At 46.0% G+C, this 144179-nt stretch overlaps 4 protein-coding genes across 4 annotated transcripts in view; 1 reads left to right on the top strand and 3 right to left on the bottom strand.

The window, feature by feature from the left end:
• The window catches only part of PSD (pleckstrin and Sec7 domain containing), a 35622-nt gene extending 30424 nt beyond the window's left edge, over positions 1-5198 (top strand). Inside the window, exons 12-17 of the mRNA XM_082002076.1 lie at positions 1133-1311; positions 2158-2228; positions 2781-2938; positions 3282-3426; positions 4055-4198; positions 4407-5198. Of these exons, the coding sequence (XP_081858202.1) occupies positions 1133-1311; positions 2158-2228; positions 2781-2938; positions 3282-3426; positions 4055-4198; positions 4407-4646 (937 nt within the window). The 3' untranslated portion in view covers positions 4647-5198. The remainder of the gene's footprint in view (positions 1-1132; positions 1312-2157; positions 2229-2780; positions 2939-3281; positions 3427-4054; positions 4199-4406) is intronic.
• Positions 5199-5807: 609 nt separating this feature from the next.
• Positions 5808-13427, bottom strand: NFKB2 (nuclear factor kappa B subunit 2). The gene is made up of 22 exons (XM_082002056.1): positions 13392-13427; positions 12766-12844; positions 12251-12291; positions 12050-12148; positions 11650-11801; positions 10933-11039; positions 10607-10765; positions 10398-10502; positions 10168-10253; positions 9910-10048; positions 9711-9830; positions 9423-9605; positions 9113-9254; positions 8855-8969; positions 8455-8662; positions 8195-8364; positions 7932-8034; positions 7534-7778; positions 7293-7362; positions 7019-7191; positions 6831-6942; positions 5808-6753 (listed from the first exon to the last, which is right to left on the bottom strand). The coding sequence occupies exons 1-22, from the start codon at positions 13410-13412 to the stop codon at positions 6638-6640; spliced, it is 2745 nt and encodes a 914-aa protein (XP_081858182.1). The 5' UTR covers positions 13413-13427; the 3' UTR covers positions 5808-6637.
• Positions 13428-19514: 6087 nt separating this feature from the next.
• Positions 19515-27639, bottom strand: TMEM150A (transmembrane protein 150A; the record flags this gene model as incomplete). Its single annotated transcript, XM_082002057.1, has 7 exons — positions 19515-19759; positions 21472-21649; positions 22615-22742; positions 22864-22931; positions 23093-23164; positions 25272-25319; positions 27560-27639. 7 exons carry the CDS (start codon positions 27637-27639, stop codon positions 19515-19517), a joined length of 819 nt encoding a protein of 272 aa, XP_081858183.1.
• Positions 27640-32933: 5294 nt separating this feature from the next.
• GBF1 (golgi brefeldin A resistant guanine nucleotide exchange factor 1) lies at positions 32934-134805 on the bottom strand (the record flags this gene model as incomplete). Its single annotated transcript, XM_082002182.1, has 39 exons — positions 32934-33220; positions 33568-33705; positions 33914-34091; positions 34335-34448; positions 35036-35137; positions 35495-35625; positions 36008-36158; positions 37126-37325; positions 37717-37963; positions 38274-38437; positions 40052-40274; positions 40492-40645; positions 41097-41191; positions 42560-42631; positions 43223-43346; positions 43449-43513; positions 44001-44177; positions 47035-47128; positions 48059-48295; positions 50588-50670; positions 51257-51382; positions 51681-51804; positions 52886-53088; positions 56238-56326; positions 56883-57023; positions 57482-57668; positions 58050-58244; positions 58660-58758; positions 59440-59651; positions 59830-59998; positions 60925-61154; positions 63407-63542; positions 69694-69748; positions 71443-71503; positions 71854-71962; positions 72582-72700; positions 77788-77919; positions 133288-133354; positions 134710-134805. 39 exons carry the CDS (start codon positions 134803-134805, stop codon positions 32934-32936), a joined length of 5586 nt encoding a protein of 1861 aa, XP_081858308.1.
• Positions 134806-144179: the final 9374 nt, after the last annotated feature.

The following is a 144179-nucleotide window of genomic DNA, read 5'->3' as shown; positions in this document are numbered from 1 at the left end:
TAGAGGCCCCATCAGCTGTGACGCTGCAGGGCTGTGAGGGTGTGGGAGGGCATGGGGGTGCCTGGAGAGCTGCGGTGGCAGCGTGCCCCTGGCTGCCCTCAGCACCTCGATGGGGACTCCTTTTCCCCAGCATGCTGGCGGAAGGCTGCCTGAGGCCAGCTCCCCGCAGCTTTGGCCTCGCTTCGTGCCTTGGCGGCCATGCCCAGGGTGGGAGCGGGCAGGCTCTAGGGGGGCCATGGCTGTGCCGGGGCCCCGCAGGGTGCCCGCACCCTCGCCCACAGCTGCCATCTCCAGCAGCAGGAGTGGCAGCGCCCGCGCTGCGGGGATTAATCAGCCCGGCGGTACCGCCAGCGCCGAGCCAATGCGCTCGGGCTGCTGCCATGGAGACGCCGGCAGATGCTGAGGGGTTTAATTAGCAGCAAGCGGGTCTAAGGGAGGGGGAAGGCAGCAGCTCCGGGCTCCCACATCTTCCTGCCGGGCGGGGGGAGCGGCACCGATGCAGCCTGCCCACAGCACGAGGGGCTGTGACCCGCAGCCCCGGTGCTGCCCGGCGCCTCCCCACTGCAGGCTCCCCGCACCCCTTTGCTGGTGGCTCTGAGCCCCATAGCTCAGCTGCTGCCCTGAAGGAGTGGGAACCGCAGCCTGGGTCTCTCTTTGAGAGGGTTTCCCTCTAGACCCTGTCTCCTGCCAGCTCCTTGCCTGGTGAGCCTGTACACCATGGGCCAGGGGGCTGTGGTGGTGCCAAGCCGCAGGGCACTGCTCCTCCACGGCCCCTGGCTGGTTGGCTTGGCCAGCATCAGTCCCAGCCCTGCCTAAAAATGCTCCTTGCTCCCTGGGGCAGGCAGGGCCCCCACCCTGAGCCAGCTGAGCCAGCAGCAGACACCCACATGCCTTGTCTTTCAAGGGCCAGGCAGCACCTCAGCTGCTAGCCTAGAGGGGCAGGGGCATAGAGGCATGACTGGGTTTGGGATGGTCTCCAGTGGTGTTCGGAGACTGCTCAGCCTGGTCTGCCTCTCCTGGCCTTCCTTTCAGAAGACAGGCCTAAAAGTGGCACTGGCAAGTGGGAGGCTTGGTATTTGCTTTTCCCAACAAGGTAACAAACCCTTTCCCCACCCAAATCTGTGCCTGGCAGAGATGAGGAGGAGCTGAGAAAGTCCCTCTCGGAGCTGGCAGACCCCAACCCCAAGTCCATCAAGCGCATCAGCAGCTGCAGTAACCCTTTTCTGGACTTCTCCCAAGACTCCAGCATTGCCACCTACAAGCACGGACTGTTAGTGCGCAAGATCCACGCTGATCCCGACTGCAAGAAAAGTAGGTACCTTGGGAGCCCACGGGAGGGACTCGGGGCGAGGGGGCACTGGCAAGCTCCAGAAACCCTAACGGAGAGCGGGGCAGGAGGTGCTACGCCATGTCTGACTGTAGCATCAAGCCAGCCTCCAACATCAGCCCCCTGCACCCTCTCTGTCCCATTGTGCTGGGCATAATTCAGCCCTCAGGCTCGGAGTCTGAAAGCCCCTCCCTGCCTGTCCGCTCCCCCCATCAGGACTGGGCAGAGGCTGAGACGGCAGCAGGCAGCGCAGGCAGCGCAGCCCTTACCTGTGGTGTAAGGGGGCAGGCGGGGCGGTGGCGTGGGCTCCTCGGGGCATGCACCGTTGCCACAGGATGGCAGGACGAAGGAAGGTGTCCTGTGGTGTGGCAAACAAGCTGAACAGCGGGCTGCTGCTGGTTGGGTGCTGCCAGGCACGTTCACCATTTCCACCGCAAAATCCCCTCTAAGCCCTGGCCATCTAATGCTGCCTTGATCTGATTAGATGCAGCTGCCCTCCAAAGCCAGCATTACCTGGCGGGCAGCACCGCCTCATCGCCGTCCCTGTGAGCGGGGAGGCAGCGGTGAAGCCCAGTGGGAGCAGAGAGGCGGGGAGCGCAGCGGTGCTGGCCCCGGGAGGCGGCAGGCAGCCCCCCTGCCAGCGGCACCATCTGCCAGCCACGCGGCCGGCACGGGCTCAGGTGCACGAGGACAGTCCTGGCGTGCCGCCCGTCCCCGGGGTGGGGTGACGTGCGCCGTGGCAGGGCTGGCTGGAGGAGGATGGAGGGGGGATGCCTTTCCCCAGCTCGGTGCTGGGGCTGATGTCTGGGCTGCTCTCTCCTTCCCCGCAGCGCCCCGAGGGAAGCGCGGCTGGAAGCCCTTCCATGCCATCCTGAAGGGGATGATTCTCTACCTGCAGAAGGTAGGCAGCAGCAGGGCTGCCCGCATCTGTGCCAGAGGGTGGTCATGGCAGTCCCCACTGCAGCGAGAGAGGGGCTCCGGCGCACGGCATTGCAAAGCCTGTCCTAAGCAGACTTGGCACCACGCCTGCTTGAGCTGTTGCTTGGGGACCTGCTGGCATCCCTGTTCCCGGGGTGCTTGGGCTCAGCCTGAGCAGTGAAAGCGGCTGCCAACCGAGGGCCCCGCATGCCAGGGCTTGGCTGAGCGGAGCGGAGGCACCAGGGCCTTTGCCCTGAGGGGCGTTGGGCTGCAAATCCAGTCTCCCGCGGGCACACACACTGCCCAGCCGCGGGGCAGTGGGGAACAGCTACTGTGCTGTTGCCAAGCCCGGGTTGTGCAGCATCTCCCCATGGCTATAGCAGGAGCTGGACGTAGAGCCTGCCATAGCCTGGTGGAAGGTGATGTCCAAGCCCCACCGCTGCAAGTACTTGCCTGGAGTCCCCACGGCCTCGTAGAGCTGCCGCGTGGTGGGGTGCAACCCCAAGTTGGCTCTGAAACACCCCATGATTCGCAGGAGGAGTATAAGCCAGGGAAGGCACTGGCAGAAGAAGAGCTGAAGAATGCTATTAGCATCCACCATTCGCTTGCCACACAGGCGTCTGACTACAGCAAGCGACCCAACGTCTTCTACCTCAGGACAGCTGACTGGAGGGTCTTCCTCTTCCAAGCACAGTGAGTCCCCCAGGATCACCAGCTGGGCCCCACGGTGGGGCGCAGGGGCTTCTCTGCCCAGGGTGGAGGGTGGGATGGGGCTTAGGGACACATTGCGCTCTCCTGTCCTGGCCCTTTCTGGAAGGAAGGGGACCCGGTGTTGGCACTGTGCTTTGCCCAGCTCCTCTTCTTCCCACTCCGATGGTCTCGCGATGGCCCGAGTCGCTGGGGGCAGAGCCCCAAGTGCCGTGGCTGGCCAGGGCCAGGCCTGGGGACCCGGATCTCGTCTGCAGGGCAGGTCCCTCTGCCTGTGACACAGATAGTGCCACGTAGAGCCCCTCTGTGGTTTGGCCTTTCTCCCCAGGAACCCCGAACAGATGCACTCGTGGATCACGCGCATCAATGTGGTGGCAGCCATGTTCTCCGCTCCCCCCTTCCCTGCAGCCATCGGCTCCCAGAAGAAGTTCAGCCGCCCACTGCTGCCCAGCTCCTGCACCAGGCTGTCCCAGGTGGGCCATGGCGTGGGGGCAGCCGGGTCTGCTGGTGGCACTGTACCCTGTGGAGGGACCTATGTGGTGCCACGTGCCCGGCTGCCTCCCCGTGGGGTACAGGGCTGAGGGACCATGTCCAGGCAGACGCAGAGCAAGGGGGTGCTGAGGCTGGGAGCGGGCAGCGAGGTCTTGTTCCTGGCAGTGGGGACCGGAGACGGGCGATGGAGTCAGACCGTGGAGGAGATCGTGGTCCCACACCACGGCTTGTGGGATCCTGCCAGGGCCAGGGCCTTGAAAGGCGACCGGCCGGGGGGATTAGCTGGCGCTCGCGCATGCCAGGGTAGTTATTCATAGAGCAGAAAGGATTAAAAAAACCCACCAGCCTGGTTTTAGAGGGTATTAAATTCTTCTGCTTTAAGACTGCAGGCAGCCCTCCGCGAGGCAGGAGCAGATTGCCCCCAAGGGCCTGTGCTTTTTGCCTGCCATTTAAAAAACCAAACCAACCAACTAACCCAGGAGCAGAAGCTGGTCTGATCCTGGCTGGTCCTAGGAGGGGAAAAACCTGTTCTGGCCCTGGCTGGCTCACACTGCTGGGGGCAGAGCAGAGGGCAGAGCCGGGCACTGACACGGTGCCACCCTTCCCCAGGAGGAGCAGGTGAAAAGCCACGAAACCAAGTTCAAGACGATGTCAGCGGAGCTGCTGGAGCATCGCTCCTCACTGCCCGAGAAGAAGGTGAAGGGCAAGGAGTACGAGGAGCTGAAGCAGAAGGAAGAGTACCTGGAGTTTGAGGTGAGCTGGGACACACACCCCTCTGCCCCCAGCCCTTCTGCCCCTGCCTTGGCCATCCAGAGTGATGGGACAGCCCCATCCCCACCAGCTGAATTGCGCTGTGCCACGGCCGTGCTCTGGGAACTACAAGCATCCCCCACCCCGGGATGCTGGCTGAGGGGCAGTGCCCCGCTTGCCAACCCCTCTCTCTGCTGCACTGTGCCCTCAGAAATCCCGCTACGGCACCTATGCCATGCTGCTGCGGGCCAAGCTGAAGGCCGGCTCCGAGGACCTGGCAGCGTTCGAGTCCACCCTCTTTGATGCAGCGGGCGGGGAGGACGATGGCCTGAAAAAATCCCGCTCCAGCCCCTCGCTTAACGCGGAGCCCTCCAGCACGGCCACCAAGGTGAAGCGCAACGTCTCGGAGCGTGCCGGCCGCCAGCCCCCTGGCCCCCCCCAGAAGTCGTAAGTGAGGGGCATCAGCCGCCCGCGCTGCAGCTCCGTTCCTGCCCTGCCCCCGGCGTCAGGGTGGAGGCCACATGCCCACCCAGACCCTGCATGAGTCCGTCCATCTGCGGCATGAGCTGGGGGGACACAGCCCTTCCCCAGCTGCCAACACCAGCCATGCAGGGCCACGGTCCCTCCGCCGGAGACGGTGGCAGAGCAGGACGGTCCCCCATTCTTGCCCGTGGGAGCTGCCAACACCTTTGGCCCCATCAGACTTGTTCCTGCCCCTCCTTGTCCTGCGCTTGGCTGCAGGACCCAGTACCCCCACCCCAGGGAGGGGGAACAACTGAAACCCACCCACTGGGCTCAATTCTTCCGTGGTTACAAAAAAAAAAGAAAAAAAAAAAAAAGACAAAACCACAGCAAAACAAAGCCAGTGGCCACTTCTCCAGCTCCGCTGTGCCATGGGGGCAGACAGGAGGGGACCAGCCCCGACCTGTCCCCTCTCCTGGGGCTGGGAACAAGGGCCCTGGCACCTGGGCCTTCCCTGCCACCCCAGCCACCTCTGCACCCTCCCCGCTTTCTTACAACTTTTGAACCATTTTTGTGATACAGTTTTGCACTTTTTAGTACCAGATTGAGCTGACCACCAGGGAAGGTTTTTTGGGGCTACTTTTGATGCTTTTTGGGAACTGTTTAAAAAAAACAAACAAAACCACAAACCCAGCCAAGTCCTGTAGGCACTGCACTCTGGGAGGAGGAGGTTTTTACATGGACTCAGAGGGAGATCGAGCTCCCCCCCTGCAGCAAGCTGAGCCTGGGCTCATGTGTGCACTGCTGGCTGCTCCCCAGCCCTGCTCCGGCACCAGCAACCCTTCGGAGACCGACAGCCCTGCGGCCGCTGGTACCAAGGAAGGAGCCTTGGGATGGCAGCACCCATTGCTGTGCTTGTGGCTGCACGGGGGGCTGATGCGACGGTGCTTCATCACCCTCCCTGACAGCCTGGAGCGGCCTGGTTTGCACCGCCTGGGTGGGAGCATCGTACCCGGGGCAGGTTGGGCAGCAGCGTCTAAGTACTCCTGGGGGGAGGTGACCCCTGAAACCAGGGTTGACTTGGGCTCCCCGCTGCCCTGTGGGGCAGGCACTGGCTGGAGCCAGCTTTCCTTCCTGTGCTGCTTCTCCACCACATGGCCGGGGCCTCAGAGGCTGCCAGCAAAGCCCAGTTCACAGTGCTGCGACGGCCGCATACTGCAGCAGCGTCGTGTAGCCCCTTCCTCGGCCATGGGCTCCATCCTTGCCAAGGCAAGGGGCAGGCTGGGGCAGCCCCCACCACCCCAGGGGCTGCTCATCCGGAGCAAGGGGCCAGTGGCAAAGGGTGGTCGCAGGCGTGCCCAGGGTGCGCACAGAGGGTCCAGGGGCAGTGCAAGGGCTGTAGGTGGGTGGCTGGGGCTGGCACACGCGCTGTTCTCGGCCACCCAGGGCCTGGCTGGTTTCAGCACTGACTTCGCGAATGTGTCAAACTTTTTATTCTGCTCTTTTGAGTCTATTGCAAAAAAAAAAAAAAAAAAGAAAAAAAAAAAAAAGAAACAAGATCCACCCTTGCCCCAGGTGGCTCAGGGGGAGAAAAACCTTTGTACAGCTTCTCTCGGTTACTGAAGTAAAACTCGCTCTTCACTTCTTGTGTGCGCTGTGGTTTCTCCCCCATGGCTGGGGCAGCCCTGGCACGGAGGGATGCTGAGGAGGGGCCGGCGGCTGCCTCCTTGCTGCCAGACTCCCAGCCCCGAGCAGGGCTCAGGGGGGTTAGTGCCTGCTGGCTCAGGGGCTGGGGCTGGAGCGAGGGAGGGCAAAGGCCAATGGAAACTGTCCCTTTATTTGGAAGAGGGACCATTAAATAAGAGCAGAGAGGGGCAGGAGCCAGCTGCATCCCATCCCCCTGAGTCCAGGCAGCTGGACTCCAAGTCCAGAAGGCACTTGTGTGGGCAGGGCAGGGTGGGTGCAGGGGCTGTCGGCCCCTCAGTGCACCTGTGGCTGCTGGCTGTGGGGCAGCTCGCCCCCCGGCTTCAGGGCCAGCGTGGGTGCCTGCTCCTCCTCCACCGACTCGCTGCCGTAGGCGCTGTCTTCCTTCAGCTCTGCAAAACAAGCGCCGGGTGCTGTCAGCGATGGGGGGTCACAGCAGGGACACCCCCCACGCCCTTGCTCCCCGTACCTGTGCTTTGCAGCTTCTCCAGCGCCTCGGTTTTGTGGAGCATCCTCACGGCCTTGCGGAGCCCCATGGAGTCCAGCGCCTCCAGCAGCCCCCCCAGGCTGCCCCCCGCCAGCTGTGGAGAGAGGGCACTGAGCGGGGCCGGCGGCCAGATGGGCAGGGGGGCGGGAGCACCCCAGCCAGGCACTGACCTCGTAACTGCGCAGGAGGCTGATGCTGGGTGAGGGGGTGTCCTTGTAGGTCTCCACAAGGCTGCAGAGCCCCAGGCGCTTGGCCAGCTCCATCCAGTCCGACCCGCTGCAGTCCTGGTTCAGCAGCTGCTCCAGCCCCTGCAGCACCTCACTGTCCAGCGACAGGACCTTCCCTGCGCAGCAGAGGTGCCTCCATCACACCTGCCCGTCCTCGCTGCCGGGAGGGTGCTGCCCTGCCTGGGGTGGTGCTTTTGGGGAGAGAGGGGCTGCTCACCTGGCCGGGGGGCAGAGGGCAGCTCCGCCGCGGGGCTGTGCTGGGAGGCCTGCAGCAGGATCTCCCGCACCTGCAGACAGATGCACGGATGTCAGGATCCCCCAAACCACTGGCCAAGCCCCCCCCTTCCCCCTGCATGCCCCATGCTCTCCCCGGGACACAGAGCGGCACAGGCATCCTTGCAGGAGCATCTCTGTGCTGTGGAAATGCTCCCGGGGGCTTGTCCCGCCGCACCACGCACCTTCTGGCTCCGAGTCAGGTCCAGGGGCGTGTGGCAGTGGCGCTGCCTGTGCCCTGCCTGCCCATGCCCTGCCTGCCTGTGCCCCTGCCCCGGGGACTCAGGTTTGGTGCCATGCTCCATGGCTGGGGCCAGCTCCCCCAGCTCCATGGCCAGCTCTGGCTCCTCAGGGTCGGCGTCCGTGTCGCTGCTGGCTTCTGATGAGGATGGGCTTATGGGCTCGTCGTTCTCGCACAGCACGTCTGCCCCTGTCAGGGAAGCGTGGACTGAGCCCCCAAAGGGAAGAACGGCCCAGGGGTCTGCCCTGTGCCCGGGCACCTGCCAGCACGGGTGGCCGGGGCTGTGGGGAGGAGAAGGGAGAGGAGGGAGGAGAAGGGAGAGGAGGGAGGGCACTGCCTTACCGGCTTTGAGGAGCAGTTTGGTGAGGGTGGGGGAGCCCAGGCCAGCAGCCAGGTGCAGGGGAGTGTTCCTGGCAAAAGTCCGGCTGTTGACATCTGCTCCCAGCTAGGAGAAAGGTGCAAAGCTGTGAGCATGGGCTGCCTGGGTGCTGCCCCCCTGCCCCCTGTCACCCCAAGACCACAGGGGACCCCCCACTTCTGCCAGCGCCCTGTGGGAGGCTGCATCCCATCTCCATCCCACAGCCACCAATCTGCCCCCCCCGTACCTTCTTCACCAGGTGGGTGGCCATGTTCAGGTTCTCCATCTCCACGGCCAGGTGCAGTGGGGTCCTCCCGCCCTGCCTCTCCACTGCATTCACGTCCGCTCCCTTCCTGACCAGCAGGTCCAGGCAGCCCAAACTCTTTGCCTTCACAGCCAAGTGTACAGGCAGAAGGCCTGCAACAGGGGAAGAGGCGCAGCAGCCCTCTGGCTGAGCCCACAACGGCACTGCCAGGTTCCTGCCCCTCATCTCGCAGCCCCACTCACCATGGAAATTGGGCAGGCGGAGCAGGTAAGGGGCAGCTGAGCCTAGGTGGGCCAGCAGCGTCCTCAGCATCTCTTCATCACCAGCCTGGAGCGCCAGATGCAGCAGGGAATTGCCGTAGCGGTCCAGCAAGGTGGGGTCGGCGCAGGCTTGCAGCAGGAGCTGGACCACTTGGGGCTGCTTGGTGATGACTGCCAGATGCAGCGGCGTCTGTGGGACAGCAGCACCCCTTCAGCAGCGCTCGCAAGAGGAGCAGACTCCTGCACCACCATCCTTGCCAGCGTGGCTGCACCATGCTCAGCCCTGCAGCCTCCCCTCAGCAGCAGCAGCAATGGAAGCCCCCGGGGTCAGGAAATGGGAGCCCCAGGTAGAGGAGCACCAGCTGCTCTGGGAAACATGTACCTGCTGGAGGTTGTTGGAGATGTTGATGATCTGCTGGCTGGGGATGCTAACAATGACCTCGATCAGCTGCTTGATCACGGCCGTCTGCTCATGGATAATAGCGAGGTGCAAAGGCCTGCAGAGAGAGCAGGATGGCCCCTGGCTCAGCTCCACTTCTCCAAGTCCTCCCTGCCACCTCCCACCCCCTAGATCCCCCATCACAGCTCTGTCGGCCAACAAAGCTCCCATACTCTCCCCCCAGACCCCTCATGCGCTCACGTGTCCCCATTCTCGTCCTGCGATGCGGCCAGGTGCCTCTGGACCGCCAGCAGCATGCGGGGGTCGGCAGTTACCGAGTAGTCGAGCAGGGCATGGGCATTGCGACGGGCCAGCGCCAGCATCCGCAGCTGGCAAAGCTGGGCTGGGGGGAGAAGCAGGACGTCACCTCCAGGAGCAGCAGCCCCACCCACCCTCCTGCATTGCCCCCAGGCACAGAGGATAGAGGCACCCAGCCCCAAAAGGTCCCCGACCCGTGCCACCTCTCCCAGCAATGTCCCCCAGCCCTTGCTCCAGCCCAGGTCCCTCCTACCCTGCTTCTGCAGCTCCTTGCAGTACACGCTCTCCGCAGGCACCTGCCTGTCGCTTCCAGGCCCCTCTGCCTCAGGGCCCTTCATCTGCACACCCCCCTGGTAGCCCCCCACGGGGTGGGGGCCAGTCGAGTAGATGCTGTTGTAGGTCAGCCCGGGGGAGTAGGGGAAGCTGAGGTTCCCGCCTGCGGAGCAAGGGGGAGGACGGGTAAGGCTGGAGGGGAGCGGGGAGCCCCCAGGGTCGGGCCGCAGCTGCCCAAGCGGGAGAGTTAAGAGGCATCCCCACTCACCTCCTCCAGAGCCGAAGCCCCCGGCCCCCCCGCCGGCACCCCCCATGTGCGAGCCCCCGCCAAAGTGCTGGGGAAACTGAGGCAGGACTTTCTTGCGCTTCCTCTCCACTTCTTCCTTATCTGCGGGGAGAGAGGGGCAGCGGGGTGAGGGACAGCCCGGGTGGCGGGGGGCATGCCGGCCCGCCCGGGGGGTGCTCACCTTCCACCACGGGGTAGTACGTGAACTGCTTGGAGTCGCTCACGTCACCCCCCCGCTTCCGCTTCAGCTGCAGGAAGACGGTGACGGGACGGTCGATCTTGGGCTTGTGGTAGGGGGGCGTGCGGAAGACGATGGCGTACTGTGGGCAGGACAGACGGACATGGGGTCCTACTCCTCCCTGGGGCCGGGGCTCCCCCACCCTGCAGGGCACCTGCCTGCCTCGGGACACGGCAGGACACCCCTCTGCCTCCCCTGTACCTGCTTGTGCACGTCAGTGGGGGAGAAGTCCCCGAAGGCCTGCCAGCCATTCTCGTCATCCTCGTAGAAACGCACCTCGATGTCATCTGGGGAGAGAAGGAGCGCTGGCACTGCCTGTCTCCCTGCCCGGGCCAGGCTCCAGGGACACGGATCCCCAGCCGCCCACAAGCCCCAGATCTCTCCTGCCACAGACCCCTCAGAAGGTTTTGGCTAGAGGGAATGGCTTTTACCTTTCTGAACTTTATCACATAGCAAGTAGACCTCGTCCCCTCCCCGCACGGAGCCTGCTGTCTTATCCATCCGCGAGATCTTCAGGTTGGAAGCTCCTGGGGACTCTGCAGAGCGAGAGAAAGTGTTGGGAGCCGCTGTGGCGGATAGCATCCCTCACCTCCTTACCCCGTCCTGCCCTATCCCCTCCCCATCCCAGCCCTACACTCACTGCTGTCATGGATGGGGTCTGAGATGACGGGCTGGAGGGCCAGCGTGAAGTTCCCGCTGCTGTCACGGAGGTAGGCAGTGAAGCGCAACCGCACGATGCTCAGGTCCATCACCTTCTTCAGCTCCTTCGCCTCCAGCTCGATCTCACGCAGCTCCGCTTCTGCCAGGGCAGGGGGAGATACCCTCAGACTAGGCGAGGGGATGGGGCTCCAGGTTCCCCCGCCTGCCCCCCCAGCCCCATGCTAAGCCCAACCCCCCAGCTGTCACCCCGGGGTACCCACTAAGTGTCACCCCCAGAGCCCCACTGAGCCCCCAGGCTGCCCTCACCTGTCAGCGGATGGCTCCTGTTGCGTATCTTCTGCTGCTTCAGCTTTCCCTTCATGATCTCCATCATATTCTTCTTGGTGACATGGAGCACGCCCAGGTTGCTGAACCTACAGGAGAAGAGGGATCCCGCTGGGATGTGGGAGGGCCAGGGCTGGCAGCAGCTGGCCCGGGGGGCACACGGGCTCCGGCGGCCCGCAAGGAGCTGAGCAAAGCACAGACTGGTGCCGCCTGGGCAGCGGGGATCAACATGTGCAGGGCGTAAGAGGAGGAACCACAGAGGAGAGGAAAGAAGCCCAGAAAAGAGGTGGCTGGGGAACTCTGGGTTCCCGCAGGTGACAAGTCCAAAGGGCTGAAGGCCAGAGGATTGGAAACAGGACCTGAGCCAGCAGCCAGGGCTGGATTTAAAAGCAACTGCAGCAGTTGCCGAATAACCCCACAACTCACACTGGCTACAGAAGTCATCTGCAAAGCTGGGGAGCTGCTACCCTAAGGACAGAAGCCCAAAACAAGCTGCACATGCTGGACCCGGAGCTGGGCAAAATGCTTAGGGGACAGAGCTGTACCAATGACCTTGTCTACACCTACTCCTGGCCCCATCCAGCAAAGTCAGCTCCTGGACTCACTACCCCACCTCTTCTCCCCAGTCTGTAAGCTGCAGCCAGCACCCCAGCCACCCCACACAGGGAAAAGGCCATCCCAGCTCTCCCTTGCACATACTGAGCCGTCATGTCCTTGGGTCCCACGATCGCGATGCAGTTGCCGGCCTCGTTGCACTGCTTGCCCACCAGGCTGTGGGCGTGCACGCGGGGAGGGTCGCTGTGCGTCACTAGGTCCACCTCGATGCGGGCCATCCCCGTGTAGTTGCAGATCTGCGGGGAGAAAGGAGATGGGAGTCAGGTACAATACCCCGGGAGCCTGCAGGACTCTCTGCAAACCCCTGATACCCCCCCCCGCGGCCATCACCCCTCCTGCCGCAGCCCTCCCATCCCTCCAGTGCCACAAGACACACAGAGCTTAATATGTATTTCCCGTCCTTCCTTCCTTCAAAGCACTGTCCTGGTGCCCGTGCACACCAGCTGAAGATACTGCCCCATCCCCTCCCCAGGGCAGCGCTCACCTTCACGGTGGGATAGGTCTTACGCCCTTTCTCGCTGGATGCTCCCGGCAGCCCCCCGTGCGAAGGGCCCTCGCAGCCATACCGAAACCGGAACCCCCGCTGCAGAGGCAAAGAGAGGGTCAGACAAGGGTGGCCCAAACCTGACACCATGAGAGCAGGGGGTGGCAGTTACACCTGCCCTTACCTGGGTGACATCCTTACCTGCTTTGGCTGCTCGATGATGACAAGGTAGGGACCTTCCACTGGAGGACAGAGAGGAGAGGCACTGGTGAGAAACACAGGATAACCAAAGTGCGTGCTCCCAGTAAGGATGCTGGAGGTACTGGGACGGTGCTGAAGGTGAGGTGACCCCTGTTTGTCCCACGGGGGTACTCAAGGCCACTGGCCCCTGTGCTGTCAGAGCCCAGCTGGAAGCAGTGGTCAGAGCAGCAGGGAGAGGAGAGAAGGGCCAGAGGATGCTCTGGCGCTCGGAGAGCGGGGAGCTCCTGGGGACCATCACAGCCCAACCTCAGGACCCCGGCAGACTGAGCAGCAGGGCCAGACCAAACAGTCCCTGTCCTGGTGGCATGGGGCAGGGATTCCCAGTCAGCCCACAGTGGGGCCAGCGCGGACACAGCCCATGGTGCTGCTGGGAACTACGAGGTGTGAGTCAGCCTGCTGGGAAACCCCGCTGCAGCTGGGGACCCCCAGGAGGGCACAGCCAGAGGGGCCCTTACCTGTCTCCATCAGGGGCTCCTTCTGCTCCATCATGTGGGAGCCGAAATTGAAGTCGTCGTAGTCAATCCCATCCAAGCACTAGGTAATGGGAGGGGAGATGAGTGTGATGAGTGTGTTGGGGCTGGAGTCCCCAACTGCCCTGGGGGGTGGGCACAGACCCCCAACTCCCACCCTGGGCAGGAGCTAGTCTGGCACAGACCCCCATTGCCCACCTTGGGTGGGGCAGGCACAGATCCCCCGTCCCTCCCGGGGAAGAGGGGCGGGCAGGTGCGCACCCCTCATTGCCCACCCCTGGGGGCACCAGCAGACCCCCTTTACCCACCCTGGGAGCATACACAGATACACAGACCCCCCACCTCCCACCCCGGGGGCAGGCACAGACCCCCCCCACCTCCCACCCCAGTGGCACCTGCAAACCCCCCATCGCCCAGCCTGGGGGTGGACACAGACCCCCATCTCCCACCCCGGGGGCACCCGCAGAACCCCAGCTCCCACCCCGGAGGCAGGCACAGACTCCCAGCTCCCACCCCACCCGGGGGGTACGGCACTGCTCCCAGCCCAGCCCCGGGGCCGGGGTCGGGGCCAGGCAGAGACTCCCCGAAACGCCGCGCCGCGCCGTACTCACGGGCTGGAACTGCTCGTCCATGTCCGCGCGGGGCCGGCCGCCGGCCTGCGGGGAGAGCTCGGGGGTGAGCGGGGACCGGCGGCGGCAGGAAGGCACCGCCGCTCCGGAAAGTCCCTAGAAACCCCGCCGAGCCGGGAAATGACGGGACCGCGCGTCACCGCCCCGCCCCGCCGCGGCCCGGGGCTCGGCCCGGCTCGGTACGGGGCTCCGCCGGGCACGGCCCCGGGCACGGCCGCTCCTGCGCCCGCCGGCGGCTCCCCCGGCGCGGCCCGGGGGCGGTGGGACGGGCCGCCTCCTCGCCGCCCGGGAGTTTTGGGCTTCGGGCTCCGAGCGGGCTGGAAATCCCGGCGGCCGCCCGCCCGCCTCCCCGGCCGCTCTCGCTTGGGCGCTGCTGCCTGGCAGCCCAGGTCCCGAGCTTCCCCCGGGAGCGCGGCGGCGTTTGCCCCACGCCGTCCCCGGCCGCCTGCCCCATTTTGGGCACCTGTCCCCGTTGACCAGCCATCGCGCCCTTTCCCAACAAGACCTGCAGCGCAGCACGGCTGAAACCGCCCCGACCGTGCCATAGAAGCCGGCAGCAGCCCCTGGGGCCTCCCCTGCCCCGCATCATCTCGCCTTAATGATGCGCGTCCCACACCGGGATGTCTCCTCCAAGCCCCCCTGGACCCAAACAGGAGCAGCTGCCCCAAAGCGCTGCCCCGAAGCCTGCTCTTTCACCCCTGGCCAGGGGAAGCTCTCCCAGACTCTGCAGACCGAAGCCAGCGCGTGGCAGCCCCTTGCCAGGCACCCAAAGGTGTGCTTTCCTGTTCCCCCAACTTCCACTTACATGGCAGCCCCTGCATCCTTCCCGTGGGGGTGGCCTCAGAGAGGCATTTGCCATCCGTGTTCCCATTCCCTCTTTCCCGCTAGGAAGCCATCTGGTTTCAAAGCAGGAGTGGCAGCCCCAGAGCCCCCAGTGGGAGCACCTCCTGCCGCGCCAGCACCCGGTGCTGCATGCTCCCAGTCCACCCCAGCAAGGCTCCACCAGTAGCAGGGCCCCTTCCCGGCCGCCCACAGCACTCGCACCCTCCTACTCACCGGGGAGGAAGAGGCTGGTCTCAGCAACCCATCCAGCCCCAGCATCGCTGCGGGGACTGCCACCTACTGCAGATGAGGGTCCTGCTGAGGTCAAGGTCTGCCTGACTGTGGGAAACCACCGGAGACTTCTAGCAAAGGGGCAGGATCAGAGCAGGGCCTCCGGGCACATTCTCTTGCTCCACATTTCTTCTCCTCGCTAAGCAATGGAAAGAAAGAGAAGAAAAAAAAACCCATATCTGACTCTGCAGTACCCTCATACCATGAATTTCTGAATCAGTGGTTGCTGCAGGTCCCGCTCAGGGGATTTTGGGTGTGTGGGAGAAGAGGGGAAGGAAGGGGATTGTTCAACCCGTACGTGACTCATATTCTTCAGAAGCTGAAAAGAGCCTTTTCAAGGAGATTTTCCAGCCACTTAAGTCCTGCAAAGGGGCTGCCCTGTGGCCCCAGGCCTGAGGTTTTCCCTGGCTGGTTTGCTCCCTGCGGCCAGCCCAGCTCGGCAGCCCCTGCCCAGCCTGCCTGCGGGATGCAGCCCAGACAGCGGCGCAGCCGGGGACGTGGGGTCCGAGTGACCTGCAGGTACTGCAGGGGATGCAAGGAAGCTGAAGGTGGAGATCCAGCACTGTGAAATGAGGCGGGACCTTCCTCCTGCTGTTCTGCAGGGGCTTCCGAAAGCCTGGGAGTACGGACACAACCCCTGGCTGGCCTGTGGGAAGCAGCACGCACTGCCTGCTGTCGGGATCCCACCAGGCATCCCACCTGGGCAGCCTCAGCCTGCCATCACCAGCCAGCCACCTCATCTGCTGGCACAGATTTCCCCAAGAGGTGTAGGAGGGGACAAGCATCCTTCCATTGTGCTTCCATTCCCCTTGTGCTGGGAACAGCCACCTCGAACTCTACCCACCGAGCCTGGCTGGGGGAGCCCAGGCCCCAGGATGCTGGAGAACAGACTACAGACTGTGCCCCTTGAACAAAACAGCTCCCCTTCTCCAGTGCTATCAGCCCCATCACCTCTAGAGGGGTTTTCACAGCTCACTCATCGCCACCTCGGACACTTCCACTTGTTGCAGCAAACAGCATGACTAAGGAACGTCATGGGGTCGTGCCTGCGTCTCCCCAGCCCGCGCAGCTCTGGCTCACTCGGGAGGTTGCTGGCCGTATGCCTGCACACTTGCGCAGTGGGTATTAGAGGAAGCCCACCTTATTCATCGAGCAGAGCTGGAGCGTCATCGCTTGCTCCCTTGTTCCTGGAAGCGCAACCTCAGACCTGCTCTCGAGGTAAGTCCTGCCTCCTGTGCCAAGCAGCCATGCCCTCCAGGCCCCCAGGCCCCTGGGTTTCTCCTACGAGTGTAGCATGCTCGGCTTTTATCTGCCACACATCCCAGAAGGGGACCCATCTCCCCCTCCTGCCATTAATAGCATCCTGCTCCGTGGTACCCAGCACGTCTGGCCTGGATCCTGGGCTGGCACGCACACTGCAGCCTGCCTTTGCTGGGCTAATTCCCCCCTATCTTCAGGCCTTCCTAAGGCTGAGGAAGGATTCTCTGGGCGTTGCTGGTAAGGGAGGGAAAGAGCAGCAACCCCACTGCGGTGCACTGCCCAGAGCAGCACCAGCTCCCTGCCCCGGCGCACAGCACTGCCACGGCACCCTTGCCGGATGCCGCAGCCTCTCCGTGCCAGCCAGACTGCTTCAATTAAGGACCAGCTGCTGGCAAGCGGCACGAGTTAAAGCCATTCTTCCATGCCTGCAGCTCCTTGAACATGACCTAGTAATGCAGGTGCTATTTTCTTTCCTCCCGTGACAGCCGGCTGACTTGCAGAGCCAATGCCCTGCGGGCGGGAGGGAAATGTACGTCTGTCTGCAGCGGGAGTGTTTAGCAGCCATGGGAAAGGGCGCTCCAGAAACGCAGGAGGTGGCACGAGTGCAGCTCTGCTCCGAACTGCCCTGGTGTACAGCTGACATGTTCGAGCCACCCAGCTGGCTGCTACTCTTAACACACTGTTTTCTGCATGTTTTGTTTCCCCTGAGGCCTGCTAACACCTGCAAATGATGGCCCTAAATACCAGCCCTTGCTTTCTGCACAAATCCGGTGCTCTGCTCCATCCCAGGAGTCCCAACAGCTAGTGGCAAGGGTCTGGCAAGAGGCTGCTGAGTCCCTCTTGCACAGCGTTCACAGGGACTTTGTTCTGAGACCTTTCCTGGAAACCGAGTCCTTGACTTGCAAGTGTGGCAGAGAGAAATCCCCTCTCCCTGAAAGCTGTCCAAGCCTTCCCCTCCCCGACAGCCCGCCCTCAAGCACCGAAGCCATTCGTATCTCTCTGCAAAAAAACCATTGGCTCTTGTTGTTGTATACCTGTGCACCCTCAGAAACACCCTGTCAGCCCCAACCGGGAATTTGTCATCTCTCCCTCCCCCTCGTTGCCACTTGTGGTGTCACTACTGCATTGGTGTTCATGGCTCCTTTTGGGGTAGAGCTGGCTGAGCCTGCGGGTGCGGATCTCTTCCCCTCGGGGCCCATAGCAAGGCAGCCCTGCTCACCACGCGGGCAGGGGTCAGCGTGCGGAGGGAGAGCCACAGGCCGTGCAGAATTCACCAGCAACGCGGAAACAGGAAAATAAGCAACTTCCCCACTGGCAGGGAAATGGGTGTCAGCACCGGCGCTGGGACTTGCCTTCTCCTCCCCATGCCAAGACAGCAGATCTCTCTCCAGCTTGTATCTCCCCAACATCTCCTCTCCCAGCTAGCTACAGAGCTGGCCGAGAGGCAGCCCGGCACCGGCGTGGCTGCCATGGCGGGTGGGAGGCCGGGAGCTGCGGGGGGCTGGCCGCTGCAGACCCCTCAGCAGGGACGGGCAGCCCTGACACTGAAACTTTAAACCTCTCGACCACTTCGGCTCCCTTTCCGCTGGGAATCTGGATCCATCTGCGTCCGCCACGCCAGCGCGTGCATGGCGGGACCTGGCAGAGCGCGGGTGGCTGCTGTGCACGACGGACGGCCTGGCTCGGCAGCGAGGCTCAGCATCCCCCCGGGCCCGTCCCCACGGCCCGGGGCCGGGCACACGGGTGCTTTCGGCTGAGATGCTCTCCCCACTCCCGCAAGCAGCCCCGGCTCCGCCGCCCTCACCCCGGCCCCGGGGAACCGGCACCCCTGGGCAGCGCCCACCCCCCTCCCGCCTGCCCCGGGGGGTCCCGGCCCCGCGGAGCTCGCGCCCGGCCCGCCCCGGCCGCTTACCTCCAGCCCCAGCCCCAGCGCGGCCGCCTCGCCCCGGCCGCGGCCTCGGGAAAGTCCCGGCCCGGCTCCGCCTCCCGGGGCTTCCCGGGCCCGGCTCCGCCCCGGCGGGGACAAGGGCGGGGGGGCCCGGGGGACCCCCGACGGGACGGGAGGTGCAGCTCCGGGCTGCTGCATCCCGCGTGAAACCGCCCATATTCCGCCTGCCCGACGCTCGGGACACGGAACTCACGGGTGTCCCCTGGGACCCGCAGGACCCTTCGTCCCCATCCCTTCGGTCCCTGGCCCCAAAGCTGGCCGCTACCCCAGCCGGCCGCTACCCCAGTCCTGCGCAGTGGGGAGGGACGGTCTGCCTCGCCCTTGGCCGATTTTCACTTTTATTATTGTAAATTCACTGTTCGCTCTTTATATTTTTAAAAAACATATATTAGATATAAAAGTCAGCAATAACTCCTCTTCGAACTACATATACTGGTGGATTTATAGGCCGATTTTGAAAAGGTGGGCAAATCAGGAGCCCAACCTGATCAATGAGCACAGCAGCAGCAAATGCCCCTCTCCAGGGACAAGGGAAATTTTTTTTATACATATATATATATATGTATGTATATATATATCTATCTATATACACACACATGCACGCACATTCATCCCCCTCTACACCCCACCCCAGCCTTCTGCCCAGGACACCCCAGGCTGGGGCTCAGCCGGAGCGGGACGGGCTCTCACCGCTGCAGAAGGCACCGGAAGACGTATTGGGGTGTCCCGGCAGAACGGGGCACAGGCTTCCTCTGTTCCTACAGAAGTGCCTCCCCTTTCTGTGCCCGCGCTCCCTGGGTGGCGGGGCTGGCAGCAGCCCACTCCCAGGCTGGGAGACCAGGGCTGGGGTGTGCAGGCTCGCCGGTGGGACAGCTGAGGTTGGCCGCGCTACGGCGGGGAAGTCCGTCACTCTGCAGGTACCGCACTTGCAGGACATCCCAGCGTGACAGTAAATGCAAAGACCCATTTCCTAACCTTGCTGACCGCCAAGGACCACAGGAATGCTGTGGCCCAGGAGGTGAAACCTGCCTCAGCAATTCTCCTCCAAGCTGAAAAAATGTGGGAAAGTCATCGGCTGGAGGCATAGAAGGCCCTGAGCAGCAAGAGCCCTGGCTGGGAGGGCCAGCACGGTCCCACCCGGGCTACTGGCATCATCCTGCAGCAGCGAAAGGCACTACCCCCACGTAGGCAGGGAGGGAGAGCCCCCCCGCTGCCATCCTCACTGGGGGCGCAGACAGATTGGCACTGCCATCACCTCCCGCGGAAGGGAAAAGGCACTCTGGGTTTTTGGTTCTTCTGACAGTCACAGAGGCCGGCTGGAAGGCTTGCTCTGCTGAAGCCTCCCCCCGTGGCTGTGGAGAAGGGAGGAATGGTGATCCCCCCTCCCCAGCACACCAGGCTTGCATGGTGAGGGGTGAGGCCCCTGTTCCCCCACGCCCTTACAGAAGGGGGGCCCTGTACGATCGCCTCCGACAGCCCCCAACTCAGACCCCGGAGGCTCAGGGGCAGATCCCGGCTCTGCCGACCATAGCACTGGGCTGGCATCCCTGCACCCCAGCAGTGACCCCAAACCCTGCGGGCAGGGAGGGGGCAGCTCCTGCAGGGGACACTGGCTGCCGGGAGCCCCGGCTGCAGCTCCCACCAAAAGGGGAGGGCACCGCACGGCCATGCGTGCACGCACACGCACCCCGAGGCAGCCAAGGTCTCAGGCACATTCAGGGTGGGGGAGTCACTGGCAGAGCCCAATTTGGGGGTCTGCACCATGAGCCTGCCTCCTGTGGGGGTCAGGCCATAGCCAGGCCCTCCGCATGGCTGTGGATGTGTGCTGTGCTGGACATGCCGCTCTCGCCTTTGTAACTCTTGGGGGCTCGGCTAGCTTTCAGCAGGACCAGGAAGGTGTCTGTGGAGATGGCCCCAAACTCAAAGGTGAAGGTGCCGTAGAAGACCAGAACATCGATGATGAACATCCACTCACACAGGGCGGCCACGTGCTGCAGTACGAAGCTCTCCTGAATGAAGAACACACCGCCTGAGGGCATCCCCGTCAAGGAAAGCACCGCTGGGCCCCAACCACCCCATGGAGGGCCACGTCCCACTGCACGCTGGGGTGGCCATGAGCAGCCCCCCTCCACAGGAAACATACCACTGCCCCTAAAACCAAGAAACCCCACATGCTTCCCCCAGCACCGGGAGGGCCCCGGCAGGGGTGAGGTGGCGGCACACGTGCCCAAACCAGCCTCGGTAAATCACGGGATGGATGCCAGGCGGGGATTTTCTGAAGAGGCCGGGGCAGGGGGAACTCAGGCTGCAGCCCTCAGGGCAAGGCGGGTGTGCAAAGGCATCACCCTTCCCACACCCCTCACCTCTTCCTCAAACCAGGCTGACGCTCCCCATCCTCCCGCAGGATGCAAAGTCGATAAACTTTTCGTCCCTCCATCCCCTCGCTAAGGGGATTTGGGCTGCTGCATCCCAGCCCCGCAGCATGCCCTGTCCCGCTGCGCTGCCGGCTGGCTCACCCCAGAGAGGGGGCCTGCTCCCTCTCCTCCAGGTCCTGCCGCTGCCAGAGCTTCTTTATGCTTCTCTCGTCCCCACTGGGGATCTCTAGGGAAACTACTGCCAGAGCCACCGCGGCGAGGGGAGAAGGCAGGTACGCCCTCCCGGTGAAGCCTCCAGCAGTACCCTGCCTTCTGCCAGCGAGACCAAGATCTGGGAGAGCCAGAGAGGCAGGGACCCGACCCGCGCAGGGCAGAGCCCTCTGCTCGCTCCCCCCATCCCACCAGGAGGGGTCCCAGCCCTTTCCCCACACCGTCCCCACCACAGCTTCACTGCTTTCCCGCTTCCAGTCCCCAGTGCTTACAGAGCAGCATGGCCACGGCAGACAGGCACCAGCCCTGTCTCCCTTGTCCTTACATGTCCTGCCTGTCCCTCCCAGCTGACACAGCCCCGCGGCACTCCTGCCCTTCCCAGCTCCCTGCCTGCCTCCCGGCCTGCCTGCCTGCTGTGGTGACAGAGCGGGACCCTCTGGCATGTCCCAGCCCTGCCCCCAGGCTCCTCCTGCGGTGCTCACTCCGGCCAGATCCCAACCAGCCTCTCTGGGACCCATGGACACCGCATGCTTTTTCCCCTTCCGGCCCAATAACCACCACCTTGTTTCCCAATTTATCCCTAACCTCAGTCCCGAACAGTCCCTGGCTCCCTGGCCACACACTCGGGACCATTCTTCCAGCCTCGCCCCGCCTGCCGCAGTGACCTCCCTCCCCGGCGCGGTGCTTGCAGACCCCAGCGCCTCCTCACCGAGCCCTCCCTCGTCCCACAGGCAGGTTGGGCGGTGGGTGCCGGTGAGCCCCGGCCGGCAGAGGTGCTGCCACACACCTGCCTGGCACCCACACAGAGCGCTTTGGTACTCGGCTTCGGCCATACAGGTCACTCAGATGGGCTTGGCATTGCAGAGGGCTCGACATACCTTTGCCTCATGAAAAAAAAACAATTAACTGGCCCTTCCACTCCACAAGGTGTGGGGCTGGAGCCCCGATAAATGCCCACCAGCATCCCTTCCCCTCCTCGACCCCTGCATGGCCCCGACACTGCTGCTCCTCCAGCCTACACCTGCAGTGAGCAGCCCACCCTCACCCCCTGCCCAGCCCCTCTCCTGGCACCACGCTGCACTGCCAGACCAAAGGATAGAGGACGTGGGGTGCGTGCCCATCATGGATCTCCTCCCCACACCCTTCAGAAGGATACTGAAGATGAGGGTGAGGAAGGCCGCAGCAGTGAGTATGCTACGTAAGTGGCCGGTCCAGTACTGCCCGCGGGTTTTAGCCATGCGGTAGGTGAGGATGGACTGCAGGAGCAGGAACAGCATGCTGGTGGGAAAGGCCACCCCCGCCCCGATGTAGTGCAGCACCTTGGCATGATCCACCTGCGGGGGAGAGACCGTCAGTGCCGGCACGGCGGGATGCTCCTCCGGCACGGCTCTGCTCCGGGGGGTGGGCTCGTGCCCAGGCAGGGGTGCAGGCAGTGCCAGGGTGGGTCCAGGCTGCTCGCCCTGTGCCCGACTCCTGGCTGAAGAGCAGATTTGGACCCACCGCCTGCTGCTGCGCTCTCAAAGCACTTCTGTGTCTTTCATCCGTGGGGTGACAGCTCTCGAGCCGCTTGGGCCAACAGCCCTGCCATGCCTGGGGGCATGGGGCAGGGGCTGCCCTCTGCCCCGAGCAGCATCTGGGGCTGCCCGCACCCCCTCCTGGGTGTCACAGCCCCGCCTTCAGCAGAGCCACGTCTAGGGCACAAAGGGGGACTGAGGCCAGCGAAGCTTCTCCCGGGGGTTGGCGCAGGCAGCAGCCTCCTGCCAGGCGGCAGGGACCGGCCGCCGCAGGCAGAGGGCAGGCAGCTGCCGGGAGGCCGGTGCCTGGCGGCGCAGGCGTGGGGTGAGCGCTGCAATCTGCCGCCAAGCCCTGGACTGCTCCGGACCCTGCCAGCGCAGGCTCTGCCCGGACGGCTTCCTGGCATCGCCCCCCCAGCCCACAGCGGGATGGCTGGGCAGCGGGAGCATCGGCAGCTTGGCCAGGTCTCCCGTGCCTGGATGAGACGTCCCTGCCCACGCGGGGCCACGCATCCATGGCGGGGACAGACCGTGCAGAGGGTCTCAGATAAGGGTTAAACCAAACCTGGCAGCTTAATCTGGACCTGAAACCATGAGTGCACAAGCAAAGAGGATTCCCAGCGCCTGGGGAAGCACCATGCCCGGCAGAGGTGAAGGAGTGCACAGATGGGGGGGCTGGACCAAAACAACCACCCCAAATCTTACCGCGCTGCCACTGCCCCACTCCAGCCGAGGCCCCCTCCCAGCCCCCCTGCCCCCGGGGACCCCCCAAGGAGGTGCCCTACCTGGAAGTTGCCGACCATGGTGAGGCCGGCGGCGCAGACCCAGCCGGTGGCCAGCCCCAGGGTGTTGAGGAGGGATGGCCCGAGGCGCTCCAGGAGGTGGGCATAGCGCAGCAGCCCCACCAGGATGACTGCGGGAGGGAGACACAGCCCCATCACACGCCTGCGGCCCCCCCCGCCCCTGCCCCCCCAGGGGTGAGCACCGCAGGGCTCCCCGCTCCCAGCCCCGCTCCCCCAGCAGCGGGCACTTACCCATGAAGGAGCCCAGGCTGCAGATGAGGCTGAAGAAGCAGCTCTCGGGAGGCAGGGTGCCACACTTGCTGCAGGGACAAGGCAAAGCCCAGGGAGCCCTCAGCTGGGGGGCACTGGGGTGCAGGGCTTGCCCCCTCCCCAGGACACGCTCCTGGGTTGTCCCAGGGGAGCTCTTGGAACGTCTCCGACGCCCAGCCGATCCCCACACTCCCACCCCACGGCTGCTCACCTGACAAGGGGGATGTGGTCCAGCGTGCAGCAGGAGCCAGGGCCATCCACGCCGCACGACTGGTTGTAATTCCTGCCGGGAGCAAAGGGACAGGCTAGGAGAGCCGAGCTGCTGCCCGGGACCCTCCTGCCCTGCAAGGGCAGCAGAGCTGCTCCCCAGCGAGCGCAGCCCGACCCCAGGGATGTGCCCGCACCCTGAGGACAAGCCCCTCCAGAGAGTGACCCACCGCCCAACAGGGTCCCCCGGGAGCATCACATCAGGTTTCCACAGCCTGTCCCCTGCCTGCTGGCTCTGCTGCCCACCCGGAGTCCCTCCCTGCAAGGGAGAGGCCATGGTGGGGCGGGGGGCTGCACGCGCATGGGCTGAGGTGCTGGGCTTGGGGGGTTCTTGCAGCCCCACGCCCCAGGCTGGCACCCACGTGCCAGCCCCGTCACACACATCCCCGGGATGGGAGCACAGGTAGAGCCGGGCATGCAGCCACGGACGGCTCTGGGCTTGCACGGGACGGGCGGGAACACGGAGCTGAGCGGGAAACGGCCTCTGTGGCCACAAGCACCCCGGGGCAGTGCCACCCTGCCCGGGACGGAGGGAGCTGCCTGGGGGGGGGCACGACAGGAGCAAGCCCCCAGCGCTGCCCAGGTACCTTCTTGTACCACTGCTGCTGCCTGCAGCCGTAACCAAATTTCCCCCCGCAGAGGGGTACGTGTCCCCTCACCCTCCCGGCTCTCTGGGCAGCTGGCACACACTCGCAGCAGGTTTTTGGGTGCCCCTGTGCTGCAGCATCACCCAGGCACCCGGCACCTCTGCCTGGCACAGCTGAGCGGGGCCCCCTCCCCGCCCTGCAGGAAGGAAGCCCAAAGCCCCATGCCCCAAAGGGCCCTCCCAGACACCCCCAGCCCCACGGTCGGGATGGGAGCCGTGGGGGGGCCAGCATCACCCTGCCCCTGCCCCAGGCTGACCGTCAGCCACCTCCAGCCGCCCAGCGAGCGCGCGGTTAAAAAGGCCTTTGTGGAAAGGGCCGGCTGGGCTCGAGTGTTTTTTCAGTCTCCTCGTTTACTGGTGGCTTTGTTTTCCGACTGCTAAACCCGGCAAGGCGTGGAGCCCCACGGCCTCCTCAAGGGCTGCTCTTGGGGCCATGTTTGGTTTGGGAGCGGTTTTTTTTATTATTTTGTTTAAAGCAAGCAGCCCGAGGCCGGGAAGCATTATTCATCATTAAGGGCTGGCTGTGTGGCAGAGACAACAGACACACACATTCTTCCCAGGGCAGAATCAGCCATCAGGCAGGAAATGGCAGCGGGTTTGTTTTTTTTCTCCCTTTCTTCAAACACTCCAGCAAGAATTAAACTAACAAGGATTTTTCTAGGCAGATTTTTAAGGAGACACAACAAGCCAAAATCCCTGCAGAAGAAGTTGCAAAGAGAGCAAACAGGGTTTTTTTCCCAGCCCTCACCTCTCCTGCACCTTGTCCCCAATCCCGGGGTGCTCCTGGCAGCTCTGCCTGTGGGGTGGCCGAGCGCCATGGGGCCGTCCTGTCCCCCCCGGCACTGCCAGATTTAGCCTCAAGCAAGCAAGCCTCAACCTTTTCCATGGAGACACACAGCCCTCTGTAATTCCCTGACCACTTATTTTCATACTTTCTCCATGCTGTGCTTTTTCAATGGCCGCCTTCTCCCCGCCCGGTTTGCAGCAGGGCTGGACCGATCACCGGAGCAGCGGTAACCGCAGGCAAGCCTGGGCAGGGGAGGGAGCGCAGCTTTCGATAGCCCTGCTCGGCCCTGGCACCCTCACCGCTTGCAGACGCGGGGTCCAACCCTGCCAGCAGCTACTCTGCTGCTTTTTAGAGTACCAAAAGCCACTCACGGGCCAGACAGGAGACACGTGCCCTGGGGCGACTGCGCCCCATCACTGTCACCATGTCTGCTGGGGCGGAAGGGGGCACAGAGCCACCTTTAGTGCTCCCACCCCTCCCACCATCCCCAGCCCCCTCCCAGGGCCAGCCTTGGCCCCCGACCCCCCTTTCAGCACAGTGATGATGCAGTTGGGCCTCGGTTACACCCAGTGGTCTGGCACAGCATGGCAGGGTTCAAGCAGGACAGGTCTGGAGGGGCACCCGGCATTACGGGGTCTTTAACCGAGCTGGTCCATGATGAAGGGCCCCTGCCGCCCCCCCAGGCCTTACCAGTTGTGGACGGGGCAGATGTGGTTGTTGGAAAGCGCCATGGCGTATCTGGGGAGAGACAGCAACAGGGGTTACCGCAGCCACCCGCCTCCCTGCATCCGCGCTCCCGGCCAGCGCCCGGGGCCAGCCCCAGGGACCAGCAGCGGGAGTGGGGGGTACAAGCCCTCGCTGCCTGCCGGGGTCAGCACTCACCCTGGGGCACCTCCTGGTTTTACAGAGCAGGAAAAAGAAAAATGCGTGAGCCCAGCCCACGCTCCAGGGAGCTCCTGCTGCTGGGACCAGGCACCCCTGCCCAGGATGCCCATCCCTGCCGAGAGCCGCCTCCTGCTCCAGTTCAGTTGCGGCTGCGGCTGCTCCTGCGAGGTTTCTTGCTCATCGTGCTGCCGTGCTCCCCGGTCTCTGGGGAGCTGCTCTGCCACAGAGCCCCCCACCCCAGCGTTGGGGCTCTCCACCAGCTTACAGCTGTGTGGGGTGTCACCTGGTGGGCTCTGCCGTGCTTCCCCCAGCCCCTGGCTGGCCAGCGCCCGGAGCTAAAAGAAGTCTGGAAAAGCAGCCGGTCCGTTGGCAGGGCATTTTGGGCAGATCAGCTCCATCAAGCATTTCACCGTGGAGTGACCCCTGCACCTTGGTCAGCATAACAAGGGGTTCATGACATACATCCCACTCAGCTCCAGGGGGTCTTGGCCCCGTGGCCCCCGCAGCCGGCGAGGAGCCCTCCCGCCTGGCAGCCATAGCAGCAGGCGGCCCCGCGCTGTTCAAGTTGTAGCTGCCGCCAGCAGCTGTAAACAGCTCAGGTTAAAAATAGGTCCCAACACCAGTAAGAAAACCCCTCTCCTGCTCGAGCTGGCCACGTAACAGCCGGGCTGCAAAAAGGATGATCCCAGCAGAGGGGCCGGGGCAGAGAGCGGGACAGCTGGGGGAACCAAGGGGCAGCGCTGCCCACCCCAAGGGCCACCCACTAAGAGCATCGCCCCCCTGCAGACCCCTCACCCAACCACTTCCCAGCACAGGTCTCCCCCAAGCACCCAGTCCCTGTCGCGGCCCTCCGTGCCCTCCTGGGAGAGGGCAATAAGCCAAGAGAGGCACAAACGGCACTGCCCTCCCCCAGTGGGATGTGCCCCCACCCACCTGGTTCCCCTCAGGGCTCTGCATCCCAGGCATGGCTGACGGGGCCCTGCATAGGCCGTGTGCTCCCACATGCGACTGCCTGGCCTCACCCCACCACTGCAGTGACGAGGGACACGGCATCCCCTGGGCTGCTGCAGGACATATTTGGGGCCACAAAAAAGGGCTGGAGACCCCCCCCCCCCCCCAGGGCAGCTCTGTCTGTGAGGGCCACAAGCAGCACTTCCCACCTGTGCTGCTCCAGGCTGGAGGGGCATGAGCCCTGCAGGGTCACCCACGGGAGACGGCCAGGGCTTCCTGGGGCCTCCAGGGGAAAAACCTTGGAGCATGAGTTCCCTGCACCAGGGCCAGCATTCAGCTTTGTCGTGAAGAGGACAAGGGCATACTGCAGGGGGGAAGCTCTCGGAGGGACCCGTGTGGTATGGGGTGCATTTGCTCCATCCCACACCCCAGAAAGTCCCATTGCCTATGCTGGGGATCCCAGTGCCTTTGGGAAAAGTCCCTTGTCTGGTGCCCACCACCCCCGCGGTAGTGGCACAGCGGGGCTGATGGACTGGGGCAGGATGGCCCTATGTGACCAGCTGAGATCCCAGGGCCAAGGCGAGGGACTGGCAGGGTGGGCTCGTGCTGCTCAGCCAGGTGACACAGCCTCTGCCCCCAGCACAAGGGACAAACATTCCTTGGCCCTCCCACCCATCCCATCTGGGGCTGGAACGGGATGGGTGCTCACGTGCTGGTTACGGCCCTGGCGCTGCAGCACCCGGGCTGGTGGCATCGCTCCCAAGGCCATTCCCGCGCTGCCTGGCGCCGGCTGCCCTCACGCCTGGACAGGGGCACGCGATCCCAGAGGGTGTCAGGGGCGTGAGGCCAGGGACGCGCACGCCCGTGCCGCGTTAGGGGACGCAGTGACCATGCAGGGTGGCTGTGGGGGGACAGGGAGGTGTGGGAGCAACTGAGTGTGCAGAAGTGCCCCGACGTGATGCGGGCCCAGCGGTGCCCCTCATACCCCGCCCCCCAGCATCCCGCAGCGTCCTCCAGCCTCCCGGCCCTCCTCATCACCCGGCATCCCGCAGCTCCCCTGCCCCGCAGCCCGGGCGACCCCGACCCCGTTGCCGGGGCTGCGGGAGCCTGGCGGCGGCCCCGGGCCGTCCCGCGGCACTCACACGATCCACATGCCGGTGATGGTGAAGGCAGGCAGCGTGACGGGCAGGATCCCCCAGGCCGGCATCCTGGCGCCGGGCATGCCCCGCCGGGCTACGGGCGAACGGGGCCGCGGGGGGGGCCTCCCCGCCGCCGGCTGCTGCTGCCGGGCCGCCGCCGGGCCGCGCTCCCCATGGGCGGCCAGCCCGGGGCCGGCCGTGCGGAGCCGCGCCGGGACAGCCCGCCCCGCCCCGCCCCGCCCCGCGGGCAGGGCGGGTGCCGCCCGGCGGGGAGCGCGAGCGGGGGGGCCCAGCGCGGCCCCGGGCGCCACGTGGCGGCCGCGCTGCTGCCCCGGGGCGGGCACCGGCACCCGGGCGCGCAGCCCCGGGGCTGCCGCGCTCGCCCCCTGCGGCGGGCAGCCGGGGCGGGGGCACAGGCTCCCGCTCGCAAAAACAGCGCGGAGGGGACGGCGGGCACCGCGCAGCGGCGACTACCCCCGCCCGGAGCGGCCGCGTGGGGCAGCCTTTGCCAAGGCTGAGCCGGGTAGCAGCAGCTCGCCCCCCACAGCCCCCGGTGATGCGGTCTCTGCCCCAAACACCCTCCCTGTGCCCACGTCCCCGAGGCCGGGGGCTCCTCCAGCAAGCGTGGCCCAAAGGGCACTCTCTCAGGGCAGAGGGGCAGGAGGTACAGCGCTAGGTAATGGCCTAGCGCACACGACCTTGCTCAGTCTCCTCTTCTTCCTCATGGGAAGAGGGTTAACATGGGCCCAGCCTTCTCTCCTGAAGACAAGGCTCAGCTTGCGCTTCTGTGTTGCCTGATGTTGCGTTCTCACCGCATGGCTGGTGACACCGCGGCTGCCTCACACGGACTGCAAGCCACCATCCGCACACACTGTCCTCACCCAGTTAGCCTGACCTCTCCCTTCCCAGACACTTTCTACAAATGGCTCAGCTAGGGATTAAGTTTAGCAGCCACCCACCAACCCTGCCGGCCTGAGAAATCTCCATTTTTCTTACATGGAAAACTTGAAAAGAGAAGATGAACCACAACTTCCCCTGGCAGAGCAGCCAGGCTGCGGCAAGGCCATGGCAGCCCCATTTCCCTATCAGTAACCCAGCAATAAGCCACCCTCCCACTCGGTGGCTGCTTGCAGGCATGTGTTTGCAAGTCCCAAACCACCCGGCATAGCCAAAGGGTGCATGCAGCCCTTGGCTCCAGAGCAGCTTGCACTCCTGAAGCCTGCAGCTTTGCTGTGCCTTCTGCAGAGGAGGAGCTGCCCAGGAACAGCACCGGCCCTGGCCCACCTGGGAGAGGAGCTCCGGCTGCCCACCACCCTCGGACCAGGCTGCAGGTCATGCAACTGGAGGAGGAGTATTACATACTGGGACGTACAGCCTCGGGGCATCTCACCTGCCCCTGTGTGGAAGGGTGCTGCAGGCAGCCTGGGTGCTATTCAGCATGTCAGTTCCATCAGCTTTTGCTGCAGGAGTTGCACTCCAGAGCTTTGCTCCCGAGCCAGTCACGGTCCCAAAGCTGCCCCTGGCATTTCTGCCCACCGGCGGACAGCAGGCCCAGCCCTCCTGCTCCCGGCAGCCCTCATGGCCGTGTGGACAGGACACAGGGCGGTGGGAACAACGCCGGCCAGGGCGGTGGGCGCCGGGCCAGCGGCACAGCTGCTGCCGCCTCCAGCGGCCTTGGCAGCACTCGGAGTGCTCCCAGGCCACGGGCTGAGCAGTACAAACCCCACGCAGGTGAGGTGAAGGAGCAGGGCACAGGATGCTTTAGGCTCCGTAACAGGAACAGGTTTTTCCAGAGGAGTTCAACAGCTGGCATTTCTAGCAGCGAGGGAAACTTCTGAAAAAGCCAGCTAGCTCACTGTTAGAAGATAATTCATGGGAATCTTTCCTACAGACCAGGACTTCTGTATGTGCTCAGATTCCATTTAAGAAGTGAATCTAAAAACAGCATTGCTTCAGTTTCACAAGTTTCAGTACCAAATCTGTTTTGCAGCCAGGGCTTATCTTTCAACAGGCCTTTCTCCCACTAGGAAGCTTCACACCAATGAGGAAAACACCAACTCCACAGTAACCTGTCCTGCTAACACTCGCTAAATCTCAATATTTGTGTCTATTCACTCAGTTGCAGTGGTGGAAGTTCTTCATGTAAATGGGAACAGAAGAGGTACATAAATCCAAACTTGAGTGATATCTGTCCACCCCCCTCTGGAAAACAGTGAGTCAGACCCATAAAAATGAGAAGTCCAACACTAGAAAAAGTAGATACTGGGACAAACCTGAAGGCTAGTGTTGTGAACACCGCTCCTCACCAGCGGCCGCTGGTAGTATGACTGTCTTTTATATAATTTAAGTTACAAAACAGAGTTCAAGATACTTATTGATAAAAATATGTATCACAGCACATGCTACTAGTAAGTTGATTCAGATGTCTCTTCAGTTCAAACACTTTTCCTGTTATATTTTCTCTGTAACACATGAAACCTCATTACTGCAAAATCTAAACAACATTCAAAGATTTTTTTTCTGTTTTTCCAGTCCATTCCTATTTACAGTCTAAGTGAAAACTGTTTAAAGTGCAATTCTGTCTGTCTTTCCAGTCAACATTCTTTCCATTCCAGTCCCGCTCCCTGCTGTTTCCTCAGGTGGCTTTTGCTTTGCACCACAATTGTCTGAATTAAGTTGTAAATGCTCTCAGTAGAAACTGGGTTTGCAAACACAGTTTAAAACACAGCACCCCCCAAACAACTATCTGAAGGCAGCGGGGGGTGGGGGGGGTGTTGGGGGGGTGCAGGCGGTGGACGGGACACAACACAACACTGGGGACACTGGGCTTTGCCATTAGCTGACACCATGCCACATGGGGATCAGAGGGCAGTAGTGCTGACGTACTGAGGCACTTGACAATTGAGCGACGGTTTACAAAGAGTTAATCATCTAAAGGTTTCAGTGAGCATTCTGGGAGACACCTCAGAAAAACAGAGTGGTAAATAGAAGTGAAGGCTGGGAAATATAAGACAAGAGAGGCGGCCTGGATACAGAAGGGCAGTGTAAGGATTCAAATACATGGATGAAAACAGCTAAGGGCTGGAAGGATGCAATCTGGAAGCAGTGGAGGGTGAGGAAGAGAAGGCTGCTGCAGTGAAAATATTCCAGGAATGGTGGAAATGGGATAAGGGAACCAGGATGTATTAACAGGACTTTCCCAGTATATGCATTACTCTTCCATTATGCAGTATTTAGACCTTTGCTGGTGCAATTCAAATAAACTCCCAAGTTTTTAAAACCTTCATCAAGCCTGTAGGAGTCTCTTGGAATCTTTGTGATAGAGAAGGCATTGATGCCTCACACAGCTCTAAGGACACTGTGGCACTGTGTGGATCTTGCCACAAGACAAAGTAGAAAATATCAGGAGGGAAGTATATGTGGTTGTCCATACCCATGGCAAGCATTAGCCCTGGAAGAGCCCAGGATCTCTCACACCCTCTCCAAGTCTGGATCCTGACAGCAGAAACGAGGATTTCTTCCTCGTTAGACAGAAAATTCTCCTTTCTGCAAAGTCAACCAGGTTGTCTCTGAGGTCTGTGTTCTGGCTGCATGCCGAGATGCCGCAGGGCACCTGCTCCTCAGCCCTAGTCTCGGCTCTCAGTCCTGGCAGTGCATGAGCACACACCAGCAGAACTTCAGAAATTTTACAGCCGACACCAAAATGTTGCCAGAAGCAAGAGCAATCTATCTGTTACTGCTCTGCGATGCTCATGATGGGAACCATTTCTGCTTAGCCCCTTGCCAGCCAGCCTCCACTGCAGCACCCCCCACAAGCTGGCCATTTGTTAGGGCAAGTCCCTCCGTGCTCCCCGCAGACAGAGCACACTGTTGGAGGATGCTGGTATATGGACCCAGGGGGCTAGCAGCTGGGCACAGCACCTTGACAACTAAACTCCACTCTTCCCAAAGCTCTGAGCTGCAGAAAACGACGACAGAAAAGGAGTGTTAACACTGGAGCATTCATTTACAGGATGTATTTATTACACTGTAAAAAGTCCATTGGATTTGTAGCCATTCACTCTATATGTACACTGGTTGTACTCCCACCCCAAGCGCAGGTTCCTCTCAGTACAGTATACACTGGGTTGGAGTCCCACACATGTCCCTCTTGGTCACCAGTGGGATTTCTGAGATTGATATTGTTAAGAATTTAGCCAACTAATCAAGAGAGGAGGAAAAACAGAGATACAGCGCTTGCCAGGCAGCCAGCTCTGCTCTGGGCGTGAGGGGGTGGAAGAGCAGGACATCCTTGCTGCAAGGCAGAAGCACAAGAATGACTACCAGGGCCTCAGCTGCAGTTCTAGGTGGAGAAGGAGGTGGGCTCCCAACAACTCTAAGATGCAGAAGGGTGCAATCTCTGCAGAGCTTCCAAGAGAAAGCACAGCAGACTTGCTGGGTGTCTGTCAGCAGGTGCCACAGATCCCCACAGCTTCTCTAGCTGAAGAGGATATTCTCCTAAGAAATGGGGCTGGACACTAAGAGGCCAGTGTAGTGAGTGGTGGACAACACAGCACTGCTGTGCACTGCCGGGGAGTGGCTCCCCAAGCGCTGTTTGAGAGACAGCCATGGTGCTCTGCTCTCAGCTGACAGGACTCTGCATTTCCTTCTCATCTGCTCAACTAGGCAGAGCCTTCGGAATTTGCTCCCTCGAACCAGAAAGCCTCATTACATTTACAGGAGGAGGGAGGAAAGCAGTGCTGCCCCTGCCAGGCTCCCCTGCTCCCTGTTTGGCATGGGGATTGCTGTGATCCATGTTGCAAAGGGAAAGCATGTGGCTACAGCAGACAAGAAGCTCTACCTAGCACGCTGGGAGCTGCACTGTAAGCAATCCACATTTCTACACAAAATTCTCAACCTGCTGAACCCAGGCATGCCCAGAGCCCAAACAAAGCAGTGTGACCAGAAGCATGGGCAGGAAAGCTAGGGAATGGCTGAGGAATCGTCCAGGGACTGGACTTGAATAATCTGAGGGGCAGTCCTGTACTGCAGCCCCTTTCTGGTGTGACATCAGAGTTTTCCCTCTTCACCAGACTAACTGGTGGCCGCTTGGTCCCAGGCTGCTGGGTGCAGGCGTTGCCTGGCCCCTGAGATTGTGAAGGCAGGAAGGATACTGGTCCGTGGAACCAGGCATCCCTCCAAGAAGACAAGGGATTTCTAGGCGGTTGCCACAAGAAGGGTGCAGAACACGATGTGCTCCAGGGGGATTGTGGCAGCAGCCCTTCTGCTCAGGTTAGCATCACCTTCTAAAGCAAACATGCCTGTTACCAGAGAACATTTGGCCAGCATCCTCCACGCACACGGTTTCCTCAGCAGACAGTTCTTAGACACCCTCAAACTAATTGACTTCAGAGGTTGTCATGGGGTCAGTGGGCCGTGGAGTAGCTAAGAGGGGAACAGGAGAGGTGGCTTCAATTAGGGCTGGGTTGAGAATGATTGGCAGAGTCATAGGTGGCACCCCAACCTGCAGGGGAGAGGCAAGAGGCTGCAGGATGAGTGGTGGCTGTGCTGTTGCAGGAGGTATGTCTGTAACAGGGCTTGTCTTTGTTGGAGCTGATGCTGGGAAAGAAGGAGAGGCAGACGTGCTGATGGTGGGTGAGGCAGGTACAGTGGCTCTCTCAGACTCTGGAACAATGAAGAGACAAAACACAGCCTTACACAGGCCCTGACAAAGTCATCTTTCAGCTCAAAGCTAAGCAGGGCTGAAGATCAACTCAGGGCCCTTTTCAGACTTGCCCCTTCCACATACCTGCATACGCAGCCCTGAGGAGCAAGGGCTGATCATAGGCATCCTGCCCCAACCTCTGCCCACCCCAATAACCTCAGCAAGGCGGCCATAACCTATCCATTTGGAAGCACAACAGTTCCACAGCACCAGAGGCCTGATCACTGTAAATCACTAAATCAAGGAAAAATAGACCCACGCCACTGTGCTGGGAAGATGATTCTAGAAAGAAGAAAAAGGGACTCACCACTGGCACCCAGTTCACAGGGCTTCTCCAAAGGACCCAGTTGGGTGGCTGGTCTCACATCCCCCACAGGGGAAGGGGGCAGGGCAGACACTATTGATTTCTGATGCTGCTGCTCCATTGGTATGCTGGGGACAGGATCTAGGAAAACAAAACAAGCAGTGAGCCCACACACCAGTTTGCTCACTCCTTTTGCCCACCCTCCATCTGCCCTCCTTGTACCAAGCTCCCACAGCCTCCTGCACCTACCAGTTCATCAGCATCCAGGCACTATGGCAGCTGGGTACTGGACAAGGTGCAAACACTGAGTCCAAAACCTGTTTTCTTAAGGTGTCTCAGCCCCTCGTACCTTGGATGACTGTCTGTTTGAAGAGCTCATCCCGCAGCCTAGGTAAGAAACAGTCAATCCGCTCCCAGGTGATCTCCCAGAGATCCGAGTATCCCGTCCGTGAGTCAGCACTGTGGAATATCCCAGCTGTATCCATTACAAGCAGCATATTCTTCAGAGACTCTGGGATGGCCTCCAACTGTAATCAGAGACACTCCTCAGGACACAGAGAATGGACACATAGCAATGAACAAAAGCTCAAAACAGCTGATGGGCTGCCTTGCAAACAGAGGCCAAGGGGAGAGACCATGGAACAAAATGGTTTTGGAAGGATTAAAAGGTTAAAAAACAAAACCAAAAACCAAACCACCTTTCAGGTTTAGAAGGTTAAACCCAATGAATGGTTGTTCAAAGCACTGCAGCATCACTTTCAGCACCTTACCAGTAAGTCACTAGAGCCAGCATGCATGTATTTGTCCATAAAGTCCAGGATTGTCAGCCACAGGGCAGCGAAGGTAGTCAGCGAGAGCAGTGGTGAGAGATGCTGTAGGAACACCTAGGAAAAAAACACAACTCTTGTCAACAAGGAGTATCAGGGCTGCTGCTCATAGCTTGACAAGCCAGTCTTGCAAATTTGGAATTCCCCCTCCTTGTGGCAGGCTAGGAGCATGCACAGGCCCAGCCTGAGGACACCAGAGGCCTCCACTCTGAGCTGCATATGTAGAGGAGTGGATCTTCTCTCCTTTGCATGAGGCCACTGCCATCTGCATGACCACATCTTTCAGCCCTTCCAGACTCTCTGCGTTAGCTCAGTACTATCAGCTTATGACATGCACCATTTCACCACTAGAACAAGACTGTCTGCAACTAGTGTCAGGTGAAATACTTCTCTCTCCATCCTTCATAAAGTCATAAACTCCTTCCTGACAACTTTTCTAAAGGCCAGGATCATGGAGACAGTTCTGGAAAGACAGCATGTCCCAACAGCAGAAGGTGGTGGTGATGCCTAGCACTGAAAACAGTCAAACTACCAACACGACACCTATCCAGATCAGAGATGCTGAGAAACTAATACAGCAAACAGTCTGGTTTTCTGAGGCACGTGGTTTCCCCTGAGCTGTCAGGCAGCAGAAGCGTGCTCACCTTGGAGAGTAGTGTTGAGGCTCTCATCCTAGTTTCTTCCATCCCACCAACGTCAGCTGGGCTGATGTTCTCGAGTAGCTTCGTTAGCAGAGGGAACAGCACCTGTTGGACCAGACACATTGATATTTCAGAGATGAAAAATGACTAATGAGATTTGCGTAGACAACCCTACAGGAAGGAGCTGGCTTTTGGGACTGGTGGCTTCTAAGCAGAGAGCATGGGAAAAGCAATGGGAAGTAGAAATGAGAGGATTCATTTCAATACTCCAAGAGGCTCTGTCAGAAGCCTAAGCAGAGGGAAACTTTTCACAGGATCAGAGCAGGGCATGCCTTGTCTGTTGTGGTGAACAAGCTGCTCAAGAAGATGGTGCTGAAGTAGGACATCATTCTGCCACTCCTGCACACAGCTTTGCTCTTCATGACAATGCTGTCCTGTCTATATGCCCAGCCAGGAGGTTACCTTGTTGAAGCAAGACTCCCATTCCAAGGCATCCAAAGCCTGCAGGTCATGTACCAGGAGGGCCCGCTGCAAGTAAGTGAGTGCCTGCATCCGTACCTGGCGTCGGGCATCGCAGCACAGCCAGGCAATACCTGCAAGACAGTGATTCAGGGCAAAGCCCACAGGGAAAGTGTCACATCCCTACTTCCCCAGTCTAGGGTGAAAAGTCTAATGAAGATCAAACTCTCTCTGGGGGAGAGAAAAAGAAGGAAAAAAAAAAAAAAAAAAAAGGATTATACTTGTTCCAGGCCACAGACTGGGGATCTACTGTCAGGTCCAGAAACAAACTGGCAGCTAACTCATGCTAAAGATACCTTTCCGGATCCAATCCAAGTTCTTTTTCAATTACAGCAGACCCTAAAAACAACCTCTGCTTGCTTTCTGCAGTTCGTTCTTGGCTCCTCAACTTTCCTGAGTGCTGCCACTATTTTGGAAGTGTCTCTGCTCACTCTCATCACAAGGGGATGGCTTTACCCTGTAGCAAAGGACACCAGCAGTTGGACCACAGCGTTCGGGAATCTGCTTCGATTTTCCTTCCTGCTGTCTCTAGGTGGCGTTGCTCCTCTGCCCAGGAGCTGTAGATGGTGGCCGCTCGTGTATGCAAGGTGTGCATGAGGTCCAGGAGCTGCAAGTCAAGCATCACATTAAGCAACACATAGGACTTAAATTTTTGAAGCAGCCCTGGTCTCCGCTCTTCCCCACACCAATGCTAAAAGGCTCACATCTACTCAAGCCTGCTTTCTGTATGTACATGACCATGTATAGCTATGGAGATGGTGTCAGGCCCTGCTGTCTCTGCCCTCTCTAAGTGGTCAAGTGCCAGGCATCTTCAGCAAGATTTGTGTCAGTTCAGTAGTCATGTCAATCCCGTCTTTGAGAAACAGAATCCCAATCCTGCCAGGAAAAAGAATGGAGCCTTTCCTGGCATAGAGCATTGACTGCCGAGGCAGAGGGAGAAATCCAGTGATTCAGCTATACTGTCCAAGGAAAATGATCTGAAACTTTAAAAAAACCCAAACAAACCAAAACAAAAAACCACAAGCAAAGCTCCCTCAGAACAGCTCTGTATGGGCAAATAACAGTCACTTTAGTCACTTCACTACTGAACTGAGGCCCAACAGCCTGGCTGTCAGCAGGCCTGTGCCTTCACACCTTTAAGTACCAGCTGGAGAGAGAAATGACTCCCTCATCCCAGTCCTCTGTACTTTAAATCCCAGTGCCTCAGCCCACAGGGCTTTCCCCTCTCCACAAGCTCAGACGCCCTGTCAGGCTCCCCACTAACCCTGTATGAACCTCATGCCTCCAAATGCCCTTGGTCCACATCCATCTTACCTACTATAGTGACACTCAGCTCCAGACCCCACCCTCCTTCCTTTTCAGAGGACTTCTTTCTCCACTGCTATTTTGCTTTTGCCTGTCCAAATTGCAGTCTTCCACTGCAGAGCCACACACTGCTACCAGAGCCATCCTCTACCATCCAGTGCCCACTGACCCAGGATGCAGCCCCGCCTCACCCCATGAAGAATCCCAGTGACTCCCTAGCAAGGCCCTGAGTATGGGAAAGGAGAGGAGGAAATCCTTGCTATACTTACGTCCTGACTAACCTGTAAAGACACAGTGTGGTAGCTGGCAGGGATGCTCTCATCCTCGTCCTCATCACTGTGTGTGTGCGCCTGGTGCTGGCTCAAGACCCGTGATCGCCGTGTGGAGCTCTCCTTTGGCTTTTTTTTTAACCGACTGGATTTACTGTCATACCTGTGGCTCTTCCCTCTCTTTTCCTGGGACTTGTAGCCTAGAAAGTGAAAGGCAGCAACATAACATATACACATTCCATGACAAAATTTTCTGCCTTTCAACACACACAGCAGCCACCTTTTGATATCCCCAGTGGAGAGCCCTCTCCTGTAAAATGACAACTACCAGGTAGTAGGTACCCAGCACCCCCAGGAACAGCCTTCAGCAGCAGCTGATACTGCTATCTCCACATCAGCTCCAGACCTCTCCTCCATCCCAGAGAGGGGGATAAGAATAAGGTCCCTGCTGCCAGCAGGAGCCAGGACACTTTTCTCACAGCAGACCATTTTCGGGCGTTGGGGACTCGTTCCCTGACAGTATACTTCACACTTCTTGCTGACTGGACACCCCAAGCCCAATCTTGATTGTCAAACCAAGGGCCACCTTACCCCCATTCAAGCTCGCCTCCACAAAGATGCGGATGGTTTTGACACAGAGCTCAAAGTTCTCAGGTGTAACGTGGGCAGCATCTCGCACGATGAAGGACAGGGACTCTACGCACTTCATGAGAGACTTTGTGTCATGTGGGCCCAAATCCAGCCCCACAGTCAGGCTGTACTGGTTCACAAGAGGAGATGGCCCCAGCCTGCTGAGCCCAGCAGCAGATCTGGGGGTGTCGATGTCATCTTTCCCCACCTGCAGGGCACAGCAAGAGGGTAGCAGGAGAGGGCAGTATAACAAGCAGCACCCCATGCACATGCTGAAAGAGCCTTTCTTCTGAAGCCAACAGGTAACGTTTCTGTAGGATCCACTTCCCTTTCTTCCTCATTTGCCTCCAACCTTTCTTCTCTACATCTGCATCTCCTCCCCATCCTCCCTTTACATTGTCAGCTCATCTTACCTCTCTTCTCTACTGTCTTATTCTTTCTCTCCCTACCACACCCTCTGCCCACAGCCATGCTAGGAGCAGTCGTCTTCAGGCACCAGAAGTCCATTGGCTACTCACCACTAGCCAGCCACTGTTCATGACATCCACATCTGTCACCGAGCGATGCATCTTGCCTGGCTTCCCATGGTCTGTGTACACCTCTGAATCAGAGGTGTAGCCACGGTCCAGGCTCATGTCACTTGGATGATAGGAGGAGGAGACCTCGCTGTCTGACTGAGCACCTTCAAGACAAAAGGCATGAATTTTAGGTCAAAGCAAATCAAGAACTTGGAAGAGTAGCTGTGGATAAGGGATTAATAAGATCAGCATCTGCTAGGAACTACCATGGGACCTGGAAGAAACTGGGCCAGGCCTCTCCTCCTGTAAGAGGAAGAATGTGACAGGAGAATGCACAGGAGACAGCAGGAAACACAGGTCTTTGACTCTGTTTCTCCCCTGTAGGTATGTTATGGCTTTTCATCCTCTGCTATGTCACTTGTCAGCCTGACTGTGGATTTAAAAAGGGCAGGAAGTTCAAACCTTTGACCCTGGGGGAAGATCAGATGTACCACACACTTTAAGAACTACTGGAGGTGCTAGGTTCAGCCAAGACCACTCTAAAAGCACAACGCAGAATGACATGACTCACATAGGGCCTTTGGGGTCACTCAGCTCCACAGTAATACTGGTAAAGTCTTTCTCATGATCAAGAATCTGCATTAGCATGTTCCACACCTGTCAGATCTACCTCTCCTGATCTTTAGGGTAACTTTGAATTTAACGTGACCTAAGCACAGAAATCTTTGCAAGGGCCAAACTTAAGCTACTGATATAATGTTATTCAGAAGCAAAGATTCATTCTCTCCATCATTCAACATTATCTAGAAAGCAACCAGCAGACAGACTTGCTGTGAACACAGTGCACCAAACATTTGCAGAAGGACATAAAGAGAACTCATGTTCTGTTGTGCAAGGTGCCACAGTCAAGTAGTTTGCCCAAAGACAGAAGAAGTATTAAAAAAAAAAAAAAAAAGAGAAGATGGGAGAAGACAACCCAGCATTATCTCAGAAGGCAAAGGCCATAACGGTTTTGCAAAGTCAGGTTTCTCCCATCTGTCTAGCACAAAGCATCAGGACCTAGCAAGGAAGTTCTAGAAAAGCAAAGAGGAAAACAAAGGCTTCTGGAAAAGTCTTTTCCTGCTTGTTTGCTTTAAAAGTCTAAAGCTGTCAGCCTCAAATACATTGCCAGCTGGCTAAAGTGAAACAGGAACAGTTTGCTGAAAAGACCATCTTTCTAACACAGTTGAGAGAAGTGGGAAATTGTGGGTTGGTCTTGTGGGAATGGTTCAGGCACTCTGAACACAAATGGATTTGGAAATGGAATTTTAAAGAACAACTCCCTTTACAAGATCCTTAAAATGGGGACAGAAAGGAGTCAGTCCCACAAAAGAAGGAAGTATGACAGGAACAACAGCTGGGTTGACATTACACACCCAGATGAGAGATTAAGGCTATATTACCCAAGGCACCAGACTACAACCAGCAGAAAACACTCCTTGGGCAGAGCAAAGACCTCCTACAGCTGCTACAACTGATACCAGTTTTCCTCCCGCTGCTCCCCCAGGGACTAGCACCTGGACTGCTGCTCACTGAGTAGGAAGAGATGGCAGAGTAGAGACAGGGACAGACCATCGGGTAGAAGTGAACAGCAGGTGCTGGTCTTTAATCTTGCTAATGTAGTTTAATATCAGCTTTGTTTTCTTGCAGTCCCCTTTGCTAATTGAAAAGCTTGAGGAAGCAGCTGCTTATCTGGCAGGCAGGCATCAGATTTCCTAGCAAAAGCTGGCCTGTCTTACCTGTGTCATTATCTGCCCTTGCTGTAACCTGCAGGGCTGCTGGCGGCTTCACCCCAGACCCAATGCACTCCAGGAGGGTGAAGAGTGTGTACCAGTCATCCCCAGAGTGAATGTTGGCAGCATTGGTCTTCAGGAGCTCATGGAGGCCATAGGCAACCTCATGGCTAACTCTGGACAGCACATTTGGCTTCATCATGAGCAGGATACGTAATGAGAGGAGAACCTGGCCAGAGGAGGAGACAAGAGTAACAGACCCCATTATTTACACTCCATTCTCCATCAAAGTCCTCCGTCATTTATTTAGAGCTACTTATAACTGCTGTTTGTTGTTACCTGTAGCACAGACAGGTTAAATGTGGGTATATCCAACAGCAACTGGTTTCCTGTATTGCCAGGTGTAGCCACAAAACCCCAGTAACTGATTTTCAAAAATCCCTTACCTGCGCGCTGATTTCTTCCCGCCGAAGGAGCCGAATGGCCAGTCTCAGCAGCCCCACCACTGCCCTCTCCACCAAGAAGCAGAACTCCATCGCATGGACACAGAGATGATACAGATGGTCTCTGACAGTTTGCCAGACACAGGTCACACGGTCCCTAGCCACAATAAGGAGGAGGGAAAGGGTAGGATGAAAGGAGATGAGACAAGCAGGATCCAGCTACCTCTCCCAGAAGTCCAGACAACCTAGTATTTCTTCGTTTCAATGAAAAACTCCAGCCAGGAGATATAAGAACAGGCACATTAAAAAAAAAAAGCCATCAAATTTCTTATTTACTTCATTACTTGCAAAGCAATCAGGTGGGAGAATTCTCCATCCAGAGTTTAGTTTATGTTCTCCAAATCTCAGGATATCAAGCAATAATTCATGGGCGAATAGTCCCTCTGTTTGCACATGTTAGAGTGGAATTGCTAAGCCCTGAAATTACAGCCACATGCTGCTTCAGCTGGCAAATCAAGCACATAAGGAACTCATTCCCTGGACCCAGGCAGCAGCTGCTGTAAAGCAGGGACATTTACAGTGAATCTGCATGTATTTCAAGGTCATACCTATTCTCTAGCACAATGCGCAGAAGCATCTCCAAGCAGAAGGCAGCATCCTCTTCATCATACGTCTCCTCATCAGGAGTAACAGAAATTAGAGCCTAGAAAAGCCAGGAAATGTTTGTGAATCGTGAGCCTCCAAAACTGGGGTACAAAGAAGTGAGGACCAACAGGATGCTTTGAGTCTGTGCAAAACCGCCCTCCACTGTCTGGTGAGGTCATGCATAGTCTATCTAAAATGCATTGGATACAGGTCAAGCTAAATATATGGATTATTATTATTATTATTAAAGATGAACTTAAAAGATGTTAAATTCTGATGAAGTCTCTCAGATGGAGAGGAATTCTGAAAGCCAGCAGCTACTTGCTAAGAATATGTGAAGCACAGAAGAGGCAGACATACCTAGGAATGACTACAAATACTGGAACTATTCCTTTCAAGCCATCAGCTTGCATGTGAAGAGAGAATTCCTGACATAATAGGGGTAAGAGCAAATTCCCCCAGAACTGAGATGACACAGAAAAACTGAGTCCCCACTTCTCCACATGGGCCAGCAACATAGTGGTCTTTGTGTGTTCCAAACAGCAAGTTCTGCTTTACCTGTTTTAAGTGTTGTTCTTTGGGGTTTACTCACTTCTTGTCTTTATTTTGAAACTCAATACCTACTCTTCTGAACCTCTGCAGCAAGCCTTGATAAAGAAACCTTTCCTTTGTTCTAGCAAAAGTCTCAGTAGTGTCATGTGCCCTACTGATGAAGCCAGTGAATTGCAATTACAGCAACCTGAAGGGAAAGACACTTGCACTTTAAGGAGCCATGGAATTAGGCAACACACACTGCCAGCCCACACAGCATCCGTGCAAGGGTTGCACTGCACTATTTGCTTTTGGAAATGGTGAGCAGCAGCCAGATTTGTTCCACATCCTAGAGTGGTCTCAAACTCCATGCTAACCTGAGAAGCCGCTATCAGAATCAGGTAAGTAACTACCCTCCCCCAGGGAGATAAGCTTCTCCAGCCCAAAGGCTAGTGAATCCAGCCTTATTACCTCTCCCACAGCAGCCAGGTACCGTGCTACCTAGGGGCACATAGTCAAATATTTCTGTACAGCTCTTGCCTCTGAAGTGGCTTTTTAGAATCTTTTCATTAGGCACACCAGAAAAGATGAAAAAGCATAACCTTAAGCTCCTACACAGACCTACACATATTTTCAAACACTTACCATGACCTCCTCAAGGCTTTTAGAATGTATTCCACAATTTAACATCTTCCTCTACTACTCAAGTAATTGTGGCTGCCAGCACAGAAGTTATATGTAACAGCTGAGCTAATGACTGGTTTCAAATCCCAAACAGGTCCAAGAACTCCTTTGGGGATAGAGGAGCTAGGCAAGTACACAGTACATATCTATGATCATGCATAGCATACTTGTTCCATCACTAGTCCAACCCCTTACCCAGTATCTCTCTCACCTTCATGAGCTCCTGGAGGGATTCAAGTTGGAGGAATTTGCTTTCTGTGATCAACTTTTCAGGATCACAGTGCTGCAAAAGACAGAAAAGAGGACTGGGCATCTGGGGAATGGGAAAAGCACACAAACAGATCCTCCAGAAACACAGCTTGTTCCCAGGAAAGATATAGATAGTGGTTTTAACACAATTCCCTGGAGGAAAACTGCTGCCAGCTAGTTCAATCCTTTAACATCAGCTACCTTTAACAGACCTGATCTGTGCTAGACAGATTTTAACAGATAACTCCTTTGTCCACACACTGCTCAAACCCCAGGTTTAGATTTTGTTGGCCCCATATGCCTTAACACTGACTTGGAAAAGATTAGTCATTTGAGAATTTAGTAATTTCTCTTCAGTTATAGGACTGTGACACCAAGGGCAGATCCCAGCCTCTTGTGGTGAATCATTCCTGTTTTCATGTGTTACTACGTTTGTACGTAACAGCACATAAGACCCTTTAGCTGTCAATGCAGATATGCTACTCTGCAGTTTCTTAGAATTCACAAGTCCTCTGAAACCTGCAATACTGCCTAGAAGCATGCATATTTATGCTTCTGTTGCCTGTTATCCACACAGTACTGTCACCACAAACAAAAGCAGGTTCTTTTACAGTCTGTATGTTACCTTTATGCATTCCAGAGCTGATCGCTTTGCCTCCTGTGTCTCTGTAGATGGCCCTCTCATACCAGATTGCTCTGTCCCACTGAGAGTGAGCCAACTAACAAAACTCAGCACTGTAGATTCACCACTGCAAATCAGAAGACACTGGCATCAGTGAGAAAATAAGAAACCATACTACTCACCAGCTTTGGTACAACAAGGACTGCCTGGCGGCATCTACAACACTCACCGGTTAGATGGTGTCTCCTCACGTTGCAGATAGATTTTGCCATTAGGATCCACAAAGTCTTCAACCTGGAAGACAGACCAGAACATGTCCATGATCTATCGTCTACTTCTTTGTAGCCTTTCCCCTCAATGTTTCACTTAGTGATGAAACACTATACCCAACCCACCTTGTGTAGGCAGTCAACCCCAGCTCTTCACCCTCTCATCCTTTCAGTAAAGTGTCACCCCCATCTGGCAATACTAATGCCCTGCTCTAATACTTTGTGCCTATAAGCATATCCCTCTTCTGCACAATATTCAAAATCTGTTCAAGTAAAATGAATACTGAAATTTCTCAAATCCAGCAAAAAGTAAAATGAGAAAAAAATTAAATCTTGCAAAAGAAGCTGGAGCCTGCACATAACTTGAACACTAAACTCTTTGTACGCTTTCTAGCTCTGTATGCACTTTACTAAAGCCAGGCCTTTGCTGGAGAGCTCTCCTCCTCTTCGAGGACTCGTTCTATGAAAAGCCAGCTTCCCACTTCAATTACCCACCAGCCGCCTATTATTACCTCCACCATGGCCTTGGGCAGCAGCTCTGCTCGGAAAAGCTGTAGCATGGCCTCCATGATGTTTTTCCAGCCCTCCCGCAGAATGTCACCATGGCGATGGGCCAAGTGAAACACAGTCTTTGCTGCAATATGGGCCTTGGGATTACTTCCAAAAACAGTGGGCAGGTTCTCAATAGACTGCAGGGAAGAAGAGGAGGTGGCAATCAGTCAGCAAGAGATGTTTTCTTTTCAACACAAATTAGGGCAGACTGTTCAGAACTGGTTACAGGAAAGACAACAATTCTGTGTACGATGCCTGGATAACTCCGCAGCTCATATTCACTTTGCACAAAAACAAGGACAAGACAGCCTACCTGATGCAAGCTGAATCACTGAACCACCTAGACATAAGCTCTCCAAGAACAACAACAATACAGCACATTTTGAAAGTGCTTGCTGAAAACTTACTAACACTAATTTATTCTGCTATGGGAACTCATTCCAGGATCAAAGCCTTCTACAGGAAGTACCATGTCTCCTCTGGAAGCAGCAATTACTCCGCTCTACTGTTAGAGAGGGAAACTATAGCCAAAAGCATTACTGACTTGCTAACCTACTTCTACCACTACTTAACAGCAAGATTCAAAGTAAGAGTGATGAACCCTAACATACAGTCTCTGCCAATAATTGCTCGATCACAATTCCTCATAATCTGTTCAACGCACTCACAGCTTTTCAAAATACAAAAAGTGTGCTACGTCATTTAAACCAACCAAGTATATGCTGCCAAAAAAAAGAAAAAACAGCAACCATGTGAGCTAGTATCAGACACTGTAACATGTTCTATGTTTCTGCAGTTACTTAAGGTCATTGCAATGTCCCTTTTGACAAGAGATGGGCTTTGCCATTCTCTTGCTTACGTGGACAAAACCCATACTTACTCCTTCATCAAGAAAGGAGAGAGAAGACAGGAGATAGGATGGATTGAAAATGTGTCTCTTCCAATCTCAGACCTGAAGTTCAGAGAAACTAGCTCTTGCTTCAGCCAGACTGCTGGCAAAACTATTATCAAAATGGGTCTTTGATCTAGAGGTGAACTCCACGTGAAGCACCAATCTGGAATTCTGGCAGAAATGTGACAACTGATTTGTTTTTTCCATTGTTGCTATGGGGAAACCACAGGAATACATATACCACTGAAGTGTCAGAGTGCAAACAGCAATATGCCTGATTTTGCACTGGGGCAACAAGCCACAACCACTGAATTAACACACACAGAGGTTTTGCTGCTACTTATACACTGAGACAGTATGAGTCTTAACTCTGAATCAAGAAGTGGGGCACGGACTCTTCTTAAATCACTTAATCCCCCTCCATGTTCCTTTACATTCCTCTTCTTTCAACTAAAGTGGCCATGCATAGCAATTGCAGTGCTTTGAGAGGATGCCTGATCACCAGGACGATCTGACCTGGGAAGTGACTAGCAGCTAAGTGATACTTCCCTTGCTTTCTAACAGTTGTTCTTTGTTTTGCCTCCTCAGCCCCTGAAGAGAGCCCCTCCTTCTCCCCTTCCACCAGAATGTCTCTCAAATATTTGTTCAGTTGTCATATCCCACTACTGTCTCCAAGCCTTACAGGAATTTAGGACAGCAGAAAGTAATTGGTGTACTTGGAATCTGGCCAAAGATAAGAAATCACAGCCTTCTTCAAATCCAGAAGCCTCTGATTCTACGTCATCACCAAAAGACATACTTGCTTAATTTACACAGACCTCGGGCTGCTCCAGATTCCAGTCTCACAACTAGATGGGATGCAGCTGGCAATAGTTGATGCCTCTGAGGGCTTAGTCTAGTTGTTTCTACTGTGTAAATCTGTGTCAAACAGTTGTTTCATGGCAGACATTCCTCTGCTTGTGTTATCTATTGGTAGTCTTGAGGTCGGTATGCCTGGAGAGGATCAAGTATTTCATCTTTACAGTTGTGAGCTGTGGAGGAAGAGGGAATCTAAAGCAACCCCACCACTTGGGTTTTCTTTGTCTTTTATTAGTCAAGCTGGTACTTTTTCACTGCTACCAATGCCAGAATGCAAGTGATACAAAACACCCAGTCCAAACAATACTGTTTGCAGGACTGCTCCCTTTCTGCTATCTCTTCAAGGTATTTAAAAAAAGAATCACCTGTCTTGGTCTTTTTACTCGCATGCTTTCAGTCTTGAACGATTTTGTTTCCCTTTTTTGTATGTGCGGCAATTCTATTCGGCTCACTGTGGGTCTTGCACTGGTTCTCAGAGCAATACCCTGAGATTCTTTGCAAGTTCTGACCCTTTAAAGGAGTTGCTGTTGTCATCTTCTTAGCACAAAGCATGGTCTGCCACACACTGTCTATCAAACACCTTGGGGAAAAACAGGCTGATGCTGTAACACACAAACAGATTTGGGCAAAAAAAGCTTACACCAACCACTATATCTTGAATTTATTCTCACAGTGCAATCCATGGAAATGGTCTTTAGGGATTGCCAAAAGTGGGGCAAACAGCCAATCTTATTACCAGACTCCACACACCAACTGACAATTTAAAGCATTTGCTTTTCTAACCACTTAATGCTGGGTGGATGCACAGCCCCTACACTTTGGAAGAACAGCTCACAAAACAGTCCCTCTTGGCACCACATAAGCCCTGTAACTAAATATTCAATAGCTGAAATGCATAAACTTGCTTGGGATCATGGATGATCGCTGTCTTGATCACAGGGAGATCTAAGTCTCCTCAAATCTCTCTTCAAATCAAGTAGGTGGAATAAACACTTCCACATCATGGCATTCTGCTCTGCACAAACTGTCACTTGTGAGTGAGTAGGATATCTGTGTAATTGAACCTGTCCTATGGAAGTCCTACTTCACTACACACTTTTCATTTCCTCCTCCAGAAAGCTCTGGGCAGGGGCTGGTAGATATCTACAGATACTGTTATAAATAAAACAAGCAAATTTTACTGCTTAACAGAGGAAGAAAGCTCCGATAGAAGCCATGCTGCTTTCCTCTCCTTGCAAACTTACCTCGCTGCTGAGGGCTGTAAACTTGCAGAGAGAAATTATGAGATTGTCAAACACATCACTAAGGCCATAGTGAGCAGAAATCATTGCACATTTCCTGGGGAAAGAATAAAGCAGAAAATAATGTAGCAAGTCAGCACAGACAAGTCTGTCTACAGGACAGCAAATCAAGAGAGCCTCTCTGTTGACATTTTAGACCTTCCTCTCCACCCACTCATAATGAATGCTGATGTATAGAAGTCTACTATTATCCCTCAAATAACCTCAATCCTCATCCACAGATGCTGGTACTTGTCTGTGCTGATGCAAGGATCACTTTCAAAAAGTGAGTCTAAACAGACAGACCACTTGCTCATGAGCCAATATACCTAATCTCCTGTCTTGACATAAGAGAGAATTGCTGAGATTGACAGTAGTGTTGAAGGTCTAGTTTCCAAGGCATCATGGCTACAGCAGTGTATTAACAGAGATTTAAAACTATGCTTAAGGCATCATTTGGTCTGGATCTAAGCATGACCAAAGATTGTTCCAATACAGTTTTTCACAGATAGCAAGTTTTTTGAATACTGGTCATCTGAGGAAAAAAAAAAAGAAATCCTCCATCCCATTCAGCCACAGCTATGGCCTTATACATGAGAGGTTTTGTTCATATACAGGGATTTTGCCAGCATCATTGTGCAAGTTGAGTGACTTTTTCACCTCACTTCTAAGCAGCACAGCTATGTCAGCAGGTCTTTTAAGTGTAACCAGGTTGGAGTTTAAAAATACATACCCCAGGCACTTTGATTTATTACAACACAGCGGTCAAGCCAAACAGCAAGTGGCAACTGAGGCCAAGATGGGATGAATCAATACAAATGACAGAACAAAACTAGAGGACCATAGGTCACAATAAAATGCTCTTCAATTGCTAGGAAAATCAACAGTTGATATTCACTGTGATGTCTCTAGCAAGTAAATGGGAGACAACGGCCACACTTCAACTCTTCTGAAGAGTTCTCATTCTCTTCATGAATGCAAGAGTTACCTGAAACCAGAGATAGCCTTCTGGATGATTGTTTCCTCTAGGCTTTTGTCAAAAACATAAGAAAGTGCTGCAATGGTTGGCCCCCATGTCATGGCGAAGAGATCGTGGTCATAGCTTCCGGGAGGCACATGGAGAAATATTCCCTCATCAGTGGCACCACGATGTAGCAGGACATTCCAGATATAGTTTTCCTTCACTAGGCCCGTCTGTTCTTCTGGCATCACTATCTCATCATTTCTACAAGGGAGGAAGGCAGAAAGGTTGAATTTTTCATCCTGAGCCAAACCTAACATTTACACAGTGCCTTTCATTACACGGTCCCAAAGCTAAACACTACCTACTCTGGAATGATCTTGCCAGCTCCTGAAACATTCTATTTTCTTAGGCCTGCCTGCTTCCCCTGACCCCCTTTGGTATCCTGGATATTAAGTCTGGTGACTCTCAGCAGCACCCAGCAGCAATTGTGTAAGGATGGCATTGAAGAAACAGCTACCCAACACTGTAGCGGGAAATGCAACACATACTGCAGTTAAATGATGGGAAATTTCGGACAGCACACTGGCATAGCTTCATTCCCCCATCCCAACTCCCACCCAGTTAGACTGCTCTGCATATCTCATTACTCCCAGATAAAAAAAAATTAAAATTGTTATGCTACTGCAGTCAACAGTAGACATGAGTACCTTTGTATTACCTTTGTATAAGAATAATGTATATTTGTATAAGAATAATGCATATATTCATATTATGCCAAAAATCAAATATCAGAAAGCCAAGCAGTACAAAATTGAAGATAAAACAAGAAACCAAATGTATGATGGGTGATTCATAACCAGGGTACCACAGCTCCTTACTCTAACTGGATTAAAGCTATACAAGTATAAAACAATTATGATTAATACCAAGTAGCACTTGCAATCTCAGGTTAAAATACATCAAGTCTAAATACATACTCCCTAGATTTGGGTAACATTGCACAAGAGATAACCGTCTGCAAATGACCAACTAATTGAACAAGAGTCTCAAATCTACTAAGAACAGTAGATTGCAGCCAATCTGAAAAGTAGAGGTCTTTCTGAAACAATGAAAAAATAACATCTGTCAGTTGCCAAAGGAGCAATTTACATGTGCTAACAACGACTATAAAAAACCCTCTTGATCTATGCATAAGAAATAAGCTCTTCTCAGTTTCAGGTACCTGCATATTTTGACATGACAAATCATTACTGAGATTATATAGAAAAATACGTTTGCAGTCAATAGCATATTTTTTCTAAGAACCCATATTTGATTAATATTAACAGAAGCAAGTGAATGGGTTTATTTGGAAAGTCTCAGGAAATGAAATTGTGCTCAAAAGTGAAATGCTGAAATCCTGAAGAGATCATGTGCTACTCTGTACAGATTACAGTCTGCTTTTCCCACCCCCCCAATAACACAAAGAAAACAAACAGTTCCTCAATCTCAGCTATGACACGGGCAACCTATCTGAGATGGAGCAATACTGAAATGATACACCAATTGTTTTAGCCATAGAACATACTGAAAGAGCTGAAGTATCTGGTGAAAGGATGATAAAGGCAAATAGACTGGGACAGAAGCATTAGATAACTGAAAGGTATAATGATATTCTCAGGGTACTACTCAAAACATTACGAACACCCTCAGGGGAGAGAAGTCAATCAAAACTAGAGCTCTGCTTGAAAGCTAGAGCTACATCTTGAAGAATTTCTAGATATTCAGTACAGGTGACATACCTATCTTCCCAGCAAAGGCTTGGAAGGGAGGGTCAGACTAATCCCACTGCCCTGCTTCCAGCCTGAGCCACTGCAGATTGAAACCAGCTGAGAGTCAGAGTCACATCCTGTCTCCTCAGAGATATAATCCTCTCAGCTTCAAATTGGCTGGGCCTGGATTTACTGATAGGCTAGATTTCTGAGCTATTATTAAAGCTCCCCACCCAGAGCTAGTGTGTGCACAAAAGAGCCTCAGCTACCAGGAATTCTCAAATATTGGTCACTGTGCCAAGAACTTCAGGGGTGGCAGAAAAGATTGGTGCAGACAGCAGCTTCATATGAAGAGCTCAAAACAGAACATATGAAACTGAGACCTGGACACATGTCAGGGCACTAGTGCTGTCCTGGGTATGAGATACTATTTCTAGCACTACATAAAAAGTTCTAAAGAAGTCTACAGGCCTGGTGTAGAGAACAGAGCCTTCTTAGATAGAGCATTTCACATGTGCTGGTCTTGCTCAGCCATTCTTTTGCATGTTGATAGAAGTAACGTATTTTTTAACTTTAGCTTAAGCTCTGTGGATTAAAATACCATGGCAAGAACCCAAAGATACAAATCCAGTGCAATCACTGTGACAGGCTTGTTACCACAGCCCCACATGGAGCTGGAAGTTGGTCTGAGGCAAACAGGCACATGATCAGCGAGTGTCTCTCCGTACTCTCCAGAGGTCTCACAGACAAAACAACTCTAGTTTGCTCTCTGCATACAAGGAGATGACAGGTTGATTCTTACTTGATGGCATGGTACATGTCTTCCAATATGTCCTGTTCAAAGTCTTTGCCTCCATTCACACCTTTCAGGTTCTTCCGAAACTCCTGAAAAAAGTTACACCAACGTTAATTCCTAGTACCTCCAGCTTTAACTGCTTGGCTAGGATCAGTACTCCATTACTTTTTCATGGGACTAGGAGATTTTCCTGTGTTCTTCAACATGCAGCCTCAAAGTTCAAAGACTAAATGCTATTCTTAGTGGCAGTAGAGTGCAGCAACTCCTGTGTCTGCTCATAAGGAAAGAAGAGAGACACAACATTACACATGCTTAGCTGAGGCTGGACATCACTGTACCACCACACTGACACTCACAGGACTTGAACTGTCTAGAAGCCCACAGCAGTTCAACGATCTTCTCATTCTTACTTATATCTTAGGATACAGTTTGCTCATGCACAGGCAAGCCTCTTGACAAACTTGGAAAGCTTTCTGCTAAGCTCACAGTTCTTCATACTGCCCCTTTTGCAGAGCTCTCCTCTCCAACTGCACTCAATTTTAGTACTGCACACCAGCTTATTGTGTACATGAGTGATGAATGCCAGGGAAAAAAGAGAATATCATTGAGATAAAAACTGGTACTACGTTGCTATCAAAACCAGAGAAGACAGGTGCCTACACTGGTAACACCCACCTCTAGAGTCATTGGGACATTCTGCTTGCGGACATTATGGTTGTGCTGGTCAGTGTTCAACATAATAACTGCATAGGCCAGGGCAAAGCAGGCATCGCTATTGGCAAATGGGGAACCATTTGATTTCTGAAAGGCAAATGTATGCACAAATTAGTCCTACAGCAATAGCAGTATCAGTGACCCAAGACAGCCATTTTCCTACCCACAGTACTAAATCATCTCTGGGGCAAACAAAAATCCCAGGTTCTGGCTCCAGCTTCCAAAAAGCACCCCAGAAATCTATGTGTCACTGCCATCTGCAAAACAACAGCTGCTGCCTGCAGGGCACAGTAAGCTTACATAGGCAGTTTGATCTGACATGTCTATCATGGCAAGCAGATGCACAAAAATGCAGTTTTGAGTTTTCTGCCCATCAAGTACACACCCTCCAATGTTCTGTGAAGGCTTCCAACAGCCTCTGGATTACAGGCGCCTCTCCTGGTAATCTGAAGGCCTCTAGATAAAGTCGTAAAGCTTCATCCAGCCTTAAACCCTGGAAGCTGAAAGTCCTGCAAAAAGAATGAAATGCAACAAAAACTGAAACAGGATGGAAAAGATAGGATAAACTTACTGACTACAATCTTGTTTGTTTCAGCATCAGAACACCAGATTTCACAGAGAACAGACAGTAAAGAGGGGAGGGTGAGGAGAGAAGAAATATACCATGAACAGGCAAAAAACAATAAAAGAGAGTGTACTGGTGTATATTGGAAATTGATGTGTTTGTTATGTTACTAAGTTACATATGATTTGACATTGTGATTTATCTCAATAGTGTTAGTGAATTTGATTGCTGTCATTTTGAAGTTACACCAAGCACTGCACCAGAATCTCAGATACCCTACTCCTTTATTCATAAACCGTTGACCAAGTCTGGGACTAGGATTGGATTCAGTTGCCTGTAGACTCCTCTCTGAGAAGGAGTCTAGAAAGCAAGGGGATCCACTCTGAACCTTGTGACTCAACGGGAGGGCATTCCTTTACTTACCTAATCTTAGTCATAAACCATTGACCAAGTCTGTGACTAGGGATGGATTTCGGTCCGGTCTGAGCCTTGTGACTCAACAGGAAGGTCTCCCCTACTTTCTCTCCTCAATATACATAAGCCACATTAACCCAATTTGATCCATAAGCAAATCATTCCAATCTAATTGTAACTTGGTTTCTCTTTGTATACTTTTTCATGCTAAGTGAGTAACAGAGTGAACCTTGCCATCGAATTCTATTAAGTCACACCTTTTTACAAATCTATATTAAAATAATTTGCTTTCTAATATCTTTGGTGGTGACTCTTTAAGCACCCCAACCACTCATTCGTGACAGAGAGTCAACAATCCTACAGGTGATTACGTATGTAATCATCTCTCCGGTCTTCGCAGAGACTGGCCCTACTGAAAGGAACTTGAGTATCATACTATTATATTTATCTAAGGTGCCACCATATGCAAGAGATGTATAGAATTAAGGCATGATGGTACACAAAGAACCAAGTCCAATGCCTCCAGGAGCTACTGTTCTACTGCTTTTTTAATCACTGAACTCTTAACTTTCACCCCTTTCTATTTAAAAGAGATACAGAAAGATACTTACCCAACAAAGCTTTCCAGCAAGTCTATGTTCTTACGGTCACTCACAAATTCCCCAATCATCTTTTTGTCCAGGCGAGGATTTTCCCGTAGCCACCTGGCCACCTCATTGTTGTCAATGGGAGTGGCAAGAAGGTTCTTCTCCTGCAGAAACTGTATCCCTTTCTTTGGCTTTTGGTTGAACTGCTCTGTGCCGGTTATCAGGAGCTGAAGGAGACATTCTGATAATTACAAGCTTGAAGTGCATTCCTTACTTTAGATTGTTCTTGGCATTTGAACCAAAAGCAAATTAAAAAATAGATCAATCTCAGCATGATCAAGTTTATTGTACCGCGTAATCCAGCAAGAAGGCTAACCAAGGCCAGAAAACCTGCATTCATCACAAGGATTCACTATCAAATAATACTGGACAGAGCAAGCATAAGCTGCCGTCTCTGAAAAGCTCTGACACTTCACCAAGCAATTAGCTCTGCTACAAATGCCTCACCTGCTCTAGTATGTAAACAGAGCAGAGGAAGGTTTCTGATGAACATGGGGCAAGATCAACTCTACCAAGTCATAACAGCAGCACTGCTCTATGCCCTCTTCTGTCCCCTTTGGCTTCAGGTTCTTGTACTCTGCCTCACTGCCATGAGACATGCAGCAAGAATCCTTGGCACCTATTCAGCAGGCACAAGGAAGAAGTGTTGCAAAAGCTCAAACTAAAAACCAGAAAACATTCTGCTAGAGAAACATGGTCCCAGAAACATCTGGTATTCCAGCATGAAGAGGCTATCTGTAGGCTGGGAAGAGCAGGTATATTTTTCATTTTGAAGGGAAGTCAACTACTCTGCCCTGCTTGATTTTAGGAAACTAGACTGTGCCACAGTCACAGTGTAATAAAACACCTGACTAAGAAAGGGTTAACTGAATGTTCTTGGTGGTGTTCAGAAAAACCAAAAGCACAAACAACTGTATGAACTTTACTAAGGCACCAGAATAAATGTCAGTTCCCTGTTAGCTCCTATCACGATCAAACTGCTAGCAATGACCTAGTGAACTAAATTCGTGACCATCATGATTACTAGCTCCCCTGGGTTTCTCAGTACCTCAAAAGCCACCAGCCCTCTGTTTTCTGCTTCCCCTGCCTGTGTGAACATCCTCAAATTGCAGTGAAACACAGATCCTGAAATAGACTGGAGTGCACAAGGACCCAGTGAGGGCATAACAAAATAATAACCATGTGCTGCCTTGGTATAACAGGCCTGAAGGGACTGTGTGACACTAGCGGCATTTCTGTTCAGCTGTAAATCCTGTAACCCAAGCCCTAAGGTATTCTATGGACTGGTTATACTGCTTAAGACCACCTGAAAGGAGACCAGACTGCTGGCAGTTTGCACTGCATTTATAATCATGTCAGCCCTATGCTTCTGAGCTTCTGGTCGTTGCCTTTGGAAACATCAAAGCAAGCTCTCCATTTGATACATAATTTGTTTTCTGCTTTTATTTAGCTTTTTTTGTCCTTCTAGCTGTGGTAATATTTAGTACTTCAGATGTTAAAGGAAGCAGAACATGCTAGTGCCATGTCGGCATCTACATTACTTAAGCCGAATGCTTTGTGTGCCCTGTTTACATGCTCAGGACGAAACCATTAGCAGGTTTAGGGTCAGGAAAGTATTTTCCCTGGGCAAACTAACAGAGATTTATGAACATCTTTGTGCCCTCTGCTATAGTGTAAGGCTCTGCCCTTTTTCTAGGACCACCTGGAACTTTCTTTAAGGAACTCTCAGCCACTGGCAATGCTCTTTATTTCTTCTAGCCTTGTTTTCCAGCGCAGTAACACTGGAGTATTATCTGAGGTTTTCAGCTAGAACAGTGGAGGCACTATGCAAGCTCCCTTCTCAACAACAGACTTTCACAAAAGTCTATCAGCAAAGCTGCCATGAAGGCTAGATTTAATGCAAACCAAAGGGTTATAAATGAAACTAACTAAAAATCAATATTAATTTCTTAGAAATTAGCTAATGCCAAAGCTCAGTCATTCCTTCGAAGACTGTGCTGACAATCACTTCTCCCCACTGTTCTTGTTAGCGTTATCCCACTGCAACACTGTGTTGTAGGTAAAGAACCAAGTTCCTAAGTTCCTAAGTACTGAAGCAGACTTGCTAGAGAGAAACCAATGCCTTAAATTAACTTCAGATCAAGAGACTGCCAGAGTGGCTTACAAAGCACAGGTTAGTATGGCAGTAGAAAGAGATCTGTTGTACTTTCTTCAGTATTTTTGTTTAAGTAAGCTTAAACAAATATGACCACCATTCCCTTATAATAATGTAAAATAAAAACACCTATGCTGGAGAGAGGTCAGAAGCCTTTTAGCCAGGTACAATTCAAAACCCTTTCTCTTTACTACCAATAATCATCAAAAGGCATTAATTTCTTTTTCTACTAGATCATCTGACTCCTTAACACACAACTATTATGGCCACCCATGTTCATACAGAATGTGTGTCATTTTCATATTGAAATTTAGTAAACTGTGATTTCCTAAATAACCTAACTACCTCACATATATACTGTGCAAAGAGAACAGAGTCTGTAAAAAGAACACCTGTGAATGAAGACAAACAAAAAACCCAACTAAAAAAAACAGTCCCATGTAATCCATAGGGACTTTAGCTATCATATTCATCCGCTGTCTCTGGAGATGAACAAGCAGGCCAGTACTTGATGTTTGACACAAGACAGCAGATAAATACAAAGCCATCAGCATGGAGCACCTTTGTCAGCACTAGACCTAGACTCGAACGACTTCAGGAATGGAAAAGCTGTACAAAGTTTAGACTGTAAATTGGATTAATGAGGTTCAAAGAAACAGACATCTAGACAAAGAATGGCTTAGCCACAATCAAGACAATCTTTTCAGTCATCCTTACGATAAAGCAAACACAGGAATAAACAAATCAGAACAGCAGGCCAGACTGTTAGTTTCTACTACGGGCCTCTTGGTACAGTCCCCATTTACAGCTTTGGTAATAGTAGGGAACCTGCCCTTTTTGATGAAAGTACCTGATTATCTCCATATAATGCAAACTAGATCCAGCAGCTTTCCCACCCAGAAATCAGATAGGCCTAGCTTACAAACTGTGCCACAAAACTGCCCCAACACCTCTTGCAACTTTTAGCACAACTTAACCAGAACAGATAATAATCACTGCTGTCTCTGCAGTGTAGCAGGATTTTCAGTGACTATTTAATTCTTACCAGCAGAGACTAGAACTCAAAATTTCTGAGATATGACCAGTCATGCAAAGCCCACATGGGATGGGAAACAAGGTGGACACTCAAAAGATCCATTTGTAGTATATTCTAAATCATACCTTCTTTTTGTTCTTAATCTGCATAAGTTCCTGAGGGCTTGGAAGGATACAAGAAAATCGAGTAGGTTTCCTGGGGATACTCTTCTCAGCTAGAAGGACAAAGCATCATTACATTCAAACCTATCCCCAGAGTAGCACTCAGCCCACAGTAGTGTCCCATCATAACTTTCAGTCACAGAGTCTTGCTGCAATGTGCTGCTCTCCAAATGGCAGTGACACTCCTACTATTCAATTACTACATTCCTCCCACCCACATTTTCTTCAGCATAATTGCATAGTAGCTTCTTGTCCTGGACAATTTCACACATCCACAAGATTTAATTTTCTGGCTATTTTGACTGCTTACATTACGGATTCCCTGGAAAGCCCCTGACTACCTTAAAAATACTAAGCACTGGTATGAATTTCACACACTTCTGCCCCAGAGTGACCCACCAGATCTATCCCCCTCCCAGAAGAAATGCAACTGTTAGTAGGCATGTATAGCACACATATAACAAACAAATATTCACCACATACCTCCTTCTAATTTTGAACACACAATAGCTACAGTGATCTATAGTATAGCAAGACCAGTCAGCAAATGTCAGGATCATTCTCAGCACATACACGCTCAGAGTGTCAGGGTACCACAGAGACTATTACCTGCCTCGCTTCCTCCTTCCAGTTCCATGCAGCCCTCCTTCATCTGGTCAGCCATAAGGCACCCACTGGTGGGAGGACATGCCCCAGCTGTCTCCGAGACTGTACTGGAAGATTTTCCCTCACTGAGTACTCTCTCATTATCTGTAGAAGTTAAAAAAAAGAAAAAAAAACCAAAAACCACAACCAAAACCCATACATAAACAAACCAATAAGCCAAGGCCAAAGGTAGCAACAGAGAAATAATGAACTGATCACTCTAAGCTGAACATGTGCTTATTCAAAGGAGTTCCTCTCAGTAACTGAGATTCCAGTATCCTCAGTATTTTGCCTACATGAATTCCATGCTATAGTCTCCTTCTGTTGTGACTGACAGTCTTGACATGGTCTTTATATAAAGCCTCACATGAGGGGCACATTTTAATATCTGTAAATTTTACAAATAGCAAGGTTGTTAACATCAGTGTGTAGTTATAAAACATGCAACAGGAAGACTGAAAACATGGATTTAAGGAGCTTATTTTGTCAGCTACCAAAATGAGATCTGCAAGTTTGGCACAAGACTAAGCTTAATATCAAGACATCAAAGAAAGGGGTCTTACTATGGCTCGTTTCTTTGGTGTTGTTCATGGTTTCTGGGCTGGATTTGACAACTTCATTCTCTTGTTGATGTATATTACTCAGTACTTTGGCCTGGCAATGTGCCTCAGTGCTATCTATCACTGTCAGCAATGCTTCCAGAGACAGCAGATGGACAGTATACAGCTGTCCAGAAACTGGAAAGGCATTCTAGGAAATAAAATATAAGTATTAGTCAACTTTCATGCCTCTCTCACCGTAATGGGCTAAGGAAGTTTCCCCCCACAGCTTGGGGAAGCCTAAAGCATACAAGAGAACACCCTAAACTTTTCACAGAAAGCTTTCTAGCATATACTTCATGCTTCATCTGCTCCAACATTATCAAAGCATCATGGCTATTCTTTTCTGCTTCCAAATGTTCAATGGTCTTCATCTCTACAGACTACTCACCCCAAACTTTTTGGCCACTCCCATTCTTAAGTTCTGCATCTGGGCTTACCCTTGTTCTCAGTTACTGGCTTCCCCTTCGGCACCCGCTGCTCCCTCCCTCCAGCCCGCTGAGGCCGGCAGCCCCCGGCCCACGTTCAGCACCTTGGAGAGCAGTTTGGTGAGTTCCTCAAAGAGGTTGGCGCAGTAGTAATCACAGTCGTAGTTAATGTAGAGCTCGGTCACGAAACTGGGAATCCTCCACAGCTGAACAATGGCTTCCAAAGCCATCTCCTTCATTTCATAGGGCATCTTTGGGTTTTCCACAGTGATTATTTCCATCAGCTTCTTGACATACATCTGACAGAAACACAGGGCAGCTCAGTTTAAGGAAAGAAAAAAGAAAGCAGGACAGTGAATAGCTTTGAGGACTACAGAAATAGATTTAAGCTTTGTCTTCCCACATAACACTCCATCTTTAATGATGGTGCATTCTGAAGCAGGTTCTAGAAAGGTTTCAAATCGTCCTACCATTGAGTGCACCTGGATTTACTGTTTTAAAAAAATAGTATGAAGGCAGGAAGTGCAGTACACCAGTCTCAAAGACATTTTATTATCCAACAAGAAAAGCCCTACACAGCCTACCCATAATCCATTGAGTCATTTTTACAAAGGTAAATTGATATTTAGACTGTATCTTACTGCCTAGCTATATGCATTTAACTGAAGTCCAAGAAACTATTACTAGGCACACAGTGATACTCAAAAAACTCACCTCCAGCTGGAACTTCAGATGCTCTCTCATGCTCTCAAAGAGAAGAAAGCACACCCTGAGGGAGGTTGCATACAGATTGAGCCGTTCAACACTCAGTAGCTGAACAAGAAACAAAAAATCCTTTAAGAATTGAAGGCTAGTCATTATGTGCTATCAGTAGCAGTACTGTGGCACTGCAGATTATCACCTGCAACAGCCTTGAGATCCACACTTTGCCTCCCATAGCAATGGTATTTCAAAAAACAATCCCTTATTCAACGTCCTGGTCTCACTGTTTCCTAGTGAGGAAGAATACACTTAATTCCCTTCTGCTTGTGGTAGCACTTTTCCTACTACAACTTTGTTCTTTTGCCAAGTCCACAAATCCTCTTAGCGGAGAAGGAACATGGGAGACGACCTGCCTCTGAGATGGCCCCTGTGCGATTAATAGCTTGGTATTCCAAAAGGTTCTGCCTACTGCTAAGCATGTAACTTGCACCCATGATTACCTCAAAACCAATTATATCAAAACACAGTGTTATCCCACAGTAACAAGTTAATTCAAATCACCATCCTTCTTGGTCCTGGTCTGAAGAAAACAGAACATGACCACCTCTCTGGCTTTGCAACAGCACTGTTTCACTGGTGCAATTCAGAACTCTCATTGCAATGCAGCAGAGAGCTCATTTGAAGACCGAGCCCTGCCAAACCTCAGAATTAGAAATTCCAGTAGACTCTTTGATGCAAATTAGTATCTGACTCTCCAGTGCCATATGCCATGCTAGCATAAGCCAGACTCACTTGAAATAAATGCCGGCACAACTCCTCCTTCACAAGTCCCAAGAGGGACTGGCAGTTTGCAATGGGTGCTGACTCCAGGGCAACAGTTAGCAGCTGCAGCCCCATGTGGATCATCACCTCAGAGTTGTGGCGGTCATGAGGGTTGGTGAGTGAGATAAGAAAGCGGAACAGTTCTCTAATACATGGCAGCCCATACGGGACCAGTGCTGCTCCTAAAGGAAAAAGAGAGATTAGTACTCTTAACTTTGCTTGTTGCAGGTGCCTAACAAGTGTTACAAATGAAATTGTTACAGACCAGCTGAGGAACAAGAGTTTATTACCCTCTCAGCAGAAAGTGAAACAGAATAGGGGAAAGGAGAAAGGTCTCTAGCAACATTGCCCACCTCTCACCTTCTTTTTGGGAAGACTGAGTAAAACGTACTCCTCGGGGATTTACATAGTCCATGTCATGAACTGAGGCAGAGTCAGAATGTTCTGCTACAGATGTGCACTCCTCTAGGACCTCAGGGATAGACTCAACAGAAGCTGACTGGATCTTCTCCTCCCTCAGACTTTCGTTCTTCATTAATATCAGTCATTTGAGAATGAAAGAAGCAAAACGAGTTAACAAGCACTAGACAAGAAAGGCTTATTTGTTCATGGTTCATTCAAAACTATTAAAACTACACAGGTCACTCATGGAAGAGGAGCAGGAAAACAAAATTTAAGAGAAAAGAGAGCCTCTAGATAATATGCAGCCTTCTCTGCCCTTTCACTTCCATCTAGTTCTTATCTATTTTACATAACTCTAGGTTACAAAAGATCTTACTTTGAAGATACTCCTACAACCTATCAGTTCTTACTATCCCTGAAGTTAGGATTAGGCTCATTTTTTTGGTTTTAAATGCTACATAATTTCAGCACACTATTTCTATCTAAGCCTTCTTAGCATCCTTACCATTAAAAGTATCCGCAGCTCAAAGGTTCCCTGCAACTCTAATCCATCTTTTCAACAGTATTACTGTTGCAGGGGAAGCGGAGACAACACAGAGGAAAACTTACTGACAAAAGCCTTGGTTCAGGTTAGTTCTATTCCACAGTAACAATGCACATGCGCAAACAACAACAGATGAATTTCTACAAACTCTTTACTAAAGATAGTAAACTAAGTTCTCCTGCAGATTTCCTCTGTTCCCTCTAACAGTTTCTCCTTTAATTAAGGTTGGTGGTATCGGCAGGAGTACAACTGGGTATGTAGGTATGTTGTTGGGCTGCAGAGTTATAATTTCTAGGCCAATGGGGATGGTGTCAAGAGAAAAGAAAGAATGAATGTTTGTGAATTTACAAGTCACTTATGGTCAAGGATGTTTTACTCTGACCCTAAGCTTTGAAATAGAATATAAACACTATGACCAAAGAGAGAGATAGAAAGAGAGTAAGTGTGCTAAATCCATAACTGATTATGCTGGGAGTTGGTATTTTTCTTTATAAGTTATATCGATGTACCTGGAGTTCAGGCTGATTTTGATTTTCAGTGACTTTGGCCTCATTTGAAGTCATTCCTGCATTAAGTCCCAAAGAAGTGACTTGGTCCAAGTCTGTCAGGTCTTCCTTGGATGTAGTCTGTGAGGACAACTCCAAACCACTGTCTGTAGCAGGGCTGACTGCAGACGAAACATTTTCTGAGCTCCCAGAGGAGCTGGGAGAAGGAGCATCTATGAAAGTAACTCCGCTTGCTGATGAGCAACAGAAGCAAAAAGATCGGTATAATTCTGTCCCTCAATCACAAGGTCATACATTCAATACAGCAACAAAGATTTACTTTGATTACTACTTCACTCTACAAATGATCTCAGATAGTTACGCATTAATGTAGAGAATGTAGATAAATTAAGTTCTCTTTTGCCAGGTATTAATGAATCAAATAGATGAACAGGTGAGATACTAGAAATAAATGTTTAGTGGAATCTAACAGACTTGACAAATAAGAAAATACACAGTTAGATAAAGGGTGCAGAGGGTTTCTATAATTATGAAGAAATCTGAAAATAGTCCAAAAGGTATATTTTACTCTTTGATACAATGGCACAACTATTTTGAAGACTGGCATCAAGGATTAGTCATTCCTTCAAAGTGAGAATTTTTAACTTGACTGGAAGGCAAAACCTATTTCTTTAATACTCCTTAAACAAATGGAATTGCAATAGAATTCAAGTGGGTCTGAAATGGAGCAGTGAAGTATTTTTACTTGTTCTACAAATGAGATAGTGCCCCAAGAATATAAGTCTTCCTTTAAAAGAAACCCACATATTTGCAGCTATTATGGTTCTGAAGAGAACTTGAAAAATGTAAAATAAGTATTTAAAAAGGAGAAGATATACTACAGGGCACAAAGATAAGAGAAAGAGACAAACCAGAGTCATGTTATGAATTTCCATGTGAAATATGTATGGATTTGCACAGTGGTTTTTTATTGCTGACTTAATTTTTGGAAATGTGTAAGTAGCAGGATGTTACTTGATTTTTAAGAAATGAAATGGAATACATAATCCATTTTGCAATCCTTTCTTCTTCACCTGCTAAGCCAGGATTCTTGCCTAAAAAGCATTATTAATAATTACCTAGCACTACAAGGTCAGAGTTAGTGACATGCTTTGTAACACAATTCAACTTTCTCTCTAAAATGTTACAGGAGTTATAGTACTGTGTAATGGAATTTAGTATCTATTTGGAAACTTAAATATAATGATGATTTATGTAGGGATAAATTCTCATCTGGATGGATGTTCTGAGTTATATGCACTTTGATCACATTTATTATTTCATTAGTTTTCACCAATCATGCTGTTGCGTAGAAACACACTTGGAGTCGTTCACACTACACTGAAGAGTTTCCTGTGACAGAATCAAGCATCAGAACTAGGTATTTTACAAAGCTATTGTTTCAGTTTTCCTGTCTGCTTCCTTTCACTGTTAATGTTTATGTCTGAGCCATCAAATTGTAGAGTGCACAAGAGACAAAGTACTTTGCAGCCAGAGGGACTCATTTATCCAGAGAAGAGGTTAAAAACAGTTATAACTATTTAGTCTACTCCTATACAACAATAGGATATGGAAGCCCCCCAACATTATATTCTTTAGCTCGCAGCACTAGTCACATACTGCATCACTTCTGCAGGATGAATCCAAGCATGTGAAAAAAAGATTCATATATATACCCATTAGTTTCCTGCAAACAATCTCTTTTCAGGTTCTTTTGCTATTCCCTCTACTTTTTTACCTATATAACTCTTCATGCCTTCTCACTATATCATGGCCTCTATTCTCTCCATAACAGTTGTAAGCGCACCCCGTATTTCCCTGTCCCTTAATGAGTGTAGCCTTTTATTCAAATTTCATGGACTGGGGGTGCACACTTTCATTCTTTACATTTGTAGTAAGAGATCTGTTAATTCACCCATCCTTGATACCTAGGTTTCTGCACATCCCTCGGTTCTACCTGTATGTTTTCCCCAGTCATACTTTGCTCTCCCTTTGTTACCACCACACACACACACTTTCGTACACCCTTCAGGAACACAGGAAAGAATGCGTCACTTAGGTCAGCGGTCCCCTGTTGCAGTAAACCTCCTCAGGTCCACTCCCCTTAGCTCTCCTTTTGCCAGTGTTCTCGATCTCTCCCAGGCACCTGCTGCACCCTCCAACTCCTCTGCACCACATGGCTGCCCATAACCTCAGCCACCTCTCCAGGTCCCCATTCCCTTTTGTACAAACAACCCCTGTAAGGCATGCTGAAAGCAAGGAAATGCCGTCAAGTTATTCCATCTCCTTCAAACTCTTTCCCTCTTTTCTGGACCTGAAAAGCTACGATATGCTTTATTGCTAATTATTCTCTTAACAACATGTTAAGAGAAATGAAATAAAGACAGATTCCAAAAAAGGTCTAGGATGGATGCTGTTTGGTCTCCAGAAACAGATTTCAACTTACCTGTGATGTTATTAGCATTGGCTGCTAGTTGTTCTGTCCCAGGAAAGACCTTAGTTACATGGCGAGGCGGCCTTGGTGATCTCTTATGCTTTTTCCATTTTGATGATTCGCTCATTCCTCCAGCTCTCATTTTCAACTGAAAACCACAAATCATTAAGAATATCAGTATAGCAAAACCACATAACATAGCACAATGGATTGCACAAGCCAACCCACAAAGGCTGTCTCAAGACCCTCAAAGTCAGGCCACAGCACTTAAATATCTCACACAAATTAATCAGCACCTCAAAATCATGCAAACCAGCCCGACTCCCCACTACCCACATATTAGCCAACACTCCACACCTGAATCAAGGAACAATTTACTGCAGTTACTCTGCTATAATATATATACATAACAGTTCAATTATCACAGCACTCCTTCCTTATCAATACCTCCTACCTTTGCATTAGGATAAATAATTCTTAGACCTACAGGCACATGTCAAATCTCTTTGCTTCTGCCAAGGTTTCCAGACTTCCAAAGGGCATCAATTAAAAGTACATAACCAAGTACTAGTTAGGTTTGATATTCAATTAAAATTTCACTCATCTATACAAGAAGGCCGAGCATGAAGCCTGAGCACCCACTCCCACGCTGCACAGTCTGCAGCTCTATCACTTATCTCTTGCCTCAAGTTACTCTTCATCTTCATAGCAATGCCATGTTCACTTTCCTCCAGGTATATTTCACTGTTAACAAGTGTTCCTCTAACACTTCACTCACTCCTGGTGCACCACACATTGCAAATATCACCCTAGTGGTTTAGAAACAAACCATATTCTCCATATTCTGCTTTCACCTGCCTTCTGTCCTTACTCCTCTTCAGATCTACATCTAACCTAACCCTTGACATCCTTCTTGACCATGTTCCTCCTTCTAGTTCTTATACAGATCTTCGATGGGGCAAACAAGACCCACAGTAGGAGCAACGCAGACTGCGTGTACATGGCCTGTAATTTTTCTCGTTTAAACAAAGCTTGTGAAAATGTTATGTCCCAGTGCAGTAAATCGTTTGTGTAACTTTTCTTTGCATCACAAATCTTATTTGTTTGATGACTAATCCCCAAGTTTTAGCTATGCTACAGTTTTCTTGAGCTTGTTAATTAACAGACTCAGAATTACTCTGCTCCTTATTTCTTCCAAATTTTGCAGCAAGAATCTCCTTCTAAATTACAGCTGCTGACAAACATGTGACAAGCACACAGCTAAAACCAAAATTTTATAGATTTCAAAATGTTTTAAAATGCTTATTGATCACAATCCTTCATATAAAAATTGTCAGCTCTCTCATCTTTCCTATTCACTACTTCAGATGGCTATATAAAATGTGTTATCTTTCATTCTTGCCAATTCCTAATGTTTCACCTTTATTTGTTTCCCTTTCCATTTAAAAATCTCTCTGAGCCATAAACATTACCAAGAGTTTTATTCATTAAAGGCTTAAGCTTCTAATTAGACCAGGTAGTTTTACTTTGCCTACCAACTATTCTAGAAATAGCCATTTTTTTTTCTCCCTTTTCAGTAGCTTAGAAAATAAAACCTGAACACTAATGGTTCGTTGTACCAAACTACTTCAAGTAGGAAGGAAACTGGAAGCATTATGTATTAAACCCAAGAAAGTCTGTTTCACATGATTTCAAACAGACTTTGCTTCTAGCTACTATATCCTGTTGCCATGATTTGCCAGGTAAAAAGCTACTTGCTAATAAAACTGGGGGTGGGGGGTGTTGGTGACAGAGGACACACACATGGAATCAGCAAAATGGAGCCAAGATATTGCTAGGAGCTAACCGTGTTGAGTCCCACTCCTTTTATGCTCAGCCATGCTCCTAAGAAACAGGTAACTTTTGAACCATCCTATCAGAAGGTTAAAGCTGACAATTTAATTACTATTTCTGATCTCCGCTTTCACACAACACCAAATACCATCACAGTTCAACACTAGCCCTTTTGAAAAAAACACTGTTCTTCAGACACAATACCCATTTTTAGTGATCTGTACTTTGTATTAATGCCAGAATTTCTCCTCCTGAGGTTCATAAGGGACATATGCCTATCTGTCATCATTCTGATGAACCTGTGCCATCTTTCAGAGACTGAGTCACAACAGTCTCACATGGATGAGAAACCACTTAGTCAGGGAAGCAAAAAGACTTAGTTGATTTTTAAAGAATGCCTAACATTTAATCAAAGTATAAAGCATTCAGACAAGAATCAAAGTTTATTGGGGTTTTTGAGTGGGCAGATTGGGTATTGGGTTGGGTTCTTTTGACAACTTAATAGACAAGTGAGATTATCCATCTCATACCATCCAGTATTCCACATTCCACACAAACAGGTATCCTTTATTGGAATTATCTACTAGAATTACCTATACTAGAATTACCTAGGACTACCTCCCATATCACCCCCTCCTTTTTTCTTTTTGCTATCTCCTATAAATAAGAGATAGCAAACTACAATGACAATTGCACTGCTTAAAAAAATACAGAAGCAAACAGAAATGCTTAACAGAAATGTTTCACCAGTGTCCAGGGGCTACATATTGTTTTAACAAACTCTGAGTTTGGGAATTCTAAAACAATACATGTATCAAAGGAAAGCAAAGTAACATCTTTTCATTCAGTATTTTGTCTTGAATTAAATTGTAACAATCCCATGACTTCTTGCTTTTCATGTTTGTATAAAAATGTCAAAAAACTACTACAGTTTATCTTTGACTAAAGGAACTACTTCTAATGCTTGTTTTTACCTTCAATATCAAGGCATTTCCCGATTTCACTAGAAAGCTTGGCTGCATGTTAATAGGCTGAGATTTTAAACCTAAGGTTGCCTTCTTGACTAAATGATGCAGGTAAATGGTATTTAACAGATCATAAAAAATCCTCAATTTTAAACATAATCTAAAACTTTACTTCCCTCTCCAATGCTCAGTGATACTATAGTTGCATGAGTTTCCTGATGCAACTATCAATGTCCTTCAGATTAGATTAAGCTTGTACTTCCACAGTAAAAAACAACTGAAGTTAGTACTTAAAAAAACACTCTTTAGAAATCAGAGTAGAAAGGGAGCTCAGAGCTACTGCTCATTCATCTGGAACTCAGTACAGATTCTATTTACATTTATCCGAGTTACCTTTGCATAAAGAAACGTGTACACAAAACTGTAAAAAAAAAAAAATTACAAGATTCCAAATGCTTCCTTTGATAAATGAGGTTTTAACAATAAAACTCCAGCTAAGATCTAGGAAGGTAAAGAAAAATGTAACACTACAAAATTCTTTTTAAGGGGTCCGTGAGATCTCATTTTTCTACAAGCCACCTTACCTGCACTCGTTTGTTTTTCCATAAGATACTGTAAGCCTCAAGAGAAAAGGGCAGGGGCCAATGATTAGTAACTAATGTGAGCATACTGAAACACGAGCTCATTCTAGATGCAGCATGGAACTGGTCAGCACACCAAGTAGCGTTCAAGACACAAAGGCATGCAGAGAGAACGCAGTCCACGATCCAAGTCCTGGAGACACAGATGCAGTCCAGTCATCTCACCTACCTACCTGCCCACATTGCAACAGCTAATGAAGTTTATCCAGTGAAATGTATTTATGCATCTTAGGCAACTATAAACATAATCCACCCCCACAATCTGTGAAACTCAGGTTTGGGTTCCTCCTGACTCCCATTGCAGAACCAAATGTTTACCTATAAGACTTTCTACTGCAAAGGGAAACATTTCTCAGTCTTTTCTTCTGTGTAACTCTGCATAAATCTGCAAGTCTCCAGCCACTGTTCTTTCCAAACTATCCTGACCATAGACACAGGACAAAGGAATGGCAAACACATCTCTAAATGTTCTGTTCAGTCCTTTGGCAACAAATAGCATTAAGGGTAGACAAGAACTAAAGCTACATTAAGTTTATGAACCAACATGGCAAACTGAGAAGGGTCCCATCTAAGCTAGTTCCTCAGGGTTTCCATGATCAGTTTAAAAGCAACAACATGCAGGTCTACAACATTTCTTTAGGAGTATTTTCTAGGGGAGCTAGCAGGGACTAACACATTTCATAATCCATTTTGGCCCCACTCAAACCTGCATTAGCAAATACTGTGCTGGGAACCATATTCAATTTCAGAAGAAACATGTCCAAAGATGTTGAAAATGTACAGCAGTCTCCTTCAAAAAAGCTTTAGAGAGCATTGAACTCTGTGATATTGTACCAAGTAACAAAGGTCAGAGATACACCTTGAGTAAAACTGTCTAAGGTATGCTGGGTCAAGAGATTCCTTATGTATGCTGCTACATCTATAACCAAGATCAACAGCTAAGATACACAACACTTGAGCCTTCAGAAAACAATATAAATTTCTGATGTTTCTTTTCTTCAGTTTTTCAATGTCACAGAGGACTCAAATCTTGCCCATGCCCTCCCACTCCCCTTCTTCAGAGGATGCCATGATGGTGTCTTAGGTGGCACTCACCAAGACACTGAATGCTGCAGTAAAACAAGGGTCTCTCCCTCCCAAGCCTGCCCCAACTGCAGCCACAACACTGCAAAGCAACCACTGCATGCATTGTCCCCCAAAGCCATGCTGTGTCAAATGAGTGGAGCAAGATTTGCTGCACACAACAAAACTATCTCTCAGGTGGTTTTTACAAGAGAAGGAAGAGGGGAGTAAGGTAAGAAGGGAGAGAGACCTTCAGGTTCTTAAAGAGCAATACCCTCTCTAATTGGTGTAGGGCTTTGGGCTGTTCCCCACTACTTAGCTCCAGTTTGTTGAGGAGACATGAAGAGATCTGTGAAAGATAGGCAAATGCATGGTTTAAACAAAGCAAAATAAACCCAGAGAAGAATAGCCTGTCAGCGTGCAAGGCTGCAGGGCAGACTCCTGGCATGCACAGCAAACAGACAGTACAAGGTAACTGCACAGATAAGACACAAGACAGAGCATCACTTAACCTAGCTGGGAGCAGCCATCACTTGATAAGGGTAGCCTTCCTACCTTCAAATTCACCTTTACATTACACCTTCTCTACATAGACCATGACAAATTCTGATACCTGCAGTACATTAGCCTGATCTCTTTTAGCTTTCCTTAGGCCAACCTACCATCATCACAAATATTGCCACTTTTCTCCCACAGCAAGGGAAACAAGCAATCATTAGTTTACAACACAACAACTAAAGCCCCAAGCTAGTTTCAGAGTCCTACAAGTAAGCATTCAGTCTCTCAAAACAGTTATACTGGCTCCGAAATGTACATTTACCCAATGTTGCCACTTTTCTCAACTCATTAAAAATAAAAAAAGAGTGGAAGTCATAATGTTATTAACAGTACACTCAGCGTAAGTTCAAAGGTGGTTATTTCTTCTCTAGCACTCTTCTTCCCATCCTGTTGCTATCAACAGTAGAATCCTGTATTTTTATTGACATTTTTTATATAGAGTATAAATAATATATATATATAGAAGTATATATGGAGTTTCTCAAGTGGACCTCTCTCCACCTAAGAAATTATTACATTAATAATCACATATGGTCACATTTATGGTATTTGCCATACTGAATCCAGCTGCTAAAAACCTCACTGTATAGAAGGAGATGGTGGTGTTGAACAAACCCAGACCATCCACCCTCAGAAAACTGCATTTAGAGAAAGGGAGAAAAAGAACAGTCTGCTTTGCTTGGTCTGCTAACAGAAATGGCATTGCCCATGTGAGCTAAGGTTTTCACTATAGAATGCTGCCCCTTCTAGAAGCCACTAAAGCTTTTTCTACAATATCCCAATTTGATAATGTTTTCATGCCATTTCACCAGCCTCAGAAAGTTTCCTTTCGACATATGAAGAACTGGCCAAATACATCCCGACAGCTCAGTATTACACCTGTAGTGAATGAAGAAAGATGAGAGAGAAGCTGGAGAGAGAGCAGAAGACAGCAAATGATCAGAAGACATCACCATCAGGTCCCACAACTTCTTGGGGTTTTCTAGCCCACAGCAGCTGATGGCTGTTCCCAGAATCCAGATTGAATTCACTTAGGCAGCAATATCATTAACAAGATTCACTACTGGACTATGTGGGCTTTTAATGCCACAGAATTAATGAAGCTATGTCCATTTATGCAGTTAAACATGCTCTTTCAGTGAACTAGGGACTTGCAGAAATGCAGAAACACAAGTGTGAAAACAAACAGTATAGCAATGAGTGCAAGCCCAAGAACCGTCAACCCAGTGCGGAGTCTTACTTTCTTCATGTTCGTCCCCATGTAGCTTTTAGGCTCTTCTTTAAACTGAGGCAGCCTGAAAGACAAAGAACAAGCCAAAATACATAGACTTTCTTGGTTTAGCAAAAAGGGGGGGAAAAAAAATTGACTGGTCTTTCCAGTCATGCTGCAGATACTAAAAAACAAAAATTAGGTTTTCTCCACAAAAGAGACATTCTTAGTTTCTTTTCCTGCCAAAATCTGCTGAGCGAAACAAAAACAAGTATAGATGAGAGGCACTCCGCATGCTATTACTGCTAATGGCAGTTTTGCTATGTTGATTTCCATTGTTAATGATCATGTAAGTAGAGTTTCTTTTCCTTCAGTGTGTGTTTTCAGGAGTGGACTAACCAGATTGGTTCAAAACAGGTTTCTCTGATGCTGCTAAAAACAGCTGCTGAGCTGGAGTGTCATCCACACCAAGACTCTTGCAGTGTACATGTTATTACTAGTCATGGCAATCCTTTTCCTTAGCTTTGTAGAAACCTCAGTAGTTATTCTCTATTTTGCATCAAACACACACAATTATGGTGCAAAATAGATCTAAGTTTAAGCAGAATGCTTTGAGCTAAGCAGTCCCTGTCTCAGAAGTAAAGGAGGTAGACAGCTCTCACCTGTGCTACCAAATGACAAATGCATACAGCCCTGGAACTCCACATACCCTGCTCTCCCTTCTGTTCCTTTACTAGACTTCTATCTTTGCTTGCTGAAGGGATAAAAGCCTTGCAGCATAGCTTTGGCTGTTTCTTTTTCTGGAAAGCAAGATGGCCAAACCATCCCTGCAGTTGCTGTCTCTGCCTTGCTTCTATATCCCAATGTCCACAGGCACAGATAGCGGTGGTGTCTCCAAGCCTTATCAAGAAGGACAGAGGAGAGTATACACAATAAGTAATGAACAAGCACTAAATAAAATTCACATTTGCAGGTGGAGAAAAAGTAATGCAGTTTCTCCTTTTTGGAGAGATCGATTCTGATTCTGCCCCACATTCATCCAGTGCACTGCATGACAACATGCACAGAGGAAAAAAAAAAACCTGAGAACCCACTGGAACTGAGTGTGACAATGGGGAAAAAAAAATTATGATGAGAGCTGTGTTTCACAAGCTGTCAATTTTACTACAGTCCTTTCCTACCAGAAGTATTTCTATACCTGCACATTTCCTTTTTACAATACCTAGAGAAAGTCTATGATTACTTCACTATCTGGAGAAACAGTTTTGAAGTAACTTACTTGAGTTTAAAAGAAGTAACCTTAATTACCTGAAGGGTGTTGAAAAGGGCAGAACATTTGTCCGAGACATATGATCACAAGAGTTTAAAATTCTCTTTGATATGTGAGGTCAAAGCTCTCAGCTTGAAATCAACATGTGACTATTCAACACCATTTCTATTCTCTCTCCTGAAGAGAGCTGTATGTTTTAGAGCACTTTTTTTTTTTTTTGGAGTCAAGTTTGCATTCTCTGTCCTCAAACTGAGGACGAAAGCTCTTCATTACTTGGCTGTCCATCTCCTCAAAAGACACCTTAAACCAGGCAACCTTCCCTACCTCTATCTCCCTGCAGTCTGACAGGGTCAGCCCAAGAGAAAAGTGCCAAATCCTTCATTCCCTTCCACCTCTAAATAATGACCATTTTGGATGATTTTTCTGAGGGCTCTTAAGTGGAAGTGTGGAATCTTTCTGTCCTTAGAGGGCCATCTCGGCAATGCTGAGGCAAACACAAGCAGGTTTACCTTGTGAAGAGCAGCTGCACCATGTCGACCAGAGTGTGCTCTGCAGATTTTCTCAATAACTCTGCGAAGACAAAAACAAATAACACAGGTGTCATTACTCAGTGTGATATTATCAAGAGGCTTCTTCAAGCAGACTCCCCTCCGAGCCTTGTTTACAGAGATTACAGCAAATTTATTAAAACCAGCTCCAACACTGCATTGCTGCAAGTGGGCATATAATCACAAGGTGGCGCCACAAAGCTGGGGAAAAAGAGAAGTCAAACCTACAGCGAACTCCTCACTATTTTTCCATGAACTTTGTAGAAAGACACAATAATATAAAGCTCAGCAGCTTCTATGTTCCACAATAGAACTAGTTAACGCTGAGGAAACCCGATCATTTCTTAACTGCAGAAGTATGAACAAACCTACCGCTGAGCCTCATTTCAAAGCATATGCGGAAACAGGACTGCATGATCTCACACACAGATTCATTGGTGAGGTGGGCTCCCACTGGAGTAAGCAGCAAGGTCCTCAAAACCTGCAAAGAACAGCACACATATGTCCCATAGTACAATGACACTTGCATGCATTTCCAAGAGAAGGTTGGCTTCCTCAAGAAGGACTGCCATGAGCAGAAAACCGAAGGGTTTTCCAGGAGTGGTTTCAAACTGAATGCTGCGCTCAAGAAACAGACAAATTAGGAGACAAGAATGATCTCCCAACCCACTTCTGTAAGAGGCCTGGTATGCTGCATGCTACCCAATATTTAAATTCAGTAACTAGCTACCTGCTCAAAAGGACATAGACTGAAGAGTTCATAGGTTTGTCTCTGCAAAGAATTTTTCTCAAAAATAAGTTTGAGCGCTCCATATTCTTAATTTTACCCCTCACTAACACAGACCGTGCACAAGATAGGACTATCAATGCTACCACATTATCAAGCCCTTAATTTAAAAATCATTTCATTTAAGCTTTTAATTATTTTCATTTGGAAAAGCTTTTACCAGAGGTATATGAGCCATCTGTTTAAAAATAAAGTCTGTCACTAAGCTCCTACAGAGTCAAAACATTGCTCCCTCCTCTTCATCTCCATGTAATAGGATATGTTCCAGAACAGGCAGCAACCATTATGGTAATTACCATTTGTCTCCACTTACCTGTAGGATTTTCATCAAGACAACCTCATCGCTCGCATGATCTGTGCCCACAAATCGGGCATGAGTGACAGCATCTGCCATGTTCTCCATCCCCTCTGCTGTGCCCTCATGGCTGGGATCTGAGTAACAGAATAAAAATACATGACCGGGATAGGCCACCTACAGCCTACCACCTCTGTGGGGAGACATCTACATAGAGATACTTTGTTACCATCTGCTTCCTTAATTTTGTGCGACTCCTAGTGAAGTTGACCCTACAAGAGTGAAACTCACCTCCCAGTAACAAAGAGTTTAAAGCTGGGAGCTTTCAGACTTTATCAACAGTCCATTTACATTTGCAAAAATATGTAACCTAACAAAGAAAAGAATTTCAATTCAGTTGTTACTGGCTCTGTATTTTTTTTAGATGTTAATTTGTAAGACTGTGTTCTTTTCCCTACAATACAGCACCGTAAGTTGTTCAATGCATTCAGTTCCTCCTTGGGAAGGAAGAGGAAACAGCTCTTAAACACAGGGAACCTCAAATTTACTCCCATGAGTAGAAAATGCCAAACAGGTTCCACTAGATTGAGAAGGAAAAATTGTCTCTTGTCCTACATCCCTCCCAAGGAACAGGAGCTGGGGAAAGGAATGGACCAGTAGCTTTCCCCAGAGACAACAGCAGACAGACAGGATCACAGTTTAGATATTAGAGTTGCAGGCCTCCCGCTTCAATCATTCATCAAGGCTCCTTCTCTCTGTTTCAGTCTTCTGTAGCTACAAACAATGGTGCACTTGAGAGAATGTTTAGGACGAGATTGTTGCTAGTAACGGTATCTTGTGCCACATTACAGTGGCTTCAGAAAAGCTGCCTCCGGCTTTCATTTCATTCTCACTTAAACAGTACAGCACTGGGCAAGAATCTTGTTACCTTCCTACCTAAACAGTCATTAGGAGAGAAAGGAGACAACCTAAACACTAGTTAATACCTCATTAATTGGCAATAGGGCCTCTTGAACTCCAGCAAGAATTAAGCTGATGGAGGAACCAAGTAAGACCTTGTATGCATACTTTGTAGAGAAGCTTTGCAGACTCCCTCTGACTCCAATTTGTGTTCACACCTAGCAGGGGCTAAGTCCTAGGCCTTAAAGCAAGCTGCCCTTATTGTGGTCCAAAAAGATCAGCCTCCACCACGCTGTGGGGATTCTGAGGGGCTGCAGGATAAGAAACTTCTCATAGTTGCACAAAACAGAAATTGCATCAACATACTTCAGAACCCCATAAATCTGCATAGGAACAGCACTTCTCCTTTGCCATCTCTTACACATCCCTATTAAGAGCAGAGCTTGCCTACTTTTGACAGTTGTCTCACCCACACACAAAATCTTGCATAGTTGAGAGCGAGTTCCTTTCCTGGTTTGCTCCTCAAACATCTTTGAGCTATCAAGGAGTCTGCTCTAAGACCAGTCATTTTTTACCTGGTTCAGCAGCAGCACTCAACAGGATACCAAACTCTGATACTGGGAAGTGTTAGGTAAGAGGCCTGGCCCTCAAACACCTTCGATAATGGCTTATAATCCAGTTAGAAGCTCTTCTACCAAAGGCAATAAAATCAGCCATATGTTAGTACCCTGTGGACTCTTATTCATAAATGGAAATAATAGCTTAAACCACCAATGGTGATGTAGGATCATTCTAAATTGCCTCAATTAAATCAGGTAAAGATCAGTGGTGTTACAATGCCAGCACCTATGTTAGCATTACTGTTAAGCAACCTCAACAACTACAGTGGAAAGCAGCTAAGCGGGCATCAAGAGGAAAAAGCCACTTGCTGCAGAAAAGGCTCCCACAAGCAAACACGCAGATTCACTTCACTGTCACCTCTTCCAGTAGATGCGAGTTGCTGTAGGCTTAGGAATACATTTAGTCATAGTTATAGATAACAGTCTGTGTGAAAAGGAAATGCAAGCAAGTTGTGCATATGCCGCTTTAACAGATCTATGACTACTGCCTTGCTGTTCTAGCCCCTACCTTCAACACTAATAAACACACCTCTCTCCCAACACACATCACGCCTGACTACTTCAGTCCTGGCTCCCTGGAACAGCTCTACAAATTCAGGTCAATTTATAAAGCCTCTTGAGCTCAATTAAAAGCACAGATACTTCTACTTTGCAGAAACAAGATACAGAAAAGACCAAGCAGCTTTGTTCCCTTGTGAGAAAACAGTACAGAAAGATGTGTCAATGCCTGCTCAGAATCACTAACAAAAATAAGTTTGTGTGAAGCAAAATATCAGCTTGAAAATTGCTACCTACAATGCAAAGATCTGGAGACCCCATCTAGACTTAGACGTTTCGTATGGGTTGTACTCTCACAACAGGCGGGGCAAAAGAAAGCAGAAAGCAGAAAAATCCAGGCTCTCAACCATCAGGGAAACCCAGGAGAGTCAGAAGCCTGCTCAGTAACACCTTAATGGAACTAAAATAAGTCACCAAGGAGACAGAGAAAGAAGAGGAGAGAACAAGCTTTAAACTCCCCAAACAGCAAGTCCTCTCGCTGGAAGCTGAGCAACAGCTACTCACTTACAGATACATATTTTTCAGGAACACCAGGGAAAGTTAACTTTAGAAAGGGAGCCAGAAGCTGCTGTAGACACACTGTCATGATAAAAACAGTACATACCTTTTCTAAGGAAAATACAACAAATATAATTCTGAAATTCAGCCACTAGATTTCCTATAGCTAAGGTTTGAGCTCATCAAAAAGGCTGACAGCTAGCTAGCTAGCGCAAAACTGCTGAGTAAGGAAATAACTAATCTAAGGGAAAAAAATCAATGGGAATTTAGTATTGTCACACAGTTTTTGTGTATTTTTAAAAATACTACGTAATTTATCAACTATAACTCTTGAAACAGTCGTACGTATTTCAGAGCAGATCATAATCTCTGTAAGGCTAATTATTCCTACCAAAACACGCCACGGCAGATATCAAGTCATTTTATCTAACCGAGCTGTGATTGCACTCTATATCATTAGGGAACTGCTGCATCCAACAATCTCAGAACAGATCTTTGCAATTCAGACTACTAGAGATCAGAAGTCTCAAAGGCTACTCAAGAATTATTCTTTTCTAACTGGTTTTAAAACATACGCCGCCAGCAATACTGGCCTGAAAATTAGACAGATAACCACCTGCTGACATGTCACAGAGTAAGAAAAACAGTGAGACGGCACGAGGATTAGCAATGAAATGCTTTGGAAATAGGAAAAGAAAGCAGTTTTAAACAAAGATAATTATCAGAGGAGTTTGGCCCTTTCACTGCCCACTGGTTTTCAACCCAGTGTGTAGAGCAAAAGCCATCCCCTCACAGAACAGACACAGCTAACGATGCTTTTGAAAAAACTGCTGGTTTCACCTGTCCATTATGCAGCCCCAAAATGCACCACAAGTATCAGACACACTGAAATTTCCCTACTGTGGTTATGCTGGAGTTCATTCCTTCCTTGTTCTGCACAGCTTGAAACAGGTTTGTATATTAAGGAGTTTTAAGCTTTTCCTATGCTTAAGCAAACAGTTTTTAGACTACCTTTAGTCTTGTATTACAAAGAGAAATGTAAGACCAAAAAGCTTTAATTTAACAACACACCACTAATCCCAGACTCACTGGTATCTGGAGCAGCACAAAGGACAAGGCTGCTGTGAATGTCACCTGAAACAGCAACGGAGGTCTTAGGTTACAGGTTCTGCTCCACAACAAAAGGGTCCTTTCCACTATCTACTACAAAGACATATGCTCACCAACAGTTACAAGGATGTGCCCTTGCTGGAGTGACCTAATTAATATTCTAAATAACAAGTAGCTAGAGAAAGGCTACAAATTCTTAACCACATTTTTTCCTGTTTCTGCCTCAAATCAAGTATTTGTAGCCAGTTGCCTGTGCAGACATTGCCTGGAAATGTGATACCAGCATGATGTTCTGATCCCACCCTGGCCTTAAAAGCACAGAATAAGGGAGAGACTCTTCTATGTTGAAACTAACCTATTTTGCATTATCATTTAGTCCTTCAGGGGGACATGTTTTACAGGGTTATTTACTAAGATTTATTTATTGTACTACAAAGTTATATTAATATGACATAATCTTAGTTATTTTTTGCCACTTAATCACACCCAACACTGCCCACTAATTTATGTTTTGACACACTAAATTTCCATCAAACTCTTAAAAAAAAAATTTCTGCAAGTCCTCATTTTTGCTCATTTTAATTTTGGGTCTTTCCCACAGAAGTGGTCTACATCTACCTAGATCTTCAAGCCCTTTCTTTCTCTAGCTTCCCTCATGCTAACTCCAAAGAACAGAATATTTAAAACAACAGTGCCAAAAATTCAACAATGTTCACTTACAATATAAGGGAGGAAAAGAACTGACAAATCTGAACTTGGCGGGTGGAGATTAGGCAAAATAATTTTCTCCAAGTCAGACTATGTATAAACAAACATAGCTAACAAGTTTTGTAATTCATACAGGTATGATCAGAAAGTACTAAACAGAATTTACACAGAAAAATCAAGCACCACTAACACCAGGATGACACACTGAAGGCAGACAGAAAGCAAGCTAATGAGTTACTACAAGCCAGCTGAGCCATGGGAACTGACCACATGCGCATTATTAGTCTTTCACAAATATAAAGGAGAATGCGCACATTTGAACGTCTGGGCAGCAGCAGAACTGTCTCTGCCATAATTGTGACAAGTGAAGAGTACTGGCACACCACTGGACAGGGTCTGGGACCAGGCAAAAAAACATTCTCACTCTAAAGCATAAATATTAGTCCACAAAATAAATTCTACTGTGCTTATGAATATTACAACATTGTAATCCAAGCTGGTATTATCCCCTCCCTGGCCCTTTTGCTCAGACTGCATTAAAAAGCAGTTGGTGACCATCACAGTCCAGCAGCGGACCATAAGCACATGCAGCAGTCAGGGCAGACTAGAATATTCGGCTCTCTTTCCAGCCATTGCTGTAGTGCCATGAAAGACCAGCAGTTATGATATTAAAAAACTGCAGGTGCCTATTTCCCCAGCATTAATGATAATTCTCTTATTTTCCCAATCTCCTCATTAAGACTGCAAGCATGTATCCTGGCCAAAGACACTTCTCAAGGAGGTGCATTTGGCTGGCATTTTGGTAAATCCCAGGAAGCCATATAACATACCTATTAGTGCATATGAGAGGAACTTGTTCACAGAGGTGAGGGCCAATCCAGTTATGGGGCCTGTAGTGTCTTCAGAACGGATTACTTCCAGGAAAGGCCGAAGAAAGATGTTGGGTTCAATTTCAGATAGCTCTGTTAAAATAAAAATAATTTAAAAGAGACATTAAATTAGACTTGATTAATTTTCTCTTTAAGAATCTACAGAAAGCTTAATCTCAGAGGAGAGTGGCCTGCAATAGCTTAGTTTCTGAAGGCTGGTGGGAAGGTTGGGGTTGCTTTTAAGTACACACACAAGTATATATTTTTAAAAGCAATAGTTTGTGAAGTTCACTTTCTTATGATCTTCAAAACAGCCTTCTGGAGCCTTCTAAAACAAATCCTACTGTAAGAACACTGTAAACACCACAGAGCCACTGATGCCTAAATTCACGCTTTAATTAATAATAATTCATTGGTTACATTTCCTAGTACTCCTGGAATTGTGTGATCATATGAACTATATAGACCCTGCCCCACCTTTCACCACTTCTGTAACATCCTACTACACATACAGCCTCATACTAACCACATGTCCAGTAGAAATACACAACCAGGCTAGTTGCATCTCTTGCAGCTCTTTGGCTGAATACAAATTGCATTTCCGCAACACTAGAAGTTTGCTTGGCAAAAACAGGAAACACCCACAAGTTAAACAAATTTAAAAACTCTTCTGTCTTGTTCTCAGAATACCTGTAAAAGCCTCTCAACCAAAGAAGAAAAAAGGGCACTCGCTGCTTTGGACAGCAAGCATCCTCTCTAAAGCTGCAGTACAAGAATGCAGATGCACTGAGCTGTTGAGCCGGGGAAAGAACAACTAACAAGCTTCCTGAACTTTTAAAGATGATCAACAGAAGCTTTAGGAATGAAAAAGAAATACAGAAAAGAATAGATAGAACTAAGGAAAGCTGGGGGGGCGGGGGGGGGGTGACGACGGATGGACACCACAACACACAACCAAAACCCAAAAGAACCAACACAAGGAATCAAATAAAAGGAGTCCTGAGGAGGATTTAGGAGAAAAAGCATTAAAAAGCAGGTGAAGGCAACCACAACACAGCCCAGTACACAGGCAAAGAAGAGTGTATTAAAAGTAACTTGAATAATCCTGAGACCAGAAATACTTGAGTACAAGCACTTGGCTCAACTTGCTGAAACCTACCTTTTATTCCTAATAAACGTTAAGAAGTCTAATGGCTAATAGTGTCACAGGAACACTGGCTTTTATATTCTTGATGATCCAATATTCCACTTATCTGTCATACGAGCCTCTTCGAGGTGGGGGAGAAAAAAAAGCCTGCAATTCCTGAATCCTTAGACAAGCTACTGCTTTTCTATCTACCAACATACCTCAATTATTTTACTTCAAAAAAAAAAATATCCAAACCCTCCTCACTCTAAGATTTTATCATAGTTCGTATTGAAAAGCCTTAAGTATCAAAATAGAAAGCCTACCAGAAAGCATGTTAACATAACTGTGACAAACTATAATTACGGCAAGGAAGCAAAGGAGGAAGAATTATGCAGGGTTTTTTTGCTTTACATAGTTAAGACCACAGAGAATACCACCAAAGTGCAATAGTTCTGCTGTCAACTAAAGCAAAACTGCAATTCAAGAATGAACTTCAGGAATCATTATGCAGTCTCTTACCTTTCAGCCACCAGTTCAAATGAGGCCAACACCACTAACTTGTGAGAGGTTAAAAGGAACGTGATTATTCAATCTTTTTGGCTTAAGAACAACTCCCCCAACTTGTCAGATAATATCCTGGTGTGACATTACAATTGTGTCACCTCTCAATAACTCATGGAAATGCAGAGGATCATAAGACATGCTTTCATCAATGTTTATTTAAGTGTGCTGTATAGACCACTTGTCTGTTTACAAGCACTTGGACAGCATTAAATATAGTAAGACTACTAGGGATCAACACTCAAACTCTTCTTCCCCAAAACTGATCCTTTCTATAGAACAGTCAGCACCTAATCAAGCCATCATAAAACTGTCAATTCCTCCAGCCTCCTTTAATCCAGTGAGTCCCAGGATGGAAAAAAACCCCACAACTTCTTGATTAGTCAGAAAAATGGGACTTCAGCAGACGTATATAGTTGCACAAGTGGAATGAGATGAAGACTAACTTGCTAGCAGAGAATACATAAGCTATCAAACTCTCCATTAATCCATTTTCAGGACAACAAATAGAGGTTATCTTTACAAGGATGCGGGCAGTTTCATTTTTTTCTTTAATTTAAAAGTTGTGACTCTTGATGTGGTTAAAGGGTAGATTCCCCTGCTGTCTAACTGAAATTCTCAACTTACATGAATATCACAAAATGGCTTGTCACAAGTAGGATTTAACTTACACACATACTGTTGATTACACAGCAACTCTGGCCAGCTTCCCTGATATTCAGAAACTCTAGCTTTTATGGTAAAACAGCATTCTACATTAAGCTCTCTGAAACTGACCGTGTACACTGTAAAAATGTTTCAGACTGGATATTTGGTGCTGTGTTACTGAAAAAAATTAAAAAATATACTAAACAAGAAGAGAGTATTTTTAGTGTAAGACTTACCCACTAAAGGACTACTGTCTGAAAGATCTGAATTTCAGTGAAACATCAATCACACTGCTAATTGTTTGCATCTGAGGAGGATTCACTTGATTACTACAATGAGCTCTTCTTACCAGCTGCAATTGCAGGCATTGAGGACTTACGGGGTCACCAGCTCCCTTTTCAAAGCAGAGCTCAATCTCGTGGTGCTTGCTTCAATAGGAAGATTGGGAGCACAGAAAAACACTCATACTGTAGCTGTTCTTGATATATTCTGTCTTGAAGCAGATTACTCTCATTGGCTGAAGTATCAGTTCAGCATCTGAAAGTGGCACTAAAGCTACTTGGAAGTTTTTCACCAAGTAAAAATTTTGCAAACAAGTCAATTAGTCAAAGATCAATACTCTTCTTTTAACTCAATCCTCTTGAGCTCAGTAATGTTAATTCAGAAGCTCTCTCCCTGAAAGATTTTCATAGACTTATATACTGAACTTACATACTGAACGTGACATGTCCAGAACCAACCTGCCAGCCTTTTCAGATCAATTACTACAACTGCAAGGTGCACTCCATACTAGCTTTTACTACCAGAGCTCAAGTTTAATCTAAAGCACAGAACAGTAGGAACTGAATAACGTTCTTTTCACAATACTTCGGTAAGGTAGGACCATAATTTTTAACGAGAACTGTTCTGCCCAGCAAGTTAAAATTTCATGAAACAGACACTACATAAAGTCTTGATCTTTCTTGGCACCTAACTGTAAAAGCAATGCTATGCTCTCCTGAAAGTATCAAAGAACCTCAGAAAGGGCAGTAAAATAAGTTATAACTTTAATAATTCCTATGCCAAAACAAAAGCTATATAAAGTAAATATTGAACGTTTGGAAGTACATACTTGAAAAGTTTTTTGAAAAAAAAGCAGCTCTGATTTTTCAACTTTCTGGTTCTTGCTCTGCCAGATTCAGGTTTAGGCATTACAAATAAGGAAACCATAACCAGTGAGAGACTTGAGAATTTCTGAGAGAGATGTTTATCCAAGTGTATTTCCTAGCAAGAGACATTTCTCACTGTTTGAACTAGAAAACACAGGATGGTTCTCTGCTTAGGTAACTACTTTCAACTCTGGGAACAAAACAAACAAACAAAAAACCCCACCCCAAAACCCTATGAACCCAAAACAAACTCTGCAAGCATGACCTCAGCCTAGGGTATTACAAGAGGAAAAACTGAACAAGTGTCCACAAGGAGATCAAAATTTCACTAGGGATTCCTACAAGCAACCTTCCTTTTCAATCTACTCAAAACTAGGGAAAATTATATTAAAACATGATACAGTCTTACATGAAGAGCCTGGGCTGCTTTGGGGACCAGCTGGAAAGCACATCCCGTTCTTTTCACACAGGTCCTCTCAATGAAATTTCAGGGAGGGAAACAGAGATCAGCACCAGCACTACATCCAAAAATGCTTCAGCTAGTCCAAAGCAGTGCATGGAGATTGAGAAGAAGGGAAAGAGTATTTTAAGTAGTGTATCAGAAAGTCAACTCTTCAGGCTGGCAATTTTAATATGAGGACAGAATTCCTTTGAGACCACAGTGTTTTCCTTCATTCATCCTATGGATTATTTGCACTTAGACACACATGTCTATAAAGATATTTAAACAACTAATTCATGTTTAAGCACCTAACTCCCATTTCAGCAATCCCATCCAGCCATTCTGGCACTTCAGCAAACAAACCGCATCAGACCTCCGGCATCCCCTTTCTCCTGAAGTACAGGAACAGGTCCCCCTCGGAAGAGATTTCTTATTGTTAGCACACTGTTGGCACATTCCTGATCTAAAACGCTCACATAAGCTGCTTTCTCTGGCAGTTCAACTCTTCACTCCTGAATGACTCTTATCAGGATCGGCTATGCGTTCCGAATCAGAGTAAATGAACGAGAAAAAATTGTTTATGACAAGTTATTTCAACATTATTTGTCCCTAGGACAGGCAACTGCAACCCAAACCACATGACCTGGACTCTTCTTATGCAGCAGCTGTTGGCCTTTGCCGCCCAGCCTTCAGAAAGGCTGTCTCAGTTGTATCCCACGCACCTCTCCAATGCAGACGAGCTCAGACAAAAGCAATGCTTCAAGCATGTGCTATTACATTCCCTGCTTAGGTACTGAACTGTACAACAAACAGGCATTCTCTTTTCTTCTTAAGGTGAGAAAAAGACAAAGATAACACTGTAACAGAGCAGAAAAACAACTCTTCAGGACTCCTGCCTAAGAGCTCAATGAGTTTATGCCACAGAAAATTGAGGTACCAGCAAGTGTTTGCTGGCTCACCCTCAAAAACACTTTCTGTAAACAATGCCTTTCTGGCCTACATGACTTTATATGTACTTTATTCTCAGTTCACCCACCAAACATCAGAACACTTTGTCTTTTCACCCGAGGGTGAGAAGTCCCTGCAGCCTCTCCCAGCAAGTTGGAGAGAAGAAAAGTTACAAGGAAAAAGGACAAAATTGTACTTGCCTTTTAAAACCATCTGAAAGTATTGAGCAGCCATACTCTTCAGATTTGCAAAAACATTTCTGAAGTCTTAACTGCTAGAATAAGTACTGGCTCAATCTCACCCAGATCAAAATGCAGGATCACAGGGAAAGGAGAAATTCCTTTGCGTTAGTCCTGTGATTCTCTCCTGGTTAATTCAAGAGATTAACAAATTTAGCAAACAGAACTATAATGAATTGTTCCTCTAAAAATTTGGAGAGCTTGAATTTGCTTTACATAGAGTCAGTTAGGTAACAGCCACAGAACAGTATATGCATATCGGTTCTAGGTCCCTTGGCAAAACTACAAATTCAGCAGCTCTACAGCTGATGAACAGAAGAGGCACATGTTTCACCACTTCAAAAACAAATTCTCCAGACTGACTGGAACACATGCCACCCTGCACCTGCAATGAAAGACATGCACTGACTTCTTCTAGCTAGGAAGTTTAGTCCAACATTTAACTCCAGTCCACTAACGGCCAATTAATGTACAGTAACATATATAAAAAAGCTAAGCTAGATGATCCCCATTCATTTGTTCTTGAATGTATGTTCCCCTCAGCACAGTCCTGGTAGAGTCAAGGTTTCAGGTGAAAACAATCCTCTGCCACCTCTCCCCCCAAAGAATTTTTGTTGTTGTCTTGGTCATGTTTTTCCTGCAAGGTCTAGACCAGCCCTTGCAACACAGTGTAATGCACAGCACATTTCTAGAGATTTTCTTATCTGAAATGAGAATAGATTGCTATTTATATAGTCTGACCTACCAGCTAATGTTATCAGAGAAATCTCTAGTCCTATTTCCTGAAAGTAATGATGGCAATGTCCACTAAACTTGATAAATAAGAGGTCATCAAAAAGAGTAGCCACGTGACATTCCCTACAGGTTCCCCAAAACATCATTGTCTTATACCAATCTAAGCTCTTAATAGATGAATAAAACCGGATTCTGACAGCTAGGGAGAAGCTGAGGAGCCAGGAACCTACATCCTAGCTTCCAGAACGCATAAATACTGCAAGTTATTTTAAAAGGCCTGCTGGGACTGCACAACACAGCATACAAGCTCATCGTGGGGATGTGTGGAAACAAGCTTTGTGTACCTCTGAAATCAATACTTCACTATAATAAGTGTTACCAAAAGCTTTACACATGATAGAAGTAAACATAGGCCCAAAGTTAAGGATATTCAAGCCAATGAAGGAGAAGTGAGAATTAACTGCAATCCTTTTCAGTATGCCTGTAAATTATACTCTTCAAAGCTAATTCCCTGTGAATTGAAGTGGTCATTCAGGGGCCCAGGCCCACCATATCAGGAGGGAAACGGTGCCATTCAGAGACACACATGAATGCAAGGCTAGAATTACAAATGCAGTTTGACAGGGGGAACCCAAAGCTGTCAAGCCTGTTCTGTTTGCCTAATTTCATTACAATGGCACAAATGCTTTCATTTGTCACACTCCAGCTTCATGTGTTTATCTCCCTTTCATTAAACATGACTTTAACAAATGATTGTTCCATAGTGCCAAGATCTCAAGCGCCCCTCAGAATAGAGATTTTTATTCTGGGGAGGGATGACAGAATGCATACTGAGCATTTGACTCTTGATATCCTCTGATCAGGTCAGCATAAACTGAAATATTGTCTCCTATAGGAATTATTTACACCTACCAGCGAAACAAGAGGACTGACAGTCCCACCAGTGTTAGCCATTAGTTATCAGGGGTTTCATCTGATGCCATGCTTCAAATTCAGCTGTTCTGACTGCCCATTAAAAATCCCTGGGTATTTTTTCATAAGCAGGTACTTGCTAGAGTATCTTCAGCCAAAATTACACTGAAAACTCCAGCTGTGTCTCCACTGTTATTCCAAGCCTTGTTCACGCAGCCGCAGTATTCTGCTCCAGAGGGAGTGAGATTATGAAAAGTACAAGATACTCACTTCATTGACAAGGAAAACAAATGCCAGCAAGAGGAAGTATGGAGCTACACAAAGTGCAAGCTTTCATGGTTTCTGTCCAGATGGACTTAAGTACAGACACAACTCCTCACCTCCCCTTGAATTTTTAATACCAGTCATACAGATTGCCGACTGCCAAAAAAAATTAGGTTGTTGGGATAGCACCTTATTTCAAAAGTTAAAGTTGTTTAATTCTGCCCTTATTTCTTAGCACTGAGGAGACGGTGCAGATGGGAATAATTGCATCTTGACAAACTTTTTTCTGAGCTATGGTTGACAGATATTAATCAGAGGCTATATTCAAAGGCTCTGCTTCAAAACAAGAATAGTTCTGAAAGCGAACTGCGGGCTAATTTGGCAAAGCAAGGTTGAAAGTCACCAGGAGAAGACCTTGCTACGAATCCTAGAGCATTTCCTCCCACCCTGTGACCTGAATACCTCTGAAAGGACCATGACTATTCTGATGAATGGCCAAAAATCAATTAACTTCACATAGTAAAAGCCTACTGCTTCCAAACCGGTCTCCCATGAGTGTGTGTATATTGCCAGTGCGAACAGTAACTCCCATCTACCTTGAAGTATAATTTCAATGCTAATCCATCCTTGTTTTCTACAGACGCTTGCTCCTATGTCATACTAGAGGATGAGCACTAGAGCAACATCTGATTACACTAGCATGTTCCAAAGAATGATTAGATAGAGACCCATGGTTTGTAAAGCCACCTATGCAAATTCAGAATCACTTAAATAAATTTTGACCTCTGTTACAGAGAGGCTGATTGCCCTCAGGGAAAGGAAAAGGGGGAAATACAGCTGATCTGAGCCTCTGACAGGTTCTGGAATATACAACTATTTTTGTGGCTTTTTCAGACAGATGCAAGGTCTAAACTGTTAGTGCCAATTGTAACAGCACTTAATCCTACTCCAGAAAACTGAACTCCTTACTAGCTCTGCAAAAACTGATTTGAGATCCCATCCCTTTCTGAAGGGTTTTTTCTTCCTGTGGATGGAATTTACTTAACACGAAGCTCTGAACAACTTCCAGGGAAGAGAAATCAACCTTCCCATACACCTACAAGGAAAAAGTCTTTCAGTAAGCTAAATCACAATGAGTTTACAGGTAACTGAAAGTTTAACATCTGTTGTTAAAAAAAATAAATCCCATAACAATGGGGTGAGCGAAATGTGGGTAGGCTTCACTTTTTGTCTGTTTAGAACCAGCTGAAACTGTTTCAAAAGGTTTCTTACAGAAAATCACCACACACATAACAACAGCCAGTTCCTGTGATAAACCTGCACCAGCTCTGAACTTCAGAACCCACAGGCACTCCTCTGATCCAACAACATTCAACTCTAAATGATATTACTAAACCAAACTAAACTAAAGCAAAAAGCAGTCATCCCATGACAAATTCATCTGCTCTTGACCAAACGCTGATAGTTATTGATCTTGCTGCTGTTGTGAATTAGGGTCAGGTTTCCCAAGGTTCCCTCCTAATACGAGAAAGAGAGCATGGCCACTCTAACAAGGCCAACTAGGCTAAATGAAACCTATGGGGAATTGCATTGCAGACTGCCAAGTCCAGAGGATGGACTGATCCGTCCATCTTACTGACAGCACAAGTTTGATGTCTGTCAAGTTTAAGCACTCTTTTTCTTCCTTAAAAGAAATTGGCACATGTCGAAGGTAGAGCAATTAGGTTGTGACACTCTACAGAACTCTATTCAGTTGGACTTGCTTCACTATGGTATTTTACACATCTTGCACAGTACCAGGCCCAAACTAAGTAGGCAATTTAAAAGCCCAGGAGAAATTAAAACTTCTTCCCTGGTATTTTAAAGCACAGTAATTCTCCACAGCTTTGTGTGTCTACCACGCTATGAACAGCGCTCTCATTGCAAATTCACCATGTTGTGAAAAGGAAAGCTTCACTATTTCTAAAGAGGCTAGAGAAAAAGATTAGAGTTTTATCATCAATTAGCTGTCTGGATATTACCCTGTTCTGTTTACCCCGTCCTCAAGGGAAGCCCATGAATGCCAAGGGGGAAAATTAAAAGGAAATTGAACAACAACAAATCCCAAACAAGCCAAGAAATTTCTTGTTTTGCCAGAAAATCTGAAAAGCATCAGTGAGACAGACAAAATCTGAAGAATGAAATGGAGAAAAGCCTGATGGCCCAAGAGAAAAGAGAATCTTCTAATGACAAAAATCTCTCAAAGGTTTAATGTACGTTGTTGTTATGATTTACACAAATTCTTCTATCCAACCTGAACTAATCTAGGAGACATTGTGCTTCACCATGTTATCACTAGAATGTTAAAAAAAAAAACTGCTAATGGCAAAACACAATTGCCCAGAGCTCAAGAACCAATGTACTCAGTTACCACAGATGCAAAATGGGAACCTCAGGGAGAGCAGGGTGCAAAACATCGTGGAAATATTAGTTTCAAACCTATATTAGTGGAAAGGGAACAGAAGCAAAAGAGAGAAGAGACTGGCCTGGTGGCAGTCAATCCAACTGTTGCCTTAAGACACTGCAACAGTAAAAACATTAAGCAACTTCTTTTTTTCCCCCACAACAATAATTGAAGCAACTGGTAATCCATGTACACACACAAGCAGAAATTCAGACTACCTCCATTAAAAAGCAGCTTGATTCCTAGAATGATGAAAACAAGTGACTATTATGTTCTTGAGAATGGACGGAGAAAGAAATTAATTTCTGCATACTGCTACGTCCTGGAGCGATCTACTGATACAAGGTGCTTGCTGATGGTCATGAAGGGAAGCAGAAGTCCAAGATTTAACACTCATTTAGTTTTTGAAGCTGAAGAGATCTGTGAATACAAGTCAACTTCAGTGACCACCAAATAGGATGGATGTTAAGATGACATCATTGAAACAATATTACACCAGTCCCCAACTCAAAATAATTTTTTTTCCATGTCCTGGAATCATGCATCAGCTGTAAAACAATAAAATGTCTGTAAAGAATCAAAATTACCTGAAAATCTATGTGAAGAAATGAAGGGATTCCACACATTAATAAAAAGTTAGTTGCCCTTATTGTAGCCTGGGCAGAGGAATACACAAGCAGTTACTTAACTATCATTTGGGAGCATTATACTTCACCATATCTGTATATGAAGACAGTAATTCAGCCTCCGTTAACAAACCCCATTAATTACTAGGGTCAAAGCACCACCCCAAAGGAAAGAGCAAAGTTTATTAACAGGTGAGAGGTAGAAAAGTATTTTTTGATTCCTAATCTGCCCGCTCCTCCAGACTCAGAAGATCTATATACTTAAATAGAAATTATATGCCTTCAGCAGAAAAAAGGTACAAGTACTTTGCAATGATTCCTCTTCCAAGCAGCAAGACTTTGGTGCCATTTGGTGCTCAACCTGAACTAGCTGTTCCCCCAGCAAAAGATGATCTTTGTTGGCAAAGTCCATAATTGGCATTCTTAAATCAAAGCTAGGATTGTTTTGGTCAAGAAAACTTGCGAAGAACACTTTTTTCTTACAGCCTATAAGGTTAAATACTACTGATTTTGTTCCATTTGCACTGTCTGAAGAAGCTGATGTGACAGAAATTAAAGGATTTTAAGATTTTTTTAATTTCACATTGTTCTCTACCCAGTTCTATAAACTTACGCAGAATTTTGACATGATTTACATCAGGAGGTCTAAACAATGCTACAAATCCTACTTACACTACTATTTCAGAATGCACACAAGTAAGTACAGGTAGCCTATGAATACAATTATTGCCATGAGGCAACATCATACTCTGAAGCACCAGACTGAGTCAAAGCTCCCTCTGCAACACCTTTGGCCAATGATCAGTAGCAATCCAGGACAACATTTTTCCGCTCACATCCTTAACATTCCCAATTTAGACAAAGTTTGTCAGGGCAGAAAGAGTCCATGTGTATGCTGACAGCTCGTATCTCTCCTAGGAAGACTGCAAGCACCAGATAGATTCAGGTACAGTCTGGCTTGACATTACTAACCCCATGGTCCTGCTCCTTATTTGCATCAGCCCCTCTGAAGCGGTCATTTAACAGATGACAGATAACTGGTATCCTGAGCAGCAGGTTTGTGTAAGGAGTATATACGAGTAACTCCCTGGTATACAGGCCACTAGCACTATACCTTAGAAAAAGAATACTGGTTACAGTCTCTTAAGAAAGTGCCAAATAGATCTATTTTAGTATATTGTTAATGTTTTTTACCTAGTACATGCCCATGACAGAAAAAACCACTAGAGTGCTTCAGAAGCTCAACTGAATGATCCTGCCCTAACTTTCTAAAGGCCATCACCAACTGCATGCTGTCCAGCAAGAGTGAAAAGCGACAGCACAGCACAAAACTTCAACTCACACAGATAAACAGGGCTGTTTGTTCAAGCCAGTCCCCAGTTCACACACTTATGTAGGCTTCTTCAATCCCTCTCTCCTTCCCTTAGGGCACAAGGCAGCCTGGCTCTCCAACTGAAATACACAACACACACTGAACAGGTCAGTGGACACAACTCTGCTTTAACCTCTCACCCCTAGCATTTCTGCTACTATGACCTCTGGCATGGAACCATTATACTTCAACAGCATTTGTTCCCAAGACTTGGTAAGAAGGCAAAGACAGAAGAATTTCCTTTTGATTTGCAAACCCAGATCTACGGAATTTGCTCTGACAGGATATAAGCACATATGCAAATAAACTGAGCATCAGGCGGTAGCAAGGTCCTTCATCACAGAGAGATATATCAGTCTACTCTCAGCCTCTGCCACTTGTCTCCCCTTCATGCTCTTGGGCAAATCACTTCATCTCTGCTCCAATTCCTCATATGAAAAGGGGATACATTTGGCCTTTTTAAGTGCTGTGCCATTAGATTACCTGGAAATAATCTCAAAAAAGCAGCTCACAGTAACAGTAATCCAATAAAGGCCTCCTGCCCTACCATCCCATGTTTTCCTAAAACCAAAAGTTGACTAAGACTCTTAGTGAAGGAAACTATTTTTCAAGCTCATATTTAAATTGGGGAAATATGACACCCATATAACTGTATAACACAAGATCAAAATAATCTTCATCATCTATCACACAGAAAACCAGTAGTTCAATTTCCTTGATAGTTCACAAACTAACAGGGACATACTGGAGTCACATCTAGAAACAACTTGGCAGTGCTTGGCCACTCACTTTTGGGGTGTCAGTGTTAAGGAACTACATTGAAAAAAAAAAAAGGCAATCTAACTTTCAGAGGAGCTAATGAGTGAGGGGATGAAAACGTACATAATTTTCTAAAAAGCAGCAGTTAAACAGCTAGTAAATTCTCATGGCTTGTCAGAATGAAACCACTTCAGACAGAGCAGCATTTTGTTCAGCTTTGAGGCCAGTGCTTAAAACCAGAAAGTGACTCTAGGTAACAGAAGGACTTCGAGGGCCCTTCCAAAAACTTGGGATGAAATCCCAAAGCTCTGGGAGAGCAAGGCGAGCACCTGTTTTCCTGAACAGTTGATTTTTTTATGCTGCATACTTTACACAGAAGCTGCATTATTCTGGAGAAGCTGCATTCCAGCCAAAAGTACACAGTTAATGTTTTTTGCAGCCCCCAGCCTCCAGTGATGGATGACCATTTTATAATGAAATACTTTATGCTCAATCAACTTACAAATAACGGATGTTTTATCACACTGAATTAAAAAGAATGTTTTTAACAAAAAAAAAAAAAGGCAAAAAGCAACAGACAAGAGGATCAGCGATGAGCAGAAGCAAAAGTTATTCCTGTTAAGGGTGGTTAAAAAAAAAATCCAACTGATGTTTCACTTTAACTGTTTCACTGCTCTCCAATAACAACTGAAAATTATGCATGACCTAGTATTTGCTCTGAAAACACCCACACGTTAAGTCCTGGTCCAAACTATTGAGACATGAGAACAAAAGGCTTCTACAAAAAGGTTTTGGTCCATAACATCTCAATTAGATTTCGAAAAAGCTAAGGCTAATACCTAAGCACTGTCTGAGGATGAACCTTTCAAAATACTTTAATCTCTCATGCCCATTCAACATTACAAAAATCATTCCTCAGACATCCCTTAATCAGCTGTGGGTTTTTCTCCTCCTAGCACTGCCTCCACCTGTCAATGCTGAGTGATAAACTGGAGAAGTAAATGCCCGACGCTCAAAGACTACTGCAATTTCTAGATCAAGGTTTGGAACCAAACATCCAAATTCAACTGATAATCTTATTCAAGACTCAGTGCTTGCTGTTATACCACAGCTGTTACTGTTGTTACACACTACAGGTCAAGAAACCCCAGAGCTTACAGGGACATATTTGAATCAACACTAGCCTTTGAAAAAGCGCACAGCAGAAGCACTCATTGTACCTTTTCTCCCCAACAGCACATGAAAATGTCTCTAATCTAATCCAAGCATGCCAGAATGTCTCTTCATTCTCATATTACCTTACACTTTCAGGAAAAAGAGTCTCTTCTGATGGGAATAACGGAATGGAAGAATGCAGAAGAGTATGAGATGCAGTGGACACAAGCTACAACAAGGGAAATGCCATTAGATACTGTGAAAGACATTTTTTAAAGAAGGGTGGTCAAACACCAGAACAGTTTGCCCACAGAAGTTGTGGGAGCTCCATCCCTGGAGATATTCAGAATTCAGCTGGCTCTAACCCTGAACACATTTTCACTTCCAAGCTGGTCCTTCTTTCAGCAGGGGGTTGTAGCAGATGACCTCCAGAGGTCTCTTCATACCTAAATTATTCCAGTTCTGACTTGTGCTTACCAGAAACAACAAAACCTCTTGACATTGTACATTACAAATGTAGCCACTCTAACATCCACTGAGTGAAAAGCTTCCCTTCCCAGATCTTCTACTGGTTAGCAGCAGCAATACTAAACACAAAGCAGAAGCTCATTCCAGAACTATCCCTAGAAAACATTCATGATTTTCTAAATCAGTCTTCTAAACAGAAGCTGCAGACTCAGGCTGTGACCAAACGGGGGGCGGGGGGGAAGAAAGAGAAAAAACCCAGTTTACCAAGTCTGGGGAGTTCCAGAAAACTAGCAGAAATAGAGCATGTTGCTCCTGTCTTCTCCTAAAAAGATATGGCATCTGCTGCAGATATTAAGGTCATCAAATCGCACCTTGGTCCCAAGTCAAAACTTCAGATCTAGCACAATTCCCCCAGTCGCACTGCAACCACCTCAAGCTCCACTAAGTTCAGAGTTAATTTATGGAGCTTTCACACTACTGTTTGAAGCACTGCAAATATTAATCAGTCCAAGATTTTAGTCACAAAATCAATTCTCCTCCCCTCCCCATTCCTCAACTGAAGGCTGGCACTCAGTGAATCAGACCAAAGGGAGAATAGAGTTTCCAGCACCTGCTTCAGCTTTTAAGTTTCCAATTGAAACTGCTGTGATCTGGCAGCAGGCAGTCTGAAGATGTCATTTTCCTGCTCTGTGAAGGACTGAATCACAGCACAAAAAGAATCCAAATAGCAAAATGAGTGAAAAGAGCAGCAGCAGGCAAAGAAAGCCACAACATAACTTAATATGGCCAAAGAGAAAGAGCAGCTGAAGAGAGTGTGCTACAAAGTACCATGTCCCCTCTGAGTATCTTATTCACCCTTTGCCTCATATGATGATTACCATGGGCAGTGCTGAGTATGCAGTATTTTCCATATTTGTGACAATGCTCTTTCAAAGAATGGTGTAAAATATGACTCAACACTGTTGTGTTATTTGGAATCACCTTGTTACTAGACATTATAGACTAGGGCTCTTCACCACAGTAACATTAGGGTTTTAAATCTAAAAATATAAAATACATTCCCTCTTAAGAGGAAAGTCAGCAGGTTCATTTTATACCAGCATGCTGATGGGAAGCATCCTTTTACATGAGGACACACTGATAACTCAAAAATATAATTCAAGACATGTTTTCTCATGCAGAGAAATAAAGTCAAATACATTTATTCCTCATTATAATAGGTCTCTTAAAAAGTGATTGCAAAACTAAAACAAGAATATACCTACAAGCGGGTTTCTTCTACACACAGGAAAGAAACCCTCACTCTTAGCATAACAGTCTGCTTCAAAAAAAGGTGGGGGAGTGCACACCCTTTAGCCCTGGTCAATAGAGCATCTGTACCATCTTCTCTTAAGAATGTTCTTTAAGCCTAGGAGTTAGAATGACAAAATTCCCAAGATGAATGCAGCTTTACTGGAGTAAGAACCATTACAACAGTATGGCAGTGCTTAGAGTAGTTAAGCTGCACCTACAGACTACTGGCAGCAGTTTAAGTCTGGTTTAGATTTGTTACTAGCAGAGGACAAAAATGGAGGGGTGCAGGCATTGTGTAACAAGTTTGCAAAAATACAAGTCTCTCAATTGTTTTAAAGAAACTAAAATAAAAAAATCTCCCACATACATCCCATCAACACCCAACTTTATTTAATTTTATTCCCTTCCCCAATATGACCATTGGGATCTAATTCTTCTTCCAGCTCTCAAGGCTTCCTTGGTCACAGAAACTGCTTACTGAAATTTCCCAAAACACTGGAGAGGCAAAAAGAAGAGTGGAGAAAGAGTTAACCCACAGCTGGGAGAAAGTTTCCCTGGAAAATTGGAACACATGCTGTGGCTGTGACTAAATTTCACACTGGTTCTGTTGAGTACAAACATCCACAACTGTGTGCATTTGAGAGAGTCAGAGAAAAAGAAATGCTCCTTATATATTAGCTTCACCTGCTAGGTTCCTTCAAATGGATAATGACATGCTCTAGGGAACAGCAGAGTCCTTCAGATTCACTTTTCACTTCATATTTCAAGCAGAGATGAGGTGCCAAAGGAGAGGGGGGGAGAATGGAAGGAAGTAGTCCTTCCCCTCCCTGCTCCCACATTTTTTTGAAACATATTGGAAAGCCAAGTCTATGGTCTGGCAGAGTTGATTCCACTGTTTAAGATTAAACATGTCAGCAAAGAAGCCACCTGAGCTGACACTGAAGACATCTGTGCCATCCCAGTACATAAAAAGAGGAATTGTAGAGAGTGAACAGGGAAGAGCGTGTGCAGGCGCACACACGCACATGGATTTCAAAGATTAGGTTTTAAACAAACAGGCAGCACTTAGCTGATCAGAGGTAACTATACAGAGTGGAGATTAAGAATTACCAAGACCAACCAGCACAGAGCCACAGAAAGGTTTGGATTCAAAGAGGTCTCTGGAGGTTGCCTACTCCAACCTCCTGCTCATGCAAAGGACTGCTCTGGAGTTCTATCAGGATGCTTAAGGCCTTGCTCAGTCAAATTTTAAAAGTCTCCATGGATGGAGATTCTACTCTCTCTTTCCATGCCCCAGTATTTAACTCCCTCTAGAAAGAATTTCCCCCTATGCCCAGCTGGAATTTCTCCTGGCAAAAATTCATGACTATGGATCTCTTGGCCCCTCTGACAAGAAGTGGCTCTGTTTTTTCTGTGATCCTCCTTTAGGTAGCGGAAGACTGCAATTAGGTCCCCCTCAGCCTTTTCCAGACTAAATAAACCTAAATATTTTTAGAAGACTACAGCTACAGGGCTGTGTGATAAAGAAAGTGTCTGAAAGCAGCGGACTGGAAAAGGAACAAGCAAAGCAGACTGCAATCCTCTTCAGTCAACAGTGCAAAGAATACGATATTTCATGATGTGGATGATTCTCACAGAGGTTTTAACTGGTTAAGCACACTACAGTTAGAAAACCACTCCTTAAGCTTCGGAAATTATAAGCTATGATCTCTTCTGCTTGTTCATAAAGAAAGATGGGGAGGAATGGCATACTGTTTTCATCCACATTGGTATGCAGACTAGGAAATTGAGAACTATTCTACTGGAGAGCCAGATCAGTGTTTCAGGTAATACTTCCCTGTCTGGAGAAAGTCTGGCCGACTACATGGACAAAACCAACAATATTTGTACCTGTAATAGGGGGTTTTATTCTAACCGAAGACTGTTCTGTTAAAGAGTGGCAGGAAAGTGTTTTAAAAAAGGTATCTTCGCTGAAAGGAGATCTCAAGAGGGGTTATCCACGCCAAAAGACAGGCACAGAGAGGTGACCATTTATACTTATCTTCCCTAGACAATCAGTAAATAACAGTAGATTAAATATACAATAATACTTTCTTCTCCTCAAAGCATTTTTCACCTAACTGCACAGGGAGAAGTAGAAAGCTGGCAGACAAAACATCTAAAGTGGAAGTAGACATATGATTACTGTCAATCTCCAGGATGCCCAACATTGTGCCAGGTAGGGACAGAGAACTTCTGCTCTGCTCTTTTCAAAAGGGGCTTATTATGTGTCCATATTTAAAAAGAAGGCATGCTGGGAAGGCCTTGATTAACTATACCAGTCTTTATCTGTTTTATTGCCTCTGTTTCCCAAATATCCAAAGTTCTGTTCAAGTACATAAGGACTTGACATTTAGCCATGCCTCCCAGACAAGAACTAGTAAATGCAGGGTGAGCAGATTAGAGTAAATCATTGCTTCAATTTTCACTACATGAACTAATTTAAAAGGTTACAAAAGACCCTCAAAGCAAGGTGTTAATCACTTGCTCTCACCACAGGTATGTAACAGACTTCCCAGCTGACCTTAAGTACCTCATTTCACACTCCAAATTCTCTTCATTAATGGACAACAACAACTTTAAAAAAAACCCAAACCCACAAAACAAACAAAAACAAACAAAAAACCCAACACCATAAACGACATCCCTCTTTCCCCAGTGTCCTCTTCCAATACAACTAACCAAGACTCCACGTAAAACTGACATGATTCATTCCTAAGTCACATGAAAGTAAGAGTACTTTGTGCGTTTATTTTCTTTAGCTGAATTGCAATCAGGTGTTCATTTATATTCTTTTACATATACTGACAGTGACTTGTACTTCCTGTCCCAACTATCTACCACAGGGCTCATACAAGCAATGTATACTTGCACCTAACCTTTGATTTTTCAAAGATTACAGAACTGTCGTTAGCTACAGACCCTAAGGAGATATTCCTCTCTGTCTCGGAGAGAAGGGACACCTAGAATCCGGCATTGTTCTGTACTGGATGTTGTTAAGTCTTGGCTAAGAAACTGATAAAAAGATTTCTTAAAAAGAAAAATAAATTATTTTTTAAATTATTTCCACACACCATGAAAAACAAACCCCTTAAAAGACCACGAAGTGCCAGTCACAAACTTGATTATATTTGGGACACAGTGGAAGAAGTTGAGATTCAGGGGTGTGAGTGAGTAACTTCACAACAGGCTTTGAATTATTGGCTGTCCCCATCCCTGGAGATATTAAAAAGCTGCCTGCACATGGTCCTGAGCAACTAGCTCTGGGTGGCCCTGCTTAAGCAGGGGAGTTGGACCAGATGACATCCAGAGGTCCCTCTCAACTGCAACCATTCTGTGATTCTTACAATTCTACCTTGGCAGCCGTGCCACTGAAAATGTTTCACGAGGGCTCAGGTCCAAAGAGAATCCGGTGATGACCAGGGCCTTAGTTTTCTGCTAAGGATTTCTATCTTTTAGGTTTACAGGCCGCTTGAAAAAATGAAACCTCAACAATGCAACGGTCAAACTATTTTAGATAACTCTAAAATCAATTATCAAAGATCTCATGACTTAGAGGGTTTTACTCATGGCTTCCAATGCTTGAGGCCATCAAAACCAGAAACAGACTGGAGCCCTTACTCAGCTGTTCTTTTTAAGGTACCTCATATGATATGCAAGAGGGAGGGGGCAAATTACTTAATTGCATGTCAGACTGCAGTCTATATTCTTGCACTTGTATGCATCAATGATGATTGGTGTGGCTGCCTAGCAAGACAGACTTGAGAAGAGATTACAAACTGACCTATGATTCAAGATGTCACTATTTATTATTAATTATGCCATTTGGGAAAGCTCCTAAAGTGTGTTTGATTTGGGGTGTGGTTCCTTTTTAATTTCAGGCACTAAAGGTAACTCTTAGAAAAAAGATGGAAGTTACCTTAACTTTGAAATTAGCTTTCGTACCACCTTAACATTTTCCTCCTTCAGTAATTATTGTTTATTGGAAGCAGTTCCTTATATTTTCCAGTTCTCTTTAAAAGTGTAAGCAACTGCCTTGCTTATAAAGAAGCCAAGTTCTTCAGACTATTAAAACAAAACAAAAATTGTGTTTTCAGACTTTGCTCAGTTCTAAATCCTTTTATTCTAAGTGCTATACATCATTTATTAACTGAGTTGACAGACATTTATTTACCGTAGGAAGTCATTGGTGGGGAGCATTTAAGAAATATCAGACCCTTACATTTTACTTATTACTATACAAATTAATGTATGATGACATACTAACAAATTCAGCTGAGAGTTACATCTGCCCTAACTGTACTTACAGGGGATCATCAGTTACTAAAACATGCTGTTACCCATTGCACAGTCAATGGTGCATTTCACAAAAAAAATAATTCTGCTTCACTGTATTCTAAATAGTTCCTGCAACCACTGAACAAAAAATCAGCATATAAAAATATGCACTATTTGGACAGCAAGCACCTAGGACAAAAGAAAGCACTTTTCACAGACTAACAGAAATCACAACTGCAGCCTATTTAAAATAAATTTTTTCTGAGTTAAGCGACTATCTCAGACATAATTTGACTAGCGTATGAACAGCCACCAGGCAAGCTATGAAAAAACCCCCAAAAAACTCCCTGCCTCCTCATTATTAGGCTTTTTGGAAGCAACAATTATATATCTTGCTCTGCTCTACATCAAAATTTTTATGTCCTGGAATAAGTCCTAGCGGTTTCTTAGCTTTTTAGTATGTTTTCAGAGTAACAATCAACTCAGCAATCCAGAAGATATGAGACTTCAGAGGATACGTGGATCCTCCTATAGATACTGGAATTTCACTGTCTTCCAAACAAATCTTTTGCACTGTCCTGTTAGCCACTGAAGAGCTGTAGCAGTGCTAGTGGTGGGGGCTTGGGGTGAGGCTAGGGAGAAAGTACCTGGAAGTCAGGGAGGAAAAACTAGGAATGTCAGGGATCAATGACTATTACTCAGTAAAATCCAAAAATCTTGATAAAATAAAATTACATAAATTGACTTGATAAATCATTAACAAGACAGCAAATATTTTGACAATCATAATTTTGTATCAGGCAATCTTATTTCAGAACAAATTACAATATACAACAAAAAAATCCCAAACTAACAAGACCAAAACATACATTTCAGCAAGCTTCATGTTTAGCATACTTTGAATTTCCTTTGCTACAACCAGATTTATTCTATCAGAAATTGTATATGGTCTCTGAAGAACTAGTGCATGACCTTGCATCTCTTATGAGAAGTCACAGCTGTATTCCCACATTGACTGATAAAGACAACTGAACAGGCAAGCACAGTCCCATCCCCTCTTTGAAACAAGCCAGACATTTTAACCCATCTCACTGAAAAATGACTTGCTGCCATCATAATTAAGCATTCCTGGCTTTCTATTACACGGTTCAAAACAAAACAGATCACACTTAAAGTGCCAGACAACTTCATACTCTGTTCCCAAGTGACAAAAGGTAAGAAAAATACAATGAGGTCTCATACATCCCCTTTTAAAGGTTAACATCCTAACAACACAGATCTTAGTATGGTCAGAATTGGGTTAGGTCTCAAGGAAGATTCAGTCCAAAACCAGATGTCTTTGAAGTTAGGAAGAAATGTCAGGTACAGAAATTTTAAAAAATCAAAGAAAACATAAGAAGAGATAGGAGTTTTGGAAGCAGAATAGCTGTTAGGAAAAGTATGGTTAATAAAGCTCGGGAGCAGCAGGAAGGAAAAAAAAAAAATCCTTGTTGGAAGAACTTACGGTTAACATGACCAAAGTATCAAACTGATACTTTGAGCAACAGATTGGCCCAGAGTTAGCAAGTGGTCAATAATACCTTTCCCATTGCACAGAAAGACTAATCAAACATTAGTGTGATACTAAACAGATTTCTTCCAAATCTCTGCCTTGGTAAGCATTTCAACTTGAAATGCAATCTTCGGTTCTTATTAATATTAAAGAAGTCAGTAGGACAAACTGCAAGCCCTCCTTCCACAGAGATAATCCCTCTTCAGTTCAAGTACTCTAGATACAGGACTCCACTTCTTTTTCTGAAAATTTCAGTGAAAAATAAGATTTACTAATAAATAATTTCTGAATGCATGTCAGATATAGCTCAGCAAGCTCTGTCACTCACACCTGGCTCTGCCTCTACAGCCTGCAGCTCTGGTTTAACAAATCTGCCTCTTTGCACCACATTCTGGGAAAGCTTAGTCTGGCCACAACCCAGCCTACTTCCCACCCCGTTAAACGCTACTGGTCCAGCTGTGTTGGGTCCATATTTTTATCCTTTCTCTGCGCATGAGCTACTGAAAGCATCTCAAAAGAGGTGGTCTCAAGAAAAGTTTCACATTTAGTGTTTTTAAATAAAAGATTTAAGGTGCAAAAAGCAAATGATAGGATAAAAAGCTTAAAATCTTTGCATAAAGATCATAATCCTTCCTTGCCAGCTTTTGCATGGCCTCTTCAGCTCATGCTAAGGTTTCTTCTAGGATAAGCAAGGAAACCTGTACTGCTCACAATGCAGCATCTTGCAGCCTGTCAGCTTTAACAGGCACTGATCAGCTTGAACTTAGATCATTTCCTAAACTCTCACAATCTTCTACCTCCAGCATCTAGAAATTGATCAACTTTACCTTTGATCTCTCTTCCCTACCATGTCAAAATGGGCACATCACCAGGGCTGAGGTCAGGAAGTCATCTCTTCAGAGCTATACGCACAGATACTCCTTACCCAGACCACTGTTTTCTGCTCAGTTTCTTTAAACAATCTTTTCTTAATCGAAACCAGTAAATAACCCATCAAAAACAATTCCATGGAGACCTCTATCACGCACATAAGGAAAAAAGCCAGCTATTTTTCCAAAGCATTGTAACAGGAGCCTCTGTTATTCTGAAATAGCGGTTAATGCTCATTAGCTTAGTACTAATTAACTGTCTTCCTATTCTATAGCTTGAATGTTTGCAGACGGGATGTTAATTGGCACACCGCACTGGGAGGATCAGAGCGAACAACGAAGGATCTGCTGTCTCCTCACTGTACAGCAAGGAAGTTGAGCAATTTATGCTGTAGAGTGCAGCGTATAAATGTATCTGTGCTTCACCCAATCTCTTAATTCTATTTTTTAAGCCTCATTTAGGTTGCGGTTACCTCTTGGCACATGCTGTGTCCAGCTAGAAAAATCATTACTACTAATCCAAAAAGGTAAACTCCATTGAACCGTACAATAAGTATCCCTTGCACTCCTGTTTCTTCCTAGCCTGTCCTGCAATTGTGTCCCAATCTGCCAGCATTAACACAGATACACAGCGGTATTTATTTGATGCCTATTCCACCAAGCTGTATTCACACTAAATCCTCCATGTGTATTTAATAAATCACACTAGTTAGGTGGGCAGGATTAGTTCCAAGTCACCTAATGACTATATCATGAGCTGCAGTATTAAAGGGATTAATATTAATCTTAGCCATTTCAATTCACTGCGAGAGGCCAGTCCCCGCTCCAACAGGAGCTGCAGCAGGCAATGCAAGAAATTCTAAACAAGAACATGAAGATTAATGAGGGCTTCCTCATTCTGCCTGTGAGTCTTCTCTACCAGGATACAGGGCAGCGAATCCTCAGCAAAGACAAGCTCATAAATAAACACACACCACCACAAATACTTTGAGCAGCTGAGCCCAGCATCGAGTTGTTTTCACTCACTGTCTGCTTCTCCTGTAACCCACACCTCCAAGCACACTCAGGAATTTGAAAGGCTTGCACAGCGGCCAATTTGTTTTCTTTCACATAAAAGCACACACCTCATCACTCATAATAAATTACTCATTTTAGATGTGTTTGTGGAACTAACAGCTAAAATGAACTGTGTTCAGAGAGGATGAGCGCAGCAGGGGAATCGGAAAGGGTAACTCATTGCACTGAGGTTAAAAAGTATGTCAGACGCCAACAGATTTGACCTGCTTTATTACTGGCAAGAATGATCATTACAAGCAGGAGGAGTTCTTAAAAACTAAGAGAAAGCTCTTTCTACAGTGTTCATGTTAAACTAAAACATAAAAATGGACTGATACAACTAAACAAACTGATTTTCTGACTGAGTGCTGCATTTCATCACAGCACAGGCAAAGATCCCAAAGTAAGGGTCCTGGCCTCACTTTATTGATATGCAAGAATATCAACCATAATAACTAGCACAAAAATTCCAGAAGTAAATCTTGGTCTACTACAGATTTAGATGTAGTTGAGTGCTGAAAAAGGAGTAGCCTTTTACAGCTCACAGTTAATTCAGGGCACCACAGAAGCTACACAAGCCAGTCAAACAGCTGCATCCTGGAGACTAGCTGGGAAAAACACTAGATGGAAAAGGGGGAGTTGAGTCAGCAATATTCCCTGCCTTTACTGAAAAACTCTTAGACCCTCAAAAAAAGAGTCAGAGATCAGATTAAACTGGAGTATAGGCCTGTCACAAGCTATTAACAGCTCAGCAGGTCCTCCAGGCACAACAGCAGCCTCAAAAACTCGGTGTGGATACAGTGGAAAGCTGAATATGGTACACCCGCTTGGAAGCGAGCAGCTCACAACTGACGGAACAGGAAAGGACCACTGCATTAAATATGGCAGAAGAAAAAGTTTTGAACTTGTGTTATACTAACATGTAAGTGATGTGAGGGAATGGTGCCAGTTTATCCAAGTTTATAAACTAAACACCAGCAAACAGACTTAAAGTGGAACCGTATCACATGCAGCTGAGCAGATGGGAAGGTATCCATTAAGTGCACTCTCCAACGCTTCCAGAGGCAGAATGGAACAGAGGTGGAGTTGACATTTTCTGTATCTGTAAAAAATCTGCTGTTCTTTCACATGAGAAACATCTGGCAGCAAGGAAGTGCACAGCTCACACTCTTACGCCTGTTTGTCTGGTTTGGGGAGTTTTTTGTTTGTTTGTTTTTAAAGGAAAGGACAAAGGAGGAAAATCCAAGATTCAACAAAGTGCAATATGCTTGTTGAATTGCTCTCAGCAATCAAAGAACTCAAGTCCCAATGCACCTTTGAAAAGGTAAAAAGCATGCCACGGGCCACGCAGCTAAAACCATTTCAGATGCTCAAGGAAGGATTTTGTGTGGTGGGTTATGCTATTTTGAAATGAGTGGAACATTTTACATTCCAAATGCACATTCAGTTATAGGCAGACTCTCAAATATATTTTTCGGGACAAATAACCAGATAGTCAACATAGCCACATAAATGTTTAACAGTTTCAAATTGTAGAATGGCTGATTTAAAAACTGACATATATTGAGTTTCATATTTAAAAGTCCACAAAACTGAACTCTCAATCTCATGACTCATTATTAAAAAAACCCCAAAAAAGTCTGCAAAATATGAAATTATCTGTCCCTAGGTTTGAAAGTTTTAAGTTCCTATTAGCCTATCCTCAAACACCACTATGGTTAGTCCAACAGCAAAGTAACATCTGCCAAACTGCGAAGGCTGCAAGAGGCTAGAGTACTTGACATGTTTTCATCTATGCACACACTTAACACTGAATGTGTAGACTCTAAGGTAAAGCACCAGCCAAAAGAAACAAAGTAGTAAACCTTACACTCTGGTGACCAAATGGGAGTAATTAGTCATTAGCTGTCTTTTCACATTTACTCTAGCCCAATCTGAAATACATACTCAAAAACTGTAGTAGCTCACTTAAAAATTCCATTTCTGGGTTCTCTTAAACAAGGCAGTCTTCATTAAATCGATTTCTAGAAGACGGGTTTGACTGAAGGACAGACATCCAGCTTGCAGTTTGCTTTTTGAGCTGTAAAAGCTGTAACTGGTAACTTAGCTGCCACAATGTTGTGAGCAAGAAACTAGTTTTCTTCCACCTACTAAGTTTCATTTCTAGAAGTGTTTGGTCTTTATAAATCAAAAATAATAAAATACTATTACACATTAAACACCAAGTTGTTTGTTTTCTGGGTTTTTAGGTTTGTCGGGCATTTCTTTTAAATGCAGAAAGCAAGACATTGAAAACAGAGCCCTCTACACTCAAACTCCCCTACCACTGCCAAGAACACAATCTGTAACTTTCACCTTATTTTACAAAACCAGTAAAAGCAAACTCTGCTTACAGCTTCAAAAGGGGGGTAGGTAGCAGGGTATTTTTAGCACTTTGGCAGGGACAAAGACAGTCCCAGTACCAGACATTCTTGTAGTGCTAACAGGCTGCAAAACCCTCATACGAAAGATGCTATTCAGACCTGTGGACACTGTATAAATATAGGCGTATGTGAGAACTATTTCTGTGCACGATAGCAAATTTTTCCTCCCCATGAAGTCCTCTATAGATGAAGCCATTCTGCCTGCTGCTGTGTCCACAGTCCATTCTGCACACAAGGTCAGGCCCATCCAGTGGAGCTGCATCAGTCTCCTGGAATGCTGAAGTCCACATATTTGCCATTCAACATGAAAACTGCTTTTCAAGTTCAATCAGCTATAAATGTTGCTTTGTTTTAATTTTCCACTGAACTTCCTGGAACCTATTATCAGACTGTCAGGGATGTATATTTAGCAATGGCAACACGGCCTCTTTGCCGCTGCCCCACTGCTCATGTCACCTCCAATAAACAGAAAAACAATCCCCCAGCAAATGACAATTTTTTTTGCAGGCTATTTACTGCCAGCACGAGGTAGTGGGTGAAACTGGAAGTGCATGAGGAAGCCTTCATCCACTTTTTTTTTTTTTTAAAAATCAAGTGATCCCTAGAGGAGAGGGACAAAAGGGAACACTAATTTATCATTTATACATTAAGTGTCATCTACTGCTTTGAGCTGATATCCACAAAGCTCTTAGTCTAAGTGAAAAATGTTTGCAAAGAAAAGCTAACTCAGTGAAAATACTTGCCTTTTATACCTGCAATTGTCTACATTTCAGAGTCCTTTTAAATGGTCATGCATGAAATTACTGCATCTGCATATATTATTATTCTTATGCAGTACTGCTTGAGCACTAGAGCTTAAAAAAAAAGTTAAGATTATGAAGTCTGGTTCACCTCCCTGTTGAAACATTACCTCATAGAGAAGGGTTGTCACTCCTGTTTCTGCAAAATAAATTTAGTGATACGAACGTCTCTCAAAAGAAACATCACCAACTGGGAATGGAACGTAGATACAAAACTCAAACAGCTAATGGACTGTCGTATATTGTTAGAGCTAATAGACTGTGGTATATAGTTAGCATCCTTTATGACAGATGGCAAGTTACATGTGGAACTAAGAAAAATAACAGTGATTCAAAGCATTTCATATGGAACAGGAAGTCTGCTTCAAGAAACCAGAAAGTCACAAAGTCAAAATACTTAAAACCCATGATGCAGCTAACACCTGCATACAACTAACTCCACCAAGTGTAAGCAATTAGTCTAGCCTTCCATTCTTCTATTTATGGCAATCTTCACTTGGGGCTTCAAAGTAAATACTGCTTTAAACCTGTGGAGATGCATAAAGCCAAGCTCTGGGATCTGAGATTTTACCTCTCTGCAGATGGAATCACTAGGTTCTGCACAGGAAGGGAATACACATGCTGGTCATTTCTAATTTCAAGTCTGTCTAAATAACTAAAGGTTTAGGTAACCAGTAACTGAAGAGAACTGAATGAAAAATTCCAATCTTTCTCAACAATTTGGAGTACTTTGAATACCACATTAATCAGACAATGTATCAAAAATCTCTATAAAATTTGGTACATCAACACCAGAATTACAATTGCACCCTGAAACATGCCAATTTTTAAATTAATTCCTTAATGGACTCTTCCCAAAATAAAGTACTATACTATAAGTACAGATACATCAAAAGGCATACAGTGAGGAGGTGCCACCTGTGCACTGTAAGCACAAACAGCCTCTTTTTCTTTCTCTCCTACACAGTTGCTCCATGAGACTTCTCAAGGATCCTCACTCAAGCCAAGGGGCATCCTTCATAATGCACACACAAAATTAAATCTGTATGACAAATAGTAAGAAAAAGTCCAATAGATAAAAAGTTGTAACAAAAGCAAACACTGTAAGAGAAAACCAGCTGCTCAGCCACCCCAAAAACATCGTGTGTGCAAAGTAGTTGGCAGCTGACATTGAAACTTGACAGCAACCATTGAAACTTGTCCCTTTTCAGCTGCAAAACCTCTGCAACAGAAAAGGCCACCCAGTAAAGCTTGTAGAGCAGTACATTGAATTCATTCTGCTAAGGTTCACTTCAAACAGGAATTGTGGCTGCACAATTGCTAGACAACTGAAAAAGTAGCCATACACAACAGCTTAGAGCAAAATTTGTATGACATTTTAATGCACCAAACCACTTGGCAGCTTCCTGCCACAAACAGCAACAGGTAGAAATGAATGAACAAAACACCTTTTTTTATTAAAGCTAACAGTTACTTTATATTTCCTGTCTATTCTTCAGAGACTGGAATATCTTCCTTCTATTTTCTGTCAGAGTTACGGACAAATAAACACAATTTAAAAAGCAATACCAGCAAACTTTATTGATTGAGGTCATTTAAATTAATAAAATGTAACCTGTTAGACAAGAAAAAAAATACCTACACTTGTGAATTGCATTAAGGTGAATTAAAAAGCAAAAGTCTATTTATGACCTGAAAAAGAAAGTTCTTGTCATCTAGGGATTGTGATAAAGATCTCCCTGAAGGCCAACTCTTGTGACACCTACAAGATGTTAGCTCTGCTATACTTGCCTTATATATTTTATCTATGTACATACAGTATGTATACATACTGTATAGATAATGACTGACTTTTGCCAAGGAAGGAGGCTGAGTATTAGGAACAAAAAAACCCCCTAAAACTCAAGCTGAGGACTGCTGAGGCTGGTAACTGGACTAACAGATAAAAGAGTGACTCAGTGCTGAGAATATCTTACAAGCAGGTATCTAACATTGGAAAGGCCTACACAGCGCCAGTGGCCACCCATCTTCTCAAAGAGAGTTAAGCAACACGGACTGTTTTCCACTTCTGGAAAGAATCTAAGAATTACTGTAGTAAACGTGTGGGTGCATGTAATTTGAAGACAGAAGAATTAGATGAAACAGCCATTAAACATTAAATTACCGATAAATGGAAACTCCACCACCCTCAACACAAATACTCTAATTTTAAGCAAATACCCAACTGCTTTCAGAACAAGGGTAATATAATATAAGCTCCCCAGGGCTTGAACTGATAGCTTAACACAGCACCTGGGATGATCAGGCCTAATTTCTAACTGGGCTCTTTGAATGGTGGAACAAATTAAGTACTAAGAACATCCATCGAAAACATATACAACATGGTACAGAAAGACCCTTGTAAACATTCAGACCCAGTGCAACCAGATTAGTAAATGGAAATTCTACACGAACTCTGAGTGGAATCTCTTTCCACCTTTCAGATAATTTATAGCTTAATGTCAGCTAAACATAGTAACTAATCCCATTTGTCCACTGAAAGTAAATTCTTGGCTGCTCTTCCAACGTCATTGCAGACATTGCTGTCAATCCCCAAACTGTGGCCTGTCCAATCAAAGTGTCAGCACTTACCTGCTGCTCAACACTTTGGACACATGGGCTGTCATATCAGTCAGTGACTGATCAGGCGCAGAAATCAGATAGAGCCTTCTCTTGACAACCAGATATGATTAGAGTCCAAGCTACGCATCAGTCTCCGAAGCCTAACAAATGCATGCCCACGTTAGCTTTACTGTTTATGACAAAGCTGCTATCATCTTTGCAAACACTTGTTGAGAACAGGCCAGTGAGAACAGCAATAGCTGCAAAAAACAACCCCCTCCTCCTTTTCTGTGTGCAAGTGATTAAGGTCGAAAATGCTAAACAACCAGTCCAAGGATCAAAAGTCCTCTGCAGACTCACAGAGGAAGTAAAAAAACAAGAAGAAAGAATGATCAGCTGGAGCTTGAATTCCCACTACAAAGTCTAAATCCAGAGATGAAGAAAGGAGTCATTCTTGAAATAAGGCTGGTCTCTTTCCAAATGCACTTTAATTTTTACACCAAGTACAATACATCAACTGAAAAATGACAGCAGAAACAAAATGCTATCATTCACCTTATAGAGGCTATTGAGTAGCTGAGAAAGAATTTTAATTTATAACTGTGTTTTTGGAAGTTCAGAAGGTAGTCCTAAAATTTAAATCTTGCATGTGCTTTTTTTTTTTTTTTTTTAACCACCTCTTCCCTGACCTTGGCTGCATATGAATCAACGAATGAAAAGTCATTTAGAATTTATATTTAGAATTTTAGATGCTTCCAGCATCTTGTGCTGTGTGCTGGTTTTGTCTTTGCCAGGTAGGGCTCCATACAAGCCATCTAGCATGCTCACCTAATGGGAAGAGGACACAGCCATCTTGTCAAGACACTGTTCCCTCAGTGAGTCCGCAGCCCCAAGGCAGTACTGAGCAAATGCAAGTGAGGAAGTATGACACTGTGCTATTTCTAGCTCACACAGATTGCTTCAAAACCAGAAACATGGTCCCAATAAAACAGGTCCAGCCATTCCAGTACTAAGTTTATCAGTAATAATGTCAAAGCTCCACAAAACTTCTTCCCACCACAAATGCAAAAAGCCTATGCCAGGATGACCTTAGATTTTTTTTAGCTCATGAGTCAAGTTTGCCCAGTGCCGTCATATTCTAATAGAGAGCACAAACCTGACAGCAGGAAATGACTCCAGAAGCCACAGCTGTTGCAGAGTCCAGTCTTCATCTTCCAGCCATGAGAACTACTTCGTTTCCTTCTTTGATCAACATGCCCAATGACTAAAAAAGGATGGTACCCCAAACCTGCTAATAATGAAGAAATTTCCACCATTCACATCTCTACTTCAAAAGCAGAGAAAGTCTATGAAGGAACTGTTACTTCTCTATCCATCTGCTTAGAAGCTCAAGTCCTTAGAAGCTTGCTTCTCTAGCACCAGGCATGCACAGCGCTGTACCAACAAATCATGTTCAACAGTCCAAAAGGCTCAGAAAAATTCTGTACAATCCACCACAATATAATACAGAATAATAACTGTTCTTTACAATGGAAATATTTTAGAAGTGAATGACTGCAAATCCACATTGCCATGAAGACTTGACACCACTGGGAGTAAGAAGATTATTAAAGGCTTTCTAGCTAATATTCCAATTTAAAAAAAAAAAATTAGTAAATTGCACTGCCCACAACCGTCTTCTAGTTCCTTCCTCTACAAGAAGCAAATGACAATCTCAGGGAAGGAAGGGAGTGGAGAAGTACATATGTCTGAATTTCGTTTTAATGTCCTATTCTTAGCTCTCTATTTGACTAAGTTAAAACATAAAGCGAAAGCGAAAAGCAAAAACTGGCAGTAAGGAAATCCCTTTTCATTTCAGTTTACTTCAACATGCCACATACAAAAAGCTAGCTTTGCACTTTGACACCAGATTAGATCCACAAGAAAGACAGATATAATTCCTCAGAGTATGTACAACAGATTTCCTAAGGAACCCTGTGAGGTTAATTCTGTGCTTCGATTTCCCATCTGTAAAGTGGCAGGAATGCTTCCTCTCTCCTGCCCTGTGCCACTTTTAACGAAAATATTTATGCATGCTCAACACTTAAAAACAACTGGCCTAGACATACTTGGAGCTTCTGAGAACTACCAAATTACAAATAATATTATTAAAATAAATACATTGAAGCAGTAGCTCACACTTTAAATTAATCAATAGAGTTCAATTACTCACCAGATTCCTGTGAACTATTTTCATTTAAATCACTGCTGAATACCGTTCTACATCCATTGCAAAGCAGGAACTGTGGCTTTGCAGACTCCAAATGTACTATAATCAACAGCTCGAGAAAAAACTGGACTCCACTATATTGCAGACGTGATTGCAAGTCCATAACTTGAGTAGCATATGAGGATTTTTTTCCCAAGACATGAACTTTTTTCTTTATAGTCCCTCCAAGAGCATCCATGATATTTCAGAGAGCCCTGGAAAAGACTTGGTCAACTCAGAGTGAAAGCAGAGGAGTTCTATTCCTGGAGGAATGGCTGTTTTCATAAGGAAAACAACTACCTCACAGTTTAAGTAATTACTTAAAGCAAAAAAGCTAGGGAAAAAAAAACCAAACCCAAACAACACCCTACCAATTGCATGTGCATTACTTTTCTCCAAGTGTATCCCCCAAAGAAAGTATATTCCCCCAAAGAAAGTATATTTTCCCAAAGAAAGTAGGGATTGTCAAATTGCTCCCCAATTACTCTGCTCCTATTAGCCCATGAAAATCTGCAGCTGAACCATGGTATGAGCAATAACTAGTCCTAAACATCAGAGCAAACTTCAGGATTCAGAAGCAGAACTGCCTGGATGTATGGGGAAGAAGCAGAAAAATATCCATTTCGCCGTTCTAGTTAAATCCCACTACATATTCAAGAAGAGGAGGCATTCATCCCTCTTTACAAACAAAGTGGACATCAGAGGAAAGTATTAATGTACAATTTGATGACCCACCAATACCTCCTCCATCATCTCTTCTCTAGGGGAGAGGAAGGGATACAACCTAATGAATAGGAATGACACATTCATTAGGTTTTTGTTTACACATTATTATTCAATACTAACTTTCAAAATGGACTATGATAAACAGGAGAAACGTAATCTATATATAGTATTATGCAGAAGAGCTGTTGTGCTTTAAATTCACCTTCTCCCTTAAAACAAATTAACGTTTAAAGTATAGATAAATTTTCACAGGGAGTAAAGTGTTTGCTTACTGAAAGAGTTCGGGGTGGGGGGAATTACTTGCACACAATACAGCAATAGTGCAAAGATAACAGAAAACTGGGTATTTTCATGCATAAATAAACACATTATTGTAGTACCCTCTGCATGACTTGCATTTGAACATCTAATTTACCAATCATCTTTAAAAACTCAAGGAAGAGTAGAAAAACCAACACCTGTAGAATTCTAATTTGGGGGCAAAAGTACATACTCATCCTTACTTTTACGTATTGTCCTTCATCTCACACTTTACCCTTCATTTACTTAGTCTACCTACCAATACACATTCAGTGGTAGAAAACAACTCATTGACACTACAAGACTAGAATGAAAACTTAATTTTATTGCCTGCAGGCTGCATACAGGCAAACCACCAATTCTGCCTAGCAAAAGAAATTAAATTAGGAAGGTATCCTTAATCAGTACCAGGACTGCTGGCCTCAGCCTCTCCTCTCTCTCCTCTACTTCATAATGCCTATTATCTAACTGAAAAGGAAAACTTTGATCGTAATGGTTTCCGACACCTGATGAGAATAAAGAAACACAAAGGGACCTGGTGATGTGTTATTTAACGCATGACTGTTTTAATAGGGCTGTCTAATTTTTGGAGGCACAGGGCCCATATCCAATGCCCCTCACAGCAACTCATCAGCTATTTGCCACATTCCATTCACCACATCACATGACTGCGTTACTGGCAGTTCCTGAAGGTTGGTTTAATCACCTTTTGTATACTACAATAATTTCCTGGGTTAGAAAAGGTTAATTAGAGGCAGAGCTAAGAGTGGAACAATTTGCTATATTGCAACATTATGAAATTTTTACCGTTCACAAAAATCTCAGAACTAAGTATGAGTTACAACAAGTTACACAATGTTACTGTATTTCTCAACCTCGTATCCCTCAATGCATTACATCCTGGCGTCTTTAGCCTAATTTTCTCAAATGTGAAATTTAAGATACAGACTGCCAAGGTGATTTTTCCAGTTCCCATTCATCCAAATATCTTGTTGGTGGGTTCATCCAAAGTCCTTTTACACCAACATGAAACTTCTGCATAGAAGTCAGCTCCACAGGAAGAGCAATGGTTACCTCCAGTGTTGTAACAGGCCACCTCCACTGTCCTAACCGTCCATATCTTGGGCTGCAAAAGTTTCATGCCACTAAAGAACAACTTCTTTATTAAAACCCACTTTTGCCATTTGCGTCTCGCTAGCTAGATTCCCTACTCCCAAGTCTGAAAAAAATCATCTTCCATCAAAACCCAACTCAGCTCAAGACAAACCCCCTACACCTCCATTTTTAGTTAATTTCAGTGTAAAGAAGCTTACTGACAAATTCTCAGAAATCCATTCTATACTCAATACCCTACACATTCACAGAGGACATACTGAATTTCTTGTCACAGAAGAAACCAACTACTCCTAGCCTTCTGTTTAAAACTTAGTCTTAAGTACAAAACTGAAGCTATTTGCCCAAAGCTGACATGCTACAATTATTTGGGGTTGATGGGGAAGGCAGCACTAGTAGATCAGACAAATTTTTACTTGCAATGATAAGGTAGTAAAATAAGTACTTTTCTGACACAAAGTGGTCCCATAGTTCAGTCTTTAAACTGGATTTTCCTATGAAGAAAAAGAAAGTCCCTCCCCTCACTCCCCCCTCCCCAAGGTGGCACATGCACAAGCTTCAAAAATTTAAATGCCAAATTCTAAGCAGGAAACGGCCCCTGTTCTGTAAAAAAAGGTAACTCTCCAGGTAGCCAGTTGAGTGTTTCTCCTTACCACCAAGTCTAACTTCACCATATCAAGGTAAAAACCAAAACCCATCACCAAATAATCCGGCTGATGGAATAGCAAGCGTGGAATCTAAGTACTGACTGCTCAAACAGATACCACCAACCATTCCAAAACCAAGGGATTTAACTAAAAATTGTGAGAGAAGACCCTCAACATGAACAAAGACAAAGAATGATGAACCCAAATTTGGTTATCCTAGACATTATTAGCCTCCACAAATACTGGAATTTATTTTTGCTATAACTAACAGCAGATGAAATAAAAGTGCCATCCGGAACCAGGGGATGCACTGCTCTTAATACAATTCAGCAAACAGCCACATCTTCTTTCTAATACAGTTAAGTAGTCAACAGTACACAATCTAAGGTTAAAGTGTGCTACAGAAGAACAGAGACCCTGTTCCACCACTGCTTCATCAGTTACAATCAGAATTACTACCATTCAGATTTTTACTACCACCAAAAACCCATGTAGCAGACCAATTGCCAAGCAATTGCCATTCAGCCTCTTGCAAATCCTACTGGTCAAAGCTAATCCAGCAATACAGCAGCTACAGTTCAGAAGCTGGTTTTGTATCCTACACAATTCTTCCATCAACACTTCAGAGACCCCAAACCTGATTAATTACATTTGCCTGGGACCCTCCATCCACCCAGCACATTGCTGAAAGCTGCTGAAGCAGGACAACAGTTGCACCCTCCTTCACACCAGGCATAAGCCAAACTTGTCATTCCCTGTTTAAAGTGCCATTAACTGGCCAGATTTACAGCTCCTAACCAGCCGCTCCAAGGCAGCTCATGGTAATGCCTTCTATTTATCGCTACAAATTGCCCCAAGTCACATGGAAACTTCCAGTCCAGGTTACGCAGATAACAACATTTTATCCCAAAAGACTATCTCTGCTTTCAGCCACAAGTCACTTCAAAGCCCACACAGGCACCAGAACTGCACATTTGTCTCTGTTTCTGGTAACATGAGCAGCACCAGGAATCATGCTATCATTCCAGTAATTTATGTATAGAAATCAAATTATCAGATATTAAAAAGCCTAAACTAAAAAAACCAAACCTTTAAAAATGTGACCTCCATTGTTACACGGGTGGCTTAAAAGAATATTCGCTACTATCCTTTCTGTACCCGGTCATTTACCAGTCCATGAATCCTGGAACATCAACCTTTAAGCAGCAATTTACACAGTGACTGTACACTACATTCTCTTTTACAGACATGTATGACTAACAATAGAAGGGATCCATCAATGTGATTGAAATTTCAAAAAGGAAGAGAAAATGACAAGATGTCCTTCAAATGCCTTCTATAGCTGTAAATAGTCTCCAAACAGGTAAGAGAAGTGACCAGGATGAAGTTGAAGATGAGTCAGGTCAGGCAGCTGCCATCAGCCTCTGTCACTACTTAAACACCAAGGAAACCTTCCCTTTGGTCTTTCAAGGGGCAATGGGTGGGGGTGTAATCCCAAACATTTTCCAACAAAGACAACAGAAAAAAGTTACTCAAAAGAGATGAATTAAGTATACATCTCATTGAAATAAATTGCATCCCATTTTCCAACAAATTAACAGATTAATCCTTTATGCTTCCAGACAGCTCATTATCCATGTAGAAATCTCCTTCTCTTTCTCATGGCTTATTTCAAGTCACATCTGGCCTATATTATCAGCACAATCAAGACTCTGCAGGCCAGGTTATCTACACAAAAGTTAATTACATCTTGTTTTGTTTTAATTTTATTCATGCCTTTTTAGTTAGCCGTTATCTTAATGCTCACCAAATGCCCTTACCCACCAGTTTTCTGAGGCTCCAGAAAGTTGGGTGGAACACATTTAAATTGATCATTGGGGGGAAAAAAAAAAAAAAAAGAAAAGCCACTGAGATACCAAAGTCTCTTAATGTAATCACCAAGAAGGACAAGCTTTGTGCACTTCCCTTCCCTCTCGTTCTGACTGATTAACCACGACCTTATGTTTAAAATTGCTGCTTGGGTTAAACCCTTCAGAAGGCCTGGTTCATCTATAAAGCACCAAAGTTAATCTTCAACAGATTCCATTACAGTCCATTCAGCTATTCTAGCAATGGTGTTTGAACATGCTTCCTCCATAGAGCAGGTCTTTATCCAAGGTGGTGTTAGCTGTCTTGTTATTTTGAGAAAGCAGACTATGTCCTTTTCTTCAACCCCCATACCCAACCCTTCTCATCCTGGACAATATGGAACCCAATGCAGACTTTATCCACTCCAAGAATGAGGGGTATAAACATAGCAATACAGTCGCTAAGCACAGGGACAAGCAGGCTTCCTTTTGGTGGTGTCAAGCTCAAGTCATCCTTGCCTACCACATTTTTTCACTTAAGCAGTCAAAAGCTATTTGCACAGGAGGGGGGATGAGTTAACACATTATTGTAAGTGGTTGCCAAAATAGTTCTTCATTAGCCAGCCTTTAGGCAGACCTCACTGGGCTAGCAGACAGTGCACTAAAATACTTTGGTCCATCACCTTTCTGCTTCAGAACACCAAGCTCAAGAATGAAATAGTATTCTAGCATTGAGGCCAGTCAGAACTAAGACCTTTTTCTAAACAGAAGCGAGCAGGCACAGCTTCAGAAGTCAGTCCCTAGGGCTCTAAAATAACAGTTCGGCACTCTCATCATGAGGCTGAGAACTTTGCAAGAAGGAACCGGCTAAGTCTGTATCTACTTAGCCAATTTACATCTAAGGCAGTGCAGAAACTCTTGGCTAGCTGCAGAACATCTCCAGAGAAGTGCCTTTGCAATAGCTACAAAAAAAAAAAAAAAAAAAAAAGACATTAAAGAAAGCTGACCATGATCTGTGCTAAAATATTTAACATTTTTCTTTATTTTGTCTAACACTAGATCACAGTCTAACCACCTCTGGTATCTCAGGTGTGTTAAATCCAGTAAACATGCTAAGCCACGAAAACAGCCCTGACAACCCTCCTCCCCACCCCATACTTTTGCAACAATACAAAAAAGCCCACGGGAAAAGCATCCTTGAAGTTATCTATGCTGCGTTGCTAGCTGTGATGGAAAGGAACTGTAAGATCCAGGTTCTGATTATACTGCACATCTGCACTGTCTGAGGATGTATGTTATACCGGCAAAATTTAGCACGATGAAAGTTAACAAAACTGCTTTGTACATACCTCAACACAAAACATGCTATGTAAGCAGAATGACTGCCACACATCTAACAATCCATATCATAAATTTATACAAACACAGTGACAGTGGTGAGGGAACACAGTTATTTATAACTAGCACAGATGTGCTAACAGACATAAACAGCACAGGTAAGTTTGAGGAGCAGATAGACCAGTTCTGGAGAACCCTGCTATGATGAAATAAGCCCTCAAGATTCTGCCCAGCCCAGCCTTTACAGCTGTCTGCTCCACCTCCCTCCAAAATTATCAACCCCGACAGCAGACTTAAACAAAGGAAATATATGGCCACCCCAGTATGAAGTCCAGCAGATGATAAAAAGGCACAACCGCTGACCATTATCCCTATGTTGACAATTTTTTTTTATGGATAATGACACAACAAAAACTCCACCCTGCCAGCATAGCATTTTGCTCAATGGAATGGTTTACAATATTCTATAAACCACCACAGTACGACTTTCCAGATCTCATGTCAGCTGCCTTAGTCAACAGAAGCTATTCTGGGTAAGAAAAGGAACTTCCACCTCCAAAGCCTTTTCCCTTCACCCACATTGAAGAAAGGCAAGGATGACGACTTCACAGCTACTGAATGATGCCATGACTAGCTCTCCAGGGAGCAAATAACTGCCAGTCATCCCAAAGAAAGGGGATACCTAGTCTTCATTCACATCCCAAAGATCAGCAGCACATCACATAGCTTTTTCAAAGCTGAGTTGCATGTAACTGTATGAAACCAAACTAAAAATAGGTCTAAGAGGATTTAACACTGGGGACTCCATAACTTCATTGACTGGATCAGAACAGGAAAGGCTAAAAATGAAGTATTTTGCTGTCTCACCAGAAAGGACTAGTGCTGATTGAGTAAATATGGTACGTCCTGATCCGACAGCTCTTCAGCCTTGAGCCCTACGCACAGAAAGCACCCAGGACAAGATTCAGGATGTGGCTCCACAGTTATGAGGACACCAGCCACCCTGTGAAGCCAGCCCGCTCAATGACCCAGAGAGATGCAATTTCTACCACGCATTCCCTGTGTAGTGACAAGGGTTAATATTCAGATATCAGGTTCAGTCCCAAAGAGATGCACCTCTGAATTGAATTTAGGTTCAGAAGGCTTGTACTATGCTTTATGTGCCTCAGAATCCTGGGATGACTCTTGCTCACTAAACACCGATATTTGTATGAATAAAAATGAAGGGATTTAACAAATCTTGTTCCTGCACACAGTTGTCAAAAATCTGACCTTTAGAACAGGAAAAAGAAGGGGGATTTAAAGGTTTAAAGAAGAGGCAGTAGCTGCCTGATGTATAACAAACCTTTGAAAAATTATGAAGCAGTGAAAATCCCCTACAGGTCCCAACAAAATGTGTCCAATTTGCATTCCTGCAAGCCTTCCATACACACCACTCTGCTCCTGTGTGTACACAGGCAAATAAATCCCTAGGAATAATACAACTGGGACCTGAATCTGATCTCCTATATATTATTACTCCAGAGCTCCATTCCAACCTTCACAAACGGCTTTTTTTGTTCCAGATAACTAAATCAAAGCAGTCCTGATAAGCTTTCAAAGCAGGGAATGTGAGGAATGGTTTAATGAATGTTACAACTCAACCTATTACAGACTACAGAGCATTACAGAAGAAGACGGGGGGAAAAAAAGCACATATGACACTCCGTGTCTGGAAGTCTCATAAATTCAAATCCAGAAGCACCTGCCTTTCTAAGCCCCTTTATATTAAGCCCAACAAAAAACTCAGTGCTGACTGTGCAAAGGGACATAAAGAATGGGAAGTGAGAAAAACTGTGTCAGACAAATACAGGGGTTTCCTATTGAAAAGTTACATTAGTTGTAAGTTTGACACAGAAAGATTAGAGTCTTAATGGGCTTACATGGGAACAGAGAGAAAGAAATAAACAGAAAAGTAACAGCAGAAAAGAGAAGATGAATCATGGAAGACAAAGCTAAAAAAATTTTGGAAAAGCATGCTCTTGCAAAGCTGCCTGTGTGGCATTTACATTTGGCCCTAAGTGCTGTTTGTGCACTACAAGAAACTCAGACAGCTTCTGCAGGTATAAAACTTCAGCTATGCACGCACAGGGTACACCTGAAAGCTCTATGTCCTGGTCCCAAGTTTCACCTTGTTTTCACTGCTTTTTCTATCTCTAAGCATAAGTGATTCTTCTCTCAAAATCAAAAATAAGGTTGCAACATTTTACAACAGCCTGATGTAGCTAATAAAGTTCTGTGAATACTTCACAGCCCAAGTCTGTGGACTGAGACTGAAAGATTAAATTAAGCTAATACTTCAGGTGATTTTCATGAAGTGGAATTTCAGCTCAGAAAATACCAGACACTAAGGTATCTCACAAAGGCAATGATCATCTCCATTCCCATACACCTGACCACCTAGAAGGTGGTCAAGAGCAAAGTAACTATGCTACCACTTAGATTATATACACCTACATATCCCTGTTCACTCCTTTCATCATCTTATCATGTGCAATCCTGTCCCAGAATTGTAGCTAAAACAGTAAAACAGCTTAAAGGTTTCAAATGAAACAACTATTTTCTTCATACAAATAAACAGCTCAGGTTACCAAACAGTTTAACAATTCAGTATTTACTGCCAGTAAATAAAGCTTGAATACCATAAGCTTTCAGTATTACCTAGACAGTTGCAACAGACTGTTGCAGAATGCAAAATAGTTATACTTACAGAGATTAAATGCTTCCTATTTACATGACAACACCTATCAACACAGCTAGATCAGAGTTACATGTAATTCTACAGCCATCCTGAATAAATCATCATGCAGACACAGCCAGAGCAAAGCCATTCTTATCATGGAACAGTGGTCCAAGAAAAATCCACACAGAAAAAGCTCCTGTCAAAGAGTTTTAACTATTCTAGACACCCTCCTCACAGCAGCAGGTCCAAAAACTTCTGTAATTGTTCCAGAATTGCTTTCTCACAGCATTGTTCTGGTTTTCATTTATTACTGAAACTTCCTCTCTTTCCTTCCAATTTCATCTAGCACAAATTATCTCCTATTATTCTTCCTGCTTCAACTTCTAATCCACGTTTGGTTCCCTTACCATGTTGCAGAGCACTCCATGCAAGAGGTATGTAATGACTAAAAATAAGCAACATAAATCTGTACATTTTCTACTGCTTTAAAGATATTTAGTCATCTTACTCATTAACAAGTCAAAGAAAACAGATTAGTTTTCACAGACAACGAATACTTGGGCTTTCTGTTCACATGTCTTCATGTTCAGAAACATTAAGTGTTTGTGGGAAATTTCAACTCTGCTAATACACCGATACCCCATTTCTTATGCTTATTCAAACAAACACGCCTCTTGTACGCCTCCCAATACTACTCCATATTTCATTGCACATAATACTTTACAATTCCAAAGCCCTTTACAAATAATTTCCTTGTGCTTTGATCCTTCTAGATTTCTTTCAAATTTAAGTAACTGCAATTCTTTTTAATATCACAGTCTGATTCTTTTAATACACTTTTAATGCACTGTAGACAATCTCAGTTTCTTGCCTTTAGTTCACAGCAGAACTCTGCCATTTTAAAACAAAATATAAATGTTGGGGAAAGGAACAATATCCTTTTATTAAATGCTGGTAGACACATAAGCAAAGATAATATATTCTGAATAGATGTTATGCTTGATTTAATTTCTGTTGCTAGATACCTACTACCATACATATGCCACACATACTACAGAAAAGCACAGAAAAACAAACAACAGTTTACCAGCACCAGATGACCAGACAACACAGGTGTCCTTTGATGTGAAATTTCACCTGCAACATGAAGTTCATCCCTTTCAGTTTTATTCCAGGGTGAGCCAGGCAAAGAAAAAATAAAACGGAATAAAGAACTAGATTAAAATGGCTTTGAGGAACAGCATCTGGGCAGTCTGAGGAGAAGCAGAGAGCTCTAAGAGGCAGACTTCAAACTTCAATTGCTGGAAGCTGGAACATCTGGAGTAAGAGGCATGCATGCAGGCAACAGTGCAACAATAAGATAAGCACAGACGACTTTTTTTTTTTTTTCAATGTACTGTTTCTTCTGCTGAGGTTTACATTGCAAAAGGCCGAGGCAAGTCAGGTGTGCTATGTCACACAGCTAGTAAATGGAGTAAGAAGTCTTCAGTCAGCTCTGTGAATGAGAAATGGTAAGGTTTTATCCCTGTGTTAAGTCATGACAAGCAGGACAGTATTGGACCTGGTGCAATCAGAAGAAATAAGTAATACTGAGGGCTTACAAATATTTTTTGAAGAACATTGTACATTGACAAAATAGTTTTCTCTACTTAGTCATGCAGGGTTTACTGAAAAAGCACTGAATCCCATATCTTATTCTACTGTTTGAAACTACAGAACGTTTTTGGACAGTTGCATCCTCCAGCAAACTACTAATTTTTCCCTATATGCCAAAGAACATTTCAATATCAGTTTAGCTCTTCAGACTTCTGAGGATAAAAATTGAAGCTTATTATACAGCAGTTTGTGGGGCAGATTTTAGGACAGACTCATTGCTCAGTGAAAACGTTAGCATTCATGTAACACTTTTTACAACTACAGTTATTTACCCCCAACGCCCTTGGACACAGATTCTCTGCCTCCGCATTCGTATGGTATGCTCTGCACCTGTTGGTTGCTAACCCCACCCCAGGCAGAGCCACATCACAGGGCAGCAGAGCGAGTGTTCACTACGGTGTGAAGCAGTATGCAACCTCTCAGGACAAGCTAGAGAGTCAGTAACTAACCACAGGCAGCTACTGTGCAGGGGTTCCTGCACGGAAATTGTCAGGGGTTCCATCTTCCATAAATTCTTGATCAAGCACATGAAAAAAAACCAGCCCAATGAATCAAGAATATGCTACAAGTGGTATAGGTGAAGTTATTCGATGCTTTATGGAGAGGGAGAAAGTACAGTCGGCTATTACTGATGCTTAAGTAGGGTTTGGGTTGGGTTTTTTTAGTCATCTCCAACTTCCCTTGATAAACTTCAGAAAGTCTGTAATTTACTGTTCTTTTTTCTACTGCTTACATCTGTTAAGATTTTAATTGTCATTGCCCAAGATTATGCCTTTCTATATATAATGCAGCCTACACCCTCCTATGCTTGCACAGATTTCTGTAGGCCACTCTCTAATGCCATTGGTTCAATTTTCTTCATAAAAAGTATTATTTGTGTTGAGACTGGAATCAATATCACAATGGTTCAAGAAGCTTTATGCCTTTGCCAATCAGCTTTTTCTGAAGGAAAGCCTTGTAATTGGCTTTTTCTATCCCTGCTCATCTTTTACGTATCAACCGCCAACAAAAGAGAGGAATTTTAGAATATGGGCTTTCAGCCCATTTTCAAGGAGGGTTTTGGTGGCTTTTTGTTTGGAGTTTTTGTTTGTTTTCTGGAACCATGTGGGCTAGAAAGAATTTTGCACCTAAGCAAGAGTCTGAGTTCTTCAGTATTACCATGTCCTGAAACTCTGGGGGTTACTTTTCACATTTGATGTCCCTGCCTATTTTCAAGAAGGGCTTACACTAGAACCAAGTGTGTGCCACTACTATTTAAACAGCATAGGATATACTGGTATCAATTCTCTATAGCTACTCCTACCGATTTTACCATTTCTGACAATACTCCCACCATTAGAACACACGACAACAGAATACAGCAAGCATGTCAGATCCTGCTGGTACCTCAGCTACACTGAAAGAAATAGGTAAGTCTCAGAAATACAGGAAATTGTTATTCAGACAACAGACAGACAGCACTTCCTTTCCCAGAACAATCTGTCTCCTGCCCTGACAACCCGTTCCTGCTATATTTACCCGACCAAGTTTTGCCAGTGATATATTTCCAGATGCACTTGAGCCACATGTCCCTGTCAGTCAGCCCAAGCACAGAGGAATGTGAGCAGAGAACAGCTCCTAGAAGTCACTACATGTTAATCCATGCTTCCTCTCTTGGTTGCCTTTAGAGTTAAAGGAGACAAAATGTGTAAAGCATTATTCTCGGTTTATTTTGGAAGCAGTTGTGGGGACAAGAGGTACCTCATTTGATACAGCTATTTACTTCAATTGCCTTCTTTATGGCTGAGACACCTGAACAGTAAAAAAAAAAAAAAATTAAAAAAAATCTGAAACATGCAGTTAAAAATAACTGCATGTTTCAACCAATTATTACTGGGTGTCTAGAAAGAAACTGTAAGGCTATCTGAAAAAAGGCTAACAACGAGCTTACAGCTCTAATCTGCCATGGAAGAGCCAGTTCCTCATCCAGAAAAAAAAAAATTGTGCCATCTTTGCTGGAGAAAAGCAACACATATCAAGCAAGGAAAATCAGTTCTAGATTTCAGATAGTTCAAGTTAAGAATGCTGACCAGCTAAAATGAGTCGAGTTCTGAAGCAATAAGAGGAGGATCTAATGAAAAGCTAACATTATTTCTTCTGAACTAAGCCACTTTACTATTTTATCAGTTATATTCTTCCTATATTCTACCATATTCTTCTGATCTGATGCTATCTCTTCCAACCCTAACTGCACAGCTATGTTCTTTTATTTTCATAATTTTATAAAATACTTAACACTTGACTTCTGATAATTATCTTGGCTCTTGCTGAATTTCTAAGTTCTCTGAGATCCTTTGAGCAAAGGACCAAATAAACTCCCCCACCTCCGCATTTTTAAAAGATCCTCTTCACAGCTCCTACCTCAATATGGCTTTGATTCCAAAGTGCGTTTTTTGAGAGTACAGCAACAGGGAAAAACAAAACAAAACAAACCCACAAAAATCCACAAAACACCAAAGTCACCTCTCAGGATCTTATTAGCAAGAAGACTTTATCATCACATTGATGACTCCAATCAGTGGAACCAAGGTATTTCTCAGTTCTAGGTACTATGAGTCTTCCAGAGAAGGAGATGGGAGCTAAATCAGTGACGCAAGAGAAAGAGGTGAACAGAGGAGCTGAAAGGGTTTAAAATTGTAAATATCCTTCCTTTGACTCCCTCCTCCCACTTTTCTGGAAAGTGCAGACAGGCAGTTTCAACCTTTTCACCGTTTATTTAACTGGCTTAACAGAGGGTCCTAACAGGTCACAAATAATCTTTTTAAATAAAAAAGCACAAGTTGAAATCAACTGTGGAGATATCAAAGCTCATGGCCAGGCCAATTTTATTACTCGAGGTGGAATTAAAAAACACTGCAGCCTTTTTTTAATAGCAGATTCACATGACAAGACCTCTTCAGCTAGCTGAATGCAGGTAAAGGGTCCTCATAATGAAAGTACTTTTGACCCATTCTTCTAAAACAAACAAACAAAAAAACACCTAGGCTTGTATCCAGTATTGCTTAAGAACAAGTCCATCCTTTAGAACAGTCTAGATTACTTTCACTGCAGCATTAAAACTTCAAAATTTTAAAATGTTGTTGCTAGAGGGATTATTCCTGCTTCCTTAAACCCTGCACATTTGCACCTTTTCTGGTACCCTTTCCTTTTCGAATCTGTAACACTGTAACACTTTTTCAAGCATCCGACTGGCACATCATAGGAAGGGAGTGGAGACCAGCAGGACAAGAAAGAAAACGAGCAATCTTGTGGGTGGTATCGAAAGATGTTAAAAAAAATACTGGTTGGTGCTGTGTAGGATCAAGTGAAATGTGGGCAAAATATAAACTGCATTACATGTTAGAGTTTATTAGCAGCCTCATACAGCTGCTCAAATTCAGGCATCTAATACGGGGATGTGAACAGCTGGTACCATCACCTGCTGTTCCTGCAGAGTGAAAGGGAGTGTGTGACCTTCCGCTGCAGCACATGGGTCTTGTGCATGTGAACAAGCACCAGTATGGGTTGCGAAACTCAATAGCATTAAGAATTGCCATCCAAAAAGAAACTAGAATTTAAAGGCAGCTGAACGAGAATGAACTTCACTTTCAGATTTTGAATGGATTGTTAGTAAAAGTGGCAGGGAGAAAACTGTTTGCAAAATTTAAGTCAATGTTGCCTCTGACACAAAGCTTTAATAGTCACACTACCAACCAACCATTAAATTAAGCATTCGAGGATGCCTACGATGGCCTCCCCCCATTATTTAATAATACATTTCTTCAGCAATTTCTTTTTCTCTTACAAATTTTGTTTCCAATTATTGAACTACCATTCCGTTAGAGCTGCTTTATTGCTTTCCACAATGCGGGAATCTTTTCATTTCTTCCTCTCCTATGATTCCAACGCTCCTGGCAAAGCTTTTTCCCCCAAGAAAATGTTACTTTTTTATTTACCAAACATGGGTATTTCTTCCCTTATGCTCTTAACAAAGCAGAAGCCTTCATGATGAAAGTGCTCAGACTCCTGCAAAAAAGTCACACGCTTTCAGAAAAGTTTACTGTTTATAAAACTTCTCTTTGCCAAACCAAAATCCAGTTTTCCTACAATATCACAGTACCCCTGTTTCAACTGAAAAAGTCTCTTCCTGTTGACCATATTTTAACAGACTGGTAAATACTTGAGCAAACTTATTTCCTACACCTTTGTGTTCATCATCAACAATGACACCGAAGTAAATACTCCCAGAACTGTGTTCTCCCCACTGCCTGTACCAGCCTGATCACTTCACATCTGAAGTGCTAATTTCATACTGAGGCAGAATGTATTTAAGAGAGGGGAAGCACAGAAATAAAATTTGACAGTGCTTGTTAGATCTTAAGTCTGACTGAATATATTTGCACTTCAGGCACTGAAAAAACAAATGATTTAACTAAGAGATGAGTACGCAAAGAAAAATACAGTATTTCTGAACAACAAATGTGAAAACCTCAGACTGAAGTGAAAACCAGCTAACGATGTCTCCTCCCATGCTGCCATGACAGCCATCTTGGTTATTATAGAACTATTACAGGCCACTATAAACTGTCTAATCCCGCTCTGAAGAACGTCCAAGTTCCTAAGTGCAGTTACTAAAGATGCTTACATAAGCAACCATATTTTACCACTGCCACTTGTTTTATTTCTAGAATAAAGCCCCTCCCATAGGCTACACCCAGATCTAACAGACTGTTCTCCTTCAATACACCATGATCAAGGTAACAACCACATCTTGATTTATTTCAACAATACCTCATATTTACAGTTTGTCACCTAAATTATTTAGGCAGCTAATAAAGAGGTAAATGGATTCTAATTCAACAGCCACTTGGCAGACTTTGTCACTGTGTCAAGAAAAATGACAATTTCCTTAAAAGTAACAGGGCACAAAGAGACATTTTAATAAAAAGCTTCCTCACAGAATTAAGTTAAACACGATCAAAAGTGAACAGCATCGTTTTGAAGTCTCATGTCATTTAAGTAGCACACATCGAGAATTATTTACAGTCATGCAAGCACTCAGACTCCTGCACCAAGCAAAGGCAGCATACACTTTTTGAAAGACTGTTCTGTTTATAACTTACTGTTTCAATATGGCTAGCAATAAGTTGCAGCTTACTGCTGCAAGGACAGAACTGGAAATTAGAACTTCTGAAGTGCTTATATTAGGGTATAGATAGAGGATCAAACATCAAAGTACCACCATCACTGAGGAATTTCACATATTCAGCGTACAAGCATTAATCAAGTGCACCCCTTGAGCACTACAATTGTGTAATTGTCATTACAGTGCAAAACATATTAGCATAAGCTGTCATGCAAACAGTTCATCAATCTATTCATTTTAACAGGATAGCTAAAGCAAGTATCACCCCAAACTTTAGTTCTATTGCATATATGTGCAAGCTCTCATCTAACATGTTGTACTTTTACATTTCTACCCATCTCACATTGGTTTTTTTGACGTAATTTCTCACCCTGTTCCTCAACTGCCACGTAAATATAGGCCTCTTCTTTCTTTCACAATGTGCTTGAATACAAAAGTAGTTTGAACTGACAAGTTTTAGTTCCACAACTGCACCATAAATTTATTTAATGAAGTTCAAGTGATGAGGCATCTATGCTAAACAAGAAATGTCCAAATATAATTAAGACTTCAAAGCAAGAGCAGGTTTGGGGTTTTTGTTGGTTTTGTTTTGTTTTTTTTAAACACTTCCAGTGGCATTTCCACATCACATGGATACAGTACATCATACAATACTAATGTAGATCTACCAATTTTCTACAATAACTATGACTAGTTGATAAATGTTCCTTCTCAAGATGGGTTTTTATTTCCTACAATTCTGTGATGACACGTAGTGATTCACTGTCCCTAGAAGATTTACATATATTTAACTCATGATTTAGCCCTCCTTACTCTACAAACAAATTCACAGGTTTTTATTCATTCCCAAAGTTTTTCCCCAGAAAGTATCTGTTGATACCACCAACACTGGAATGAATGCACTTCAAACTCATCCATGACATGACATTTCCATCTCTTTTACATCAGAATCCATATCACAAGACCTCAGACCCTACCAGTAAGACACTGTATTATAGGCAATATACACCAAACTTTCTTTTCTTAGTAGCTTTTAGAGGTGTTGTAAAGCAAGTTAAAATCATGTCACCTAAAAGATGATAGGAGTTTCCACAGGACTGCATGCAGCTGTAAGTTTTATAGATCTTTCCTGGACAAATTTGCTGTCCTGTATCATTTTCTAAAGGCAAATTACAAAAGCAGGATCTTGACTATCCATCTGAAATTTTTTTTTAATCACTTACAATGAGGAGGTCCATTAACATGCTGGAAGAAATTTTTTTCCCTGATTGCAAAAACTCCCTTCAGCAATAATCTATTCCACAAAACTCAGACAGCACACAAACTAGCTACAGTTATCTTAAAAAGAAAAACTCTTGCAAGTTTACATCAAACGGGCAAGCCACCAACTGCATATCCCTCGCTATTAACACACCCTAACCAACCAACTTACTATTTTAATAGCAATGTTCTCTATTAATCTGCTACTTTTATACTTCTCTTTAAATCCCTCCTGCTATACCTCTCCTTGCTTTTTTCTTCCATACTAATTGAGAGAAGCAGCACTTTATCACACATCCCTGCACTATTGCTGAAAAAAACAAAAGGACATTTTGCCCAATTGAATCTTCTTTCAAACCTCTCCTTCAAACTCACATCTTGCTATAAACTGTATTAGTGATCAGCCAACAATGGCATATCTGAAGGACAAATGGAGGTAGTCATTAAGAAAAAGCCTCAAGTGCTTAACAACTTTCTGTGCTTAAAGACTTCTCTCTGCTTCTACCCTCTTAAGCTACAAACTCTTTGAGGTGAGGAATGCTTCAGTATGCTTGTTGTACATGTATGACCAATGCTTCTTGGCAGTCCTTTACACATTATGCAACTGTATAAATATGCACCTGCACTTTCTGACACAAGTTTTTACTTCTTTGAAGTAAATCACCTTTGAGATGTTGTTTTTAACAGGTTAGATGGCAGCAATTTAGCAAGAAGACAGTTAAAAGAAGGGAAGGTGACAGAACAGAGCGCTATGTATTTAATATACTTCTACTGGAATTCAGCAATTTCATGTACATTCCTACTTCCAGAGAGTGTTTACTATAATGCAAATAGCCTTAACATCTCTTAATTGGCTACAATTCCTTTTAACTAATCTTAACCAAAACAAAGACATCATGATCATCAAAAAAACCTGGAATAAAACCTCCATGTATAACTTAAGAGGAACCTTAACTTCAGCGGAGCATCTGGTACTGCCTTTCTACAAAATCAAACTGCAATTTATTGCCCTCTAATGTATGTACATTAGGCCATTTCCTTTATGGCTCCACTTCACACAGAAGCAGTAACTGAAGGAAATAATGGAGTGCCCAACAAGTGGGAAAGTAATTGCTCAACAAGCGTGGAACAAGAGAGAGTCAGTTGCGCACCATGCACATGTGGCAGCTCTTCAGAGCCCAGCCCTGCAGTGGTAACAGAAAGCCGGTGTTACTGAACAAGCCCACTGTGGGAACTCTGCCAAGCAACAGCCAGGAGCGCTTGTCCATCTAAATCCTTAGGTCCTTAAGGATTAAGGGTCAGGAAACAATTCCTTCCAACAGCACCACCTCCTGCCTGTACCTGCCAGTCATTAGCCATGCACAGATGGAAGACTGTTAAGCTCCAAGTTCTAGTCTTAAATTGCACCCGAAGAACTGTATTAAAAGGATGCTTAGGTGGTATCGCAAGGGTGGAGGTGCTGGACCACAGAAGGGACAGTTCAGATGTCCTGACTTTAAGAGAAATGCAGAAATACCTTGTGTGAAGACCATCTTACTGGGTTGGTTGGTTTTTTTTGCTCTAGATATTCCCAGAGTCACTTCATTTCTGAATTTATTCAGCAAATTTCTTACTACTCAGAAACACAAAATAGAAGATAAACACAAGAGCTAAAAAGTTACCAAATTAAGGATGCTACACAACCACAGTTTAGCCCCTTCTGCCTGTTCAGTATTAGTTACAGAATCTCTCAATTACAAGTTTCCACTTCTCAGGAGTCCAAGTTTCATTCAGTACCCTATGTTGAAGGGCTCAGTGAACAATTCAACAGAATCAGTTAGAGCTCAGAGTGACCCCATCCATACCTGACTCCTCGCATGTTTTGCATAAATGCTGTCCTGCACACAACAGAAAAGCCTTGGAAAAGGTTATGGTGCTTTTCTTGGTGCATCTATAAGCTTCACAAATACTAAGTTATTCTTCCTCAAGCACACTCCTCCTCCTTCTTCCTTTATACAGAAAATAAACCAAATCTTAACTGAAATTATAACAATTCTGGTGTTAGTTTTGGGCTTGAGAAGTTCACATCCCAGGTTTCCCAATGCAGCTACCTTCTTAGGGCACATTAGTGTCACTCCAGGAAAGCCGCCTAGAAAGTAAAGCACAAAATCAGCAACCACCTAGGAAAAGTTTGGTTTATTACTTCTCCAGTAACACCAAGGAAAGTCTATGCCAAAAATATCAATAGAAACATACTATCTGAGGGAAATTCAAAGACCTCAGCCATAAGACAGTGATTTGATTCATTTGATGCTACAACAATACTAAAAAGATTAATGTCTCTCGAAGAGAGTATTTGGAACTAGCTGCAGCTTCAAAGCAAAAATACTGCATTGGTTTACATTCTCTGTGCACTTGGAAGGATCCCTGCGTTCATAAAGACTAGGAACTTACTTTTAAAATTACAACTTTTTACTGCATCGTCTGAACACAGTTTGCAAAAATTAAGTCTGGATTCAGCCTGCAAGCAAAGCATCAAATTAAGGTTGTCACCTTAATCTTCATATTTCTTAGTAAGAAGGTGGCAGAAAATATTAAGGAAAATTAATTACCTCTTCTGTACACTGTGTCAGGTCATTCAATATGGACTAAAATTGTATTGCCATCCACTAATTAGATTTAGGCTGAGTTAACGTTATGGAAGAAACCTTACTCTATCAATTTCCTAACCTTTCTTACACCCTTTCCATTCTTCTTAAAAATTTTATAGAGTGTACAACAAAAGCTAAATGCCAGCCTGAGTTGCTTGGTCTTCCAAAACACCAAGTCAACATGTATGGATACCTGTTATTTAAGAAAAGTTAAAAAAAATTTTTTTTTAAGTTATCACAGGAACAGACATAGTCTAGGAGACCAGTAAGTCTTCAAGATCTTTTATATGAAGCTGATGTGCAACATAAAAAAGCTTAGGTGATTTTTTTTTTTAATGTCTGCTCTAGATAACACTGCAATCCTTCAATGCAAACAAAGGGAGAAGTATCACAGCTTACAGTTCATCAGGATTTGTTATTTGCTAATAAGTCCAGGTACTTCCTGCAGAAACTCAAGATATAAATAATAAATAAAACACGGCATTGCTCTTATCTGCAAAGTAACAAGCATTGCAGCACTATACATGTCACATCCATATAATCCAATTCTTACACTTCTTTAAAAAAAAAAATATTTTTTCTCATTTCTTAAATTGTAATTACTCAGATTCTATTCAATAGCACTGCAATAGCATTGAGAACAGGCCACACATTTATATTTACTACTGATTTACCACTTCTTAAAACTAGATCTTTCAGAAAGTTCAGACATTAATCCCAAATCAAGATAAAACTCCGAAATCATTTTATACAAACGTCAGATTTTCCCTGAAAACTGAGTTTGCAGAGCTCAGACATGAGAAAATGAGTGTGCAATCAAATCTACATACCAGAAAACTGATGGCTACAGTAACATGTATATTAAGTCAGTACACTGGGCAAAGGTTCTCTTACAGTTACAGTCATTTGACCTTTAGCCAGCTCTTAATGCCCCAGCCAACCCTCTAAAGATGGAGATTTGCAGCAGCTTCTTGTCTGAAATAAGCCATGAAAAGATTCTTCTGAACCCACTGTACAAGCATTCATTTAAAATGTCATGAATGTGCATGAAATCAGAGTGCTTCTAACAGCTTACTTTGCAGCTTCTGTTTAAATGCACTAACTCTGAACCACCAGAGGATAAAAGGACTCAAACCTTCCAGTCTGGCACTCATGGACCTAAAATATACACAAGTACCTCTTCACAGGTGTGTTTACCTAGTTTAAACCTTATTTAAATAGACTCTCGATGCACACACTTTCCACAAACACCTGCTTCTCCCACTGCAGTGCTGACTTGTACAAGGCAGTTGTATTCAGTCATTTTCTGTCCTAAAGCCATCCTACACACCTACACAGTAAGCAGTACTTCAGTCACAAAATCCTGGTGATTTGACTTATCCCCCCAGTCAGAGCAAAGTACAAATTCTGCAATGAGGAGCACAACTGCAGAAGTACCTGCTCTTACCTCTACCTCATACTGGAATGGTCTGAAGACTTCAACAGCCACAGCAAGATTCAAGGAAGCCTAATCCTTATCAGATCATGGAAAAGTAGGCTTATAATGAATTTGTAGTTCCAGCCATTTGTGGTTATAAAACCCCTTGCTACTGAGCTCAAGAGCATCCTAAGTTGGAAACACTCATGAATGAGAAGATGCTTAGTTATCACTGGATGTCAAAAAGAAGCTTCCTTTTGTTGACCTAATCCATAACAAAACTGATGAACAAATATTTCAACATCCAGACACATTTTCTAGATACTCAGCTTACTTTAAAAAGCAGACAAATGGAAGTTGTATTGACAGTGACCCTAGATCTGAGGCTTCCATCAGTTTTAAAATAACTTTTGAAGATGTAGTTGTATTTCAATTTTGCATGCATGGACAAAGCTTGATAGTCACTACTTACATATGGTCATAACTCAGGACACTGATTTTTGCTTTTTTTAAGCACTGGAAATAAGAGACACTACATCAAACTTAAGCTTACAATGCTTATCTTAATACAGCAAGCATTCAGCTATTTAATTTATCTTGGAGAAAATTATGCATCACCCAAGACAGAACCTCTATTTTTCCTTTCTGTTTTTCAGGCAACTACTATCAATAATAACTAAAATATATGCAGACCATAAAAGTGTAAAAATGGCATACAATAAACCAAATGATAGTGAGTCAGAGCAGACATGCTGTTCAAGTTATTTAACTGTTTTTTATAAACCTACATAAAATTGCCAAAGAAATTAAGCTTCTCTGTCAGAATTTTAAAGAGCAACACCATTCCACATAATTCAGGTCTAAGGCCCTTAGGATATTCTGAACTGTAGAAGTGAGGTTCCTCTTACCATAATCATGGGATTGTTTGTGCTGAGCCACAGCATCTTCTCTAGATACTTCCTTCAAGAGCCCATTTAGACATTACAATGGAATGGGATACCGCTACTTAGTTGCGGGCAAGCTTTTACTATTTTGGTAATCAAATAAAATACACTGTGTAATTTAGTTACTCCTGAGGAACAATACTTTGAAACAGGAATCTTTAGCTGCTGGAGGCACACCATGCATGTTTATACCCTTGACCAGGGTATTTCAGCATCACAGTCATGACAGAGTTAATACCCACTAGCTCAGAGGAGAACAAAAGGTACTCCACTGCAACATGCCTAACATTTACATTGCCTCTCTTTGCTCATTAAACAGGTTTTGGTTAAATAATGAACAAACTGTATTACAGACTCCGATGAGAATTCCAAAATTATAAATCAACTGGTAAAGCCCAGAGGAGAATGAAGGGAGTGGGAGGGAAGGAAGGATAATATTGACTAATATAAAGGGCGCAGCTTGACAGTGGATATTCCTGCCACACCTGATCAAACACGCTCCATGGGGGAGGGGGAGGGAGGGCGAGAGCAAGAGGGGAGATGGGACAAGGCAGCCTGAAATTTGCATCCGGAACAGATTAAAATGGGTTCTTGGGGGATTGAGAAAATACATAATATATATTACTATAAATGCAAAATTGTACTAAAAGCTAACTCAAATGTCAAAGATTACAGCTTGAATAAATTTAAATATAAAAGCAATGGGTTTCCGTGAGCTAATGAAAGAGACATGAAAGGAAGGTCTAGGGGAAAAAAAAAAAAAAAACACAAACAAAAAACCAACCAAAAAAACAACCCACAAAAAAACCCTAAGCTTAGACTTCTCATTGCCTGGAAGATGAGGCAGAAGACTCTGTATTGTTCAAAGTATTACTTGGGAACCACTCCATGTCTGAAACTGAAGAAAACGGAGCATAGCAATGATGTCCTACCTCAAGAAACTAGTCTGTAAATAGCAGTCATTGAAGCCGAATTTACCTGTTTAAAAGAACCCCATGTAGTGAAACCAACATACTATCATCACCGTATATGAGCAATTATTATCTCAGCATGAACCACACTTACATGATGACTACTACTCACAGGGAGTCTCGGAATATCTTAGTACATTAAACTTTGCTTTCTTTAACACAAGCAGATAGTCAGCTTGCATTTTTCTGCAACAAGTCAACAGCACGTTGTACCTAGCTACTCTAAATGAATGGCCAGTCCCTGACATTTACCCATATTGCATTTATTTGAGTATCCTGGCATTCCCTGCTCTTGTTGATGAGCAGAGGTATTTGTAATAATGGCAAAGAACTTCAGCAGTTTCATTTTAAAGAAAATTTTATCCTGTAGAAGGGAGAGAAGGAAAATTTCCTCCCAAAACACTTTTGGTGACTGTATGCATATCCTACAGAAGATGCGTGAGCTTACAAAAAAACCCACAGACTGTGATGTAGTCTGGGTACAAGTGTAACATCCACAACAAAAATACGCAAGCTGTGCAGGAGTTCCCTAAGATGTCATGATCTGACAGAAGAGTCCCGCTCACAACCCAGGGAAGTTCACCTGGCAAAGAAAAGTAAAGCATTTACACTTACAGTCAGCCACAAAATAGGAAGGCACACAGGCTTAGAACTGGCACATGTCCTCAGCACCTCGTCAGCCCCTGGAAGCAGCGCTACTGTACTTGTAGGGAATGTACTTTTTGTGGGATTCCAGGCTCAGCACTGACACAAGAATGGGAGTGCTTTGCAATTAGAAATGCAAAAAGTCCATCTCAAACTTAGGTTAAGTGCAGTTCTGAACACTCTCTATAATAGAGGGACCAGAAATAAAGCTTGCTTTCAAATATTACAATCAGTAATACAAATCCTAGGAAGAGCCAGCAGAATGCCACGTGCAGCTCAGGATTAGCCTCACTTGCAGACTTTCAACATATACTTAGGCTGCACTTAAAACAATCACTCCTGAAACTATAAAAAGAGAAAACGTGGTGGGAAAGGGAAAAAAGACAGATTGGGATAAAAACAACTGGTCAGAATACACATCACAGCCTTGTGTTCTACTACTGTAATCAATTGAGATTTCCAGTTTCTTTCAGTGTAACTGGTCAAAGTAAGCTTTTCACTTCAAGATTCAAGAGACCCAAATGGAGAGTGAAGTCTGTGCTTCACTTAATACTGATAACAGATGATGAAAACCAACAAACCAAAGAATGTGAGGAGAACCTTCACTTATTACTGATAATAGATGATGAAAGCCAACAAACCAAAGAATGCAACGAGAAAACAGATAACGGGAGGCTACTTTCTAAGCAGATTTTTCCCATCATTCACAGATCAGAAAGCATAAACAAAACACAGAAAGATTATGCATAATCATACATCAGATTTCATATATTACTAGAGGCTTCAGTGTATTAACAAAACATGTATATTTATAGATAAAAATATATGTGTGTATACACGCACAAACAAATATATACACATTCACACACATATATGTATCTCCAGATAGTGGCAGCAGTGGTATTTATGTACTAGTTTATGTTGGTATTATTTGACTGAAAGTATATTACATATTTGCTCTTTTCTTGTTATTCAATATATGACCTCTGGATAAGACAAACAAGTACACCTGTACATTTATTTACATATACCCTATCAGGTACACATACCTGCTGATTTCTGTATAAGCTTACCTGTTATGTTATTCAGCACTTCTTTTAAGAGGCTAAAGCTATGCAGCAGGGGATCCCTTTCTTCATCCTATAGGTTATATATAGGAAGGAAGTCATTAAAAAGGCAAACATATTCCTGAAGGCAAATCTTAATAATGGGTCTGTAAAGACCTCACCTTCATATTCACAGAAGTACCATGGGTCGAGTTTATCACTGACAGTGCATTTACTCCAGCAAGATCAAGAGAACTATTTTTATTTTCCTGCTAGTGCTCCCCAATGTCATACAGCTCAAATGTCAAAGCACAGGTTCAAGACTGAGCATTTTGGTTTGGTTTTATTGTCCTTAGAAGTATTTCTGATTAGCCTTCCGCTGTTCAATAAATTTCAGAGCAAATCTACCTCTTACCATATTGAAATGGCTCATCTGGATTTGCTATAATGTTAATCTATGCAGATTGTAATGGGAACAGAAATACAATGACATTTGGTGCCATTAAAATAACTTGAAGAAAGAATCACACTGCAAAATGAGTAGCTGCATTCTTTAGCTTTAGTCTATCTTTACAATATTAAAATAAGGAGGAGCAGCAGTTTCTCCAAGCTGTGTTCAACCGCAGCCACACCTCCTGCTGGGTGGCAGTGAGCTCTAATGAAGAAATGCCTGTTTGAAGGAAAAAGGGCCCTGCCCTTTGACAAGCTGAAACCATTTGTGCTGGATGACAGCCATCTGCTATTCATGTGACATTCTGAAGTGCACCACAGATACAGTACGCCACGTGCACTGTGGAAGCCATAAACTGACCAATGCATCATTAGACTTGGGAACGTCCTACTAATGGCTTTTAACAAAACAGGTCTGAAACTATTAACAGGTTTCAGTCAGAACACAGAGCTAAAAAAAAAGATACTATGACATATGACAAATTTGAAAATACCCTATATATAATGACTTCTCCAAGTTTTATTTGATGGCTTTTATGATGAAGACTGTCTTCTGTAAGAGGGCACAAAAGATGTATAAAAACATTGTGCTAAAAAAAAAAAACCACTGTATATTCAAAATCCCTTACACACCAGGTGATAAAACCACTGTATATTCAAAATCCCTTACACACCAGGTGATAAAACCACTGTATATTCAAAATCCCTTACACACCAGGTGATAAAAGTCTAAATGAGATGATTCCCATGTGGAATACAATATGGGGGGGTTTTTTTGTTTACAGGGTATATAGGTAGCAAATTTCCAGCTCTGTACCTCTTACAATTGCTGGCACACAAGAAGCCAAAACTGCTCAGCATGAAACAATGTAGAAAGTTACTCCAACCTTACTTACAAAAGTACTATAGCAAGCACTAAAAAAAAAGGGAAGTACTTTTCTAAAACCAGATGGTTTCTGCCATAGTGTCAACAGGTATCAACAATTCAAGGTAACTTACCAGATGTGTGTGAGTGCTCCATCGGGCATTACGCTTTATGGCTCCCACCACCGCATTGATTTCACCTTGTACAATGTAAATGTTCTTATCCACCATCCTGATGATCCTGAAAATAAAGGTAATTCAAATTAATCTCCAGCCCCTCAGAATCATTCTCTTCCTCAGATGAAACATCAAGTTGGCCCTAGTCAAGCAGGAGGCCTGCAGAGATGCCAGAAACTCTTCCAGATCTTTTTTTTTTGTACGTGCAGACAGACAAAGTTATTTTGTCAAAAGGAAGACGCTTTTCCACAGAGTGCATTTTCAAGACCATAAGAGCAGACAGTTATAACAGGGCTTCTGTGAAGCAAGAGACAACTTTGCTATGGCACATTCCTCGTTTTTTTCCAGTCTATGTAAGTTCACAGAAAGATAAAGTGTTAGGGTACCAGGACAGACATCCATGACAATGTAATAACACATGCATTTCCAGCACTTATGCAAAGTCCCAAAGCCCTACACAGAACACAAAGCCAATCTTGTACTCTGTTATAAATAAGCATCAGTGGCTTGAATAAGCTGGCTGGAGCAAAACTCTGCAACTTTAAACTTGGATAAAATAAAAGTAATTTATAACAGATGTTGATTTCACGCTTGCTGCATGAAAAAAGCTTTCAAGAAAGTGGGTAAGTAAAAAAGTCACGGGTAAGATCCCACAAAGAAATGAGCAAAACTAGAGACAAAACTGTATGGAACATGGGGAGAAAAAGCGAGAAAGCTAAATACAGACATTTACTCTCATGTAGCCTGAGGTCTTACAGGGAAAAACTTAAATTGATGTATGCAGAGAGAGAGCCACAAGAGGGGAAAAAATTTTACAAGCAAGAAATATTTGGGGGGGGGGGGGGGACAGAGAAAAAAAAGAGAGGATTACTATAGGATTGTTCTCTCTATACTAGTTGTAGCCCAGATACAGTCAAGCATAAAGAAATAATGGAGGGGAATGAACAGACGTGACTGTTTATGAAGAATAAACAGGACTCAAAGAGGCCAGAGACTCAGATGATGCCATGTCTGCAAATGAGAAGGATTTAGTGAAATGGTAGCCAAGTAATGAGTTTTTTTCAGAAGATATGAAAGGAAAATGAGGAATCTAGCTCGAAATCACAATAGGCCATCCATAGGGAAGCAAAAGACTGAAAACAGATGAAACATTGATCATAACACCTCAAATCAGGCAAGCTCATTTAAAGGACTCAGTTGGGGAGGGGGGGCTGCAGTTAATAAAACGTGGAGAATACGAGAAGGATTTTTGCCCATGTAGCAAAAGCAAAGCTGGAAGGAAAAGGTTTTGGTGTATTACTCCAGATCGCAGAAACACCACCACAGACATTTCAGTACATACGTACTGAATCTGTCAGGCTTCGCATTAATTAACGTGTTTGAATTATCAACAACATTCAAATATACAAATATCCTCTGAGTGAAAGAGACTAATTTGCTTCAGGACTCTGTAAGTAATGGAAAGAAAAGAAATTATTGTAAAAAGATACCTTACCAAGGGAGAGCATCAGATTTGTTATTTTGTTTTTTTTAATATGTTTGCAATAGGATGAATAATCTTATGGCAAAACTGTTTCTTACTTCATTAGATTAATTATACAAAATGGTATTCCTAAGTGTTACACAATAAATTAGAGGCAAAGATAAAAGTATTTTATAATACAGAAACTGTCATGACAGACCAGATCAATAGTTTACCTCATTCACTACTAGATGATTCACAAAAATAAACAAATAATTCTGCCAAGTAGTTTGCTTGTGCCCTGAAGAACAAAGGCTTATATCCTCCCTCCACAGCTGTATATAACATAACCACAGATATTCTTCCTAGTCATGCATCTAATGCTTGAGAGATGTTCCTGTTGTCAATAGTAACTTACTCCATATATTATTTATATGTCTGCGTTAAAACATTGCATAAAAATACCCTTGATCACAATTTTTTCTACTTCAGTACATTGTCTTTGTTTTAGTACAAGGCTGTACTAAAACACATTGGGAGATTTTCTCTTCCATGTAAAATTCCTCACTTACTTATTTCTGCTTTCAGTAATTCAAATATTTTCCCTATTTCTACATAGGCAGTTTCAGGGAACAAAACTCTGGCCCACAGAACTACTTTTGGGGAAATACTTTATACATTCAAATTTGTCGAACCAAGTTTTTCCCGTCTTCACTGTTACAAAACAATATTGAGCATGTAAACTTTGTAGTGTTATTCCAGGCATTTAGCAAACCGACCTGGAAACAAAGGATCCCCCAACCTGATTTGGAAAAGCATGTAAAGAAATACCAGACATATGTATCACATGCCTTGCACATACACAGATACTCAATAGTTCTGCCAATATTTAAAGTGATGCCAAAGCTTACATGCTGTTCTGCATACTACTGAATCTGCTTGTAGGACCCCCATTTCTTCTCCTCTACTTTTAACCTAAAAGAATCAAGACTGAAAAGTCAGTTAAACTCAGTCCTTCCTGAATGTAGGAGACTTACAATGCTCAGCTGCTCCCAAACCTGGTGCTATCTCCAAGCAGCAAAATGTGAAGAAGATAGACACAAACCTCTGGCACACACCTTTTCCTTTTAACCTGCTGGTAAACTGAATGTGCTGACCCTTTCAAGCAAGGGTGCAAAAAAGGCTCTCCTGACATACTAAAATCCCGCAAAACTTAAGGTATTTTTTTGCAATTATATCCTTTCATTGCTAACTATTTAACAAGACCTGATGAGAATGCACTCCTTTCCTCACTGCAGATTCCATTAAATGTAGCTTTATTCAAAAATACAAAAATTCACTTTACACACGTCACAAAACTTACTGGTCCAATACAATTGAAATAAACTATCACGCTGGAGACAGAAATTCGCTCTCAGATGTCTGAACATCACACATACAGCCCACTTCACCACAAACACTGGGTACAGATGTGAGAAAATCCTGCTTTGCATTTAAGCTTGCAGTTAAACAAGCACACACACATTCCAAAGTAAAGCATAGACAACTATCTTCATCCATGCAAAGGATCTTTGCAACTGCGTGCTGGAGAAGGAAACAGAAAATAATTACAGGGTGCTCCGCACCTAGACAACTATTTTCAGAGATGCACCTTTGTAAGCTAAACCCACCAAAACTGTAAAAGTTTAAAAGTTTATTCCAAGCAACAGAAATATCTTCTCTGAACTCCGCACTTTCTGAAGCCCACTCATTTCAAACTAGCAGACAATTTCAGGATGCATTCCTTCAACTATATCTTCATCACAAGCAACAACTGCTCACACTTAGAGCTCAGTATAGATATACCATATTAAAAGAAGTTTTAATATTGAAATTAATGCTCTGAAGCTGCAGAGAAAAAGTTAGAAGATTTACCAGACCAGCACTGAATGAACAGTTGGGTTTATGAGAGCATAGCAGTAGTCAAGCAAAACAACTAAATGTTTGTTCAACATACAAAAAAATGCTAACATGAATTCAGGCTTAATGTTACAAAGGTATGGTCTGGAGAGTGGGATATTGTGTAACTGTTGGTTGGACAGGTTAACAGAACTACTAATGCTGAAGATCGTTAAAAAAGTTTAAACCACCTCCCTAGCAAAGCCATGGTCTGACACCTCTTGATGTCTTCAGATCAAGACTGGATGCCTTTCTTGAAAGCAATCTTTAATTAAACACAAGACAGTGAACTCAGTACAGAAACAAATGGATTAAGTTCTGTGGTCTTGAGTTACGCAGAAAAAACAGAAAAGGTACCTACTAAATTTCAAATTCTTTTAAGCTCCTTATCTCCTCAGTGAGTCCTACATAACCTCCTGTTTCTTTCTCATGGCAGGTTCACACATCTGCTTAAATCTGCAGACCAGTGCAGATTTTGCTCCTGTGCATAACTTCGACACACAGCACAGTGAAAGTGCCAGTTCCAAACCAAGGCAACACAGCTGACCAGCCCACCACAAGCTGTTAGCATTCACAGCTCCACTGCTAACAATGTGGAAAAAGATAAATGCCTGAGCACGTCATTAAAGAACAAAATTTAACATTCATATGCTTCTCAAAACCTTCAGCAATGTTCTATGGACAGTAATTGTTCTGTGGACAGTCTATCCTGAGACTCCTGAAATAGTGTGAGATGTGAAAATATCATATAAAAACAGTGACAAGATTTATATCTGTAAATGTTATCTTACATGTGCACTGAAGACTCCACTGCTCAACCCTGGAACACGCTACCCCAAAACATCCCAGTGCATAAGAACTCAAATTTTTCCTGAGTATTGCCATAAGAGGTCTCAGGTACACTTTTGGGAAACACTTTCTCCCCTGCAGGGAAATGTTTGGAACTCCTCTGGAAACAAGTTAAGAGTTAGCATCAGAAGTGACGAAGTCTGGCAGACTTCCATCAAGTCACTTCTTCCTATCACTATTAGCCTTCAGCTATGATAACTGACTCAAACCTGGTGAAACTACTCCAATAAACAGCAGTAACAAAAAAAAAACCCCAAAACTAACATAATCACTACATATGCAAGAAAGGTAGCATTTCAGAGTAAGCTTCTGTTGACCTAAATTTGCAGTGTTTATGATAATGCACAAATAACCTATATAGTCTCTGACCTAGATTTGGCCACTCAAGTCCTGATACAATACACTGCTATCAAAACAGAACACACAACACCCCCTTAGCCCACGAATCACAAACAATTCCTGCCTAACTCAGAGCTAGTTAGGTTACCCAGGAGCCCAGCTGACAATGAAAAAGCTCCTTTTCTTCCTCCTAAACTGCACACAGAAGGTACACGAATCTCTATCAGAAATTTAACTTGCTTGGGTTTTTCATGTAATAACTACTCTGCAATAAACATCACAAGCAGTAAAAGTTGAGAGAACTCGAGATGTTTCTCCAAATGCTAGCTCCTAAGGCCTGGACAAAAATAACAGAAAAGTATTAATTTATTAGTATGGCAAGGAACTGTGCAGTCCAGTGACACCAAAATTCTGGGCAATTAAGAAAGCCTTTTAAAAGATAAGCAGCAGAGACATGACAGTGGTGGCACATCAGAAAGGAAGGTGGGACAGGCTTCTCTGCAAGTACCTGCATTTAGTTGTGACAGTGAGATAGCACCTGGGAGTCAAAAAGAGAAGGCAACTCACATTTATCTGTCAAAACAGCAGAGTAAAAAATGAAACCCAAGACAAATATGGAGAAGGGGATTTTCTTTCTTTCAATTAACTTCATGCTGTTGAAACTTAAGAAACATGGTACCAGCTGAGCTAATAACGTACGCCCTAAGGTTGCTCTGAGCCTCCCTCCTGCAACAGCTAAACAGCCGGCTAGGTGCTGGGGAAAATCTCCGTTTCCACCCATTTTTAAGCGCGCCAGCTTGGCGCAGGCTAGGCGGGTGCCTGTGCAGGTGTAGGGCGCACCCGGCGCCTCCCCGGCCCGGCCCGGCCCCCCCGGGCGCTGCGGGGCGGCCGCAGCCCCGCTCCGAGCCCTGGCTGGGCAACTCCCGGCCCGGCCGCCCCCCGCCCTGTGGGGCACCCCGGGCAGGACGTCACGCGTGTCTCGTCACGGCCCGGGGGCGGAGTGGGCGGCTGCCACCCTCCGCCGCGGCACATCTACCCCCGCGGGCCGCTGCCCCCCCCGCGGCGGCCTGGCCCCGGCCCCTGCCCGCCCCCGGGGCTGCCTCGGCTCCGTCCACACCCCCAACGGCACCGCACGGCTCCCCCGCCGCCGCCTCCTGCCCGCCGGCCCCCGCGTCGCGACAGTATCGCGACAAGCACTCGCCGCCCGGCACTGACCCCCGCATCCAAAATGGCGGCGCTTGCTCCCCGCAGCGGCGACCGCTTCACATATCGGTCAGACGGGCGGCGCCGCAAGCGGGAGGGCTCGGCCCTCCCTCTCTCCGCCCCTTCCTCCCTCCCGGGGGCGGCGGCGGGAGGCGGCGGCAGTCCCGGCGAGGCCACCGGTCGAGGGGTCTTCCCGAGTACGGACAAGCGAAACCGGCTCCGCACCGCTCTCACTGACGTGGAAACAGGCGCACCCAAAACCGCTGCCTGGTTACTGCGCCGATGGACAGCCCGGAGAGCCAACCCGCGCACGATGCGGCGGGCAGCTCCCGAAGATGCCCAATGGGATTACGGTCTGAAACCGGAGGGGGTGGACCCTCTAGTGATAAGTGGAAGAAAGCCAATGAGAGGAGAGAGGGTAGAACTAGCAGAACCACTGGCCAGTCGCAAAGGAGCTCTGCGTCCGCGGGGCGCGGCCTCGCCTGACCGGGCGCAGCAAGGGTGGTTGAGCGGAAGGCGAAGGGAGGGCTGTCCTCGCAAAGCATTGTGGGTTGGGGCGCGCGCGCGGGGCGCGCTCCGGAGCATGTGGGGCGTGCTGGCCGCCGCCCCGGGGTTGGGGCGGCCCTGTGCCCCCGGGCTGCCCCTGGGCCTGGCAGCTCGGCGTGTGTGTGGCTGAGGGGTGCGGCTGCTAGCCAGCCCGCCTGGACATCTGGGTAGGGTGTGTGACCGCGAAAGGGCCCTTCAGACGCGTGCCTGCGGGTCTTCCTAGGGGAGAAAGTCAGCGAAGTGCTGCAAGGGACACAGGGCCTGCAAAGCACTGCTTGGGCCAGCCACCTCTTCTTGGCAAGGTGAAGCAGTGGCCAGCAGCAGTGCCTCTCCTCCGTGCTTTGCAAGGATTTCCCAACTTGCTCCTACAGCCTCTCCCAGCCTGTTCTACGAAGTGGGTTGGGAGGTGGTGCCCAGCAAGCAGCTTGTTTCCTCCTGCACACCTCCCTGGGTCACGGTTGTCCTGTTCCCGTTGCTGGAACGGCCCCAGACCAGGCCCTGAGGGGGGCAGGCAGGAAAATTCAAATGAACAAAGCAAGGCATGCAGCTGTTATGAGAGTACACCCGACAGCACCCTGAGGTGCACACGCGGCTTTTCTTTGCCTGGTAACTTTTCTCAAACCTGAACACAACTGATAGTTTGCTCAAGTTGGGCTACAAGCCATGTGTTACAGACATCGATCCCAGCTGGCTCGGCAGCCAGGAACCACAATTCGGTTTAAGTGCTCTTTGAAGCCAGTTTATTGGACAACTTGTTGTAGCAAATGCAATCACAGCTTTGCAACCATACAGCACCCAGCACAATGAATTCTTGGTGCTGGTCCAACCTTCTCAGCCACTCTCTGTGTCTATGCCCCAGTGCCAACGCAATGTACTTTAAGAGCAGTAATTTGCAGCGGTTGCTCTGCTTGTTTAAGCCTCTGCCTGTTGAACTTGGGGCAGAGGACAGAAGGTCCTTGCAGTTACCTAACAGTTTTATAGTGTTAGCATCTGCAGCCAGGTCAGCCTGCGGATCTCCTGTGGCAGGTGTCAGAGTGCTCAAAGCCGCAGCTACCCCAAAATCTTACACTCTGTAGGGAAAACACAAATCAAACTGAAGGTGAAGGAAAGGTGAAAGGGTCAAAAAGTATTAATTCAGTGTCCTAATCACAACTTCATCTGCTGCAGCATGGCTGAAGGAGGAAAGTTCTGAGACAAAGGCCCAAGGGAACGTGCAATAGGACTCTTCCCTGGCCAGCCAAACCCAAATCCAAGGCTGACTCCCAACACCACCCTAAAAGATGGCCAGATATCATCATGTCCCTCTCTAGAAGCTGTGCCCTCAAGAGAGGGTGTTGTGAGATGGGACACTCTGGAAATGGTGGCCGTCATACCCTTCCCGCTCCACTTGAATAGCTGCCCGAATATTGCCTGATCAAGAATCAAGAATCAATGTATCTTAGACTGAAACTGTCGTTATCCTCCAGCTCTGACAGCTGGAGGCCAGGGGACCTGCTTCACCTGGGCTTTACTTAATAACACGGAGGAAACCTTTGGAGTTGGAAGTTTAAGCTGTAATTGCATTGAGCAGCCACATCTATTCCCCAAAAGTGGAACAAGAAACAGCATGTTCCAGTGGCCTAACCATGGGCTCAAAAGCTAAAACATCACCTCAGCCTCTGCTGTATCCATGAAAACTCATGGCTAGAGTTTCCCAGCTAGAAAACAAGCCATCAAATACTCACCTAGCGCAGAGAGATTGCAAAAGCCACCTAAGCAATGAGGAAGGTTTGCAGAACAAGCAGATTAGTTGCTAGTGCTTTCTCCTTCCCTTCTGCCCTACTCCAGCGGCCGCTAAAGCCCCTGTGGTATCCACCAGCCACCTGGAAATTCACAGGAGTTTGTCGTTGCCACTCTTGTCCATCCACTCCCTGCTCAGGGAAAGGAGTTTTGGGTGCTGGCTTGGCCATTGCACACAGCACAGCTCAGTCCAGGTCAGCCAAGCCCGCCTGCCCTCCCAGGGAAGGGGCTGGAGCCCTCTCCATGCCTTCTTGCTGCTTCCAGTGCCAACTGCACAGCTCAGGCTCCCACCCAGTCCAATCTGGTGAATCGGACCCTGCTAAGGTGTTATTTATGGAAGCCTGTCACGGATCTTGAAACCGAGCCAGCCAGGAGCCTTCTGCTTCACCCGAATGCATCTTAGTGCATTAATAAAGAGCAAACATTGCAATGTGCTTTGCATTTTTACTTAAAATCCAGCACTGCATTGCCTAGAGAGAAAAACAATACGGTATGGCTCCACGCTGCCGGGGGAGAAGAGGGTTCACTCTTGCGCACTAGGGCACTGCATAAGTCAGCCCTCAGACAAAATTGGTGCCGCACGGAAAATCCTGCTGATGTGACAGTGCGGCACCAACACCCCCAGCTCGGCAGCAGTGGGGAAATCTGAGTTGCCTGGACTGCCTGATACAGCAGCACTTTGTGAGAGCCGTGCACAGCTGTGTGTAGATCACATGTGGGCAAGTTGGAGCACTCTGTTTGCACCAAAGGATCCAGGTGTAAGACCAGGACACAGGACAGTCCCTTGTCCCTTTATTCCCAAGGTAATGCACTAGTTCTTACACACAGCGTAGTACAATGAAACCAAAGATCAGACAAGCACAGTCTGTGCAAATCCCTCAGGTTCCTGCTGTCTGGTCAGGAAAGCTGGGCTTTATCCTCACTGCAAAGATGCAGCTTTTCAGCAGAGTTTCTGTCTTGAGTATTCCTCGTCAGCCCACAAGGAGCATATGGAGGGGCTGCAAACTCACTGACAATCATCCTCTCAGGCCTTGCCCAGGTACCTGGTCAGCTCACTCGCTTTCATCTGAGATATCTGAGCAGCCATCTCCTTGCAGAGCAGCATCTCCATGGGGCACACCAACTGCCTTCATTTGGGTCCAGACTGCCAGCGTAATAGCCTGCTGCCCACAAGCCTTCGATGACACTGTCACAAATCCGTGTTGCCAGCCACCTCCACCTCTGCCATCTGCACCGATGGACAGGACTGACGTTGCACAGTCCATTACACTTGCTCAGCCCCTGCCAGTTCACGGTCACCCGCAGAGCCCAG

The sequence above is a fragment of the Phaethon aethereus genome, assembly GCF_964289735.1.
Source record: "Phaethon aethereus genome assembly, chromosome: 7".
NCBI lineage: Eukaryota > Metazoa > Chordata > Aves > Phaethontiformes > Phaethontidae > Phaethon > Phaethon aethereus.
The sequence above is the reverse complement of the archived record's forward strand: the minus strand, read 5'-3'. Positions and strand labels throughout refer to the sequence as shown.

Coding starts and splice junctions, on each gene's coding strand:
- NFKB2 (XM_082002056.1), bottom strand. CDS start 13,412: ATGGACGAGCAGTTCCAGCCC. Junction 11,802..12,049: donor AGACCTATCCCACCGTGAAG/GTGAGCGCTGCC, acceptor TTCTCCCCGCAG/ATCTGCAACTACACGGGGAT. Junction 7,363..7,533: donor ACCTGACTCGGAGCCAGAAG/GTGCGTGGTGCG, acceptor ATCTGTCTGCAG/GTGCGGGAGATCCTGCTGCA.